Genomic DNA, 121,896 nt, shown 5'->3' with positions numbered 1-121,896 from the left:
AGAAACGAAGCAAAAAAAAGTCATGACCTGTGAATACAACACAAAAGATCAACAAAGACTTTAAGAACTTCAGAGCAGTAGCTGAGTGCTAATGCCTTAAAGTTTGATCACAGCTCTCAGTTAAGCTGAGTCTGATCAAAGGGGGAATTGTTAAAAAAGAGACAACACGCCCCAAATAGAGTCACTTGTCCTCAGCCTACATTACCAAACTGAGACTTAATACCTAATCTAATTGAAGTTTCAACCTTCCCCAAGAATGTTATCACTAGTCAGTCTGGAATTTCCTGGTCAGCACTAGTGAGAAAATCCACCTGATAGACCTCTTTTGTCCCCTAAAGTAAGGTGACCTTGCCTGAAAAGATGTGCTCTTTCCTTGGTCTTCCCCTCTTTCTGCACAGAAATTTTATCCATTTGTCCCACTCCTTTCTCTTTGCTAGATGGGATGCTGCCCGATTCATGAATTGTTGAAAAAAGCCCAATAGATCTTTACATTTACTCAGTTGAATTTTGCGTTTTAACAACATCCATGAACACACAGGTCGCAGTGATGAACTTGAGTCTCACACTCAAATCTGTCTTAACAGAGCCCATACTTTAACTCCATACTTGTATGCTCTGACTCATTATCAAAATACCTTAAAGACAGATGAATTTGATTAAATGAATAGAAGAAGGTAACAGAAGGCCCTAGTGTCTCTGTCCACTTACTGATATTTACGGCTGCATTCCCAGCTCCTAGCTCAGTGGCTAGCATGTACAAAGGGCTTAAGAAATCTTCGGGTCTTTTTTTTTTTTAATAAATTTATTTTATTTATTTTATTTTTGGCTGCGTTGAGTCTTCGTTGCTGTGCGCGGGCTTACCCTAGTTGCGGTGAGCGGGGGCTACTCTTTGTTGCGGTGCGCGGGCTTCTCATTGTGGTGGCTTTTCTTGTTGCAGAACACGGGCTCTAGGTGCATGGGCTTCAGTAGTTGCGGTGCTTGGGCTCAGTAGTTGTGGCGCACGGGCTTAGTTGCTCCGAGGCATGTGGGATCTTCCCAGACCAGGGCTTGAACCTGTGTCCCCTGCATTGGCAGGCGGATTCTTAATCACTGAGCCACCAGAGAAGTCCCAAGAAATCTTTGTTGAACACAAATTGGATTAAATGATAGTGAAGAGTCTTGTAAGGCAAGTACAGAAACAATGGAGCAAGAGAAGAAAAGCATCGAACAACCTAGTCTCTTCACTGCAAGCAGGAGATGAAAAATCACCTCACTCCTTGGAATTTCTGGAGTGATTGTGAGACCTGTTTCACCAGGTCATAATTTCCCTGTTGGCTTATGAAGTTAGAGAACCAGTCGCCACAGCTTGGGCTGGGCCGTCATCATCGCCATCCTTTGTTGCCCCTCTGTTATTACACAACGCCATTGCAGCAGGTGTGAGTCAGGCATACTTACACAATCTTGAGTTTCCTGAAGGACAAGTGCCATTTTGTTATATATCAACTCCTCTCCTGCGCAACCAGTAGATTTAATCTTGGATATTTAAGCAGATGACATGTCAGCAATATAGACAGAGCTTTTATAAGGAAAGAAAGAAAAAGAAGATGTAAGAATCACTTTCTAGGTAGCTTATTCAATTACAAGAGAGACAAATTGCTAACGTGATGATACCATCTTCAGAGGGAAGTGTATCGGTGTATTAGATGAGTTTCTCACACCAAGATAAGATAATGAAGTATACGTATTGTGGGTGATGACTAAAGAAGGAAATAGTAATTTTTAAAGAGTATGATGGTGCAAATAGCCAAGGAGGAATAGAATTGAAGGGCTCAAGAATTAAATAATGAGGAAAAGCAAAAGCTGGTAAGAGGAAAAGGAATATTTAGTCAAAGGACTTGAAACTATCCTTTTTTGGTTCTATTTTTTAATTTTATTTTTTATTTTGTTTATTTTATTTTTTAATTGAAGCAGAGTTGATTTACAATGTTGTGTTAATTTCTGCTGTACAGCAAAGTGATTACGTTATATATATATATGTATACTTATTTTATCCCAGGATACTGAATATAGTTTCTTGTGCTATACAGTAGGCCCTTGTTGTCTATCCATTCTATATATTTTGGTTCTAATAGTAAGTCTAACCAGGTGACTACGTGATTAAACAAGATGGGGTTCAAAGACAGCCTCTTTATCTCCTTTCAAAACATTCTGGACTCCTCGTAACTGATGATATTCACAAAGAGTGTCGCTGACACCACTTCCACTCATGTGTCCATTAACGTAAACCCCAGCGTGCACAGTGATTATTTTCATAGTGGGAACATCTCTATAATCTGTTTAATTTTTACTTATGGACTTAATTTTACTCAGACTCTTTCTGGAAGAATTTGAGGAAGTGTGATACATGCTAAGGTTAATGAAATCAAGCGACTCTTATTCATCCTATTCACAGCTCTTAGAATAGCCTGAAGCATGGTAAACACTTAAAAGAAAATGCATGTTTAAGGAATGAATATAGCATCTAAATGACTAAAGGGAAATCTGGTTAAAAGAGTCATTACTATATTTTGGTTCCAAAGTCATTCTTTTCATGAGGTTAACTATTCCTTGGAAGGTATGCAGGTTCTACCCCTTTTATAATCTAGTATCAAGTGGAATTATTGGATTTAAGGGGCTTATATCTTCATTGGGGCTGTAAGTGGCCAAATGCCAGTGAAATGACATAGAAAATGCCATCAGAATGTCCACGTATCAGTCTTGCTCTCTAGAAATACACCAGTTCAATCACCAAGTGCCTTAACTTTTCCTTTCCTAATGAAGTTAGGAAAGTTCAGTGCTTCTGAACCTGCATACCTTCCAAGGAAGAGTTAACCTCATGAAAAGAATGATTTTGGAACCAGAATATAGTAATGACTGTTTTAACCAGATTTCCGTTTTAGGGGATTTGTCTTGAAAATTCAAAGCAAGATGATTGCTTTTGCTTGGATTCTGTGCTCTTTGGGCGGATTGAGGAAAACTGATGTAGACTAAAGGTCACCCTTGTCCCCAGTCACCCCTTAATACTGCCACTGATGGTCGGGGCTCCTAATACGAGACTTCTGTCATTCTAGTCTATACCTGCCTTGCCTTGACCCCGCTAAAGCCAGTGGGCATGCTCCGTGACAGATAATCTTTGGTGTGGAGAAGGTTGTGACAGATAGTTTCATTCATTCATTCATTCGTTCATTCAACAAGCAATCATGGGGCAACTATACTGAAGAAATTGTCCTTCAAGGAACTCAGAGTATAATCGGGGAGTCACCTCTGGATTCTAGAACCCAGGTTCTAGCTCAATTCCACTACCCTAGACATTACACATGTTTCATGAAACATTACAAGCCATGTCCTGTAAAACCATCTCACATTTATCAATCCTTCAGTGCTGGCCCGACTCCAGCCATCAAGTCACTATGTGAAGAGTGGAACTGAAATTCTAAGGCCTAATTCTACAGTCATCGCTGAGGGTAAGCACTTCTGCCTTCTCTTCTCCTGATACAGCAGTCATTCTCTAAGGGTAAGAGTGGGTTTCTTTATTTTTAATTCAAAGCTGCTAGTGGATTTCAACGTCAGTTCATTTAAACATATTTATTGAGTGCCAAGCACATTACAGATAAGCGTCTCCCAGAGCTTGCTGTCTAAAAGAACACACCTTGACAAATCACTTGGGGTCAGTGGGGAGAAGGGCTTGGACTTCTCCCCAGCAGGAGATGACAACATCTATCCCACAGTCATCAGTGACGAAGTGAGTGCAGTCCAAGGTTAGATCATCACCGTTAGCTTAGGCTGTTCCAGATGGGTACTCTTCCAGGGTACTTTTAACTGAAAGAAGGGAATCTCCATTTCTGCTACTGGGAATAGGGCGACTTTCTTGTGCAAAGGCCCTGGGGGAAATAGAACTCAGTTTAGCCAGCTATGAGCTCAGCAGGCCCCTTCCCCAGCCCTCGAGGACCACTGTGAGGATGTGGGCTCTGAGATCCTTCCCCAGACCCGCTCCCCGCTCGGCGGGTTTGATGTCCCTGTTGGCCGCTAGAGGGCGATCAGCTCTCGGACACCAGCAGTGTTTGAGGGACCACTGTGGTCACCTGAGCCCAGGGCCCACTTACCCCGACCCGGCTCAGGAGTCACCCAGGTGTGTTTAGAATGCCCGGGAAACAGAAACCATGAAAACAGTTAAAGATAGGATGGCCAGACAAAATACAGGACCCCAGTTAAATCTGAATTTTAGACAAACAACAAATACGAATATTAAATCATTCCTTGTTTACCTAAAATTCAGATTTAACAGGGTGCCTCATATTTCTCTTCGCTAAATCTGGCAACACTCTCCAAAGATCAAAGGGGCCTGGGAAGAATGAAAGCCTTTCTAGGGGATGTGGGAAAAAAGACAGTTTTTACTACCTTCCTGTTACTTGACTCTAGAACAAAGCTTTGCATCCTTTAGACTAGAAGGCCTTGTTCTCTCTGCTGTTGGCAGAAAAGCAGAGATGCAGCCTGTGGCCGTGGCTAGGAGAAGCATGAGGAGTGGTTCTCTACCCCGGAACACCTTCATTATCTTCTCCAAGGCCAAATGCACCAGTGAAGTCCTTCCTATGTTTAGCGTTTCTCCAAAAGATGTAAATATCTTTTTAGGAGAATGTCTCAGCTCAGGCTGCCGTAACAAAATACCACAGACTGAGTGGCTTAAACAACAGACCTGTATTTCTCACAGTTCTGGAGGTTGGAAGTCAGAGATCAGGGTGTCAGCAGGGGTGGGTTCTTGGTGAGGGCTCTCTTCCCAGTTTGCAATGGCCACCTTCTTATTGTGTCCTCACATGGAGGAGGAAGAGCCCTGTTGTCTACGTCCCCTTATAAAGTTGCCAAGCCCATCATGGGGGCTCCCACCTCATGACCTTATCAAAACCTAATCACCTCCCAAAGACCCACTTCCAAATACCATCCTGCTGGGGTTAGGCCTTCAACGTATGGAGCTGGGGAGAACACAAACATTTAGTCCATAGCAGAGGAAAAGAATATAAGCTTTGTCAATGAACTTCCCGAAAGAGTGCTTGGCAACCCGTGGGAAATCAGTACCAGACCAGAAAAAGGTATAGATTTAAAAGCCCAGATTGAGAGGCATGAAGACAAAAATGAGGACCCCAAGAAGAGGGGGGCCAGTGTTACAATTGCTACATTTCCAGTTGCTCATTTTGTCCAGGGCTGGAGCCCTTTTGGAGGATTTAGCATTTAGGATCTGAATCGGTGGCTCATGGCAAGTTAACAGTGACTTCTGAGGCCCCGAATGCATGGCCATGATTACTGGTCATTGGCGGTAATAGTCTTCTCAGACTGAATAAGCTCAATCAATCTCAAGGAGCGTTTTCATTTCTCCGGGGAGTTGGAACAGAGTTCTAATGTCCTTTGCGTCCTAATAAAGTTGAAAGTAAACACAAGGGCTTTGTGCTCACCATCAGCCAGCACGTCTCCACAAGCTTTTCATCTTGCTCATGTTTCCTCTTCAGAGTCGACAAAGGTACGTGGAAGGTCAATATCAAGCAGAGTTCCTAATTGCTGGGAGAGGCTGTGTCTGAGAGGATATTTAAATGACCTTGAATTCACAGCACCTTCCTGCAGTCCTAGACGCTGAGGATTTTTCCAAAAAATTTAAGCTGATGACGTTAATACCAAATTAAATCAGCAGGGGGCACAATTTCTTCACAATGTATTTATTAGGCTTGGGGGTTTTTGTTGTTGTTGTTGTTTTATTCGAAAGAAAAACACCTAAGCTGTTTCTTTGTGCTGTTTTGAATTGGCCCTACCCGATGATAAATAACCCAAATCTCAAAATGTCACGCACATATTCATTTTCCACAGAAAAAGGCAAACTAAGCCCTCTAAAAGGGGTAGGTGAATGTACAGACAGTGCCCTGCTAATGATATTATTTCTGCACCAGTAATTCTTTATTTTAAAAAAAAAACAATCGTTGAGTGGGCATGTTCAGGACTGTACATGCAAAGCCCTGCAGGGGTATCTGTTGCCCATGTTTATTTCAAGCTTCTCCCTAGAAACTCCCAGCCTGATGGTGACCGCCCCTTCTCTGGGCCACTAGAAAATTAGGAGGAAGATTTCCAGTGATTGATTTTGTCAAGATTTGGAGCAGTTACTTGCAGGGGCTGTGTTTTGCAGCTGTCTTGCGCATTTTGAAACAGTTTGCATATTTGTAATACCTCCAAATCAGATTGACTATATTCTCTTTTTGATGTGCTAAAGAGGAATAGGAATCAATGCACTTGACTCGTAGCTGTGCCCATATGTGTGGCATGCAGTGCCCCGCTGTCAGCTCCTGCACTTGTACTGCACTCAGTGCTATCTTGAATTAATCACCTTGTTTCTCTTGGCGTTAATTTTATTTTCTTCGCAAACAGAAACAGCTTATCCCTATCACACAAGAATATTGGAAAGATTCCCAAAACCGCATCACTAAAGGGTTACTAAGAGCTCTTTAAAATTATTATTAGTAAATGCAGTACTAATAACAGCCCAAACTTGCACAGAACTTACTCTGCTTCAGGCTTGGTTTATTTGCATATTTCAACTCATCAAATTCTTCTTCAGAGAGGTTAAGAAACCTGCCCAGATTCACTGATGTAGTAAAAAGTGCAGCAGAGATACAAAGACACACAATCTGGCTCTAAAACCTACGGGCAAGATGTAGGATTTTAAAACTTTAATTTTTGGAATAAGTCATAATTCACAGGTTTTAAAAGCAAAAATGGTACACAGTGAGAAGTGTTGCTTCCACGCCATCCGCCCTGTTCTGCCATCTGCCCTCTCCCTTGCAGTACACACATCCAGTATTTTCTGCAGTTACAAACAAAAACAAATGCAAAATCCTCCCCTTCATGAAACAAAAGGCATCAAACTGTGGTCCCTACGCTGAACTTTGCTTTTCGACTGGACCATCTGTCCTGAGACCTTCCCAGAGCACGACAGAGAAGGCAACCTCCTTCACGTTCAGCTGGATAGTATTCCATTGTGAGAACCTACCCTAGTTTATTTAACCATGCTCCCTCCACCTACAGAAGTGGCTTGCTTCTACACTATTAGTCAATTCCACCATACGTGCCTTGTGTGTATCCTTTTGCAACTGTGCAGAGACTTCTGTAAGATGAGTTTCCAGAAGGAGAAGAATTGGTTTAAAGAGGACAGTATTTGAGATATGTATTGCATAGATATCGCCACATAGTCTCCTCCCAAGATGGTACCATTTGCACTGCCCCAGAAACCCTGAGATTGCTCGTTTCCCAACAGTCTCACTCACAGGGTATGTTGTTGAACTTTTGGATTTTTGCCGATATGATAAGTGAGAACAGCATCTCAGCATAGTTTTAATTAGCATTTTAAAAATTATGGGTAAGTTTGAGCATGTGTTCATTGGCTTAAGGGCCACTTATACTTCTCTTTATGTGATTTGTCTGTGTCCTTGCCTGTTTACCTTTTGGCTTGTCGATCTTTTTTAATCTCAATTTCTAGAAGCTTATATACATTAGAAAAAGAAACCATTTTTACATGATAGGAGTCGCAAATATTTTTCTTGTTTTGCATTTGCTTTATGTTTTGATATTGTGAGTGCATTTTTAATTTTTCTGTGCTTGAATTAAGGTATAAGACTTTATCAGACAAAGATAAATACTGTATGATATCACTTATATGTGGAATCTAACATATACAACGGACTAATGAATATAACAAAAAGAAGCAGACTCACAGTTATAGAGAAAAAACTTGTGGTTACCAGTGGGGAGAGGGAAGTGGGGCAACATAGGGGTAAGGGATTAAGAGGTACAAACTGTTATGTATAAAATAAGCTACAAGGATATATAGTACAACACTGGGAATATAGCCAGTATTTTATAATAACTCTAAATGGAGTATAACCTTTAAAACTTGTGAATCACTATATCGTACAACTGTAACTTATATAATATTGTACAGCAGCTACACTTCAATTTAAAAAAAGGTAGGATTTTAATGTTATAAGTTAATAATTATTCAAAGTTTAAATAGATTTATTCAATAAAAATATGTTGAGAGCTTACTGCTGTGCTTCCCACCTTGTGCTAAATGTCTGGGACAAAACTGCTCCCCTGGGAATGTTCCTAATCTGGTGGGTGAGACGGTTGGATAAGTAAATTATTCCAGGGTGCCAGTGGTAAGGGTGACAAGAGAAATATGAAAAGGGGCTATAAAATTACAGATGGTTTGACTAACTGAGAAATTTGTGAAAGATTTCATAAAGAAAGTTATTTTTAAGCAGGGTCTTGAGGGATGTGTAGGAGTTTGACAAATGAAAGGGAAGGTAAGGGTAGGTTAAGTTCTCATAGCTTATCTCCTGAGGGATTAGGTCCATTGGTAGCATTTGAACAACTCTCTCCCCTCCAGACAAGATAGTTTGATTTTTCTTGTATCAATTTGCCAAAACACAGGTAATAATCCCAACTATCTCTTAACTAAATAAGAAGGGATATAGTACTCTTACTTGAAGGAAACTTACTATGTTTAGAATTCTGCAAAGGTGAGTAAGCTTGTGGTGGCTTCAGACTCTCGATGTCCACCTAATGTCACTCTCTTCTAACCATTTGATGTCAACTCTGGTATTTCAGCTCTAGAATGAAGAAAAGAAAAAAGGCCTGAAAAGGCATTTAGGGCTGGTGTGTCTATAGTCTTTGATCATGGTAACTCTAATAGCTTTTTCTTTTAGGTGAGTCTCACAGTTTCTGCAGAACTGGAAATTGTCTTCACAAGGCCCCCAATCACCTCTTCACTGGCCAGTTCAAGTATGAGCTAAAGTTGAATCACAGGCAGGGAGAGAGAGTGGACTCAGATGCTGACTGGTCTTCAGGAGTGGGGAAAGCTGGGACTTACCACGTTGGTTCAAGTGGCAACACGGTTGTTGCCTACCCAACCTATTCTCCCCTCTGTCTCACCAATGGAGCTGCTTTCTGGTTCAGAGAGGCAAGGAGACCCGCTCAGCAGTATACTCTGACTAGTCTGGTCTAGTCTAGGCCAATCATGCCAATCTAGTTCCTCTCTTCAAAACTGGATCTCCAGCCTCCATTGAAGTTCAGGGTGGTGTGACCCTGTTAGGGCCAATAATGCACAAGGGGAAGTCTGCTGGCAGGTTTCTGGGAAAGCTATTGCTTCCTTAAAAAAAAAGACAAGATAGCTGGTGCCTGCCTTCACTGCTTCATTCTGCCTTGAATGCAGATGTGATGCCTGCCACTGCAGCAGCCATCTTGTGACCAAGAAACTTGCAGAATTTTTGCAGGGACGTCAGCCCTGACATCATGTTGCTAACTGAACATAGCAGTTGCCTATGTCTAGACTTCTTAGCATGTGAGGAAAATAAACATCCTCCCTCTCTTAAGCTACTGTTGATCACGTTTTCTACCAAGCGGTCAAGCAGCAGTGTGGTGGCCACTTAGAATGTGATGAGGTTGGCTTGCCACACTTTGAAGGAGACATCAAGCCCAGGTGGATTTAGACAATCTAAGATCAGCGTGTGTCAGCTACCTGTGTCCCAGTCCCACAGGACTACACCAAACCGAAAGGGCCCAGCGATGATGGTGACACGAGCAGTGGGACACTCCGTTCCTGAGGACCACAACCAAGCAGTTTTAGAGTCTGCATCTGTTTCTGAAGACAGGGGACAGGCGAAAAGTCCCGTGCCTCCCGCGAACCAGCGGGACAGATGAGAAACTGCCTGTGGCATCTCCCACAGGTAGGGGCAGTGGATGGAAAACAGCTTGGTGACATTTCCTCTCAAAACTGCCTCTCTTGCTGAGTTCCTAAGAGGATGACAGACGTTCACCAAGACAAGTCAGGCTGCAGCTGGGCCTTGCCTCCGAGGCCTGTGTGAGGACCTGGCATGCGGGAACCACGGCAGAGCTGGCCTCCTACAAACTGCAGATAAAAGCCTTTCTGATTCAGAGAGTGCTCATCCCAGCGTAGCATGGGAAGAAGCACTTAAGCTTGTTAAAGGACACATGTTTTTCAGAGGAATAATATATTCTGTTTAGAGTTTTATCTTTTTTTGTTTTTTGTTTTTTTTTAAATGGGAATTATTTATTTATTTTTATTTATTGGCTGTGTTGGGTCTTCGTTTCTGTGCGAGGGCTTTCTCCAGTTGCGGCCAGCGGGGGCCACTCTTGATCACGGTGCGCGGGCCTCTCACTATCGTGGCCTCTCTTTGTTGCGGAGTACAGGCTCCAGACACGCAGGCTCAGTAGTTGTGGCTCACGGGCCTAGTTGCTCCGCGGCATGTGGGATCCTCCCAGACCAGGGCTCGAACCCGTGTCCCCTGCATTAGCAGGCAGATTCTCAACCACTGCGCCACCGGGGAAGCCCTAGAGTTTTATCTTTTGCTGAAATATTTCCCAGTGTCTCATAAGACTAATTACAAGGACATTTCCCTGCATACAAAGGTAGTGTTGAAGTACATCCCCAGGCATTGGCAAGGACTGATTCCAAGGTCTTGAGTGTGTGTGTGTGTGTAAACATGTGTGTGCAGACAAAACATTGGCAGCACACATCACAGACCCCCAACACACTGTATCAACCTGCTTTCTGCATCTGACTTTCAGAAGTGATGTGTCTTTTGACATGTTCAAATTCATCCTCAGCCATACACACTGGCTCGTCTCACTCTTATTTCTTAAATAAATCATACAGATGTTGAAATGTGACATTCCAATCTTAACAAGCCTTAAAAGAAACATTTTTACAGCCATCGCCTCTTCATGCCTGAAAGAAAAGCTCAAATCACTGCCAAAACGGAGCACAGGTAACAAGGCTTGTTCATTTTTCACCCGAACTAGCACCGCTTGTCCATCTGTCACACCTACCACATCGGGAGACGTTACAGTTACTCGTGATTCAAAGTCTTCATAGCACATCACCTTAATGTCCTGAAGTGGCATTTATGATGTCTGTATATGACTCGTCCTAGGTATCCACAGAGAGATAAACAAGGTGGGCTTTTTATTGCAGAGTGGAATAGATGCTCTTTGAGTTGGAAGGGAACTAAAGATCTGAACCTCACCACCCCCATGGTACTGGCGAAGGCAAAGTAATTAACCCAAACTGTTACTGAACCAAACTGGGGTCCCCTGGCCGGCACACAGTAAAGCCAATCTACTGACAGCGGATTGTGGTGAAGGAAAGCGCAGCGTTTATTGCAGGCACAGGTGCCAAGCAAGGAGTCCAGGGCAGCTAGCGCCTAAAAGACCCGAACTCCCCGAAGGCTTTCAAGGAAAGGGTTTTAAAAAGGGTGAGGGAGGGGTTTTGCGGGGGGGGGGGGGATGTGATCAGCTCCTGGACATTCTTCTGATTGGCTGGTGGTGAGGTAATCGGGGGTCAACATCATCAACCAGTCTGGGGTCTACGTGCTGTCGGTCAGCATACAGTTAACTTCTTCCACCTGGTGGAGGTTTTAGTATCTGCAAAGCAGCTCAAAAGATACGGCTCAGAAGATTCTCCATAGCCCTTGAGGAGGAACTAAGGGTCCTTGACTTTGTTTAATGACTAAACAATTATTATTTTGTCTTGCTTGACTGTCTTCCTTTCTTTCTGCATTTTCTCACTTCTCTGATTAAATGTACTCTTTCACTAAAGTTTGTCTACGGACAAAAGGCAGGTGGAGGACAAGGGTGGTCGTCTATTCTGGGACGGCTCGGTTACACAGCACCCTTTCCCCATGGGCCCAGGACAAGAGCACACCGGTGTCCCTGGGCCACCTCCCACTCCTGCCCCACGCAGTGCCTTGTGCACACGTGTGTGGAAACACCAGCCCGGCTGACCAAGCCCTTGTGCAACCAGACTATAACTGTAGAGCCACTTTTCATCGTTTTCCTCCAAAGGGGATACAAGAAAAAATGTTTTCAGGTCTGATTTGCAACCTTTAAAAAAACTAGCCTACTGAATTTTAGAATCTGCTGGACAGACTGGATGAACTTTCTGGAGTTCCCACAGAAGGAAGGGTCTGAAGAACACCAGGCTGGGGGAGGTGGGAGTCGGGGCCCAGAGGCCAGAAGCAGGAGGACTCAGTGAAAGTCCAGCATCTGGCGGTGAGCCTAGCCTTCCCCAGCTCCAGGCTCATCTCTCTTCCCTGAACACTGGGAACCGGGCTTATCCTATCCAGGGGGGAAGGGGAGGACACCTCTCTGGAGAAACAGATGTACAGACACGAATATTTGAGGGTCACTTGACAAAATGACCACCTCTGCCCACAACCCCCCAGCGAGGTTCACCAGAACAGGAGGGCCAGCCCTGCACAGGGCTTCCCTCGACTCCGAGGGTCTGCTCTCATATGGATGAGTAAGAACAGCTGAGGATGGGATCCATGCTGCTAATGTGAAAGAGACAAAAAAGATGAAAAGGAGCCCAAAGGAGCTGGGAACTATCCAGAGAGGAGGAGAAACAAACTCCCCCAAACATCTTGCAACTGAACTCCTCAGGGAGAGACAAGAGGATACGTTACATCCACAGAATGCAAACTGGAGGGCTCTTGAAGTCAAAATCAGAAACTGAAATGGAAAGAGTCAGTAAAACTGCTAGGAGATAAATTTAAGGAAAAAGAAGAGGAAGTAAAACAAAATAAAAACACCATCACACACACACACACAAAAAAAGAAAGAAAAATACCCTAAAGAGTTCTAATAGGAAAATAGAAAAGAAACCATAAGAAAATTGGAGGATCAAACTAGAAAATAAACTTCAATAATTAGAACTTCTGAAAGAGAACATGGAAAGGAGGATATGACTTAAAGAAGTCATGAGACCACCGCTATATTTAAAATAGATAACCAACCAGGACCTACTGTAACACTGCTCAATATTCTGTAATAACCTAAATGGGAAAAGAATTTGAAAAAGAATAGATACATGTACATGTATAACTGATTCACTTTGCTGTACACCTGAAGCTAACACAACAATGTTAATCAACTATGCTCCAATATAAAATAAAAATTAAAAAAAAAAAGTCGTGAGACATTTTCAGGAATGGAAGGATGTTGGTTTTCAGATGCACGTGGCAGCCCAGCCCAGGGAATGAGAAAAGCCCGCGACCAAGGGCTTCCCAGAGGCTGTTCAGAGTGCCTGGTGACCACCCAGCTGGGTGTGAGCCCCGACCTCTCATTCGTCCTCCAGGCTCCTGCTGGGACTGGACTCCTCTGAACTGCAGGCCACGTGTCCAGGCTGGACAGCCGTGAGTTCTGTCTCAGAGCCGGAGCTGCCCCTGCGGCTCAGTTGCCGTCTGAGGACCTGCTTCGATGCAGATGCTCCTCCTTCCCCCCCATTTCAGAACGGGACCCTCATCCGACCACGACTATCACCCCGTCTGCAGAGTGCTCTGTGTGTGGCTCTCTGTTCACCAGAGAAAACCCTGGGATCAAGCTGCCTGCTTGGCTGGACCTCTTTCACTCCACCATTGGGAAACTGGGCAGCCCCTTCCAAGGCGGCCACGGTGGCAGAGTTGCTTCCTGGTCCCCACCTTGCCCGTACTGACCACACCCCCGATCCCCACTGGTCCGTGTGCCCCGTGGCTCCGCCTAAAGTACTTCCTTCAACCTCACCTCATGATCTTATAGTTAAAATACATGCTGAGTAATGTCGATGAAAATAATCAATAATAAGAATAGAAAAGAGTTTTATTTGAGCCAAACCAAGGACTAGCCCAGAAGCCCACTTCCCAGATGACTCTGAGAAACTGCTCTGGAGAAGCAGGGTTTTCAGCACAGTTTTATATCTTGTCAGAACAAGGAACATTAAACAAGTCAGGGATACATTTCTTCAAGGTTTAAAAAACAAACAAACAAACAGAACAGCACGTATAGCATGGCCTTGGCACCTGGGAAGGGAGTCATCATCAAAGGAGGACCAGCCCTGGCATCCCAGGAAGAGGGGCACTTAATCTTTATTTTTAACATGGATATTCTTTACTTCTGGTCAGTGTGCCCTTTTCTTTAATAATTAAAGCAGATGTACAACGTATGTTTGATAGGCCACAAACAGGCTATTTCAGTTAGCATCAAATTCACGTTAACTCATGGATAAGCCAGAATGACTTCCCTATATCTCAATGTGTAAAAATTGTTTTTATGAGTACTATTTCTGGACTATATATTTGGGCCAGAAGGCGCTCTAGGCCTTAAACTATCAATATAAGATCTCAAGAAGTGAATTCCTATGTTAACAAGATTGGATTCCCAGATAATTTGTTGGCCTAAAATATTTCTATGAGTCCATAATTAAACACATAAGCCAAATCACCCAAATAAAGTCATTGGACAAGGAAGGCAGTGAAACACTAGAGGGAAACCCAGGAGGACTGCACAGAGGAAGCTCAGGGCGCTCCCAGCCACTATCTTAGCACTGGGGATGTGCAGAGGGCAAAGCAGGTCCTTTCGTCATCCAGCTTATGTTCTAGGAGGGGAGACACTAAACAAGCAAACATCTCACTCACCTGTTTTATTTCACAAACATGCAATATGACTATATGCTACATTCTGCTTCAAGGACTTCAAGGACCTAGAGCAACTCATTTAATCCTCCCAACAATCCTATAAAGTCGGCACTATTAACATCTCTATCAGAAGAGGCAACTGGGGCAAAGAAAACTGAGGACCTGTCCAAGGTCCCACAGCTGGCAAGTCACAGATGTAGGTTGCACACGAAGGCTGCCACCTTCCCAGCGGCTGGCCTGCCCTCCTTGGGCAGTGAGGGGCTGGAGAGTCATGTGGGGTGCCTGCCCCTCTGGACGAGAGTGTCATCGGTGACATGTCTGCATGGCTTTCCATGTGCTCTGTAGCTCAATGTTCTCTGCAAAATCTCAGGGGCGAGGGAAGTCTCTTCTCCTGTTCCACCCTCTTGATTGATTTTAAAAGAAATAGGAAGTTTCTTGTTTAACAAGTGATGTCAAACTCCTTAAACTACTCAAGGCCACAGTTGTCAGGAGCTGTGTCCACAATTCCCCTGCCAGGAATGGCTGCCGTGGTTTCTTGGGAATTTTTACTTCCTTTCATGACTTTAACTTAGATTGTATAAATGACTTAATTCCCACCCTTTTCAAATATGTGACCTTCTTTTTAAGGTGTGACAGGTTTATCACTATGTGACTGTTTCTATGCTCATATTTACACTCCCTATTTGGATGTTTTCATAGTCGTTACTAAACATCACATCTGTAGGACCCCAGGGAAATATCATAGGCATTATCTACCCAGATAGATTAAGCAAAGGTTTCATCTTCCCTTTACTTTGGCCTCTACATTTCATCTGTCAGGGTTCTCATGATGCTTACCAGTGTCCACGTTTTTATTTATAGGGCTTGGTAAAGAAATTGCAGAACTAAAGTGCCCAACTTTTCCTCAGTCCTCTTGTGTTTTCTGCAATTAGGAGAATCTTATTTTTTTTTAATTTTATTAGAGTATAGTTGATTTATATATAATGCTGTGTTAGTTTCAGTGTACAGCAAAGTGAATCAGTTATACTTATATATATCTCCATTCTTTTTTAGAATCTTTTCCCCTATGGGCCGTTACAGAGTATTAGGTAGACTTCCCTGTGCTACACAGTAGGTCCTTATTAGTTATCTACCTTATATACAGCAGTGTGTATATGTCAATCCCAATCTCCCAATTTATCCCTCCCCCCCACCTTCCCCCTGGTAACAGGAGAATCTTAAAGTTAAAATTAAAGTTATGGTGAAAGCCTTTCTTGGCTGTGGCCAGCTGAGGACAGCTGTGGCAGCTGGCAGCCCCAGGTAAACTTATCTCTTCACTGTTAAATGCCATAAATTTTCATTAGGTGATCAATAGAAATGACATGATTGCTCAGGAGCTCAACCCTGATATTTAACTTTCCTCTCCTTGACCTTAACGAGGGCATAAATCAGAGCCGTGGAGTGGGGTGACATTTACGGCCCTGCCACTCCGCTCTGTGATTAGACACAGATCATTCAGAGGTTAGATTACGGGCTAGTGGTGAGGCCAACATGTTCTAAATGGCAATCGTGGTCATCACAAAGCTTGCAATAAGAACAACAAACAATATCCTGCTTCTCAAGCTGTGCTTCCCTGTGCCATAGCATCACAGTGGTGGTAGTTCGGAAGAAGCGTCTACTCTGTGCCAGGCCCGGAACCCAAGGGGGGAGGAGAGGAGGGACTTATGGGACGATGAAGAAATAAAGACAAGCAGGAGTTGGGGGAGGAAACGGGAAAAGATAAAAGTCCCAGAACCTAAGCGTGTTCGTCAGGGTTCTCCACAAAGGGTTAAATTAGGTCTTGTAAGAGAGCAATCTGTGAACTTCATCTTTTTTAAGTTTTTAGTCAATTTATAAAACTTGACTCTTAGCCTTTAGGTCAAGGCATATCCGTGTTATTCTTTTTAATTTTTAAAAATTTTTCTTTTTTTTAAAAAATTTTTATTTATTTATTTATTTTTGGCTGTGTTGGGTCTTCGTTTCTGTGCGAGGGCTTTCTCTAGTTGCGGCGAGCGGGGGCCACTCCTCATCGCGGTGCGCGGGCCTCTCACTATCGCGGACTCTCTTGTTGCGGAGCACAGGCTCCAGACGCGCAGGCTCAGCAGTTGTGGCTCACGGGCCTAGTCGCTCGGCGGCATGCGGGATCTTCCCAGACCAGGGCTCGAACCCGTGTCCCCTGCATTGGCAGGCAGACTCTCAACCACTGCGCCACCAGGGAAGCCCTCCCAAAATTTTTTAATTTTTTAAACGTTTATTTTATTATTTTTTTAAATTGGAGTATGGTTGCTTTACAGCGTTGTGTTAGTTTCTGCAATACAGCAAAGTGAATCAGCCACACGTATACATATATCCCCTGTATAACATATATCCATGTTTCTTCATCCCAATTTCCAGACAAAGGAGAAACCAACTAATTCAGAATCTCAAGTGGGATGTGTGCTTTACTGTGTAGCTGTAGAGGTTTCTCAGAGCTGTAAGAAAAGTGATCTATCCAAAGGATGTTTGTGATAGCTGAGAGTTCTAATACCGTTAGATCACGTTGCTGAACATTTGGATGCAGACAAACTTCGTCATCCTTGAGACCATCTTTAGCTTTAGCAAATGTATCAACTAGTGAACCATCAGGCAAAAGCCACAGCCAATCTCTTAACTGCCAGGAGGGACCCTGAACCAAAACTGTTACAATCTGGTCCTCCTACACTTAAGAAATGTACTTAGGGACTTCCCTGGCGGTCCAGTGGTTAGGACTCCGCGTTTTCACTGCCAGGGCCCGAGTTCAATCCCTGGTCAGGGAACTAAGATCCGCAAGATGTGCAGCATAGCCAAAAAATTTTTTTAAAAACAATTCTTTTTAAATTAATAAAGAAATGCACTTAAGGGACTGGTTACTACTCCATAAGGAACTGGGACAGTAATTGTCCTGCCCTCTGGCCGCATCCTCTCTTTCCTTCTCTGAATTATAGTTTCATTTTCTCATTGGCAGCCTTGCTTTTGCTTTTCATCTGATGGGACAAATTTCAGATCCCGTAGAAAGTCTTTCGCATTAAGCATGGGTATCCATGTGGTATCGCTGCCTGACTTAGGATGGTGGACGCTCGAGATCCTTTCTTCCGGTTTGAGGGAAGCCTGGCTTGAGAAACTGGTCTCGGAGCTGACCACGTTCAGGACTCTGAGGCCCATGGGCAGAGGCAGACTCCCGTGTTACTGGCTTCAGGGGCCTCCTGCGGGAGGCGGTGTAGCGTCAGTTTTGAAGCGTTCTGTTTCTTCTTTTCCTTGGACTCTTCCCTGGTCCTGTGTGTTGCGGGCAGCTGGGAAAGGGTACTTGGTAATACGGGATCCACAGGTGCTGTATTTGGGCCAGTCCACTGTTCAGGTACATTCCATTCTTCTCTGGCCTTTACAGAATTGCAGAGATAGTCTTGGAAACAGTTTACTGTACTTCTGATTCTCCTCTCTCCCCTGCTGAAAATATCTTGAGTCACGGTTACCTCAGCATCCCCCAAACACCTCTGATTTAGGGCAGTACATCATCATCTAGATCAGTCTTGATTAGAGGTCTTTTCTTAGCCTTAATTTTGACTTTGCAGCAATATTTTCTGAAGACTTAGCTTCAGACAAAGACCTCATCTGTTCTGTGTGTACAGTCCATACTTTGGGCCGATCTCTCTTTTTTTTTTTAAGGATGAGAAAAATGAATACTTGGATTAGGATTTTTTTTTCTTTTTTTTAAATTGAAGTGTAGTTGATTTACAATGTTGTGTTAGTTTCAGGTGTACAGCAAAATGATTCAGTCATCTATCTACCTATCTACCTATCTATCTATCTATTCTTTTTCAGATTCTTTTCCCTTATAGGTTATTACAAAATATTTAGTATATTTCCCTGTGCTATATAATAGGTCCTTGTTGTTTATCTATTTTATATATAGTAGTGTGTATATGTTAATTTCAAGCTCCTAATTTATCCCTCCCCACTTTCCCCTTTGGTAACCATAAGTTTGTTTTCTATGTCTGTGTGTCTATTTCTATTTCGTAAATAAGTTCATTTGCATCTTTTTTTTTTAGATTCATAAGTGATAGCGTATGATATATGTCTTTCTCTGTCTGACTTACTGCACTTAGTATGATCATCTCTAGGTCCATCCGTGTTGCTGCTATTTCATTCTTTTTTATGTGGGCCGATCTCTATCAAGGTTACACACTCTTCATCTTCAATTCATAGGTCCTCTGCTTCTGCTAAAACTTTACCTGCTGCTCGTTTAACTTGAGCAGATCCCCAAAGACCTATTTCTAGGGGGCGTGTCTGTCTATATTCGTCAATGTCGCTGTTTCACCACGAGATATCCAAGTTCGTCTTTCCAGTCAGGTCTTCTAACCATGGGAATATTTTCGGTGGCTGCAGTAGGACATGAACAGCAGGATGAGGAAAGTACACATTATTAAGTAGGAAGAAGATAGACTCCAATGCGTGGGATTCTCTGGGTTGGTTTCCTTTCCAGTCTCCCAGACCACATAGCTGGTCTCGGCATTCTCGGGCTGCTAGAATGCCTGACAGTCACTGTGTCGGCCTTCAGCACCATCCCCCAGGTGTTGTACTATTGCAGAAGGCTGAGCACACGTGTCTTCCCCTGGCGTCAGCACCTCAATGAAGCAGCGGCACTAACACCTGGCCATGCCTATGATAGCAGCTGGGCCTCCAAGCATCCCACACTGTGAGGCCTCAGAAAGCCACACGAGATCATCTTACTAGGCCTTTTCCCTCTTGATGTCATTATTTTATAAGAGCAGGGTCCAAAGTGCCTATCTACAACAATCACCTTCACTAAGAGGGGTTCTCCAAAGATTTCACGCTTCACCTGTCTAAAATTGGCCTCTGGACGACCTGCTTCTCTCACAATCTTAATAAATACAGTCAGCCCTCTATACTTGTGAGTTTGCCTCTGTGGATGCAACCAACCGTGGATTGAAAATATTCAGCAAAAAAAATTCCAGAAAGTTCCAAAAAGCAGAACTTGAATTTGCCACACTCTGGCAACTATTTGCATAGTATTTACATTATATTAGGTATTTTAAGTAACCTAGAGATGATTTAAAGAATACAGGAGGATGTGTATAGATTATACGCAAATATTATGCCATTTTATATAAAGGATTTGAGCATCCTCGAATTTAGGTGTTCGCAGGGCCATTGGGGGGCGCTGGAACAGATCCCCCCAAATAAGAGGGACCACTATAGTCCTATTCAGTTGATGAGGCTCTGAACCAGAGTTATCCTTCATTTTTCTCTTGTTCCCACCCCGTATCCAACCCAGCCAGAAATCCTGTCTCTGGTCCAAGCCCAGTCATCTCTGGGGAAGTTTTCTACAATAACCCCCTATGTGGTTTTCCCATTTCTATTTTTAGCATCCCCCCCAAAAAACACACACACATAGTTTAGTCTTTAAACTATAGCCAGAGGATCCTTTTAAAAGGCAATTTGGATTGTGTCACTCTTTTGCCAATATGCTCGAAATGCACCGACCAACCCAAAGTCCTTCCTGGGGCCTCCACGCCCTGCATAACTGTGTCTCTAGGTGTCTTTCTGACGTGATTCACATACTCAATCCCTTGCTCACTTTGCTTGTCACACTGGCTGGTCCTCACAAGTCCCCTGCCTGTGTCTGCTCTTGTACAAGCCTGCCCCAGGTTCTTTGCACCTGCTGTTCCCACAGCCTGGAGCTTCTTCTTCTAGGCAGCTCAAAGCTGGATCCTCAATTCACCCACTTCCCTGCTCAGAGACACCTCTCCTCTAGAGAACTCTTATCTAAAATGTCACTTCCATCACCTCATCCTTCTTTATTTTTTATCATATCATTTATGGTGACCCAGTATCATATTAGATGGGAAAATTGGAACTTCAAACGGTCCTTATTTCTCTGTTTTTTCCCAAGGACAATTCTGCCAAAGGTAAGGATAATCCAGTGTACAAATAACGGGGACATCCATGTTCAGAAATTGACTGTAATTTGAACTCAGGTCCTGTTGCATCCCTTTGTGGCTCCCTGTGGACTGTTGTAATAACATTTTATAATAGTCTGCCAGACGCAATTTAAAACTAAACTCTAAGTTCTTTTCCCCTAACGTTTCTGAGTAACAATCCCAGCCCTGACCATGCAGAGGGTCTGCAGGAGGTGATTTACTGGAATGGTGTATACACCAACCTGGGATTGGTACAGCGGCGTCAGTATCATATTTGCCAAATTATGTTGCTAATGAGGACATTTCCAGGGAGTTTCAATGACAGACTCTTCATTTACTTCCAGAGCTGCACGTCCAACTCCAACAGCCCCAGAAACAAGCTTGGTAACATCAGGACATAAATCACTCTTCAAGTGAGCAAAGAAAATATGTCATGACTTACATTTGCCCTATGTAATAGAAATTGAAGGAGAACATTTATTATTTACTTACTTTGTTTCCTTTAGTTTTTTAAATTGTTCTAGTTGAACTATAAAACTCTACCAAATGTTTGGGCTTCCCTGGTGGCGCAGTAGTTAAGAATCCGCCTGCCAATGCAGGGGACACGGGTTCGAGCCCTGGTCTGGGAAGATCCCACATGCCGCGGAGCAACTAAGCCCATGCGCCACAACGACTGAGCCTGCCCTCTAGAGCCCATGAGCCACAACTACTGAGCCCGCGTGCCACAACTACTGAAGCCCATGCGCTTAGAGCCCGTCTCTGCACAGGAGAGGCCACCGCAATGAGAAGCCCGTACACTGCAACAAAGAGTAGCCCCCGCTCGCCACAACTAGAGAAAGCCCATGCGCAGCAATGAAGACCCAACACAGCCAAAAATAAATAAACAAAAAATAAATTAAAAAAAAAAACAATAAAACTCTACCAAATGTCTTAGACTGACCTACATAGCAGAGTGGAGGAATTTGTAGTGGCAGTTAGAAAACTTAGATTTGTTTCCAGCAATGTGTAAACTTGTGGAAGCAGCTTGCCATCCTTCTGTCCCTTATTATAGTGGAGGATAATACAGTCAAACACTGTATTCCCATTTTCAGGAAATAACAAGTCCCATAGGCTTCCTCCTTTATAGGAAAAGAAACAGACAACTTAAAATATAAATAGAAAATACATTTATGGAACAAGATTTGATTGTCTACAAATCCCTATGTAAAGAGGGAGTTTCTCTAAAATTCTGTTTTTCTAAGTTTCCGGCATTTCTTCATGCATTTAGCCCACAAATATTTATTGAGCATCTACTATGTTCCACACACTTTGCTAAATAGAGCTAGGGCTAGGCAATGCAGAGGACAGATAGGGATGTACCCGTGTATTACTTTTATAATTAAGTTAGAAGGCTATATTCTCTCTGATCAAAATACTCTTGAGTTTCATAAAAGTTTGAGGGAAAAACTTTTCAAGAACAATCTTGTAAACTAACAACTCAAATGAACTGAATAGTTGGGTTGCATCTACATGGCTATGGGAGAATCGGATGGCAGAAGTTCAGAAAATATTTGCAGCTTTTGAAACTGGTCTCTGATACCCCTATAATAGTATTTATTTTAGCTCTGTGGTTTTTTGTAAATCTCTTTCATGAGGTTCTATGAACCTAGTGACCTCCCCATTGCCAGCGCCAGAGCCTCTATTGCCAAGAGCAAGGCCCAGCAGCCCAGGAAAGGTGAGGCCAGAGGTCTCACGCCCTATGGAGGAATTGCTTACTGTGCATTTTTGGAAAGGAATTTGCAAGAATGAATTCTTCATCTCATATGACATTCGTGGAAAAATTTACATCAGGTCTGGCCTTAAAAAAATTGAAGATATTATGGGAAAAGAATTTGAAAAAGAATAGATACAAGGATGTGCATAACTGAATCACTTTGCTGTACACCTGAAACTAATACAACATTGCTAATCAACTATACTCCAATATAAAATTTTAAAAATCATAAAAAATTGAAGATACTTATCATGGAACCTCTGATTCCCCTTTCTGTACCTTTCTCCTTCTAAAAGATAACCTCCTCAGTTTCCTGATGCTTAATGCGTTTTGTCCACAGGCAAACCTGCTTCTTGGGAATAATTTTGATAGAGTCATTCACACCAAAGTTCAAATGTCTAATGCGTCTTTCTCCTTTTCCATAGGCATTTACGCTAACAAGATTCATCACTTCAATCAAGGGGGCTCACGTCTGGGGGACTTCCCTGGTGGCGCAGTGGTTAAGAATCCGCCTACCAATGCAGGGCACACGGGTTTGATCCCTGGTCCGGGAAGATCCTACATGCTGCGGAGCAACTAAGCCCGTGCGCCACAACTACTGAGCCTGTGCTCTAGAGTCCGTGAGCCACAAACTGAGCCTGAGTGCCTAGAGCCCGTGCTCCGCAACAAGAGAAGCCACTGCAATGAGAAGCCTGCGCACTGCAACGAAGAGTAGCCCCCGCTCGCCGCAACTAGAGAAAGCCCGCGCGCAGCAATGGAGACACAACGCAGCCAAAAATAAATAAATTAATTAATTTTTTAAAAAAGAGAAATCACGTCTGAATTTCTTGACCATCTGTTAATTGGAGACATAGAGTGACTTTCAGCTCTGATGTTCTGTGGTTCTAAATGTATAGCAACATTAAGGGGACAAAGAAGAGGTAACATTGCTGGTAAAATTCTTTGGGGGAAACCCTATTCTCTGTGTGATTTTCCTTACAAGTAACGAAACACCTAGCAGTATTTTAACCAGTAAAGTCATTTAATTACTCATGTAACAAGAAGTCTAGAGGTGGGAGTTTCAAGAGTGTGTCAGCAGCTCAACATGGCTTGGCCACTGCCTCAGTCTCTCTGATTGTCTTGTCTTCCCATCGCGGCTCCCCTGTGGTCTGCTGTAAGCTCCAGGCATCAGATCTACACGAAAGTGTTCAAAGAAGAAAGGGGAAGGGGAGGGCAGAGGGCTGGACTCAAGGGCCTTTCGCCCTCTGTCTGAGAGGAAACTCTTTCCCAGAGTCCCCAGCAGATCCCCTGACATCACATTGGCCAGGACTGCATCATTCCGCCCCCTCTAGTAGCAAAGAGTTGACAGACGCCAATCCTGAGTTATAGCCTAGGGTTAGTCATATAGAGACCTGAGCAAAACTGAGATTTTGCTAGCAAGGAAGCAAGGGAGAGCGCTGCTGGAAGGCAGTGCAGCTGGAGGGTGTCCTCCTCAACCTCGCGACAAGAACACCAAGGAGCTGCCCTGAGCAGGTCTATGGCCAGGCTTGAAAATAGCTGAGTCAGACACCTGGGCTCTTTCCAATCCCCACACTTTCCAGTTTCTTTCTTGCCAATGTTCAGGTTAAGAGGGAAGGAGGTTGTGACAGAGAACAGACGGTGATGTTCTAAATTAAAACAGAAACGAGATGTTGTAGCATTGTGTTCAACTTGCCTGTTCTTATATGGTCTCATACTTTTAATTCTTTAACTTGAATTTACCCTGCTAACCGTCTTCTTCATTCAGATCTGCAAACTTGCTAGAAAAAAGCAATAGATTTTTTTTTTTTTTTTTGCTGGTGGGGCTACTCTCTCACCAAAATGGTCCAGAGATGATTATATTCAGTTTTATTTTCAAAATCTCCACTTATCAAAGGCTAGCATGCTAAGAAAACAGATGGTTTGATCGAAGGCTTCTTTTGTTGTAGGCAGGCTAATGTTTTAAACATCATGCCAAGATTTGATTTGAAATTGTAAAATTGTTGTTTTCCCAGACTGAGCTTGGGGTACTATCAAAATTCTCAGACAGTCTTCCTGAGGGGAAAGCAGAATTTGTGCATGAGGGCTAATTGAAGAAAAATAAGAATGTTTAAAGGACATATTTCTTCCCCAAAGTAAAAATAGTTTTATTGATTCCAATGGAGAAAAAAGTCTCCATTTTTAGGACATATGGTACCTATTGCATTCAATAGAAGATATCAGTTTACTAGTTCTCACTTCTTTTTTAGCTATTAAAATACTGATATATTAGCGTCACTGTAAAGAAGCAAACTTAGATTCATCTTTCTAATCTTTCATCTTTTATAATTGGATAGAGTTTGAGTTCATGAAATTTGTTTATACACGTCATTTCATGTTATCTTTCAATTAACCTGCCAAAAATATTATTATTTTTCCCATTTATGGATGAGAAAACTGAGATTAAAAAAATAAATAAATAACTTTCCTAAGGTCACAGAATGTTAGCCATGGGGTTAAGGCTAAAATGAGATTGTTATAGCCACTGCAGCTCTTACGAGTGCCTATCCTATGTCAAGCGCCATATGACACTGGAAATAATAAAATAATATAATCAGATCTAACATTTATTGAGCACTAGATGCCAGGCCCTGTCCTAAATATTTACACGCATTGCTTCATTTAATCCTCTCAAAAAATCTATGAAATAGGAATTATTAAAATTCCCATTTTGCAGATGTGGAAACTGAGGTCTAGAGGCTTGGATAAGCTCATACTGCTAGAAACAGGGAGTTGCTGGCTTCTAATCATGTAACAAGCACAGACCTCTCTGTGCATAGGCTGCAGGAGCTGGCCACAGGTGACCTGGGCAGGCTGGAGGCACGTCTGGATGCAGTGGCTGCCATGATATACAGCTGCTCTTTGCAGCCCTGCTGCATTTTTTCATGACTCTCAATTTGCCATGTTTCAAACCCAAGTCAAAGAAGCTGAAGCAAAAAAGGATGTCTTTGACTCATGGAATCCAAGCGACGGCTGAACAACCAAACCACCCACCACGAGAAGAACAGGGATGCTACTGGTCTCAGGCACCGCTGGAACCAGGAACTTCAGTGCTGATTGAGTGTTTGCCGTCTCTTGCCTTTGTTTCCTTGTGCATTGGCTTCATTCTTTTTCATTACCGATGGCTTTTTTCAAATGGCAGGAATCTCAGTCTCCAATAGCTCATGAAATTCATCTTCTGACTTTCACCAACAGAGAAGGTCCGACTCTCTTGGGTCTAGTTGGAAAAAATTCCACAGAAGAGCTCTGATTGGCCTGGCTTATATAAGAAGCCATCCCTTGACCAATCAAATGTAGCCAAGGAGACACATCCTGTAAGAACATGTAAGAATTGGCATGTACAGGTGTGCAGTTTGTGTATTTCACACAGGTGTCTACCCAAAGGACATGTGGGGCTTGAAATCAAGCCAATACTCTGCTCACCAAGCCATGCAGCCTGGAGTAGAAACCGTCCCAAAGGAAGGGATGCCCTTTGTTTCTCTCAGACACTGGGGCTTGTCAAGCTGGGCACCCATTGGGCTGAATCCTTTTTTTTAAAAAAATTGAGGTATAATTGACATATATCATTATGTTAGTTTCAGGTATACAGTGTAAGGATTTGATATTTACATATATTGTGAAATGATCACCACCATAAGTCTAGTTATAACTGTCATAGCTATAAATTTTTTTTCTTGTGATGAGAACTTATTTTTTATTTAATTAATTTATTTATTTATTTATTTTTATTTTTGGCTGTGTTGGGTCTTCGTTTCTGTGCGAGGGCTTTCTCCAGTTAAGGCGAGCGGGGGCCACTCTTCATCGCGGTGCGCGGGCCTCTCACTGTCGCGGCCTCTCCCGTTGCGGAGCACAGGCTCCAGACGCGCAGGCTCAGTAGTTGTGGTTCACGGGCCTAGTTGCTCCGCGGCATGTGGGATCTTCCCAGACCAGGGCTCGAACCCGTGTCCCCTGCATTAGCAGGCAGATTCTCAACCACTGCGCCACCAGGGAAGCCCGTGATGAGAACTTTTAAGATCTACTCTCTTAGCAAATTTCAAATATGCAATACAGCATTAGTATTATAGTCACCATGCTGTACATTGCATCCCCGGGACTTATTTATTTTATAACTGGAAGTTTGTACCTTAAACCCCCTTCATCCATTTCACCCATCCCCTGCCCCTCCTCTGGCAACCATCCATCTGTTCTTGTATCTAAGAATGAGCCCTCATGCCTTTTTTTCACACAACAACATTGATTAGGTTTATGGCTGCCTTGCATAAAATATGACAGCTTATAAGGAAATACTGTATTTGTGGATGGAGGAAGAAAAGGGAAGTATTAATTTCAGAAAAAGGGAAGATAATCAAACAATGAGGGGGAATTTAAGCCATTGGTTGTACTCTAAGATTTCTTGCTTAGAACAATGATTGGAAATACAAATAGGAAACTATTTCTATTTCATGTAAATTTTTTAAAAACAATTCCACAACTAAGTCATGGAAATGTGATAAATAGAGGCTATGATGTGAGCAAAACCCAACTACCATTTCGAGGTCTAACAGCACCTTGGGGATTGGCTTGTTACTTTTCCAGGCAAATACACATCCATTCAGAACTTCTCTCGCAGTGGATTTCAATTAAACAATTTCATGGTTTTTACGTGAAAAGACAGTCTGACATCTCATAGAGATGCGTGATAGTCTGATAGTCTCTGCTAGCAAAGTGCTACAGAAAGCAGCTCTGGTTACATTAAAATGATGTTTTTTAGCACCAGGTTTGTGAGGCTGTAAAAGCTTTATTTTTTACACAAACTTAAGCTGTTTCTCATGGGTCAGGGCAAGGTTTGCTCTGGAATACAGTCATCCCACCTCTCCCCAGCAGGCCCAGCTTGTTCTCTAAAGCCCTGGGCCATGTGGAGGTGGTAAGACTGGGCATGTGTCTAACGATGGGCAGAGAGAGGCTGCGCTTGGGAGCATGACCAGCCCGCCTGGTTCAGGGCAGGCCAACCCCGAAAGCACCACGCCAAGTGTCCCTTGTATTTATTCTGGGATGACCGATTCCCAAGCAGTAATCTTCTTCCCAGGTACCATCTCAAGAGCGTGCGCTTTGCCATCATCACCAGGCAGAGAGTGGCAGGGGAAGAATCTGATATTTCAAGGCTGAAATAACAGACCAGCAGTTTTGTCCGCTGCAGTGTCTCCCTGTCTTAAGTAGATTCCGAATTTTAGACTCTCCGAGGTTGCTTCTGTTTTCCTTGGCCCCTTATTGTTCCTTGTTTTTTCTTCAGTTACCCTTCTTCAAGAGCCCAGGCTCAGGCGTCTTTGATATCCCCACATCCTCCTCCTCTTCCCTTCTGCCTCCTCTTGCCTAGGGGTCTTTCTTTGTTTGATTAAGTAGTCAGGACCTAGAGAAAGGAACATCCGGGGAGCATCGGAGGAGGAGAAAGTTGTACCAAAGCCACCTGGAGCAAGGATGGGTGGTACCCACTGTCTTGATTTTCCTTGCCTTAATTTCTCTTATATCTCTATTTGCTTCTTAAACTTCACTCATCCTCTCCTCTCCGCTTATTCTTTTACCTCTCTTCCTTTGTCTTCTCTACCTGCCACCAAGCCGTCCTTACAGAATTTCTTCTGTTAGGAAAGCTAACAGCCTGCTCAGCACATTTCAAATTTGATTATCGTTTGCTCATTTAAAACCATATACCCTTTAGCAAGGAACTCAAGAGGTTTTCTGGGGGATGTGCGGGGTCCGTGGCAACCATCAGGCTGCACACACACACTTGTTCTGCTGCCTTTCCCCGTGTGTCGAATCCTTTGGACCAGCGGAAGTCACATACACCACTGCTGGTGGCGGAGAGCTTTAAGGACCTGGAAAGAGGACGGCTTTAAGCAGAGGCCACCCAATGCACATGCATGCATTAAGCATGTAGATAAGAAATAAACATTTCCTGTTTTATGCCACTGAGGTTCTTGGGCTGTTTGTTACTGCAGCTAATGTTGCAGCCTAGCTGTTACAGAACAGGACCTGATGACAACCAGGCAGACAGAATGACATGTTTCCTACTGAGTAACCCTCGTGGAATATTTGCAGCATGAAATTGCGGCTTGCAACTCACTGAGATCAGGAAGGTAGGCCAGCGACAGAGGCTTCTTCTGGTGCTTAGCATCTTTAGTTTTACTTACGCTTCAGACAGGAAAGAATGGTACCAAATCAAGGACAGGCTGCTCTGTGATATCTTGTCCCCATTCCCTGTCCTCCGGCCTTTAGCAGAGCCTGGTGTTTGTTACTGGTGTCCCCCGGATGGGGCACTGCTCTCTCCTTTATTGGTTCTATGCCTGTTATGCTCCCCCAATACACTCATCCCAATATCAGAAAGGCTACAGAAATTTCCCTGCCTTAGACCCTTAGCCCCAGATAGAAGGAAAAATTTCTCTCCTAAGTTGCTTACAAAATCCTTATTTCTTATCCCAGGCCTGATTATTTCCCAAGATGACTGATTCTGGGAGCTGCTTCTCCTTTTGAGGAAGTTCCATCCTCATCTTCATGTACCATGATCTGATCTATGGCTCCAACAAGACCATCACCCAATTGTACTGGATAGAATAAAATAGGCTTTGCTGTGGTAACAAACAACCCAAGACTTCAGAAGGACGGCTCAGGGTCCTGAAAAGGTCTTCTGTGTGGTCTGTGTACTGGTATTCAGGAAAACTTTTGAGTGTGTTTCGATAGTGTTTATTTTTTAGAATTAATTGAAATTTATTAATTCCAGGCATTTCCTATTTCTTGCCGGGAAAAATCCATTCCTTTAAGTGTCAGTTTCTCTGTGAAGCTTTCCCTGACTCTGGGCAGGATGAATCTCCTCATTCTGGTAATTCCACAGCACCATCCTCCATATCAAAATTACCGCATTATATTGTGATTTGCTATTTTTTATGTCTCTCTCCCGTTACTCGAAGATACCTTCCTGAGAACAGGAATTAGGTATATTATTCCTGTGTCTCTCCTAGTGCCCAGCATGGTACTTGGGATGTAGGAATAATACCATGCATGTCAACCATGTGGACGAGGGGCATTGAAAGGCATCGTCATTTCTCCATTCATTCTTGGGCTGTGCATGTGTGTTTCTGTATTGCGGGGGTATGGAATATAGTCATATCTGTGTAGCATCACGTATGAAGGGATGTGTCCAAAATGGTCCATAGTGAATCTGTCAAAACAGTTCATGGGCTGAAATATACAATAGGCTTGAGAACTATTTTTGCAGACAATCACATCTGGAAAAGGAAGTGTGAGGTGCTTATTCGGCAGACAAGGCTTCCATACCCTGTAGTAATAACCCCATGTTTACCTCTGCACCAGTGCCTTTATATTTATTTATTTTTTTAAGATTTTTTTTTTTAATGTGGACCATTTTTTTAAAGTCTTTATTGAATCTGTCACAACATTGCTTCTGTTTTATATTTTGGTTTTTTAGCCACGAGTCATGTGGGATCCTAGCTCCCTGACTAGGGATCAAACCCTCAGCCCCTGCATTGGAAGGTGAAGTCTTAACCACTGGACGGCCAGGGAAGTCCCTGCCTTTATATTTAAAATCAGAACTTTTAAAAAAAATCTTCTTTTTTTTTTCCTTAACGGCACCTAATACACTGTTGTATCCTTAAACTGGCAGTTCGCGATATTTTTAGTAGAAAATAAAGGAAAGGGTCAATTTTTTTTTTTTTCTTGGTAGGGATTTTTAAGCCCACATGATAGATCAACATTTTAAACAAATTTCTTCTTCTGAGTTCTCCTTTTCTGGTTTCACCTCTTATTTTATTTTTATTTATTTATTTATTCTTTTGTGAGATGAGCATGGTAAACCTTGTTGAAAAACAACAAAAAAAAGAGGGAGTGGCAGATTATAACAGAGTTACTACGGAATTGCACTGCTTTTCCCGTATTATAGGCAATGATATTTTGTCATTTGTCAACTCCCTGCAAATATCCATCTTTTCCCCCACAAGTCAAAAATGTCTTCTTTAGGGCATACAGGATAAGTTGTAATAACACATTTGATAGCTCTAAATAATTCTCTGCTATCAATGTACACAGTGAATGTTATTAATGGGAGACTCTTGGCATGGGCCCTGAAAATAGCCAATAGCTCAACTTGTCAGCATTTTGATAACTACAGCCTTCAATTTAACATGAAGAAATATCAGATTCAGTTTAGCAGTTTCAAAAGCAATGAACACAGATGATGAAATTTCTTCTTTCAGGCAAAGAGACTGCAAATTATTATACATAGACACTTATTTCTAATCATGTCATTTCAATTTACTTCTCAGTTGCCTGATATTAGAAGTATTTGTCCAGGAATTGGATGAGAATTTAATCATCATTTCAGAGCTCCAGGCCCATCTCAGGGACCAACTGAACATCTTATCAGCAATTGAACGGCAATGCTACTTATCCCTTTCCTATACTTTCTTATTTCCTTTTTCTTCTTACCTTCCAAATTTATTTCTTTTTTTCTCTTTAAATTTTTATTGGAGTATAGTATAGTTGATTTACAATGTTGTGTTAGTTTCTGCTGTACAGCAAAGTGAATCAGTTATACATACATCCACTCTTTTTAAGATTCTTTTCCCATATAGGTCATTACAGAGTGTTGAGTAGAGTTCCCTGTGCTGTACAGCAGGTCCTTATTAGTTATCTATCTTATGTGTAGTAGTGTGTACATGTCAATCCCAGTCTCCCAATTTATCCCTCCCCCCACCCCTACTGCCTTTTCCTCCCTGGTAAGCATAAGTTTTGTTTGTTTTCTACATCTGTGACTCTACTTTCTAATGGGATTTTATTCTGCCTCTAAAACCAGCTCTGACGTAAAAAGCAGGCTCACTCTTGGGGATGGTACATTGTAGCAAGGACCAGTGACATGCTGGTAAATGTTTATCAATGTAGCTGATTTCAAGCTACCAGCATGTTAGCGCTGAGGGCAGCCTTGGGGAGAGAGGCCCGGGAGCACACCATTCTGTGGTACTTCCATTATACAGCTACAATGTAGCTGTAGTAAGAAAATGACCTCAAGAGCATAGATAACAGTAAAATGTAGCGACTTTTTTAAAAATTACCTTTGTTTTTAATATAATTTATTTAATTGTATTTTAATGTAGTTTTTAATAATGACTGTAACAACTGGCTTGCAAAATTCCTGATCATTTAATAATTTTTTCCCATGATATTATAGGAGCTGACTTCAGACACCATTGGATAGGATGCTTTTCTCAACCTGCCTTCAGTACCCAAAGCTTCCCCATCCAGCCTTGAACCCACACAGGATCACTTTGACCACTTCTTTGCTAGTATCTTCAACCAGGAACATCTGTTGTTTCATTGGAATGACTAGCTGTTTTGGTTAGTGGCAGAGAAGTACAAAGGTTTGTAAGAAAGAGTAGATAGACCAGAAAGAAGATTGGGACATTCTTTAACTCCTCAAAACCTAGAAACTTTTACTAAGTATTGTATCTTGAGTTGCAGATGAATAGCCTGCTTCAATTTAATATTCTTGTATTTGGCTCCATCGGCCATTTCTATGCCTCGCCACCTCCCGAGTCCAGCTTGATTTCAGTCACTCATTTTCTGGCCTATATGTCTCCTTCTCAGCCTTCTTGATGATTGTGCAAAAAACCTTTGAAATCCCAATTCATACCAGAATTGTCTCTTGACTTTTGGGTGAAAGGTGATGATTCCACCACCATTACTCCACTCCTTCAGCCCCCACCAACCAAATCAAATTTGCTCTTTTGTTTAAAAAAATAACATCAAAAAACATGTATGGGCCTTGATTTTGTGAATATCTTATGAATGTATTGACTATTTGCATTGCCCTGTTCTTTTACAAGTCCCTTTTAGACTGCCTATTCTTGATGGGCAGCGCTCGGAAATCATACCCATTTAGTTTTCTTTGCAGCTCACTTAGTAAAGAATCATGAACAGCTTTCTAAATGCCTTATCATAGCTTCAAGAATGGGGACATTTATGATGAACTGATTGATAGGTGTAGAATCATGTTTGTGAGTGACAGTATATGAAACGATCAATCTATCTTAGAGCAAGATCCCTCATTGAAGAGTAAGTCATGGTGAGGATAGGAATGCTCTCAAATTTCTGGCAGTCTCCATGTCCTAGCACACTATGCCTGCAGCATAGCCTATGCAGAAACTGTGCCAAGTCACACTCTCAAAAATCCACAATCATTGTGTCTTTCTTTAAATGTCTTCTAAGTTATGAATATATAACGCATAAACAAGTTCTAGCTATTTTGCGCATTAAGAGTAATGAAACAATATTTCAGTTGCCTTATCCTCGAAAACAGAAACAACAGTTAGCTTTTATTTCTAAATGTTTAATTCATCGCCACAACCATCATCATCTGGACTACAGATGGCAGACGTGCTTTCTGGAACACTATTTTGAAGTAAACAGCGTTTCCTTGAGCAGTTTTATAAAGAGAATACACAGTATTTCTATTCCTCTCAGCGCTTCTCTGCATTTTGCCCAAGTTTACAAGCATATTTGGGATGAGAATGATCTCACTAAAGAACAAGTGTATTCTGTCAAATTGGGTTAAGGAGAAAACCTAAACTGAAGACTAGAGGAAAAATCCTTTTAAAGAGGTTCTTTTGGTTGGGTTGGGTTTTTTTGTTTGTTTAATTTACATATAGCTTACTCAGTCTTTGTGTCATTTCTATTCCTGTTTTCTTTGCTCATAAATACCTGACCAGACATAATTCACTAATTAACAGCCCTCTAAGTAGATTGAGTTTGCTGCCTTAGGGGACAGACACCAAAGGCCAGAAACTCCTGAGTTGGCTGGAAAGGCTCCAGAAGTGTGTAATCACACACTTGGGCTGAAGAAATAGAACAGACTGATATGCAAATGACAGAAGCAGAGACTGAGGCCACTGGGGGCAGGAAAGGAGGTAGACAGGAGGTGAGTCTCCCTCTGTCTTCCATGTCTGAAAGGCTGGCTTTAGATATGATATTTATGAATCCCGGGGATATGCACAGATCCAATGAGCTCAAAAATCAGAGCAGGCAGATGTTAGTAAAGCCAGCTTATTGGAATTTCTGGAACCAATAATCTCAACCATTTGACATGAGCCTTTAGTCATTGGAGTATGAAACATAAACCAAAATTTTAAAGAAAAATAAATAAAATGAAATGGCTGGAAACCATCAAATTACCGAATTCACTGTGCTTTCAGTAATTTACACCCGTCTATAGCACGAGTACTGAAGTTTTATTTCTGAGGTTTGCTGCTAACAATGTTGATTTCTGGGCTGCAAGATAACTGGGGCAAAGGTTGCTAGGGATCCTACTGAATGAGCTGGCTGTGTCCTTTTAGAAAGCAATTCCATATTTTGTATGGTGGAGGTTAAAGTGGGACAGGTCCATTGGGGGCCTGAAATGTTTATGACTGTTAATTACAGATGGTGATCAGCATTTTATGTCCTTCTCTATATTTCTTTGCTCCTAGGTCGATCTGATACTTGACCAAAAAAGTAACCAGAGGGAAAAGTAATATATTTTTAAAGATAGATAGCACCACCTAAATTATCACCTGCAGTGAACGGTCAGATGTTGCTGTATGTTACCTTTTTGCATGTCGGCCCCCCAGAGCATCCCGATTAGACAGCTCAAGCTCTACTTCTGACTCAGGGAATCTTACAAACCTGACTTCATTTATTTAAGCATCTGCTCTGGGAAAAGCACAAGGCTAGGCAGTGAAAGTAACAAGCTACAAAATTTGAGTAGAAAAAGGAAAAAGATGTGTAGAAAAACAAATTATACTTTGCAATTTTGCAAAGAACTAAGCGTGGGTAAGTACTCCTGGCCTTGGAGGAGGGCTAGAACCACAGTCCTTTTGTTTGGCCCACTGGTTTTTCTTTTTTAAAATGGATTCAGTATCTTACAATTAGGAGATTACACACACACACTCAAATTTTTATATTTCTATATTCTCTTGAAAAAGTCAGAAAGTCTGGGCGAGTATTACCAGAGGGCCTCAATCCCCCAGGTCTGAATAGTGATCCTGAGATGGCCTTGAGCTCTCCAATTCAAGACAGTCTCCCCAGGCCCTAGGGAGTAAACGACTGGTCCCGTTCCAAGCATGGCTCCTCCTATTTATCCTCCCTGCCTGGACACGGAGACATTTGCATCTCTGTCTTTGAATTCTTCACGGAAGTTGTCCTAGAGCCTCTACTAAAACTGTGTGACTATGAGCAAATCATTTATCCTCTCTGTCTTCTGTTTCCTCATCTCTAAAACAGGGATGATAATAGTACACTTACCTCATAGTGTTGAACTGAAGATCATACAACCCTGAAAAAGTGCTATACGTGCGTGAGCTACTGTTGTTAATTTATTATTAAATAAGTATATAATTATATAATTAATTAATTGTTAACTGATCTAAAATCATTAAATCATATGATAGTTAAATGTTATGAATTCTACCTGATTTTTCTTCATTGTATGATATCATCAGCAATAGGTCAAGAGTAATCAATAAACTATAATTTACGGATGCAATTTGCTGGTGGGGTCAGAAGCAGATTTATTACGAAATTAACAAAATGTCAGAGCCCCTCACTTTAATGGACCATTTCCAAGGCCTGGGAGAGACCCTAAAAATGAGTTCACATGGTGGTATGATTTTCTAAAATTTGTCAAAGTAAGATATTTTCACCAGTTAAGACAATTGTTTCTTTCCACTCCAATTTTTTCCTTTGTTATACTTACCCTAGGGTATCAGGGGTTTTAGAATGGCCTGGGTTTGGGGAGATACAGATAAGGGAGTTGAGTTGAGGAAACATTTATTTTTGGTTTAATGGGGCATATTTATGTAGCTTAAGGTCACTTCTGGCATTGTTATTTATTGCTAGGTGTCCAGGTATATGAATGGCTTCCAGGAATACCACCATTGTCCGCCATGCTGACTCAACCAATGGTAACATGAAGTGTAAGGTTAGGGATGGTGCTGCAACGTGAAAGTACCCTATCCACTCAGCCCTCGATATGAGGGCCACGCGGGAGGAACAAGGTTTGGAATTTATGGACCGAAGCTAGTCTGCAGAAATCTCTTTCAATTATCAGGCACACAAAGCAAAATTGTAAGTGGAAGATTTGGTTCACTACAATACCTACCCAAATGGGAGTTTGGTCAGAGATAAATGAAATAATTCAGAATATACAATTTTAAATACTCTATACATTTCTTTCTTTTTTGATGGGAATCATGCAAATGAGAGTTTGCAAGAATTCTTGTGTTTATAGAGCAAAACTGTGGCAGTACGACAGCATCTGGAATGTCTGTGTGCGACATTGCATGTCTTCTGCATTCCAGCGACAGGATCATGCATTAGCTTGTCCAATGCATCTTGTCCTGACAATAGTTCCAGATGAAACAACTTATAACATTGTTACTGATATAGTGAGTCCGCACACAAAATTGCCCAAATGCAGTTAAAGGACCTGAAGAAAAGAGCATCCCAGTGATAAAAATTCCTACACATATCCATCAACAAGTCAATGTATGTAGAATACAAGCTATTTGATAGATAACCAACAAGGACCTACTGTATAGCACAGGGAACTATACTCAGTATTTTGTAATGACTTATAAGGGAAAAGAATCTGAAAAAGAATAGATATTTAATATATATGTATAACTGAACCACTTTGCTGTACACCTGAAACTAACACAACATTGTAAATCAACTCTACTTCAATTTAAAGAAAAGTTGTTTGACTACCAGTTTATATAGTTCTATACAATATAGGAGCAATTTAAAATGTATTTGAATTGCACTTTGGCAAACCTTAAATTCAGGTTAATTTTGTACATTTTTATGAATTATTGACTACATCAAAATTTAAATAAAATGGAAAGAAGTATTCTACTGTAAGCCAAAAACCTATTCTGGAAGAAAGAAGACTGCACGAGCTTTAAAATGTCCAAATTCTCTTACTATGTCTTAAGGAAATGGAAATCTCTCAGGAGCAAAATCATGAAGATAAGGAAAAGGATCAAAGTAGCCCAAAGAAGCAAACAAAAGTAGTAAAAATCACAACAGAAGAGATAAATATGTTCATGAGAATGAGAATACTTTCAGAAGGAAAAACAGTGAAGGAAAAGAAAAGTTAAGAGGAGAGAAATTGTAAGTCCACCAGAACACTCCAGATGGTCAGCAGTCAGCTCATCTTGAGGAATGAGTTGATTTTGTTAGGAACCATGTCTTTTTTCCTCATGTTGTTACAAAAGGCAATAAAATGTTTAACATTGCTAATGACAGTATTTTTTCCAAATTGTGATCCCAATAATATATAGAGACAACTGAACAGAATGTAAAATAAGCAAAAAGGTGAGTCTCAAACTTGGAGAAGAAAAAAATTGTAAGTGGTTAAATTATTTTGAGATACGGGCTAGCCTAGCCCAACACTAAAATTGCATTAATTGTTTGTAAACTGTTTTCAGTGAGACAGACACAACTGACACAAGATGAGTACTCAGTCTGAATGACCATATTGAGAATTCTCAAGTCCTGGAGACGACACAGAATTCAAGGATGCTGTGTTTACTTGTTTTATATGCAAGTCAAACAAAACACACTGGACCAGGGTCTTAAAGAACAAAGACAATTCAGTTTTATTCCTGGAGTGCTAAAAAGTAGTTACAGTTGTTAAATTTTAAGTGAAAGAGTTTTGTCCTTCAAGGGTCATAATGAAAAGTGAAGTTCTTAAATGATAGAAATTTAATGGAAATCATCTAATTCTTGAATTTAATTCATTGCTGCACCAGGACTTGGAAAAATGTCACAGCAAAAAAACAAATGTGACGTATTTATCCAAACACTTTACAAAAAAATAATTGAAATAATGGAAGAACATGTACAAAATGAAGTGGTAGACCAGATACCACCTACCACTCCATTACTGTAGATTCTACCCTGGTCACTGGGTAATAGTGATGCACAATTTTTGTGAAAGGAAATCCTATGAGCAGTTTTAAGCTACTATATTGTATTGTATTTTTCGCCAAATGAAAATCATCTATTTGTGAGTTTCTTCAACCAATAAAATGTTTTCTGGACAATTGCAACCTGTCATGGGAAAACATTTGCCATCAGTTGTGTGGCAACCTAGCAGTTATGGGAGACAAGGACGAAGATCTGTGTGAAAATGTAACATGTGTTGTTCCTTCTCTTCACCCCATCAGGCAAAAAGTTTCCTCTCAGGACCAGAAATTCTTAATTACTTTGGTATTTTATAACAGTTTCGTTTTCTTTTCAGGTTCATCTGGTTGATGGGGCAAGTGAAACACACATGCTATCTTGGATTACTTTTGAAGAGTAAGTGTAACAAGATGGTCCATCCCTGATAACACTGGGGCTAGGAATATAGATGGGGCAAGACTGGCCTGTTTATGTTTGCTAGGGCTGGAGAATGCGTTCCCTATACTGGTATCTTTACTACTAAATATTTATATTGAAAATTCCCCATTAAAAAAGTTAATTTTTTTTTGGTTTGGTGGTAAAAGGAAAAAACTGATTTTCTGTTCATTCAATTTATGTACAGACCCAGATTTATTTATGGACTCACTTCCTCTAGCAGAAGCTTCATCAAAATTTGGGGGAAAAACTTAAGTCATTTCTTGCTTTTCTATAGATTTTTGTGCTCAAAAGCTGATGGGCTATAAGAAAAGCAATAAAGATGAACAATGAAATAAATAGACATATTTTGGGGCACTGAGAAGCAAACTGTAGCAAAAAATTTTCAGAGCACAATAAAAGTAGTAATTCATTAAGAGATAAACTTCTAATAGAAGTAATAAATAGTATATTTGATTGTTTGCTAATCCAACTAATGGAAAAGAATGAATTATATGAACAATGAAGAAAGATTTATATGCTTTGCTGATTGGACAAGAGACACTAATATCAGTGAAGGTAACCTACAATTCATAGCACAGTTCCATCACTACAGAAAGCTTCCTTGTCCCAATTTTCAGACAACCTCCCCACCCCTACCCCCATAACCAGGGGGCAACCGTGTTCTGATTTTTGACTCATAGCTTAGTTTTACTGTTCTAGGGTTTAATATAAATAGAATAATATACTGTTTACCTTTTGTGAATGCCTTCTTTCAGTCAAAGTATTATTTTTGAGATTACTTGATGTTGTTGTATGTATGAAATGGGATAGAGGTGAAAATACCCTCCTAATGACTCCCACTTTCCTGTACCTTGTCCCTTTATAATGTAAAATTGCTACCTCTCCCATTAAATGACAGGATTTATATCCTACCACATGATCCTGGGCTGCTTTTGTGACTTGATTGACCAACAGAATGTGACGGAAGTGATATTCTTTGACTTCTGAATCTAAGCCTTAAGAGAGCTTATAGCTTCTACTTTATGTCTTGGAAACCAACAGTCAAATAAAGAAGTCCAGGCTGTCCTGCTAAAGAGACAGACTGCTTGTAGAGAGAGAGAAGCCCTAGAGGATGGGAAGACCACCTGGATAAGGGGGCCACATGGAGGCAGGTGCCCAGACCACCACCAGCATCAAGGCCCCAGGAGGTGGGTGAGGCTCTCTTGGCTCTTTCCAGCCCTGTCCAGGCAACAGCTGAATACAGATGCAGGAGTCAGCCTAGGCAAGGCCAGCAGAAGTGCCGCTCTCTCAACCCACAGAATTGTGATAAATAATAAATTGTTGTTGTTTTAAGTCACTGTATTTTGAGGTGATTTGTTATATAGCACCAAATAAAATGATACACAGTGGTTTGTTCCTTTTCTTTGTTGAGTAGAATTTCATTGAATGGATATGCCGCCATATAATTTAGCAATTTATTTCCTTAATTGTTTTTCTCTTCTGGCTTTGACAGTTATGGAACAGTTGCCATGAAAATTCTTATACAGGTTTTTTTTTAAATGAATATATTTTCCTTTCCCTAGAAGTTGAATTGCTTAGTTATATGGAAAGTATATGTTTAAACTACCGAATTGTTTCCCAAAGTACTTATCTTCATACATTGCCAGCAGCAATGTATGAGAGTTACATTTGTAACCCTCCCCAATACTTAGTATTGTCAGTTTTTTCAATTTTAGCTATTCCAGTTAGTGTAAATTATGCTTTTGATTTGTATTTCACTGATATTTAGCATCTTTTCATGTGTGCATTGGCCACTTTTATAATTATATAAACATAATCATTTATATTTATAATATAATTATAATTATATTGTGAAGTATGTTTCAGTTTTTGCAGTTTTATAAAAAAAATCAGCTCATTTTCTATTACTCACTAGTAGGAATTCTTATATACATTGGGTATGACTCTTTTATGAGATATTTGTATTGCAAATATTTTCTCCCAGCTGTGGCTTGCCTTTTTATCATCTTAATGATAGCTTTTGATGCATGGAAATTTTGTATTTTGATGGACTATATTTTATAATTATTATTTTTTGTCTGTCTATGAAATGTGCCATCGCTAAGGTCACAAAGATCTTCTATGTTTTCTTCTAGAAGATTTTGAGTTTTAACTTTTAGCTATATATATATATTATTTATATTGAAAAACATACATGTAAAAACATACATGTATGTACATGCCAAGTAGTCGTCTGCTTCTCTGATTGAACCCTGACAATTACACAGCTCAAGCAGCAGGGAAGCTTATATAGCAGCTTAGACCTGGAGCAGAACCTCCTTCTTTTCTCAATTCCACTTACAATTTCTAGGATTTTAGGTTAATTGAGGGATAGCGGTACACCTTTTGGCTTCAGCTAGGGGGAGGTTTCCCACGTGCATATGTTAGGTTGTTCTGTTCTCAGTGGACTCCCAGCCCCTCATCTCTCTTCACGTGCTTAGAAATGGAAACACTGACTTTCTCTACAGTTTCTTTGGAGTGTAGCTGTCTTAGTCCGTTCAGGCTGCTATAACAAAACACCATAGACTGGGTAGCTTATAAACAACAGAAATTTAGTTCTCACAGTTCTGGGGGCTGGAACTCCTAGATTAGGGTGCCATCATGGTTGAGGGAGGGACTTCTTCTGGGATGCAGACTCTCCTTGTTTCCTCCCATGGTGGAAGGGAGCCCCGTTTACAAGGGCGGTAATCCCACTCTTGACGATAGAACCCTCATGACCTAATCATGACCTAATCACCTCCCAAAGCCTGTACCCCCTAATACCATCACCTTAGGGGTTAGGATTTCTATGTATGAATTTGGGGGGGACACACACATTCAGACCATAGCAGTGGCCCTTTACATATCAGTAGCTATTTGAACAGCAATCAGGTGTTACGAACTCAAGAAACTGAGGGTTTTAAATTATGAATTTTATGTGTTTTAAACACAAAGCTTTGGAGAAATAAAGGAAACAGAAGATAATCCTTCTTTTCTCCATCCCAATCACAAATCAACCCGTTCTCACTGTATATGGGAAATTTTTATAGCGCATTAGCCTTGGGGTTTAGTATAATGGTTTAGTTTGATTAATGAATGGAATTAGTTTGGAAAAAATATATCAAGGTTGAAGGCATCGGTTTTATAAACAGAAATGCAAGTGAACTTCTTGTTCCACAGACCTGGGGTGCTGGGGAATCATTCATCATAGCTGTCTTCCCTACAGCTATGGGTTCCCAGCAAATGCTGGCATTCCAGGTCTGCATTGTCCAAAAGCCCGTCCCTCAGATATTAAGAACACAGTTCACGCTGATTACAAAACCCAACATATTTTTATGTAGCTCGTCTCCTGGGAAAGAATTTTTTCTAATTGTTTAATACAATTTTCTTTATTGCTAGCCACTAGGCTTCTGTCTTAGCTTAACAAAAGACAGAAAGAGGAGTTAGAAGATAAGTCATTTTTCACATAAAGAACAGCCTGGAAGTATTTACAAATGGGAGCAATTTAGACATATCCCTTCCCCTGATTTACAGCAAAAATCTGCAACACCTGGATTACTGCCTCTGCAGCTGTTCCATGCTTCTTTTTGATTGTCTATTTCCCAGATGAAGGAATCAATAAACTCAAATGGAATTCAAATGGAATAAATATCATTGCCTGAATCACTCAATTCCGCATAGCTTCCTGAGGATTACGTGTTAAATGGTAGCCTTTTGTCCTAGAAAAGAAAGTTAATCAAACTGTCTTGCAGCTCCCCAGCAAACTATCTAATTTGTTCCCAGAGCATGTCTTACACAGAAGTAAAAATGGTTTGCCAGTTTCCAAGCTCGTGGCATTCAGTAAAACTCTCCAGGGACTCCACATTTTAAAATATATGTCTTTCCTTGAGCAATCTTTTAAACCATTACTTCGTTCCTTCAAAAGTAACCATAACTTTTCCCCTTTTCACTCTTCCTAGGCCCGGCATGATCAATGATTCTTCAAATATAAAGGGGTATTGTTTATCATCTCAACAGAGACTGCATGTCACTGTAGTGAATCTGTTGGTTCTATGCCAGTTATGCTGTGAGGTTAAAACGCCCAAGACTTAACGAAGCAAGTGGCATTATTGTACTAGTATTTGAAGTCTGAACAGAGATATTTCCTTTCTAGGGTAATTCTAACAACGCATAATTAAATGTCAGAGTACTAATGAAACACCAGAAAATTTAAAAATGAAATGAAAAGAGAGGAAAAAACTTTAGAGGTCAACCTTTAGCTTACAAGAAACTTAGGTCCACGTAGACGTTTATAAAGGTTTATGAAAGTTTTTCCAAACAAAGCTGAACATCCAGCACATATGCTACCTTACTGAGCGTTTGTCTTCTGCCTGGTTGAGATCTTAAATACAATTACTCTCAGTTTCCCCAGGGAAATCACTTACCTTAGTTCCAGACTGTTCGGTTGCCATAGGCTGGGATTAGGTGAGACAGGCTGGGACCTGGGACCTGGGACCCTTTGCTGCAATGCTTGCACCTGGACACACGTCTCCTTGAGCAACAAAATACAAAGAAGCTATAAGGGACTAAAAATGACCCCGTGCATGCACGGCTGGGGCAAATTATGGACAACAAGGTACAAAAACACCCAAAAAACCCAACTGTCACTTCTGAAGAGCTGGGAGCAAAAACAGGGTACTGCACTCAACACCACCAAACGGGTGGGCAAACACTAAGCCACCCCTCTGGTCCGACCCCTGGACACACCCCTACCCTCGCCCCATATAAGGAACCAGCTCGCTCCCCCCCCCCCCCCCCGCCACTTGGGGAGTGAGGAAGGGAACCTCTTACTTGTTCTCGTTCCCCCTGCTACAGCAGGGGCCCCCGTAAAGCCTTGCCTGACTTTCTTGTCTGGCCGGTAATCAATTTCTATTTATTGGGGAAGGCCAAGAACCCTGGTGGGTATCATAGGGAGGAACTGGGCCTGTTAATGAATCTGTGAGTCTTCTCTCCTCCATGTAGCACCATAGAAGTCAGGACAGATGCTGATAATTATCACCCAACCAACAGATACCCCAGGGTCAGCACAGATACTCCCAGTTGGGAGACTTATTTCTGTGGCTACACAGTCATGGGGAGGTCTCTGTAAGAGGATTACCTTTTCCAAAAGGGTCGGAAAATGAGTATGAGAGGAAAGAACTAATCCCGTCCAGCACAAACTACTCTTTCACCCTTGATCCTGGATCTCAGATAAAGCCTGGGATTGTGGAAGGAAGAAAGAAGCAGTGTCAGGGATCTTTCAGGTCTCTGGTCACGGCCTGGAGCTGTGGGACCACTTCTGTGTTCTCTGGCTTAATGATTTCATTTCATGTTGGTGCTGGGTCCTGCCAAGTAGCATCTCAAAGCCTCACATAATACCCGTCCTCAAAAGCTGTCTGAGTAGCCTTCACTTACCTTCTGCAACTCCTTAGAATAGAAGAAGTCTGTTGAGTCAGAATTTCCTCTGGTGTGTCCATCGAACTAAACCAGCCCTGGTGAGAAAAATTCAAAATGAACCCAGAGCATCTCAAAGTATACAGTTTAAGGGATTAATACTAAAGATCCATTACAAATTGTGAGTTTATAATTAGTGTAAAAACAAAGGCTTAGTATTCACTATGAAATCTTTTATTGCTCCCTAGGAGGCTCAACTCTGAGTTCCAAACATATGCCAAAATATGGACCATTTTGTCGTTAAAAATAACATCGTTCAGCCCATTTACATGATTCATATAACTGTTTTTTTTTTAAACATCTTTATTGAAGTATAATTGCTTTACAATGGTGTGTTAGTTTCTGCTTTATAACAAAGTGAATCAGTTATACATATACATATGTTCCCATATCTCTTCCCTCTTGCATCTCCCTCCCTCCCACCCTCCCTATCCCACCCCTCTAGGTGGTCACAAAGCACCAAGCTGATCTCCCTGTGCTATGCAGCTGCTTCCCACTAGCTATCTATTTTACATTTGGTAGTGTATATATGTCCATGACACTCTCTCACCCTGTCACATCTCACCCCTCCCCCTCCCCATATCCTCAAGTCCATTCTCTAGTAGGTCTGTGTCTCTATTCCCGTCTTGCCACTAGGTTCTTCATGACCTTTTTTTTTTTTCCTTAGATTCCATATATATGTGTTAGCATACTGTATTTCTTTTTCTCTTTCTGACTTACTTCACTCTGTATGACAGACTCTAACTCCATCCACCTCATTACAAATACCTCCATTTCATTTCTTTTTATGGCCGAGTAATATTCCATTGTATATATGTGCCACATCTTCTTTATCCATTCATCCGATGATGGACACCTAGGTTGCTTCCATGTCCTGGCTATTGTAAACAGAGCTGCAATGAATATTTTGGTACATGACTCTTTTTGAACTATGGTTTTTCTCAGGGTATATGCCCAGTAGTGAGATTGCTGGGTCGTATGGTAGTTCTATTTTTAGTTTTTTAAGGAACCTCCATACTGTTCTCCATAGTGGCTGTATCAATTTACATTCCCACCAACAGTGCAAGAGTGTTCCCTTTTCTCCACACCCTCTCCAGCATTTATTGTTTCTAGATTTTTTGATGATGGTCATTCTGACCGGTGTGAGATGATACCTCATTGTAGTTTTGATTTGCATTTCTCTAATGATAATGATGTTGAGCATTCTTTCATGTGTCTGTTGGCAATCTGTATATCTTCTTTGGAGAAATGTCTATTTAGGTCTTCTGCCCATTTTTGGATTGGGTTGTTTGTTTTTTTGTTATTGAGCTGCATGAGCTGCTTGTAAATCTTGGAGATTAATCCTTTGTCAGTTGCTTCATTTGCAAATATTTTCTCCCATTCTGAGGGTTGTCTTTTGGTCTTGTTTATGGTTCCCTTTGCTGTGCAAAAGCTTTTCAGTTTCATTAGGTCCCATTTGTTTATTTTTGTTTTTATTTCCATTTCTCTAGGAGGTGGGTCAAAAAGGATCTTGCTGTGATTTATGTCATAGAGTGTTCTGCCTATGTTTTCCTCTAAGAGTTTGATAGTGTCTGGCCTTACACTTAGGTCTTTAATCCATTTTGAGTTTATTTTTGTGTATGGTGTCAGGGAGTGTTCTAATTTCATACTTTTACATGTACCTGTCCAATTTTCCCAGCACCACTTATTGAAGAGGCTGTCTTTTCTCCACTGTATATGCTTGCCTCCTTTATCAAAGATAAGGTGACCATATGTGCGTGGGTTTATCTCTGGGCTTTCTATCCTATTCCATTGATCTATATTTCTGTTTTTGTTTCAGTACCAAACTGTCTTGATTACTGTAGCTTTGTAATATAGTCTGAAGTCAGGGAGCCTGATTCCTCCAGCTCCATTTTTCATTCTCAAGATTGCTTTGGCTATTCGGGGTCTTTTGTGTTTCCATACAAATTGTGAAATTTTTTGTTCTAGTTCTGTGAAAAATGCCAGTGGTATTTTGATAGGGATTGCATTGAATCTGTAGATTGCTTTGGGTAGCAGAGTCATTTTCACAATGTTGATTCTTCCAATCCAAGAACATGGTATATCTCTCCATCTATTTGTATCATCTTTAATTTCGTTCATCAGTGTCCTATAATTTTCTGCATACAGGTCTTTTGTCTCCTTAGGTAGGTTTATTCCTAGATATTTTATTCTTTTTGTTGCAATGGTAAACGGGAGTGTTTTCTTAATTTCACTTTCAGATTTTTCATCATTAGTATACAGGAATGCAAGAGATTTCTGTGCATTAATTTTGTATCCTGCTACTTTACCAAATTCATTGATTAGCTCTAGTAGTTTTCTGGTAGCATCTTTAGGATTCTCTATGTATAGTATCATGTCATCTGCAAACAGTGACAGCTTTACTTCTTCTTTTCCGATTTGGATTCCTTTTATTTCTTTTTCTTCTCTGATTGTTGTAGCTAACACTTCCAAAACTATGTTGAATAATAGTGGTGAGAGTGGGCAACCTTGTCTTGTTCCTGATCTTAGTGGAAATGGTTTCAGTTTTTCACCATTGAGGACAATGTTGGCTGTGGGTTTGTCATATATGGCCTTTATTATGTTGAGGAAAGTTCCCTCTATGCCTACTTTCTGCAGGGCTTTTATCATAAATGGGTGTTGAATTTTGTCGAAAGCTTTCTCTGCATCTATTGAGATGATCATATGGTTTTTCTCCTTCAATTTGTTAATATGATGTATCACGTTGATTGATTTGCGTATATTGAAGAATCCTTGCATTCCTGGAATAAACCCCACTTGATCATGGTGTATAATCCTTTTAATGTGCTGTTGGATTCTGTTTGCTAGTATTTTGTTGAGGATTTTTGCATCTATGTTCATCAGTGATATTGGCCTGTAGTTTTCTTTCTTTGTGACATCTTTGTCTGGTTTTGGTATCAGGGTGATGGTGGCCTCGTAGAATGAGTTGGGGAGTGTTCCTCCCTCTGCAATATTTTGGAAGAGTTTGAGAAGGATAGGTGTTAGCTCTTCTCTAAATGTTTGATAGAATTCGCCTGTGAAGCAATCTGGTCCTGGGCTTTTGTTTGTTGGAAGATTTTTAATCACAGTTTCAATTTCAGTGCTTGTGATTGGTCTGTTCATATTTTCTATTTCTTCCTGGTTCAGTCTCGGCAGGTTGTGCATTTCTAAGAATCTGTCCATTTCTTCCAGGTTGTCCATTTTATTGGCATAGAGTTGCTTGTAGTAATCTCTCATGATCGTTTGTATTTCTGCAGTGTCAGTGGTTACTTCTCCTTTTTCATTTCTAATTCTATTGATTTTAGTCTTCTCCCTTTTTCTCTTGATGAGTCTGGCTAATGGTTTATCAATTTTGTTTACTTCTCAAAGAACCAGCTTTTAGTTTCATTGATTTTTGCTATTGTTTCCTTCATTTCTTTTTCATTTATTTCTGATCTGATCTTTATGATTTCTTTCCTTCTGCTAGCTTTGGGGTTTTTTTGTTCTTCTTTCTCTAATTGCTTTAGGTGCAAGGTTAGGTTGTTTATTCGAGATGTTTCCTGTTTCTTGATGTAGGCTTGTATTGCTATAAACTTCCCTCTTAGAACTGCTTTTGCTGCATCCCATAGGTTTTGGATCGTCGTGTCTCCATTGTCATTTGTTTCTAGGTATTTTCTGATTTCCCCTTTGATTTCTTCAGTGATCACTTCGTTATTAAGTAGTGTATTGTGTAGCCTCCATGTGTTTGTATTTTTTACAGATCTTTTCCTGTAATTGATATCTAGTCTCATAGTGTTGTGGTCGGAAAAGATACTTGATACGATTTCAATTTTTTTAAATTTACCAAGGCTTGATTTGTGACCCAAGATATGATCTATCCTGGAGAATGTTCCATGAGCACTTGAGAAAAATGTGTATTCTGTTGTTTTTGGGTGGAATGTCCTATAAGTATCAATTAAGTCCATCTTGTTTAATGTATCATTTAAAGCTTGTGTTTCCTTATTTATTTTCATTTTGGATGATCTGTCCATTGGTGAAAGTGGGGTGTTAAAGTCCCCTACTATGATTGTGTTACTGTCGATTTCCCCTTTTATGGCTGTTAGTATTTGCCTTATGTATTGAGGTGCTCCTATGTTGGGTGCATAAATGTTTACAATTGTTATACCTTCCTCTTGGATCGATCCCTTGATCATTATATAGTGTCCTTCTTTGTCTCTTGTAATAGTCTTTATTTTAAAGTCTATTTTGTCTGATATGAGAATTGCTACTCCAGCTTTCTTTTGATTTCCATTTGCATGGAATATCTTTTTCCATCCCCTCACTTTCAGTCTGTATGTGTCTCTAGGTCTGAAGTGGGTCTCTTGTAGACAGCATATATATGGGTCTTGTTTTTGTATCCATTCAGCCAGTCTGTGTCTTTTGGTGGGAGCATTTAATCCATTTACATTTAAGGTAATTATTGATATGTATTTTCCTATTCCCATTTTCTTAAATGTTTTGGGTTTGTTATTGTAGGTGTTTTCCTTCTCTTGTGTTTCTTGCCTAGAGAAGTTCCTTTAGCATTTGTTGTAAAGCTGGTTTGGTGGTGCTGAACTCTCTCAGCTTTTGCTTGTCTGTAAAGGTTTTAATTTCTCCATCAAATCTGAATGAGATCCTTGCTGGGTAGAGTCATCTTGGTTGTAGGTTTTTCTCCTTCATCACTTTAAGTATATCCTGCCACTCCCTTCTGGCTTGCAGAGTTTCTGCTGAAAGATCAGCTGTTAACCTTATGGGGATTCCCTTGTGTGTTATTTGTTGTTTTTCCCTTGCTGCTTTTAATATGTTTTCTTTATATTTAATTTTTGATAGTTTGATTAATATGTGTCTTGGTGTGTTTCTCCTTGGATTTATCCTGTATGGGTCTGTCTGTGCTTCCAGGACTTGATTAACTATTTCCTTTCCCATATTAGGGAAGTTTTCAACTATAATCTCTTCAAATATTTTCTCAGTCCCTTTCTTTTTCTCTTCTTCTTCTGGGACCCCTATGATTCGAATGTTGGTGCATTTAATGTTGTCCCAGAGGTCTCTGAGACTGTCCTCAGTTCTTTTCATTCTTTTTTCTTTATTCTGGTCTGCAGTAGTTATTTCCACTATTTTATCTTCCAGGTCACTTATCCGTTCTTCTGCCTCAGTTATTCTGCTATTGATCCCGTCTAGAGTATTTTTAATTTCATTTATTGTGTTTTTCATCGTTGCTTGGTTCTTCTTTAGTTCTTCTATGTCCTTGTTAAATGTTTCTTGCATTTTGTCTATTCTATTTCCAAGATTTTGGATCACCTTTACTATCATTATTCTGAATTCTTTTTCAGGTAGACTGCCTATTTCCTCTTCATTTGTTAGGTCTGGTGTGTTTTGACCCTGCTCCTTCACCTGCTGTGTGTTTTTTTGTCTTCTCATTTTGCTTATCTTACTGTGTTTGGGGTCTCCTTTTCACAGCCTGCGGGTTCATAGTTCCTGTTGTTTTTGGTATCTGTCCCCAGTGGCTAAGGTTGGTTCAGTGGGTTGTGTAGGCTTCCTGGTGGAGGGGACTAGTGCCTGTGTTCTGGTGGATGAGGTTGGATCTTGTTTTTCTGGTGGGCACGTCCACGTCTGGTGGTGTGTTTTGGGGTGTCTGTGGCCTTATTATGATTTTAGGCAGCCTCTCTGTTAATGGATGGGGCTGTGTTCCTGTCTTGCTAGTTGTTTGGCATAGGGTGTCCAGCACTGTAGCTTGCTGGTCATTGAGTGAAGCTGGGTCTTGATGTTGAGATGGAGATCTCTGAGAGATTTTCGCCGTTTGGTATTACGTGGAGCTGGGAGGTCTCTTGTGGACCAGTGTCCTGAAGTTGGCTCTCCCACCTCAGAGGCACAGCCCTGATGCCTGGCTGGAGCACCAAGAGCCTTTCATCCACACGGCTCAGAATAAAAGGGAGAAAAAATAGAAAGAAAGAAAGAAAGAAGATAAAATAAAATAAAATAAAGCTATTATAATAAAAAATAAGAAAAAAATTATTAAGAATAAATTTATTAAGAAAAAAATTTTTTTAATTTTTAAAAATAGATTTATTAATTTTTTATAATAAAAAATAAGAAAAAAATTATTAAGAAAAAAATTTATTAAGAAAAAATTTTTTTAATTTTTTAAAATAAAAAATATGAAAAAACTTATTTAAAAATTTTTTTTAATTTTTTAAAAATAGAAAATAAGGAAAAAATTATTAAGAAATCATTTATTAGGGAAAAAATTTTTTTAAGTTAAAAAAAAAAAAAAACGGACAGACCTAACCCTAGGACTAACGGTGAGAGCAAAGCTATACAGACAAAATCTCACCCAGAAGCATACACATATACACTCACAAAAAAAGGAAAAGGGGAAAAATTAATATATCCTGCTCCCAAAGTCCACCTCCTAAATTTGGGATGATTCATTGCCTATTCAGGTATTCAACAGATGCAGGCACATCAAGTTGTTTGTGGAGCTTTAATCCGCTGCTTCTGAGGCTGCTGGGAGAGATTTCCCTTTCTCTTCTTTGTTCGCACAGCTCCCGGGGTTCAGCTTTGGATTTGGACCCGCCTCTGCGTGTAGATCGCCTGAGGGCGTCTGTTCCCCGCCCAGACAGGACGGGGTTAAAGGAGCAGCTGATTCGGGGGCTCTCGCTCAGTCGGGCCGGGGGGAGGGAGCGGTACGGAGGAGGCGGGACGAGCCTGCGGCGGCAGAGGCCGGCGTGACATTGCACCAGCCCGAGGCGCCCCGTGCGTTCTCCCGGGGAAGTTGTCCCTGGATCACGGGAGCCTGGCCGTGGCGGGCTGCACTGGCTCCCGGGAGGGGCGGTGTGGAGAGTGACCTGTGCTCGCCCACAGGCTTCTTGGTGGCGGCAGCAGCAGCCTTAGCGTCTCATGCCCGCCTCTGGGGTCCGCGCTGATCGCCGCGGCTCGCGCCCGTCTCTGGAGCTCGTTTAGGCGGCGCTCTGAATCCCCTCTCCTCGCGCACCAGGACACAAAGAGGCAAGAAAAAGTCTCTTGCCTCTTTGGCAGCTGCAGACCTTTTCCCGGACTCCCTCCCGGCTAGCTGTGGTGCGCTAACCCCTTCAGGCTGTGTTCACGCCGCCAACCCCAGTCCTCTCCCTGGGATCCGACCGAAGCCCGAGCCTCAGCTCCCAGCCCCCGCCCGCCCCGGCGGCTGAGCAGACAAGCCTCTCGGGCTGGTGAGTGCTGGTCGGCACCGATCCTCTGTGCAGGAACCTCTCCGCTTTGCCCTCCGCACCCCTGTGGTTGCGCTCTCCTCCGTGGCTCCGAAGCCTCCCCCCTCCGCCACCCGCAGTCTCTGCCCGCGAAGGGGCTCCTAGTGTGTGGACACCTTTCCTCCTTCACAGCTCCCTCCCACTGGTGCAGGTCCCGTCCCTATTCTTTTGTCTCTGTTATTTCTTTTTTCTTTTGCCCTACCCAGGTACGTGGGGAGTTTCTTGCCTTTTGGGAGGTCTGACGTCTTCTGCCAGCGTTCAGTGGGTGTTCTGTAGGAGCAGTTCCACGTGTAGATGTATTTCTACTGTATCTGTGGGAAGGAAGGTGATCTCCGCGTCTTACTCTTCCGCCATCTTGCCGCATCTGTGATCCATATAACTGTTGAATACCATTTGCTGCTGGGTGTGCTATGGGTACTGAGATACTATTTATTTGTCTTCATGCCATGTGGGTCTAGACCATTTTCTCTAGAGAGATCTTCTTATTTTTTATTCCTTTCAATTTATACCATAATTTATGATTTAGGCTAAGAAGGTTATCTACTTTGCAAGTTATTGCCAGCATTCACCTGTCACCTGGAAGCTTGACAGCCTCCTGCTAGCGGGAGGGTACACCAGGAAGGCAGGCTCATTTTGACGTCCATCACTGGAAAGATATATTTTCTGCATGAAAATTGCATCACGCTTCCAAACCCAAAAGAGTTTTTGTACTGTTTGCACAGCCTTGTTCATGTTGTCATTCATTATCAGAAAAACGGAGACTTGACCATATAAATTGTTGCATTTCACTCAGATTTTGGAACACTTAAAGAAATGTTAATTAACATTAGGTTAATTAACATGTTAGGTGACCAAAATGTAGCTTTTTAATATGAAAACCTATGTGAATACTTCTTAGGCTTGAATGATGAAAACAGTGTGAATGTATAGAAATCATAATTAATGATAGTTTTTTATTATACAAGGTAATATCCTTATTAGAGAAAATGTATAAAATACAGAACAGTATAGAAAAAATAAAAATTACCTTTAACATCAGAGCTGAAGTTTACAACTTCAAATATTATTGTCTTCTCATTATATTTGTAACATTAGATAATTTTTTAAAATTGTGATCATAGTATGTGTACAACTTTGTAGGTTCATTCTAGATCCACATTGCCCCATATTAAGTATTCTTCTAAAACATGACCATGAATAGTTATATAATAATCTATCATGTGTTTGTATCATTATTAACAATCTCCAACTGATATTCCAAGGAAGAAACAGAAAATATGAACTTTTCTATATCTCAGTCTGAGAAAATGTTTCACGTAATTATGTGAGGTAGGAGTGAAGTGATATATTAATATTTGGCATATGTTTAGTTGTAATTCTTAATAATATTTAGTATCAAAATAACTATGTCTGTGTTTTTGCAATTTCCTTATTTGAACATATTGCACTAACATTTATATGATCTTCCAGGATTTGCTCCAAGTGCTTTCCTACATATCAGTTTTATTGTAGAGTTGGTGTGTAGTTTTTTCATTTATGTATTTTTTCTTTTTTATATAGATATAGATATATATAAGTACATATGTACACTGAGGGAGGCATGGGGACTGCTTAAGCAATGCTTGAAATGTTTTGTTTGATTTTTCTCTTTGTTGTTGTTTTGTTTTTGTCTTTTTAAAAGAAGAGCTGCCATTTAAAGGCTGCCTTGCACTTTTCTGCCTACCGAGACCTTGGTCACCTTGATGTAGGCGTCTTCCATTAGGAAAGTCAATTGAGTGGTGTCCCTTTGATGATGTAAATACAAATCGTTCTTGTTATTCATGGTAGTTCTACAAAGTCACTGCAAACACTGTATTAGTGAAGATTCAACAATTGCTCCTAGGGGAAATACAGAGTTAGGTTCCTAAGAGCCTCTGGTCACAACATTTTCATTAACTGATCAATACATATCTTTCTTTTATGTGTGTTTCTGTTCAAAGAAAAGTTATTTAATATACATTGTTGATCCATTAACATTGAACTCACGGCCGACAGCACTTTAACTCATGCCTGAAGGAAGCTTGTCTAACACACGAATCTTCTCTGTAAGGCACAGCACAGCCTTCTGGTGTTTAGATACACTAGTCAGCACTTTAGCATTGCACTTAGGGGCATTTAAAATCGCCAACAAAAGGGGAAATCACCAATAAAGTGCACAAAAATGCAAAAAATATGGGACCAAATAGCCCACAAAGGGCGATTTGCTTACAGTAAAAGAGCTGAAACAAGAAAGGAAAATAGGTATTAGGAAAAATGTTTTCCACTAACGTAAGGGAAGTGTGCAATAAAATCCTCTGTGGCCAGACCAAATCTGGCCACAGGTCTGGTATTATCTCTATTGTTAGAAATAATACCTCTTAGGATATAAATCTAGTGTCTGGAGAAATTTTGCATATTTGAAAATTTCTTTCGTCAAAAGAACTTCCTGGGAACAAAATCATGGAGAAGTCCATTCTTTCCCTGTGGTAGTCCAACATTATTAAACTTTACCTGATGGATGGCCAATGACTCTAGTTGAGCTTCTCTGTCGGGAAAGCTGGGAGGGACTCTTGAAGGGAAACTAACCACAGGGTCTCCTGGCCTGGAAATCTGTGCTCAATACAGAAATTCTAGTTTGGCATGGAAGAGGAGTTGATCTGAAAAGAGTAGCAGAGACTAGCACCTTCTAATCTTAGCCACCCTGGTATTGGGGCATTCTTTGGGAACAATGACCGTGTGAATATAAATAACAGGGCCATAGCTGTGGTGCCCAAGATTAGGGCATTTTTCCCCCAAAGTGTGGCACTTAAGGAATGGCATTATTCTCCCTAGATTACTTATTGTAATCTTTGTAGGCTTTTTAAAAGCAGCAGAATTCATTGAATTCTCCTGATTTTCTTCCTGAATTTCTGGCCAAGATTTCCTCAACCAGGGATTTTGGAGTATTCCATGGGCTTGGTCCTGGGAATATCCACTGCAATTGCTGCAGATTTCTTTTGCAGACGAATCCATCACCTTTTCTATCTTGCCTTCTTTTCCTCTGCCGAATTTAATTCCTTGAGTTCCTGGAACATGGTCTTGGGTCCACTTCTTGGCGACCCCTTTTGCCCCAATGATTTGCATCATCCATGACTCTCAAAATTAGGTCTTTAGAGCCTGACCTCTTCTCTGAGCTCCTGACTCCATAGAAAACTGCTGACTTGGCATCTCAGCCTGAATATTTGAGAGGTTTTAAATCAGAACTAGCCAAAACAAAACTTTATTTCTATAGTCTTTACTCACACTTTTTTCTCCTCCTATCTTTCTATCTCAGTAAAAAGGCATTACCATTCATCTAACTGCTCAAAACCAAAAGACTAGGAGTCATCCTTGATTCCTTTCTTTATTTCATCTATCATATCCAAACCACCAAAGTATTCTGTCAGCCTCTGAAATATGCCTCCAAATGTCCGTTTTTCTCCATCTCCAGTGCTACTATCTTAACCCTTAACCGCCATGATTTCTTGCTGGGATGATCCCAGTTGTTTCCCCATGACGCTTTTGCTTTTACTCTCTCTCCGTCTCCTTCCACCAAGCACACAAAATTGGTTTTTTAAAAATTGGGTTATATCACACCTCTGTTTAAAACCTTCTAAGGGCTCAAATACATCACCCAATATCACTGTTTCTGCAAGGCATTTCCTCACCCCCTTTTCTAATGATGCCTGACCCCTCCAGCCACCCTCTATCACATGATCACATTATTCTCTTTATCATACTCCTATCAGTGTTATTTTATTTATTCTCCTGTTTGTGTATTGTCTGTACCCTCCCACCCCCTCCCCCCTGAACATAAGCATAGGGTAGTTTGACTTTCTTGTTCCAGGAGTATCCCAATGCCTCAGCATGATGCTTGGAAGATAGTGGTTTTCAAGAGACAGTTGTTGAACGAGTGAAAGAAAATCTTTCAAGGAAGCCCAATACATAAAAACAGAGCTCAGAGCAAAGTTGCTCTGGTTGAATGGGAGGAGCTGGGGGAGGGAACTAGTGGTGGTGGTGGTGGTAGAGGGACCCTCACTTGGCCCTATTCCAGCTGCTTCTGAGGCTGCTTGAAGAACAGAGTGAAAATCAGGGGTGGTGTGGGGATGGGAGGAGCCAGCAAGCTGGAGCTGTCTTGGTCAACAATTTTTAAAAGAGTTTTAAAACACTGCTGAAATAAATCAGTAAAAATAGTAGCACTTAACTCCAGTGTTTATTCATGGCTCCAAACATTACTTGCAAAATGTCTTTCTCTCATTGATATAGCAGCCTCAAATAATAAAAAGCAAAACCCCAAAACTCCCTTTGCTGCAGCCAAAACATTTTTGGTAGATAGCTCTATGATAAGTATTTGAATATTGCTTGGGGCAGCTGCCAGCCGGGTCACCAATCCTTAACCAATCAGAAGACAGTCTCCAAAAGTTGGTAGTCAGTCAATAACATTGGGGAAGCAAATTATGATCATGGTACTGTCTTCTGGGATCAAGTTATTTATTTTATCATTGACATTGTCAACAATTCACCACCCAAGAAGTTCTCTGGTTTAGAAAACTGCATGTAACAAATTTCTTATCTGAACATTAACAAAGAGAGTATATAATAAATTAAGAATGAGATGTAAAATTTCAAGAAGTTAGTTTCTCCTATCATCCAAAAATAAATAACAAACATTTTGAAAAATACTGATTCATAGGGCTACCTTTCCCAAGGTATTTATGTGCATTGACCTTACCTTAAATAAAGGTATGATATTCTGATATTATCAAGGGAATATGTCTCCTTTGAGAAAGACCGCTACACTTCTCTAAGCCATGATGACATGATCCTGGACAGATTGCTAGTCTCCCTCACAAACCCCAAAGCTCTTTTCAATTCCTGCCTCAGTGAAAGAATTAATTATTTTAGATAGTAGATTTCCTGGTTGCTCTTTTTTTTTTCATTTTTTCTCCTTTTCTTTTTTTCCTGGTTGCTCTTGAGAAGCTGATATTTAGGATGAGAAATAAAAGATTTTTAAAGTATTTTACGTTTTCAAATTTATGTAAAAACTTCATTTAAAAATGATTTTTACAGAAACAGACTCACAGATATAGAGAACAAACTAGTGGTTACCTTGGGGTGAGGGAAGCAGGAAGGGGCAAGATAGGGGTAGGGGATTAAGAGGTACAAACTACTCTATAAAATAAATAAGCTACAAGGATATACTGTACAGCACAGGGAATATAGTCAATATTTTATAGCAACTTTAAATGGAGTAAAATCTATGAAAATTTTGACTCACTATGCTGTACACTTGAAAGTAACACAATATTGTAAACCAACTATACCTCAATTTTAAAAATTATGTTTATTTCCAAATGATGTTTTTACTTAAGTACTGTAACTGCAAGAATAGAATGATAGGTAGTGGAAAATGGAACCATGCCTTGTAAGCATAGGCACAATGCAAATATTGATTTGTTGACAGCTGAAAGTAGGAAAAAAGAAGGAAGGCAGAAAGGGCAAACCATTGGTATTAGTCAGGACTTTTCAGCACTAGATTCAGAAGATCCATCTCAAACTGGCTTAATCCTTAAAGAGGCACTTATTGGCTCTCAGAACTGAAACACCAGGAGCAGAGCTGGTTTCAAACACAGCTGGAACTGGGGGCACAAGGGGTGTCACTGGCTCAGTTCCTTGATGTTTCTCAGCTTTTCCTGCACTGTAGTGACCTGACAAAGCTCGGCTCCGCTTGCACTGTTTACACCACTAGCTGCGTGAGTGGAAAAGAACACGTTCCTCTCCCTCACCCGGGCTGGCAAACGTGTCAGGGGGTTTTATTGGCTGTCCCCGAACCCATCCCTGCGGCCCATGGAGTAGCACCAATCAGAGAGTGCTGCGAAGAGCTGGGAGAACCCAGCCAGGCACAGGTCAAAGTTACAGGACCCAGACTCAGCCCGCGGAGTGAGGGGTGTGCAAAAGCACGTGACGCAGCTGCTGGTAGGAGCAAGGCTGTGTGGACTTGTTTCTTCCGAGGGTAAGTTTCTTCACCTGAGTCTCGTTTCCTCATGGAGAAAAATGCCTAGTTCATAGTGTTGGAAGGACTGAATAACATAATTAAAGCATCTAAAAGGATAGTAGACTCAATGCTTTTTTTTTTGGAGACGAATTGAATTCTTTCCTTCGTAAAGTCTTTCTATTTTTTTATTTAAAAATTTTGTAGAATTTTAAAGGTTACTTTCCATGTACAGTTATTACAAAATACTGGCTATATTCCCCGGGTTGTACAATACATCTTTGAGGCTATCTTTTTTTTTTTTTTTTTTTTTTGGCTGCATTGGGTTTTCGTTGCTGTGTGTGGGCTTTTCTCTAATTGTGGCAAGCAGGGGCGGGCTCTAGAGCACAGGCTCAGTAGTTGTGGCACATGGGCTTAGCTGCGCTGCTCTGTGGCATGTGGGATGTGGGATGTGGGATCTTCCCGGACCAGGGATCGAACCCATGTCTTCTGCGTTGGCAGGTGGATTCTTAGCCACTGCGCCACCAGGGAAGCCCCTCTTTGAGGCTATCTTAAACTCAATAGTTTGTACCTCCCACTCCCCCGCCCCTGTATTGCCCCTTCCCCTCTCCCCACTGGTATCCACGTTTGTTGTCTATATCTGTAAGTCTGATTCTTTTTTGTTATATTCACTAGTTTGCTGTAGTTTTTAGATTCCACCTATAAGTGATATCAGAAGACGAATTAATTCTTATTCCGTTTCCTTTCTGGCAGTTAAGAGTTCAGGCTTTGCACAAGTAGCAATGACCGTTGTCACCAGTAGGTGGCAGTCGTGTGCTGGACGGTAGTGAGCTGGATTTTTGGTCAGTGAAAATTAAGAATTGACTGAAATGGTGATTGGCACTTGGAGGAAAGCAGTGGGGACTGTGGGTCCAATTGCTGCTGCCCTAACACCGGCCGTTGTGACCTTGATCAAGGTCTGAATTGATCTCTGACCTGAATTTCCTCGAGTAAAACTTGGAGACCAATTCTCCATGCGGCTTTAAACATTTTTTTGTTTCTGTAAAAAGTGAATCTTGTATTTCATACTAACAATCTCAGAAGCCAAAAACTGCTCAGGAGTCTTGGTTGTTAACATATACTGTCTAAAAATATGACTGCATGAAGCATAACCCCTTCATTTATCGCTAAGTTTCTGCTACCCTGGGAGGCCTGAAAGAGTTCATGTAATTCTGTAAGGTGACTGATGGGCCCGCAGAGATGCTCTTGAGTTATACAACAGCTTGGAAAATCCTCCTACGAGGCCTGCAATTCGGAAAACTCACTATTAAAAAAGTCACGTTGAGTGGGCTTCAAAAGTATTTTCCAGTCATGTAATTGTGTTTTAATGGTAGGTTCTTAAAATGACTTGGAAAAGAAAGAGTTCAGAAAATTTCAGGTCTGAAATATGCTGGAAGTATCTGTGGCAGCAGGAGAAATCGAAAATGGTGACATTTAATTGGGCTTAAGAACGAAAGTGATGACTCCACTTTTGCATGACTCAAACCTTATAACAAAGTTGAAATAAGATGATGTGATAAAAATGAGCATTTACCTGGTATAATATATTGGGGGAGGATATTGCCTTTTTTTTAACACAGAATTCTTTACTACAGGAAGTTATGTGCTGGATCCATGTTAGTATAAAAATCTTTGCAAAAGGGAGACCCAATTGAAATTCTAAGGGTGTTCACACATTTGTGCATTCCGTGGAGATGTGGAATGGCCTCATCTGAACACTTGACCTTTATTTCTCAGCATGCTTCTTTGTCAGGATAAAGCCTCTTGAATTCTTAAACCTGGCAGGTGGGGGTGAGGATTTGTTGGTGAGGCATGAATGAGATGTGTTCTCAGGTTTCCTTCATTTTTTATAAATCCAGACTGCGCTTTGCACAGTGCCGTATAAAAGGGGAAAGAGAATTAACTAAGGTATCATTAAGCAAATTTCAGAAACGGAGACCTGATTGAAATTAAAAGGTGTTTATTTGGGGTTTGTTAGGACTGTAGCCGGGGAGACACAGATTCAAGAAGCGCTTGAATTGTGCTGTAGTCCACTGGACTACAAAATTGGGGGGGGGAACCCATATAAAGGCAAAACCCACAAGGTTACAATTAGTTACAACTCATAGTTACAATGAGTTGTTTATCAAGAATTACCATTGGAGCTGGCAAGAAGTAAGGGTGCTTGTTAAGTAAGGATTTGCTGGGGTCCGAAATTGTTGCATATTTACAAGAGGAGACCTTGAGACCATAAGGTTGCAGCTGGCAGGTTCTGTTCTGAATACGGCTGGTGGTGTCCTTGGGTCTGGTACAGTGCAAAGAAAGTTGAAGTTCTCAGTGGTGCAGAGACGTGTCAGACCAGATCCTCAATAGCTGCCCAGCTCCATTTTTGTCTGCCTGAAGTGTGATCACTGCGTTATCATTGCAGTTTGCCATCAGTATTTATTTTATTTTGTTGCTATAGAAGGATCTGAAAGAATGAGAGCTGTTTTGTGTTTACCTCTCCATTTTGCCTCCCCCATTTAAATGAGGGGGCTGGGACTTGAAGATCTCTTGCTTCTGGGTGGTGGTTGTGAGGTCGGCACAGAAAGCCCAAGTTACTTTCAGGCCCCAAGAGGGCTTAAGACACAGCATGCTGGGCCCCTTCCCAGGGTTTCTGATTCAGCAAGTCTAGGGTGGAGTCCAGGAATTTGGCATTTCTAACCGCGAGCCTCCCTTGAATACTAGATGCTGCAGGCCAGGGACACATGTTGAGAGCTACTCAACAGCCTAGAAACCTCTCGCCCCAGCAGCCTAGAAACCTCCCTTTTCTTTCCGAAGCCTGGAACCTGAGCTTCTTGAGAGGGTTGTACTGAGGAGCATATGCACGTATGTGGGGAAGGGATGGTTGAAGGTGACTGTTGAGGGAACATGGAAGCTCTTGAAATCGAGGGACAGGACATTCCCAAAGCTCAGGGAAAACATGGAGGTCTGTAGATCCTGAACTTCTTGAGGATCAGTGCCATTCCCTTAGCCTTGCCCCAGGGCTGGACTGAGGTCAGGTGAGAATGGGGCTTGATGGGAAGCTGCTTTGCCCAGCACCAGATGATCCAGAGCACCTGTGACACATGAGAAATTTGCTTATTGTCTGGCCACCAAATAAGCCTTCCAGATTTTGATGTAAACCCTGGGAGGAGGAGGACACATAACTAAATTTCTTGCCAATTTGTTACGGAGTCTAAGCTCATACGGCTCCCCACATGACTGGTCAATAAATTGAGAGGCAAGGTGTTGGGGCAAGGAATAGCAACTTTATTGGGAAAGCCAGCAGACTTAGAAGATGCTGGACTAGTGTCCCAAAGAACCATTGCACCTGAGTTAGAATTCAGGTTTCTTTTATACTCAAAGGGGAAGGGGTGTGGCTTGTTGTTGCAAACTTCTTTGGTGCCAGAATCCTTTGTTCTTGCAGCTGTCCAAGTAGGTCTGGTTACAATGTTCCTGTAAACCTCCAACAAGACAAATGTTCTTCTCTGTTCTGCAACTTTTCATCTCTATATGAATGGAAAATTGTTATACCTTTCTATCATGTATATATCAGGCTAGAGGCAATATTCTTTTACAGAAGGTGCAGAGCCAGCATGACTAAGCACAGGCAACAGAGCACAAGGGTTAGAGCTAAAGGAATAGATTCAATATGGAGTCAGGTTTGTTCTTCTCTGTTACAAATTCAGTGGCATAGGGAATGGCAGTCAGATTTGATTTGATTTGAAGAAAGCAATTAGATATTTCTTGCCTACCCAACTTTGAGTCCATTCCACACCCACTACACAAGTTTCAGACTTATAACACATAATCCACATGCATTAGTATTTGAGGCCTCAAACTAAGTTCTGCCCCTGCAAAGCTCTGGGTCCCACTTGGGAGGGAAGAGCCGGGCTTCTTCCAACAGCTGTGCAAATCTTGCCCGACCCAACACTGGGGGGCTGAAATCCAGTCAGGCTGTGAAAAAAAGGTGACTTTTTCTAATTTTCTAATGTGCACACACAATTCCTGCATAATATTACATCATGAATATATTACACTTTAGGCATTTTCCTGTTGACTTTCACATGAGTTCTACCTTTCACCGCCTTAACAAATATCCCTGTGCATTTCTCCTGCCCGTTGTAGATACTTTCAAATTAGATACTTAGAAATGGAATTACTCAACCACCTGACATTTTCACTTGACTTTTCTCACAGACATTCTGCCCGTTAGAGATGCATGTGATATGAGAAGCAGTTTGGTTTAAAAAAAACATGCAAAAACTTCTGAGAGTGTTCGGGCCATCACCCAAGGGTGTAAATTAGCCCACGCAGGTTGCTTTCCTTTAATTTCTAGTTGAGATACACTGTCCTGAGCAAATGAAAGAAAAATTAGAGGAGAATGAGTGGAGAATTACTAAAATAGGTACATTTGGAGTAGGGATTAGGGCGCAATGCTTAGTGACTTAAATTACATAAAGGCACTGATTTCCTGAGGGTTGAACACAGGGGCATTAGAAAACAGAAAATTGTTGAAGATTAGCGTGTATCTCAAAATTATAGGTCAGTCCATTCCCATTTCCCACCAAGAACGAGGGAAAAAACACCCACTTTCTTTTCCTTGGAACCCAGGGCTCAGGTGATGTGTGTTAAGCCTCATTATGGGTTAAACAGACTTTGGGGGATCACATGGAAATTTAGATATCATTGCAGTTTTGTTTCTATGGGGGATGGATTTCTCTTTCCAAACAACCGATTTCAGTATATGCTTTTGGTGCCTGACCGCTTATCAGGACGATACGTTATGTGGTTAAAAGCTCAAACTTGAAGGACCCTGGCTTTTGGACTTTAGTAAGTACAACTAGAATGGCTGAACCAGGATGTAACCATGCTCCAAAATCTCTAAGAGAGGTTTCAAATGTACTTACTACAATTCTTGTGCTGGGGTGGTTTGTGGTCATTTTAAAAGCTAGGCTTTTAATGAACTTATGTGCAAAACAGAAATAGACTCACAGACATAGAAAACAAATTTATGGTTACCAACGGGGAACGGGGGTTGGGGGGATAAATTAGGAGTTTGGGATTAACAGGTACACGCTGCTATGTATGAAACAGGTAAACAACAAGGACCTGCTGTCGCTGTCGTAGTAACATAAAATGGGAAAGAATCTGAAATCATATATATGTATATATACACATAACTGAATCACTTTGCCGTGCACCCGAAACTAACCCAACATTGTAAATTAACTATACTTAAGAAATAAAATAAAATAAAATAAAAGCTAGGCTGTAACACCATGATGTATCCTGTCTTCTTTCTCCTGTAAAACAAGGTGAACCCCCAGGGCAGCTCTGTGGAAAATGGCTTCAGAAACACAGCCGGTCCCGGCCCCTCTGGACATCGAGAGTGGCGGGAGGAGGCTTGCACCACCAAGCTGCAGGAAACTGTTAAATTCCTGACCTGGTTTTTGAAAATATTCAAGGAGAAAGCAGGGACACTAATACCCACACTAGCCTAGCTACATAAGACCGCCTTCCCTTTATTATTTCACGTTAGCCACATTAGTTTGAGCAGCAGGTAAAGCATCTTTCAAAAGACTGTCCTCTGCAAAGGAAGTCATCTGTTTTACATTAATTGTCCATTAGTCTCCAAGGTTCCATCCATTAAAATCCTCAGAGGCTCATTGCCTGTATTGTGCTAAAGTCCTGCTGTCAGCTTTCAATGCAGAGCTGTTTTTCCACATCTGACTTAATTGCTCTAAGTGCCATTTCCTTTGAGACAGCTTCGAGCTTGCCAATTAATGCTAACTTTCCTTCCTTGCTTGGTTGAACAGATAAGCCTTGGTGAGGACAATTCGGCTGCTATTTACTCTAATTTATTAGATACCTTTCTGCCTCAAGCTCACACAGTGAGTATTTTTACGTCTCTACTGTTCTGTTTGCCTGATTACTTGTGAATATGTTCGGAATGGACTTAGTTTTCTAGAGTGAAAATGCTCCATACATTTACAGCCCATCCATGCTATTGTGATGAGGGGTTGAAATTCCGTTTTCTCCCGATTAGTTTAAACATGTAATTTTTTAATGCACTCTGAAGAACAGCTTGGATGAAACTGACTTTGTTGATGGAAAAATTAAGCTTCCATCCTTTCAAATTACAGCTCAAGAGGCCGAAGCTTATGAGTTTAATTACTGTAGCTGCCTTATTATAACTGACTCACCTACCTTTAGCCCCATGGCTGCTGTTTTGGAAAAACACATTTAAACGGAGGAAGAGCAGAAATCATTGAGATGACCGACCTTATAGCAGCTTTTAGAAATTTTTGATAGGCATGGAAAGAAATGAAAGTATGTAAGACAGAGAGGAGCAGATTAACAGATTATTTTTAACTCTATATAGAAGCACTAGAGGCTTCCCTGGTGGCGCAGTGGTTAAGAATCCGCCTGCCAATGCAGGGGACACGGGTTCGAGCTCCAGTCTGGGAAGATCCCACATGCCGCGTAGCAACTAAGCCTGTGTGCCACAACTACTGAGCTCGTGCGCCACAACTACTGAAGCCCGCGTACATAGAGCCCGTGCTCCACAACAAGAGAAGCCACGGCAATGAGAAGCCCGCGCACTGCGACAAATCTGGTCCCTCTGGTCCCTTTACATCAGCAGTTCTCGAACATTCTGGTCTCAGGGCTCCTTTTTATCCAAAATCATTTAAGACCCCAAAGAGGTTGTGCTTATGTGGTAATGTTTATCATCTACTGTATTTGAAATTAAAATGGAGTGATTTTTAAACATGAGAACACACAAGCACACATTGCATTAGCCATCACAACAATGGCACCATCCCTCCCCATGAAACTTCTGGAAAACCCCACTGTTCTCTTGTGTGAGAACTAAAGTTACAAGCTAAATAACATCACAATGTTATTATAAATGGACATGCAAACCTAAAAGGCTCTTGAGAACGCCAGAGATCGCTAGACCACACTTTGAGAACCATTGCTTTATATTGTCAGTTTTTACCTTTGTTCTGTTTCACATAGTAGTAATTTTTTCCCCAGCTTTATTGATATAGAGTTGACATATCACATCGAATTACATTGTATTAAGCAAACTCAAATAAGCTTATGAAATAGATGAGGTAAACATTATTAAAAAGGAGAAACACAAAACCCCAGCTACGTGACGGTGCTGGTTATTCCTTCCTCGCCCCGTGGACGCACTGTCAGTGCTTCTCTCTCACTTCTGTGCCCCGGAGGCTGACCTGGACAGGCAGCATCACCAGCTCCCGGCCCCCCGGCTTCCGGGTTTGGCCACTGGGAGAGCCCAAGGGGAAATGGGAGGACGGGGGAGAGCGAGGCTGGGATCTTGCAGTTCCCCACTCCCTGCCATATTACAGGTCATCAGCAGCTCCTCGCCTTGGCTCCAGCCCTTCGCTGGGCTCCAGCAGCAAAGTTCCTTCTCTTTCCCCTTCAGGGCTGGGAAGGCAACGGCTTCTTGTCGCTCTTAGTCCCTGAGGGGGTGGGTCTCACCAGTCTTGCTGGTCTCGCTAATCCTTCCCACGTTCCATTCATTATTAAACTCTTTTGATTATTCTGTTTCCTAAGGGATCCTGGCTCCTAGGGTGATTTGAGACAATCCCCTTAAGGTACAGGTCCCCAGTTTATTGAGCTGTACAATGAAGGGGCAGCATTTCCCAAAGTGGTTTCTGCACATCCGTCTCACCATATTCTGGTTTGTATTCTGTGATCAAACACATTTGGGAAACACAGAACATAATGTCCCCTCTTGGAGAACCACAATTTATGGCACCGTATCAAAAGCTCTGAGAGGTCGTGAAGTCATAAGCCTGCTTAGCTCAGCATTTCCCTGACATCCCTGTGGAGCCACAGCTTTTGCAGAACACCTAGTAACATCTAGTGAACTCTGGACTAGGTCATGTCCGGGTCTGCCTCAGTCTATGGAAAGGTCTCTGAATGTGTATCAGTAATGGTGGGACTATTTGCCGGTTGTCTTATCTATCCTGAAACCAGAAACACGCCCACCCATGGTGGTCATCTTACTCCAGGCACATTAATGGTGAAAACCTAGCTCCAGTCTCTCTCTCAGAGGTTCAAGAAAAAGCCTCCGGTGACAGGCTCCCTCCCTTTCCACTCCTCCTTATCCTCACTCCATGCACCCTGGAGTGGGTGATACAGGTGGGAAACAGGAGACCAAAGCCAATTTGTGGAGGTTACGGAAGATGGACTTCTCCTTCTGTGACCTCAGTCTGAGGCTGAGCTGCCCTTCTGGCTGTGACTTTAACATGGTAAAGAAGCACTCCTCTCATTAAAATCAGGATTGTAAGTAGGATTCCAGAAATATCTGAACGCAAGTTTAGATGGAGTACAATGGCATCTGAGCACAGTTGAGTCTGGTGATGCAAAATAAGGTGTAAATCCTACAGAAACTCCCCTATGGGTCAATAGTTGTCGTGAACAACAAAGGCTCCTGGCAAGATTTAGGGTCCTTCTTGGCTTCCCTTTACAATAAGTAGTTACCCCCTTGGTCAGTTTCCAGAAAAGCCAACATACATCCTCACCTTATTCTTATTGCCAAAGCCCCAGTATCAGGCCATCCCACTCCAATGGCACAAACATGGGGACCTATCCCCAGTGCCAGGGGTAAATCCTGACCGAACAAAGCCAATTTGTACGGTCCCATCCTCTTTCCAAGGACAGGTTTCAGGGTGGGCTTATGACCCTCTTCCGGTCAGTGGGACCTGTAAGAGGGGTGGTGCATTGGAGGGACTTTGGGGAAAGTGTCCTTGTTTGTGAGAAAATGAACATCAGGCGCTGTGCTCCCTTTCTGCCACTCAATGTTGTTTCGTTTTTGGGTGTCTCACTTGGCCGTGCTGCAGCCATCTCGCTTCCACAAGGAGAAGAGCCTGAAAATACAACTGATGCTAAAGACAGCAGAGTAGAGGGTGGGAGGAACTGGGCAGACGGCATCACTGAGCCTCTGACTGTGCATATGTTCCCTTCCATGAAGTTTAAGCCAGTTTGAGCCGGTGTTTTCAGTCTCTTGAAGCTCGAACCTTTCTGACAGATGCCCCTTTTAACGGAACTACTCATGGCCATTATTTTCTTTCTCAAATTCTTCCCAGGAATCCCCCATGAACGTGCAGGAAGCAGCGGAAGGTGAAACCCTGCATTTGCGTGCTCTCAGGCCTGCCTACCCCTGTGCCCCGGGTGTACAGTGACAGTGGCACTGCTGCCCCCGCAAGGTGACATGTCAGAGCAGCTCGGGAATGTGGTCCTGGAGGACAGCACTTGTCTGGGAAGGCCATCCATGGAGCATTTCCCTGCAGAAGATTTTGGAAAGACAGATACTCATGTGAATTTCTTGCTTCCAACAGATTCCCAGATGGAGTCTTCCCTTGACATACTTTTAGTTACTGTGTTTACACGTATGGTTTCATGTATGCATGGCCGTCATATGTCTCTATTTTATTTGGAACAACTGGGAGGTGGGACTTTATCTTTGACATGCGTCCCTGGTGTGTAAGACACTGCCCTGTAAGTTACGTGCATTCAAGAAATACTTTCTCACTAATATCCCTCCCCATTTGTAGTATACGGAAAGAGCAGCATGAGAAAATGAGTCCTTTGTCCCTGGATCAGTCAGAAGTCAACCAGAAAACAGAAACCTTTCTAGGTTTTTCAATTAGAGTTGCTAGAGGGACTGAGGTTTCCAGCTGGGTAAGTAAAGATCAGAAGGTTGCTTTGGGCACATCTGGGAGGGCAGGGCAGGGTCTCAAGGGAAACTGAGGCTGCCCGTGGTGGGTGTTCCCCAGGATCTGAGCCACTGCCTGCAGCTGGTACCAAGGAACACCGGCTTCACCTTCTTTACTGTCTTGGACCTCACATGGGGTTGCCTCTCACTGGCCAGATCTAACCTGGAGCCATGTGGGGAAAGAACTTCTGGGGAAGGAGGTTCCTGGTTTTCCTGTGAGACACAGAGAAGAATGAGGTAGGAGGTAGGTGGGCTCCTGGGCTGAGCAGCTGAAATTTGTCAAGTGGAGTAAATTGGAGCTTGTTTTCCCTGACACTCCAAGGATGAAGTTAATGGCAAGAGCAGAGGGGAGCTGAGCTCTGCTGGAGTAAAAAGATAAGATGACCCCATCTTTCCTTCTTGAGGTCAAGGACACCTCCCCAACTACACATGCGCAAAAAGCCTCCTTGGGGGTCAAAAAGGGAGGGGGCGCTAACCCATAATAAGTTCTGTCAATCTCCCAGAGACCCCCTCGCTGGAATACATCTTGGCTAAAAGATGCGCATGCCTATCGGGGAGGGCCCTGGGTCAGGTCAGATGTGGGAAACAAAGAAAGATGACTGGCCAGAGGAAAACAAAGACCCGGAAAAACTGCCCCCATATGAGTGATTTAACTCACCTCTCTGGCACACTCCTCATTAGGGAGGACATCCACACTCTTCTCTGGGTGTGTATTTCTGCTTTGCTTCTGCTCTAAGTAAACTGCTTCTTTGTTCTCTTTGCACATACTGTGCTTCCAATAAATTCTGTGCTTGCTTTACAATGTCTCTCTGTGGAATTCTTTCTCCAAAGAAGACAAGCACCGAGGTCCTCTCACCTGCCGACATCAGGCATATGTATCACAATGAAGCCGGGTTGTCCACAGACCACCCAGCAGCCCTCCGCCCACACCGCAGATGCATAGAAAAGAAAATCAAAACAAAAGCAAAGAACAGTTGAGAAACAACTGTCTTTAAATTATGCCAAGGGTAAGATCACTCTGGCAAAAAGCATTTGCTAAGCAGTTAATTGGTAAATGTCTGCTGTGCAGAAGCAGGGGCACATTTTTTTTCTATTAAATTATTTCTTGCTCACATCTCACTCAGGTGCCTGGATATGACGCTGGAGCCAGATATAGCAGCATGGATCTCACTGGCACTTTCTTTAGAAGCTTGAGATGTGGAGCAGCTTTCTAAAAATGTGAGGTTCTAAAAACCCATACAGATCACAGGAAAGTTCCTCATCAGCTTGCAGCAGGCTCAAGTCCACGGTAAAGTGACAGACACAGTTTCCATCAAGAAATGAGCAAACTTTCTCCTCTTGTTTCAAGAGGGAAGACATAGAGTTGGAAGAAAGTGGCAATGTTTCTAAACTTCCACACACATCCACACCTACAATTTTCTCCTGATGATCCTCCCGTTTAGAGCTCACTGGGTTTTCTAAGAGAAGCCTGGGATAAAGGGAGAAAGAACAGCTAATTGACTGGAAGCTAAATGTAGCAAAACAGAAGCCTTTGTACTCATGGACCAAAGACTCTGGTGTTTCTAGCGGAAGCCCAATGCTTTGGTTAAGAAGAGAAGCCCAGTTACAGACCCAGCTTCCCAGAGAGAAATCTGCAGTCCCTTTAGCGCAGGGGTTCTGGAAGCTTCCTAGGTTTTGCGTGTCCTGGGGCAAACACACCAACACAAAAAAGCACTGGGAAGTCAGAGCCCCAGAGAAGCAGATCTGGGTACATCCTGTGGTAAAATAATTGGGTGGGAGGAGAACAGGGTGAGTGTCCATGGTAATGAAGTTTGTGGTCAATTAATTATTCACCTTTTCCCTACCCCTCTCACACATTAGCATAGAGCATTGAGAAAGGATCATCTGCATATGTATGTGGTCCAGGCAGCGGTAGGCTGAGAGGGGGCTAATGACATTCCACTTCGTAAATGAGACCCAACACCCGATCCTGCCGGCAGACCACCTTCCCTGCCCAGCAGCAAGTCCTCCTCAGAGCTGCGGCCCCAGTTCTCAGTTCTTATGCCTCAGACTTCGAGCAAGACTTCTGCTCAAACAAGCACTTTCCATCAGGTCTGTATTGCTGCGGTCCTGGGATGTCTCTGCTGCCCTCTCCCGGAGTGGGGCAAGCTACCTCCTGGAAGTGAGGCACGGGCCTGCCTTTCCACCCATGCGCCCTGAGAGGCACGGTCCTTCTAGTAGCTCAGGCGAAGGCCCTTGGCATCCTGTAGCCCCTCTCTCACGCCCACCCCGCCCCCGTCCCTGGATCTGGCCCAGTGGAGCTGAGTGCATACACTCAGGGCTTAATGGGGGACGTCTGAGTAAGGTAAGTAGATGCCCTATAAGGAGAAATTAGTATATTGACAAGCATGACGGCACAGTGTATTCAAAATTTTGATGTGTGATAAATCAGATGTGTTGTTCTTTGCCACGTCAAATGTTAGGGCTTCTTATGCTAAAAGAGGGCACCCTATCCAAATAATCCTCTAGGGTCTCAGTGCACCAATAAACATGTTCACCTGGGGGGAATTAAGAGATTTGCAACAACAAAAAAAAAAAAAGATTGCTTTGGAGCCAAAAAAATAGCAATACAATAACTGCTACATGGTAGAATTTGCAAAGCAAATATTTTGATAGTGATTATCAATGCTTTGTATTGCCATAGTTGGTTTAGTTTTAAAGACATGACTATGAAAATAGTCATAAATATGTATCTTTGTGTTATATTTTATTTTCTAATTTCATATCTGGCGACTGGTATGTGTCTCTTGCCCTGCTGTGCTACGTCCACAGTTGTTCTTTTTTTTTTTTCCCCCGCAGTTGCGTTGGGTCTTCGTTTCTGTGCGAGGGCTTTCTCTAGTTGCGGCGAGCAGGGGCCACTCTTCATCGCGGTGCGCGGGCCTCTCACTATCGCGGCCTCTCTTGTTGCGGAGCACAGGCTCCAGACGCGCAGGCTCAGTAGTTGTGGCTCACGGACCTAGTTGCTCCGCGGCATGTGGGATCTTCCCAGACCAGAGCTCGAACCCGTGTCCCCTGCATTGGCAGGCAGATTCTCAACCACTGCGCCGCCAGGGAAGCCCACGTCCAGAGTTTTTAAGGGGCCAAATGAGTGGCAAATCTTACAGCGTAAAGACTGGGGAACGGGGATGCCCTTACAGCTCTGTCCCAGCTGTTCAGATATGGGCCACAATCCACGGAAAGAATGATGGAAGGTGGACCATGCAGCACAATGATAACCGAGCTATTTGTAAAGCAGCTCTGCGAGCCTAGACTGTACCCACGTCTCTGTGCCCGGGACCCTGCGGAAGGCATTGCCCGCAGAGGAAAAGCCAGGCCCTGTGTCTGCTCAGCCCCCTAGTCATCAGCCCCACCCTCTGGGGTCAGGCTGCCACCCACAGAGAGCTCAGGTGCCAGCTGAGTGCTTTCAGGGCTTGAAACCTGACCCCACCAGGTACTCTAGGTGTGTGTGACTTTATTAAAGAAGTTATGCACGCTCTCTTCTCTTTGGTTTTCCTCGCGTATGAAAGGGGGCGATCACAGCCCCTTGTGGGTTAATATAGGGAAAATGCTTAGCACGATGCCTTCTGCGTGGTAAACATTCAGTACGTTTAAATACCATTATGCTTTATTTGTGAATAGCCCCTGCCTGCAAGCAGCTTACAATCTAATTGAATCATTTTGAGAACAATTAAGACGTGCTGCAGACCACGAAAAGCAGAAGAATTAAAGAAAAGGAGAGAAGATGAAGGCTTGAGCTAATTAGAACAGTCTTTGTGGAGAGAGTGGGACTCGATATGAGCTTTAGAGAATAAGGAAGATGAAGAGACAAAAAGAAGGAAGGGTGCTCTGACGGGGCAGGAAGAAGCCAAGGCCTAGACGTGACAATGACTGTGTTGAAGGCAGGGGGTGGCAAGGACATCAGCCCGTGAGGAGTAAGAATTACAGGACATGGTACCCATGGGGCTGGAGAAACAGAAACCAGCCTGCTAGAGCCAGCTGGCCACCAGCCTCCTCCTGAAACCATCTGGAAAGGAGGCTGCAGGGCTGTGATTCTTCACGTGCGGTCCCACACTAGCAGCATCAGCATCACCTGGAAATTTGTTGGACAGGAAACTTCTCAGACCCCACCCCAGACCCACTGATCCAGAAACTCCGGGGGTGGAGCCTTCCAGGTGATTCCGATACGTGATAACATCTGAGGACCACTGGGCAGTGGGTGGCAAGAAGGTCCCTGTTCTCACCCATTCTTCCCACTCTGGCAGGTGCCCCCTCCCACTGGCAGCCCCAGCATAGGCTGGTTGGCATCCACCCCTCAAACACATTTCCGTCAGCCTGAAAGAAAAATTCCAAAGAATGAACAATGGACGTGGAGAGCAGGCCCTCCGCATCGAAGGTGACTTGCAAACATTCCGTCCTTGCATCTTCAGTGTCTTGTGGAGTGGACCTTGGGCAGTGAAAAGCTGGATAAAGAATTTTGGCTGATGGCTGGTACACTGCACTTAGTAAGTAAGTGCTTCATTTTCTTCCAAAGGTCTACTTATGAAGCTTTATCATAGGAAATATTGGAATGGCTTAGATTGTTCCAGAATACGAGGAGGGTGTAATACAGCCTCCAACCCAATCTAACTCATTTAAGAAATAGACACTCCAGTGATGCTTATTCTGAAACAATCCAGTCCCATCAGCCTCGTGAAAACTCTTGCATTATCACCGGCTAATACAGCTTTTTCGTCTAAATGCTGGACTTGTGCAGGTGGCCGTTTGGAGGATGGACTGTGCTATTTGCTGTTCAGAGCAAACTAATGGCTCCTAGATATAAAAAGCCATTTCTACCTTTGTGGGAGGTAGAGAGGGTCATGTGACTTCCCTCAGAAAGGAGTCTAACACTTCTAACCACTTTTGCACAATTATTTTCAAAACGTAGACAATAAAACAGATCAATTGCTTTCACTGGCTTCCTTAATTTACCTTATTAGATTATTTGCTTGGTGCTTAAAACTCAGAGACAAGTCTAAATTCATTCAAGGGTCTACTGCTTCCGAAATAATTTCAGAGCATTTCCAATTGCGTGGGGTTTTTTTTGTTGACACATAAAATATTTTTACCTTAGACATAGTTGCCTGTTCAGAGAAGTACATAGATTTTGCAGACAGGGGTGGGGTGGGGGAACCAGAGGACAGAATTGGGCAGCAATACTTAAATCTTAAATCCCTGTTTCCACCATTTGGGTAGGCAAAGAAAATTAGTTTATTATGTGTCACTGCAAAACATTCATCTAAAAGCCTAGAGGGAATCACAGGTGTCCCTGTGTTCATTAGTCCAGTAGCCATCCCTTGCTGCAGCTTTGGAAATCTATCTAAATTGACAAACAAGAAATTAAAGCAGTGATGTGAACTGATCTCTGAAACTCCTTTTTTCACTGTAAAATTCATTGCCCAATGGGTGAGGTAGAATTAGAAATGGTTGGTTGGTTGGTTAATAAAAATTCCAACTAATATCATGTAAACTGAAGCTCCCGAGCTAGGATGTACTATTCTTCTCAGAGCTGAGAGGATGAGGAAGAGGAAGACAAAGCCCTCTGAATGGGGCGTTGTTCACTTCTGCTTGTCAGATGCAATCAATCTCCCAGTCCTGTCTTGTCTACCTTGGCACTGACGCTCTTATATGATGGTGATTTTTGTTTCATTTTCTTACCATATCCTGGTCCAGAGCCTCATTATCCACTCAACTATCACGTCTTCCTGCTGCTTGTCTCACCTTGTTCCCACTTCATGCAGCCTACCCTTACCTGCTCAGTTTTCAAAGAATGTTGCCTGTCGTATCAGTAAACAAAGAATGCTGCAGCCATCAGGCCATCAACTTCTGCAGCCGCCCACCACAGTGCACCCTGAGAGGATTCAGGATGGAGAAAAACAGGATACTGGGGGCTTCCCTGGTGACGCAGTGATTAAGAGTCCACCCGCCAAGGCAGGGGACAAGGGTTCGAGCCCGGGTCCAGGAAGATCCCACATGCCGCGGAGCAACTAAGCCTGTGCGCCACAACTACTGAGCCCGCGAGCCACAACTACTGAGCCCGTGTGCCACAACTACTGAGCCCGTGCGCCTAGAGCCCGTGCTCCGCAAGGAGAGAAGCCACCACAATGAGAAGCCCGTGCACCGCAATGAAGAGTAGCCCCCGCTCGCCGCAACTAGAGAAAGCCCGTGCGCAGCAACGAGGACCCAATGCAGCCAAAAATAAATAAACTAATAAATAAATTAAAAGAAAAAGAAAAACAGGATACTGGCCCTAGATAGTTAAGGTGCATATCAGAGGAATGCTTTCATTAAGCCCAGACTCTTGCATCTTCCCATACATAGGAAAGCACTAAATTCATTCACTTGAGATGTCTGTTTTTTCTTTAATTAGCAGTAATGTTTTGATATTCAACTTCCTGGTTTCCCGTCCCCACCCCTCCCAAATTCCTATATATCCTGGTTCCTCCCTTACCTCTTCAGTCAGTGCAGTCCCTCAGCGCTATCGGAGAGCCTAGCTCCTGGGCTTAAGTCCTCACTACATCTGCCGAATAAAACATAATTCTCAAATTTTAGGTTGTGCATTCTTTTCAGTGGGCACCAACAATTTCAGTGGCTCCATACTGCCTTGTAAACCTTGTACGCTTGTATACATATATGTGAATGTAACATTGATATTGATATAATATTTGATATATATCAAGTATGATTTGCGAATATACTATTTAACCTCTCCACAATAACTTTGAAGACCTCCATAAGGAGACCTCATTCTATCCTGCTCTCAAGGCACCTGGCACACTTTTTTGCACTGATTTGTTTACATGTGTACTCTCCCAACTGATCTGGAAGCTCACCCAGGGCTGCAGCCATGACTTACTCATTTTGGTCTGCATTTCCAAGGCCCGGCCAGTTCCTAGGATGTAGTGAGTTCTCACAAATATCTTTCAAATGAATGAATGAATAGAGGGTCCTGCCTTACCTGATGGAAGAAATTTAGGAAAGGACATGGCTTTCAGGCCCTGGCAGTCTAGGCCATCACCACTACATTAAAAATGGACTGGGTCAGACAGTAAAATGACTATGGGAAAGAGGGTTCAGGGGAGTCCAGAAGATGGCTTCTGGACCAACTCAACTTGTAATCATAGAAGCTGCAGGTCTGACACACAAGGGACAAAGCAGGCTTCTGCTCAGAAGTCACCTCCTCTGACAGACGTTCTCTGGACTGTCTGAAATGTTCATCCCTCCCTGTCCCTCAAGCCTCCTACCTTGCTTTGTCTTCATCATTCTCATCACAATCTTACTGTTTATTAAGCACCCATCTATCTATTGTCTGGTCCCCATTATAATGTAAAACCCACAAGGGTGAGAACTTCGTTGAATTCACAAGACCTATAATAGCACCAGCCACATGCTAGACCCTCAATAAATATTGGGTGAAAATAAACGAATCAATCATTTTTTTCCCCAGGAATTGATGAATCCTGTTGCTGCTTTTTCCAAGTATGATGATTAGTAATTTGATAAGCTTGGTTTCCTGGGAGTTTGAGATGAAAGTATTATGAGTTGGAATCAAAAGCACCAGGCAAAGCTCAGGAGCCTGAGTGGTGAAGGAAAGAGGCCATCCTGAGGGCCGACCCACCTATGGCCGGTCACTGTGGTTCACAACATGACCTTAAATCGTGACACAGTGTGTGTTCATTTTTCCTGGGTTTATCTTTCACTCATGGACTTACTGAACTATCCAACTAATAGATCTTTTGCACCTACCCTATGGCAGATGATGCTGGGCAATCTCTGGATACCTGGTGAAACGTAGGAAGTTATACAAAACTTAGGCTATCATTAAGGTTTTCTTTTTTCCTTAGAAGTCTGTTAATGTTAAGTGGCATAATTCCTTGGACCATATTACATTTCATTTCTAGAGGTTGTTAAAATTTACATGCCTACCTCTACTACACCCTGGAAAAGGAGAAGAGTGGCCTGGTTAGTGCATCAGATGGCTCTGAGCCAGCCATGGACCTCTACAGGGAAATCTGAGTAGACGTTTCAATGCTGCTCACTGGGTGAGGGTAAATGCAGCACAGCTTCTAGTAGGTGCTTCCAGTACCAAGCGCTCCCGAGTGAAAGATCCTGCTCCGGATGAACCGTTAACGCTCCATAGAGACGACCACAGGTACCATGAAGTGTCAGCTGGGAGCTGCTCTGAGATCAAGGGCAAGCTGTGACACGCTGACCTTCTCCAAAACCTTAGGACACAAGGTCAAATGACCTAGACCTTCCATTATTATTATGTGACAGGGCTTTTGTTTCTTCTAATTCAATGTTTTTCTCAGATCAAGTGACAATTAATTATTGATTTGACAACTGTTCTAGTCAAAACAGACTGTTCGTGTGTTAGTTTTCTTGTCCCAAGAAATTAAAATTTGCTATCCCTTTCGATTATATCTGGGACCAAAAATATGTTTTCTAGAACTCAGTTTAGTTATTAAAGAGGGGGAAATATGCTATTACAAAAGTGAGATAATTTCATTCTTTTACAAAGTTTGGGGTTTACTATTAAAGATTAAGAGTGCTACCGGAATCATACTTTGGAGTTTTAATGAGAGTGTGAGTTCTAATTGTTTTGTAGAAATACTTTATTGTAACTTAAATACAGTTTAAGCTACAATAAGATAAACCTTTCACTTCTCAAATTAGCAAAGATCTAAAAGTACAATAACACATTCCATTGCTGAGTGTTAGGGGGATAGGCTCTCTTACATTAATGGTAGGCTATGAATTGATGGAATCTCTCTGGGTAGAAATTTGTCAAAACACTTCAAAATTTTAAAAAATTTGTATTGCATTAGGTGGGGCTGAGGAAAGTAAGCCTCAATGCGCAGGGGTAGGGGTGAGGGAGCTGGGGCAGCCAGAGCAAGTTAAGGAGGAGGTCCATAAAAGAGGGTGACCAGACCCTGGGTGTCAGGGCACAGCAGGGTGAGAAGGGTGTCCAAGTCGGTGGACAGTGGTAACTACGGCCCACTGTAGGGCATCAGAGCCCAAGAGGGATGAGGAAAACACCTGCATGGTGTGGGGCAGCTTGGTACAGGGTTTCAGAGCCCAAGTAGGGTGAGGGGCCGCACTGTGGGGGAGGGGGAGCCCAGAAAAAGTCATTAAAACCCAGGGGAGATCCAGTGCAGAGTGTCAGCGTCCTTATGAATTGAGGAGGGAGTCGGTACATGGGGGGTTGGGAGAGGGTAATGGCAGAGTATCAAATTAGTAAATATACTGAGTATAACATGAGGCAGGATTCTCACTGTTGGAGAATGGGGTTACAGACGTGGGAAGGGAGAAGACTAGAGTAAACCCTGTGGTGCTGGGTTATAATGGAGGATATTGGTGTGAACTCATGGTTTGTAAAGATAGTTATAGAAATAAGTATGACATAAATATATGTCTCTGTGTGTGTGTGTGTGTGTGTGTGTACACATGGATTCCAGCTCTGTCCACTGGGGAAGCCTGGGAGCTGCAACACCTCAATAGCAATGAACACACCTGGTGCCTAGATATTGGTTTCTAAACACCAGTCTGTACTCAAAGGAACCACAGATTCTTGAACAAATGGCTGATACCAGGGCTGGGGCAGAGAAAGTAAAAGCTGATCCTGAACATCTTGTTATGCAAAAAAAACAAGGAAGTGCTCAAATAATGATGGGGTTATGTATGAAATAGAAAGCCAGCTTAAATGGGTTCCCATTGACCAAATCTGGATTATTTGAACATCAAAATAAGTATTGATACTAATGGATTGTAACCTATTGAATAAACTAGGAATCCATGAGTTCATAATGATATGAATGAATGAATGAATGAATGCATTGAATGGAAAGTTTGAAGGGTAGTGGCATACATACATGGTTTCAAAATACCTCCGGCAAAATATTTATTTATTATAAGGGGAAAAAGAGTCACTTGCCTGGTCGACATCCCCTTAATCAAGCAAATAGGCACTAATAGGCCAAATTGAAATCATGCAGCATCTGATAGAATGAAAGAGAAGACTGCAGCAACGCCTCTGTGAAAGCTGGAAGGGTGCACACCTGAATCTAATCATAAGGAAACAGCAGACTAACCTCAATTGAGGGACATTCTGCTAAATAACTGAAATCTTCAAAAGCACCAAGGTTGTGAGGGTCAAGGAAAATCTGAGGAACTCTTCCAGAGTGAAGAAAGCTAAAGAGAAAACTAAATGCAACATGTGATTCTGGACTTGATCCTTTTGCTATAAAGCACATTTGGGACAACTGGTGAAATTTGAATGGAATCTAAGATGAATGGTGTATCGATGATAACTTCCTGAATTTTGAAGTTTATAGTTGTACAAGAGAATGTCCTTGCTTGTAGGAAATACATAGTAAATTATTTGGGGAACTGGGGCATCCTGTCAGCAACTTACTTGTATATGGTTCAAGAAAAAAAATCCTTTGCACTGTTCCTGCAACTTTTCTGTGAATTTAAGATTGTTTCCAAGTAAAAAGCTAAAGAATGCATACAGGAATCCCAGTTTTGTAAGTTACATATGTAGATTTTTGTCCTACAGATATATACTTTCACATGTGCAAAATGTGTGTATAATAATATTCATTGATGCATTGCAACAAAAGATAGTATATAATAAGAATTCAGTAAATAGAACCTTGCTCTTATTACTGCCACTGTTCAACATTCCAGCCTCCTGCGAGATCACAGAGCCTGAGTGGGATGAGGAGGACATCCTCGTGGGGAGGGGACAGCTGGACCTGAACAGAGTGTCAGTGTAGGGGCTGGGGTGGCCCAGAACAAGGTGTCAAAACTGAGCATGGTTCTCAAAATCAAGTGTACAGAAACTGAATTCACTCTTCACCTGGCCTATTAGCTAAGTGGTACACTTGACTTAGAATGTACGTTTCAAAAGTTCATCTTGGAACTCATTGTGAAGAGAAGGCAGGAGATCTTGTATCAGTGGTTCCTAGCTCTGGCCACACATTGGAAAGGGAGCTTTAAAAATATCCATCTCTGGGACTTCCCTGGTGGTACAGTGGCTAAGACTCTATGCCCCCAGTGCCGGGGGCCCAGGTTCGATCCCTGGTCAGAGAACTAGATCCCTGGTCAGGAGACTATATCCCGCGTGCTGCAACTAAGACCTGGCACAGCCAAGCAAATAAATAAAATAAATAAATTTTTTAAAATATCCATTCCTGGGTCCCACACTCAGAGATTCTGATTTAATTGGTCTGAAGTGGAGTCTAAGCACCACTGTTTTTTGGAAGTTCCCGGGTAGTCCTAATGTGCAGTCATGGGTGAGAACCACCTTCTGTGAGTGAAATGTACACATCCAGCTCTGAGGACTCTAAAACTTGGCTCTTGGGGTGCTAGATCAGTGTTTCTCAACAGTGTTCATTCAAACTCCAGCTTCATGAATTTTCACCACGTCTGTGTGTCATCTACACTATTATTAAGTAGTTTTCTTCCAATCGACCCTGTTTTACTTAATTTTATTGTAAAAATAATTTTTAAAAGAATAGATAACTTCTCTGTGTGGAAAATCAAGACTGCTTGCCATAAAGAGAAGGTAAGGGTAAAAATAAATACTTAAATTCCCCTCAAATATTGTTACATTCTTAATATTTAATATAAATGAAACAATAAATAAAATAAAGTAAGAATGATAAATTGAATCCATTTGTACAAAAAAATTAATATCTGCAATATAGTTTCCCCCATGGGATTAAAATTATTGGAGCAGTCATTCATAACAGGCATCATTTGGTTGGATTTTATCTAGGTTAAAGTGGAAATGAGTTTCTAGGCCAGTGAGATGATTGGATTTTAAGTTTTACTGTTAGCAAGTTCAGAGACAGCCTACCAGCATGTCGTACAAAACTGAAAAGGACCGTAAAGGGTTATGTGAGCGTTGATTTCTAAGCCAAATGTTGTAAGAGGCTTTTGTTCAATGAAATACTGCTTTAGGAAGCAATTGTAAATGAGTTCCAGGTGCCACTAACGGACTAAGGGTCAGAATCACTCAACCTTCTTTGTTGCCCTCCCACCGCGACCCCCAAGTCCCAGCCACCTCCACTTAAAATCAGCAGGGCAGGCCACCAGTCTAGGAAACCCTCGCCAGACAGTTATCTGCTAACCGGTTTTTACATGAGAGTGCACATCTCAAACACACCTCTCTTTCTTTCCTCTTCCTCCTTGGCTTTGAAGGAAATACTATTTCCTGAAATTCAAGACACTCCCTGAACCCAATTTCTAAGGAGACAGCTGTGCCCAAATGGTATTTTTCAATAGGGTGGCCTTTCTTCTCCTGTTTCTATTGCTTTTTTCTTTCCTTTGGTCTACCTCCCAACCCCGACTCTGTCCCTAGGGGCCAAGGGTCTCTCTCTCTCTCTCTCTCTCTCTCTCTCTCTCTAATCAAGGTGACTCTCACCTCTCGGGCCACAGGGGACCTGAGGAACCCGCTGGCCCAGGACAAGCTGCAGTGCATTGTGGGATACACCCTGAACTAGGAGCCAGAAAACTGGGTTCAGACCTCAGCATTTACGGGAGTAGAGAGAAATCCCTTAACCACTCCGATTCTTAGTGTTCACAGACCAAAGTGGTGTTAACTGAAGACTATTTTCTCTGGCCCACCTTCAAGGCTTTGGGAAGGAGAAAAATGAAATGTATGAAAGCCCTTTGGAAACTGTAAAGTATCATGAAAATGTTAAAAATTACTACTATGAGGAGGTAGAAAATATGTACACCCTACAAAGGCTTGTGTCATTCATACAGGGTCATGTTTGTAGTTTAAAACAAGATTTCTCAGCCTCAGGTATGTTGAGGCTGGTAATTATTTTTGGGCTGGTAATTATTCATCATGCGGGACTGTCCCGTGCATGGTAGGATGTTTAGCAGCATCTCTGGCCTCTACTCGCTGGATGCCAGTAGCACCTATACTGCCCACCCCACCTCCCCAGTTGTGACAATCAAAGATGTTTCCATTCATTTCCAAATATCCCCCGGGTTGGGTAGGGGGATGCAAAATCACCCCCCAGTTGCGAATTACTACTGTCAAAGTCAGAAGGCCTCCTTTGGGGAAGGTAATTGTTTCTAGCAAATTATCCTGAAACAAGCAGAAATGTGCATAAATTGTTGGGGTTTTCCCTCTTAAACAGATTTATGATACGTAAAAATTGAAAATGACCATCATGTCCAACAATAACGAGTTAAAATAATCTGGCACAGCCGGATGACTGAGTTCTGCACAGAAACTACATTGCAGAGGCACATTCACTGTCAGAATATCCTGCACTGCCTGCCTGCATTTCCCGCCTCTCTGACAGTCGGGGCTGGAGGTGGGGGGCATTCGGGCCGCCAATGATGGAATGGGAGGGAGTGTGTTCTCCCTCCTCCATCTCCCTCGTCCCCTTTGGCAGCAACCATGGAAGTCACGTGTAGAAGTGACAGTGCACAGGACGGAAGCGTTACCAAACCAAACTTGGGTCCGCTCGCCCAGCGCACAGCAAAGCCAATCTACTGACATGAGGTATGGTGAAGGGAAGTACAGAGCTTATCAGAGGCACCAAGCAAGGAGTACAGGCGGCTCATGCTCAAAAGACCCTTTCAGGGAAGAGTGTTTAAAGGCAAAACTAGGGGTGAGGGTTGTAGGATGCTTGATCAGCTTTGGACATTCTTCTGATTGGTTGGTGGTGAGGTAACAGGGTGATGTTTTGGGAATCTCAACCATCAACCTTCTGATTCTAACCATTCTGGGGTCTATGTGCTTGTGGTCAGCATGCAGTTAACTTCTTCCACCTGGCAGGGGTTTCGGAATCTGCAAAACAACTCAAGGATATGCCTCAGGATATTATCTATGGCTCTTGAGAAGGAACTAAAGGTCCTTGACTTTGTTTTATGGTTCAACTATTATTATTTTGTCTTGCTTGACTGTTTTCTTTTGTTTCTGTATTTTTTTTACTTCTCTGATTAAATTTTTCTTTTTGGAACTCAGGGAAGGCCTAGGAGGCTAAAGCTTTTCTACAAACAAGAGGCACAGGACACGGGCTGGGGAGAGGGGGTCTGTCACCAGGAAGGGCCCAGAGGGTCCTGCTTGGTTTCATAAGCATCCTGGGTCCCTGAGTCACTGCTTGGAGGGTAGCTGCCCTGGAGAGCCACTGGGCCCACAATGGCTTTTTTATCAAGAAAAAAATTTTGAGCCACTAAGATGACAGGGTTGTTTATCCCTCTTGAATGGCCTCCCCCAAGTACAAATATTCATCCTTATAAAAGACTGGAAAGCTAGAAAGCAAAATGTAGACAGTAGCTACATTTCAGTGGTGGGCTCATCAGTGATTTATTCACTCATTCATTTCACCAAAGGTTTCCCGAGTCCGCGTGCACCAGTGCTGTTACAGGTGCAGCAGTTCAGTGACAAGCATGGTGCTGTCTCCACCTTAGGTAGCTCACAGTCATATGACAGAAGAAAGGGCAGGTAAGACAGTCTTCAAACAAAGTTGAAAACATTTGTAAAAAGAAGGTTCTAAACTCCTAAAGGAGAAAATCCTACACCCATAACCTGACGAGATAGAAATAACCGGGCGCACCCTCCGTGTATCTTTGATGGAGCATATTTTGTACAACTTAGCACAAACTGAGATTAAAAACACAGAGCCCCAGGACGTTCTGTCACACTTGAGCAGACTCAGTTGTGAACACGGTTTGTTGAAGGAGATTTCATTAGATTGTATAAAAGTGACACCTCTGTTTAGGACTAGATGTTTGTAATCTTTCTGCTCTATTTGCTGCATGAACATTCATTATTTTAGATCAAAGAAAACAGAGGAAACCACTCACACTTCCCCAGTGTCTCTCTCATTAAAATTAATTATTTTCCCAGTTTGGCACTCTTTGCTCACAATCATGTCCAGGGAGAGAAACAGGTCTTAGGAAACCCAATTATGTCTGAGGCCATTTCAGAATCAGATAAAAGGGATGGGGGCTGGGGCTTAAGAAAGGCCTGGCAGGGAATAACGTCACATTTCCAACGAGCTGCCATATTAAGAATTCTCTTCCTTGGGATTAGTTTTGAAAACACTTTGCCTTAAATACGGGCATTTTCCAGTTCTAATTTCTAAACCTGAAAAGAATGAATTTCATTCAGAAAGGAATAAAACAGCTTTCTGTATTGCTTTAGAGCACATGAATTTAATTACTACATCAGCCAATAAAGGGATCACAATGCATTCTGTGAAGCATTTTGGTAATATTGTGCACCTATGGGTTTCACTTGTTTTATTTAATGAACCCATAACATACATATAAATGATTCCTTCAAACACAGGGATGTGATTCTCAGCTCCCTGAAGAATGAATATATTGATTATTGTCAATGCATAAACCATACCCAATTAAATGTTTCAGCAGAAACAATCTCATGGAAATGAGGTCCTAACAGCACAACTTAATGTAGTGTATTTTAATTCTCATTTGTTAATAGAACATAAGAGCTCTGTGTTCCCCAAACAAACATAATGTGTTTAAGATTTCAAAGGAATGGTAAAAATGAAAAATTACTACTCTTACTTGTAGACTCATCTTGACAGGACAGGAGAGTGTCAACATCGAATGAATATCTGAGGAGTCCAAGGAAGGCTCTGGAGAGCAGCATTCCACATTCCGCTGTGGCCTTCCATGCATGCTAGTTAGCTACGAGCTGTTGGTCTATACCTAGAAAACAACGACAACCCCCTTCACTAGGATGTGCAGCTGGGGCAGCTTTGCTGTGATGAAGACCCTGGAAGAGGCTTATGTAGAATCTTCCCCAGAGACAGAAAGAATGGTCTGAGTCTGAGCCTGGTTCTTAAAGGATCTTACAGTGTTCAGGTGGCTGGGGAAGACCTCAGGAAAATGGGGGCTGACAGTGAGAAGGGGGGACTCTCTAGTGTTGTTGAAAGCATGAGCAGTCTGCTGTGGATTGAATGCTTGCTTGTGTCCCCCTAAATTCATAGGTTGAACCCTAATCCCCAACATGATGGTGTATGAAGGTGGGGCCTTTAGGAGGTGATTAGGTCATGAGGGTGAAGCCCACATGAATGAGATTAGTGCCCTTAGAGAAGGGATCCCAGAGAGCCCCTTCAGTCTTCCACCATGTGAAGACATGGCAAAAAGACTATGAACCAGGGAGAAGGTTCTCACCAGACACTGAATCTGCCAGCACATTGGACTGCCCAGACTCCAAAACTGTGAGAAATAAATGTCTGTTGTTTAAGCCACCAAGTCTATGGTGTTTTTGTTATAGCAGCCTGAGCTGACTAAGACACAGTGCAAATGTACAGTACAAATATTAGCAAGGAAATTTGGTTTTCTTACTTTTCATTACAAGTATTGGCTCATTTTTGCTATAAAATATTATATCTCCACTGTAGACAATGTAAGTCATATGAATTAGCCAGAATAAAAAATAATTTAGATCATGTATATTCCCATTGTTTCAAAGAAATAATCATTGTCAATATTTTGGAGTCTGTCATTCCAGACGTTTTCCTGTGTATATATTTAACATTTTAAGGATTTTTTTAAATTTGATTTTTAATTCAGTCATATTTCAATAACATCTTTCTATATTACTATGTATGCATCCACATACGTTTAATTGCTGCATCCTACTGTTCTGTTATGAAGCTATAACCTAATTTATTTAAACAAGACTACTGACATTTGGTTGTTCCCATTTTTATTCTATTATATGACATTCCATAAAGAACTTTCCTGCATTCATTTCTTTGTGCATTCGTTCAATTATTTCCTTAGATAATGAGAATTAGAACTGATGTGTCAATGAAATGTACATTTTTTTTACACTTTTGACCCATACTGCCAAAATGTCTCCTGGGGTGAGCAGCCTCCAAGATGGGCCCCAATAATCTTCACTTCTGGTTCTTATGTCCTCAAATGTGTGGATTTGAATGTGGCCTAGACTGACATCTCTGACCAACAACCAGAAAGAACGGATTACCAGCAGGGAGGTGGACACTCCCCCATGGAGCCTTGAGATGACTCCACCCCCAGCCAACCCTGTGATTGCAGCCTTGGGAGAGTCCCTGAGCTGGAGGACCCAGTTAAGCTGCACCCAGATTCCTAACTCAAGGAACTTGTGAGATAATAAAGGTTTATTGCTTTCAACTGCTAAGTTCAGGGCAGCATAAATATATCCCCTCAAAATACAATCCTAATTGAGAGTCTCATCAGTGGTGGACATGAGTGTACATTTCTCACATGCTCTTCAACGCTGGTTTTTAGTCTTTGCTGGACTGTTTGCATTTCTTTCATTACTACCAAAGCTTAATATTTAAATATATATGTATTGTTTATTTGTATTTCTTTTTATTGAATTGTCTATTCATGTCATTTGCCCATTTTTCTATGAAAAGTTTGTCCTTTTTCTTGAAGATATGAAGAGTACTTCATGTATTTGGGATAGTGCAAATTTCTGTTCCACCCCTCTGCACACAGACACATACACACACACAGACACACACACACGTGTTTTGTACATAAAATCTATTTGAATTCGATAATGTTGTTACAAAAATCTTTTGCAGTTTTATGCAGATTTTTACATAGTAGGTTTTGTTCTTTCTGTCTTTGATATTGTACTTTATATTTTCTTCCAGTAATCTTATAATTTCAATATTTGTAAAAAATCTTAAATCCTTCTAGAATTTAATTTGGCATAAAATGTAATATTTTTATATTTTATAAATATAATGTAAAATTTTAGGCTTTCCCCACCATAATTAATCAGTTGACCTAATACCATTTATTTAATCATTGTTTTCCCAATTATTTTAAATACTGAGAAAGTATAACCTGCTTTAATACCATATAGGTCAAATCCGCTATTATCATTTTCTATAAAATTTTTCTTAGATATTTTACATATTTATTCTTATAAATTTTTAATTTTTAAATTATAGTTAATTAGAATTAACATCTTCATAAGGTAACTATCCCCATCCAGGAATATAACATATCTTCATTTATTCGGTCTTTCTTTGTGTACTTCAGCTAAATTTTAGCGTTTTCTTTAAAATGATCCTGCACATTTTATTCTACATCTATTCCTGAGAATTTTGTTCTGTTTTATTTTGTTATTATTATTATTATGGTGGTGGTGTTGGTGGTTTTGTTGATGGAGTTTAAGCTCCATGAGGGGAGGATATAGTTGGTTGTGTTCATCATTACATTCTCAGCACCGAACACAGCCTCTGACTCATAGAAAGCACTTGATTTCTACTTCTTGAATAAATGAATGAAATAATAAACAAATAAGTGATAAATTGACCAGTTTTTCATTATATTTTCTTACATGTTATTGATAACACATAGGAAGGTAAAAGGTATGGAAATTTTACACATAAAAATACACAAATGCTATTCACATCTAGAATACCATTAAAAATCTGCAACATGAGAAAAAAGATACTTACGAAAGGGGAAAAAAATACAATCCCTACTATACAAACAGCTCTTTCAGATGGGAATGATAACACCAGAAAAAGTGGGCAAAAGACATCAGCAGGTAATTCATAAAAGAAGAAAGGCAAATGGCCAATATCTGAATATTTGAAGAGGAAGAAAAACATGCAAGTGAAAACAATACGAGCTATTACTTATAAAGTCATGGAAAAAATTTTAAGTTTGATAATAAAATTCAGTTTTGTCGTGAGCAGAGAAGCAAGCAGGTTCTTGCATTCCTGGCAGACAGGGTTTTAAACTGGGACAACCCCTATGGAGGGCATATATATGTCAAATTTTAAAATGAGATTATTAGTAGATGCAGTAAGTTAATCCTAATTTTATCTTTATCTTCATTTACATCTTTAATTTCATCTTAAAATAATTACTCAGGAGAGTACATTTAGAAGAAATTAATGAAACTAACCATCAGGGAACCAGCTGCTTGGATAAATCATCTTGTGTATTTACAATAATCCATGTCATTGTGAAGTTTTTCTTTTATCATCTTTTCCTTTCTCCTCTTCCTTCCCTTTTCTTTTTTCCTTTGCACACAAATAAAAAATAGTGTTAATTAAGAAGACTAATAAATAGTGATTGAGAACAGTGAAGGCTTAGTTACTGTTTACATGCCCAGAAATTTATGTTTCTTTAACCATGATACCGTCATTAATAATTTATGTTTATGTCTCCTCTTTCTGTAGGATATTGAGTCTGCAGTCCTGCTTCTAACCATGACTCATGCACATATACAGTCTCTCCATTCAGAATGTCAGCTGGAACTCAAGCCAGGGCATTGCCTCAGTGAGAGTGTCCAGTCTCACCCAGAGCAGACAGGAGGAAGTAAACCTCCTGTGATCCAAAACATATGTGAAACCTGTACACATTTATGACCATTTTCTGCCTTTGAAACTCCACCAGCTGATTTTCTTCTTCCACTGTGTTTTCCTGACACCTGGGGCGAGACACCCTGGGACTCTGAGGTGCAGGAACACCCCCTCTACTCCATCACGGCTCTTCTGATTTGAACAGGTCCCAGAACAGATGCTGAACAGATGCCAGGGATTTTTTCTCCTCTTAATCGGAGAGACAGATCTTGATCATTGATTCCATGTTTCCTCCTCTTCCTCTACAGTAGGGTTTCTCCATCTCAGGAACCACTGACATTTGGAGCCAGATCATTTTTGGTGGTGGGAGGGCTGTCCTGAGCATTGTAGGATGTATGATGTAGTGGGCTTTACCCACTAGATGTCAGTAGCATTCCCCACCCCCGCCAACTGTGACAATGAAAAATGTTTCCAGACATTGCCAAATGGCCTCTGGGGGCAAAAGCTTCCCTAGCTAAGAACCATGACTGTACACCCAAAGTGACGTGCTAAACACATTTATATGCAAAGCATATGCTAGGGGTTTGTTTTTTTTTTTTTTGCTAGACATTCTTAAAACAAATAGAATGAAGGAAGGAAAGGGGAGGAAGAAGACAGGAAGAAAGGAAGCAGAGAGGAAGAAAGAAAGAAGGAAGGAAAGGAAGGAGGGAGGGAGGAAGGACGGGAGGAGAGAAGGAAAAAGATCGACCTAGGCCAATATCTCAAGGCACTCACATTTCAAACAAGAAACTACACAGACATAAAAATACACAAAATGCTTGATATTATGAAGCCAAATCCAGCCTCTGTATCCTGACACCGAATTAAATCTCAGAAACAGAGTTTTGGGTGAAGTAGAAAAGAATAGCTTTATTGCTTTGCCAGGCAAAGGTGGCCACAGTGGGCTGATGCCCTCAAAACTGTGTGTCCCAATTTGGAGAGGGTAGTGAGGAGTTTTATAGTACTGGTTCAAAGAGGGCATGATCAGCTTGTAGACATTCTTCTGATTGGTTGGTGGTGAGGTAAGTGGTAGTCAGCATCATCAACCTTCTTGTTCCAACCGGTCTGGGGTCTACGTGCTTGTGGGCAGCGTACCATCATTAATTGTTAACTTCTCCCACCTGCTGGGGGTTTTAGTATCTGCAAAACAGCTCAAAGATATTGTTGTGTGTATCCCTTGATGGGGAACAAGGACCCTGCCCCAAGGCTGCACTATTGTTTCTCTTGACTGTTTGTTTCTCTCTGGTCTCACATCCTCTCCCTTCCCTAATTAACAACTGCTTGAACCCGCCCATTGTAACTCAGGAGAGGTCATGGAGGCTGAATGAAGCCTATTTCCTGTAATCAAGAAATGGGAAACACAGAAAGGCTTTTGTGCCACAGGGCCCTGTTCGATGTCAATTATGGAATTGTATTTCATAGTCAAAAGAAAACTAAGGTCAACCGTCAACTCTTCTCTACCCAAAAGAAAGATAACTCTTAAATTAATACCTTTCACAAGAACCCAAGTAGAGAGACCGAGATCATTTCCAGATTTTATTTACCTTGCAAATTAGTTTAAAATGCAGGACCAGATTAAAGGAATGCAGGTCCTGCACACACCCTGATCCTTATCAGCAACCCTCCCTTGAACCATTGCTATAAATCTCCTCACCAAAACCCCCTGGGTTGGGACACACAGCTTTGAAGGCATGAGCCCTTTGCGTCCCCCTTTGCCTGGCAAAGCAATAAAGCTACTCTTTTCTACTTCACCTAAAATTCTGTCTCCAAGATTCAGTTCAGCATTGGTGCACAGAGGCCAAGTTTCAGCATCACTACCACCTTTATGTATTTTCTGTTTCTCCTTAAAGGAAGGTAAGTCTCAAAGAGCTGGGCCTCTGTTGTGTTCACGCATGTGTCGCCCACACCTGCAATATCTCCACGTTCCTAGGAAACATTCAATATGTGTTTGTTGGGCTTCTCTGGTGGTGCAGGGGTTAAGAACCTCCTTGCCAATGCAGAGGACACGGGTTCGAGCCCTGGTCCGGGAAGATCCCACATGCCGCAGAGCAACTAAGCCCGTGCGCCACAACTACTGAGCCTGCGCTCTAGAGCCCATGAGCCGCAACTACTGAGCCTGCGTGCCACAACTACTGAAGCCTGCGCGCCTAGAGCCCGTGCTCCCCAACAAGAGAAGCCACTACAATGAGAAGCCCGCGCACCGCGACAAAGAGTAGCCCCCGCGCGCCGCAACTAGAGAAAGCCCGAGCGCAGCAACAAAGACCCAACGCAGCCAGAAATAGATAAAAATAAATAAATAAAATTTAAAATATATATATATGTTTGTTGAAGTAGCCAATGAGTGAATGAGTCATCACTGTTCATTTCCCTTCCACCCAGTTGCCTGCACCACTACCTCCCAACAATGACCCCTCTTTCACAAGACAGCAGAGGAGAGGCCAGCATTATGGTGGAGAAAGATAAGGAAACTTGCAATAGGGCAGCCGCTCCCAGATGAAGGAAACTAGACTCACGTCTCCCTCCACAGAGGTCTTGGTTGAGATTTCCACCCTCCACATTGCCACTTCCAGCAACGCTTCCTTCAAGTCAGGAGTTGGTGGAAGAGATATGGAGGCTGCCAGCTCCCAACCTCCTGCGTCACCTGTCTGTCTGTGGCTTCAAGCCCAATACCCTCACACTGCCTCTCACCGAGATTTACGCAAACACAGACAGGCCTCGCCCTCTTAGAAGAGAACAAAATAAGCCAGCTCTTATAAGAGAAATGGGTGGATCGGTGGGGAATTTAAGGTTCCTACCATTTGTAAGTGCAAATTTGTTCATCCTATAAAATTTGCTAGCAGACATTCAGGCGTCCCTAACTTCTTCAGGGACAACGTAGAATTCCATGGTGCAAAGTATAGAAAATATTCTATTGGCAGAAGTAGGAGATAAATTTTCTACACTGCTCAGTATTATCTGGCTGCCCTTTCAGAAGAGCACAGGGGTAACGCGGTTGACTTGGGGATGCCCCAGATGTCTGCCCACACCAGGCCATCTTTAGTGCACTCCCAAAGCACGAGTCTTGGTTTTGTCGTCTCTTTGATCTACTCTACCAGCGACATCTCAGATTCTAACCCAGACACCCGCTGCTTACCAACAGACTCTCCCTACCTCTCCCACTCCAACAACTTCCTCTAAGTCTCCTTTCCTTTTCGACAAGACCTCCCAGTTCCTTCCACCCTCCTTGGGTATCTGGAATGCAGGATCGCTCCCTATCAGCGGTCTCCTGAACCACACTTTTAATTCCTTCAATCTCCTCCCCCGTGATCCCTTTGCCTCACCTGCACTGCACCACCTTGCCCAGACCATCTCCTTTTTCTCTCTTCTCCTGTTCCAGCATCCCGCGTACTCTAAGGGAGACATTAATATGCCAGGCAGCTGATTGGCTGCCCTCTCTGCTGGATCGCTGGCCCCCGACCCCTCCACCAACACCCGCCCCCAACAGCAGTACGGACACCTCCATCACTTCCTTCAAGTCTTCGAGGAAAGTGAAGACTTCTGATGTGAAGTCACAGCTCCCCAGCCCACACGTCTGATATCCTTTATCCTGATCTATTTCCATAACGCGCATCACCTTCTAGCGTTCCATTCTTCTCACTAATCAATTATGCTTACTCTTTATTTTTAGTTTTCCTCCCCAACTAGAATATTTCCCAAAGGCAGGGATTTTTTTCTACTCGTTCACTGATATATCTTCATCTCTCTCTTTTTTTTTTTTTTTTTAACTCTTATAATACAAGGCCTCTCCCTCCGCATTCCCCCTTTTCTGCAAAAGCACTTCACCCTCACTTACTGTTCTCCTCCTCACTTTTGGACACGACATCTGTATCTGTTTCATAATGAAACATGGAGGGAAACTGGCCCTAGTTCTCCCCAGTTCCTTTCCCTCCAAAAGCATCTACCCACCCAGCCTCCTTCTCTCCTTTTAAAGTCTGACCCCCCTATCTTCTGCTCTCCCCATTTCTTATGGGGAGGGAGGGCTTGCTCAATAAATGTTCTGGCAAGTTGGTGGGGCTTGCACCCTGAATGAGGCACCCTTCTTTCTGTGAGAAGAACTGACAGAGAGGGGCGTTCCTGCACTCCGGGGTCGGGAGGGAAGCTCTAAAGAAGAAGAGGGCAAAGCCATGCGGCTCAGAGTTTGTGCCACTGAAGCAGGATCCCTGGACCCAGCCAGGACGACTGTGAACGTGTGCTTGGGGAGGTTTGGGTAGTAGATTGCTCAGGGAGACACCCCTGAACACAGTGAGTCAGCAGAGGCTCCAGGGGAAGAGGCAGGATCTAGGTCTCCAAATATCTTTTCCTCCTAAGATGGCAGCTGCACAAGAGGTGTGGTGGTGGGAGTGGGGGAGGGGTGGAGGGAGAAGAGCCAGCCAGCAACCTCCCAGGACTCTGGTTCCAACTGAGCGCCACCTCCTTCCACCTCCCCAAGGCCACTGGAGAATCAGTACCACCTTGTGGCCACAACAACACCGGCTGCCCCTGCAGACAGAGCTGGCCTCCCCATTCTCTGTGCTTCCTACCACCGTCAAATGGACGCATAGAGGATGCTTCATGGAGGGGTCAGTGCATAGGCTGATCTTAAACGAGATTCAGGGGCCTTCTTGAAGGATATCCATCACACTGTCAATGTGATGATTTCTTCAGGTCTGTGTATTCATTTCCTAGGGCTGTCTTAACAAAATAACAACAAACTGGGTGTTTTAAAACGACCACCAAGGGGTGGCTTAAAATGTCTTATCTCCTAGTTCTGGAGGCTAGAGGTCTGAAATCCAGGAGTCGGCTGGGCCATGCTCTGTCTGAAGTCTCTAGTGGAGGATCCTCTCTTGTCTCTTCTGGCTTCTGGTGGTCGCTGCCAATCCTTGGCATTTCTTGGTTTACAGATCCATCATTCCAGTCTCCGCCTCTTTCTCCCCTGTGTGTGTCTGTGTCTTCAAATTTCTTTCTCTTTGTAAAGATACCAGTCACTGGATTTAAGGCCCTCCCTAATCCAGTATGACTGCGTCTTAACTGATTACATCTGCGAAGGCCCTGTTTCTAAATAAGGTCACATTCACGGGGTCCAGTGGTTAGGGCTTCAACTATATTTGGGAGGGATAACACAATCCAACTCATAACAGCCTGTGTGTTGGTGTTTTTTTACAATGAGAATGCATGACTTCTATAATCTGATTCCATTTATATAAATTTCTAGTGAATGCAAACTAATCTATAGTGACAGGAGGCAGATCAGTGGTTGCCTAGAGATGGAGGAAGTAAGAAGAGGTGAAAGGGAGGGATTACAAAGGGACCTAAGGAAAGTAAGGGGTGATAGAGATGTTCATTATCTTGACTGTGGTGATGATTTCATGAGTGTATACATATGCCAAAACTTATCAAATTATATACTCTTAAGTGCAGTTTATTGTATACAACTACATCTCAATAAAACTGTTTTTAAAAACTGTTAAAAAAACACAAAAAATTCATTTTTATCGTATTGGACTAGCAAAGATTACAAAGAATGATAATGGCAATTAAAGATAGGCTAGGAGGGAAGAGGGACTCACACTATGGAGGAAGGTGGGATTGGTTCAATCTTTGTTAAAAGCTGTGTGCAAATAAGTTTAAAATTTTTAAATGAGCACGTGTACTCTTTGACCGGAAATTCCACTGCTGAAAATTTAAATTAAGGAAATAGATATCCATTGACAGACAAATGGATAAAGAAGATATGGTACATATATACAATGGAATACTACTCAGCCATAAAAAAGAGTGAAATAATGCCATTTGCAGCAACATGGATGGACCTAGAGATTATCATACTAAGTGAAATAAGTCAGACAGAGAAAGACAAATATCATATGATACCACTCATATGTGGAATCTAATTTTAAAAAATGATACAAATGAACTTATTTACAAAACAGAAATAGACTTACAGATATCAAAAACAAATTTATGGTTACCAAAGAGGAAACGTGGCGGGGGGAGGGATAAATCAGGAGCTTGGGATTAACATACACACACTACTGTACATAAGATAGATAACCAACAATGACCTACTGTATAGCACAGGGAACTCTACTCAATATTATGTGATAACCTATATGAGAAAAGAATCTGAAAAAGAATGAATATATGTATATGTATAACTGATTCACTTTGCTGTATACCTGAAACTAACACATTGTAAATCAACTATACTCCAATAAAATTTTTTAGAAAGAAAGAAAATATTATATAAAGCAACATGCTTTACTTTGGCATTTAAAAATTTTATCTGTTTTGATATTGAGAACAAACAAGTGGTTACCAGCTAGGGGAGAGGGGCAATAAGGAGGGGGAGTGGGAAGTACAAAGTATTGGGTGTAAGATAGGCTCAAGGATGTATTGTACAACACGGGGAATATAGCCAATATTTTGTAATAGCTGTAAATGGAAAGTAACCTTTAAAAACTGTATGAAAAATTTTTTTAATTTAATTAAAAAAAGGAAATAGTCAAATGCTCAAAAGAATGTATGTGAAGATATTCACTACATTGTAGTTTTACGAAACAAGTGAAAAATTGGAAACTACTTAAAATGGTTTTTTTTTTTAAAGCAGATTATCAAACAGTATTTTGGTGAGAGGGTGTGCGTGTGTGTGCTTACAGAGAAAAAGGTATGGAAGGATATCGATCAGAATATAAACACTCACAAGTGTACAGTGATGATGTTAAAAGTGGGGTAGGAGAAGGGAGAGTCCAGAATACCTGAGCCTTACCTGAAATTTTTCTCACCTCCTTCCCTAATGTCCCCTCATCCATGCAGGTCCTCTAGAAGGCTGGTGCCCGGTCTCTCTCCTGATGGTTCTCCCCTAATGACTTTGCTGAAAAGCTAGGATGGGAGAATATGTTTACCCACCCCAATTCTAGGCTTATTTCTGGGTGGTGGGTTTTTAGGTAGTCTTTATTTCTTTACTCTACTTCTCTGTACTTTTTGACTTTTTTGCAACAAAAATGTGTTATTTTTATAATAAAAAAAGCATTTCTAGTCTTTTAATAAGGAGGTTTGTAGGTGTTTCCCAGACAGTTGGCTGGGGGCGGGTAGGGGAGGGCATTCCAGGCAAAGCGCAGCAGAAGCGCAGATGGGTTGGAGGGACAATGGAGAATAGGGTGACATTTTAGGTAAAGTGCACTTGGATCAACATGATGAGAGTTTAGGGATTACAATGAGGAAAGAGGGATGGAGAAATCAGGCAGAGGTCAGCTCTGGGAGGCTTTGTTTGCCATGCTGAGTTTGCCTTTTTATATGGGTCATAGGAGAGAAAGATTTTAAACAGGGGAGATAATTGATCAGAGATTGCTTTAGAAGCACGACTCAGATGTATGATTGTAGTAAATAGATGAACAGGGAGAGGGAGATGAGAATGGATGAAAGTTGGGGGACGACAACAGTATCCCAGGCCACCCTGAGGGTCTGAGACAGGAATGAGGGGTCAGGAGAAGTAAATGGATATGAGAGATACTAAGAATGGGAATCAAGCTAGTCTATTGAGGGGAAAGGGGAAGAGGAGGTGTTTGGCTTGAGTGACCCAGTGGATGGTGGTGTCAATCACCGAATTAGAGAATTGAGGAGGAGGAGGAGCAGATTTGGGGAGAAAGTACATGAGTTCATTTTGGGACATGTTGGGTTCTGGGTGTCTGGGAGCCCTCCAAGGAGGAGAAGGGCAGTTAGGCAATTCCATGTGCAGATACAGAGCTCATGAGACAGCTCTGGGCTGAAGATAAAAGCGAGGAGTGGGCTGAAGCCATGGGAGTGGGTGGGATGCCCAGAAGGTCGTGTGCAATGAGGAGAGAGGAGAACTCAAGGCCAAATCCTAGAGTATCACTTAGAGTTCTCTAGTTACAAGGAGAGAAAACAAGCCCAATAAATGTAGGCAGTAGATAACAAAAGAACATATTGGAAGCCTGATGGGTAGGTCACAGAATAGCTGAGTAACCAGGCTGCAGGGAGGATGGGATTGAAGGGAGCTCCAGGATCTCCGGGCAGAATTTGTGGCCTGCTGCCTTTGTTATTTCTGGTTGCTATAATAAGAATATCATAGATCGGGTGGCTTAGACAACAAACATTAAGTATTCACAGTTCTGGAGGCTGGGAAGTCCAGATCAGCGTTCCAGAAGGGTCAGGTTCTGGTGAGAGCACTTTTCCTGAGAAAGAGAAAGTAAGTACTCTTTTTCTCTTTCTCTCTCATATAAGGGACATGTCTCTTCTTACAAGGGCACTAATCCATAGGGCAGGCCATCAGGAAGGGCAGGCTGGGTCTCTCCTGCACAGTCTGAAGCTGCGGTCCGTAGGCAGAATTTCTTCTTTTCAGGGAAACCTCAGCCTGGATTTTAAGGTCTTTCAACTGATTGAATCAGAGCCACCCAGATGATCTAGGATAATCTCTCCTATTTAAAGTCAACTGATTATGGACTTTAATCACAACTACAAAACACCTTCACCATAACACCTAGATTTGTGTTTGGTTGAATCACTGGGGGCTAGAGCCTAACCAAGCTGACACAGCAAAACATCTTCACAAACAAATTCTAAATATTTAACATACTCTAAACATTATTCCAAATATTTTAGCCAGAACATTCTTTTGAGGTTCTATGCTTACTCTTTTTTTTTTTTTTTTTTTTTTTTGCAGAAGAAGACATTAAAACTCTGAATGAGTGAACAACTTGTCTAATATTTTGCAGCTAGTAAAAGGTGGAGCTGTAATTTGACTCAGATAATCACTCTACAGCCAACCAAATGAACCATTTGCCCAGCTGCCTCGTTGGAGCAGAAAAGGAGTAAATGCCTAGAAAGCAGAGACCAGCTGTACTCATTCTGTATTCTTAGCACCTAGCCTGGTAGATAATAGGCACCCACTTGTCGAGTCAACAGTTAAGGTATAACATTTAAAACAGTCTGTGTACACCCAAGGGAAGACCAGTGAAATCCATTTAATGGATTCTTTAAACTGCAAACTCCTAAAAACAATTTTCTTAATTTCTGTTTAATTGTTCTTTGGTTATCTAAAGGAATTAAGTGGTATTTAGTTCAGAGCTGAAGTTTTAAGAAAAATACTTCATGAGAGTTTTTTTCTAAATTAACCCTTTAATTTTCTATGATGTGGCTTTATCCCTTTATGCATGACATGAAGCCAGATTCCATATTTAATTAAAATTCAATATTTTTATGAGAATACAGGAGGTATTTTTATGAGTTCTTTTTTGGATAACTAAATAGAACATGTTTAAATATACTTAGTAACAAAAATCAAATTGGAATTTTCAGTATTTAACTCTTTTACTGACAGTAGAGTCAAACTTAATGAAATTGCAAAACAAATTCTATCTAGCTCACAAAATGTCTTTCAATCAAGAAAAGTAAAAGAAAAACACAATTATTCAGAATTCTGGAAAATCCAGGTGGAAAAACACTTCACAAAAGAAGTGAGAAATGGGGCACATAAATCCTATTGTATTCATGAGGCTTCTTTTAAAACTCAATGATAGCTGATATTCTAGAAGAATAAGAATCTGAAAGAAATTCGGCAAATGAGAGAATCCAAAAACTCTAGCACTTTAGAACTGGAAAGGGGTCTTGGAGATTATCTAATCCCATCTAGGGCATTTGACAGACAGACAAGACCTAGAAGCCCAGGAGGATAAATTACGTACAATGCCCAAGGGCATGGCAGGACAGATCCAATCCTGCATTGTGAGTCACCCTGCCCACCTAGGACGGTTTCCGTGGGTGGGCAGAGGGTGTTGTAGGCGGGTGTCCACATCTTCTGCCCACCCATTATCTTCTATTAACTCATTTGATTTGCATTTATCCTTTCCTCCCTCCCTTAGATTCCCAGGCCTACCCTCACCCTGCAGAGACGCCCCTCCTCAACGCAGGACTCAGTTTACCTGCTTACATTTCAGCTCTGTTTTCTCTTTTGGTTTCGACGGTTCCTGGATGCTTTGGCTGAGAAATCTCTGCTTCCTCCTCTGAACCTGTAGACAGCCCTCACCAGGCAAGGGAAGCAAGAAGTTCAAACACAGTGCTGTGTCTCGGGTTTGAGATTAAGCTTGGTGAGGAAACTTATTTGTAAGGTCACCCTCAAGGTACTTTCCAGAGTGGATGGTTTTGTTCTCAGCAACTTGTGCTTTTAAAGCCACAGAATCCTGGGTTCAGATGGGCCTTTGAGTCCATGTCTTGAGCTAATCTTGTGACACATGATTGACCTGGATAGCGTCCTTGGCCAGGGCTTGGTCCCAGCACCAGGAACTGTGACCCATTCACTTTCAGAAAATGCTGGCTCTTAGAAATTTCTTTATGTGGAGCTAAAAATCTTTCCCTTGGAGGCTTCTATCAAGGAGCTGACAATGCTGACTCTTACCTGAGCCCTGTGCTACTGGAAAACCGTCCCTTCTCCCCTTGTAATACTCCCTTATGAATAGTTTCTCCTTATTAATCCTGGATGTGTTTTTATTTGACAGGGCTACTGTGATCACCTCGGCCACTCTTTTCATTCTCCCAACAGGGGCAATATTGCCCCCAAGAGGACAACAAGTAGTTCTTAGGGAGGGGGCACAAAAATATCTTAACTCTTTTTCCCTAACCCATAAACTGATGTATAGTATACATGTGGTATTAAAATTTCATGGTGGAGGTGGAGCAATTAGGATAAAAATATCTGAAAAGGCTCTGTAGGGAGGTGATTATGAAAAAAAGGTTGAAAAACACTGGCCTGTACTGACTTTTCCACAAGAGAATGCTTCAAAAAAAATTTTTTTTATAGTAGTACAGTTGATGTACAACGTTATATAAGTTACAGGTGTACAATTTTTCAAGGGTATCCTCCATTTATAGTTATTATAAAATAGTGGCTTTATTCCCAGTGTTGTACTACATATCCTTGTAGCTTATTTTATACATAATAGTTTGTACCTCTTAATCCTTTACCCCTATCTTGCCCCCCGCTTCCCTCTCCCCACTGGTAACCACTAGTTTGTTCTCTATATCTGTGAGTCTGTTTCTCTTTTGTCATATTCACTGGTTTGTTGTATTTTCTTAGATTCCACGTATAGGTGACATCATGCAGTATTTGTCTCTGTCTGACTTATTTCACCTAGCATCATGCCCTCCAGGTCCATCCATGTTGTTGTAAATGTTTTCACGCAGCTGTCTTATCCCACACAGCCTTCTCATCTTCCAGAGAACGAGGAGGCTCTCTGCCTTACTCCCCATTGCCGCTTCCAAGTCACTGTCTCATTTTTCCCCCTTCAAAATTCCCAGCCTCGGTCATGCATACGACATCGCATCCTCTTTGAAATCCTCGTTTGCAGGCTCTTATTCCCCTTTGAGACAATGCTTAAAACTCTGCCCACTCGCTCGTTCTCCCTCCTGCCATAATGCATGCAGTTTCTGCTCCTGTCCGGCACCCTGGAGCACTCCCTGCCCCTCTCCTCTCCTCTTGCAGTTTTCTTTTTCCTGAATCACCCCTTTCTCCTCTCTACTGAAGCTATGAACATGCACTAGAATCTCCCACCTATAACATCCCTTCCCTTGGCCCTCCACCCTCAGATCAGACCCCTCCTTGTTTTTATCTTCTCTCTCTCCCTAGGGGATTTCATCCAGTCTCGTGGCCACTCATACAGTCTTTAGATCACGTTCTAAATTTCCATCTCCAGCACTGACTTTCACCCTAAATTCCAGACAGCTACCTGCCAACTTGACGTATCCATTTGGAGAGACATCCAAATAGATGTCCCCAAATTAACAACTCTTCCTCATCTCTCCACCCAGTTCTTTAAGCCTATACTCGAAGAATTGGGAGACTCTGTCCCCATCTCTCCTCTCCCCTGAGGCCCCTACTTTAAGCCACCCTCATGTAGCTGGTCTATTGCAATCAACTCCTAGCTCTTTCCCTTGCACCAAATCTCTTTCCTTTCCCCAAACAGTACTTAGAGGGATCTTTTCTTAAGGAAGAACAGCTGCATAAGTAAGACTCTGTCATGTTTCAATATAAAGTACTTTGATTACTTTTCATTGCCCTTTGTTCACTGGAATGAAATCTGAACTCTTCACCATGGTCATATCACACTCTATGACAAGATTTTCTTTCCTCCAACTTCTTTTTCACTCTTTCCTTCACACACTACACACCCTTTAGCCTCTGCTCTCTTCCCGAATCACCCTTCTCCTCTTTGGCTCTCGGTGTCTCTGATGCAAAAGCTCTTTCTCCTTGCTGGCTTCTCTCCATCTCTTACATCTCAGTGGGCCTGTCCCCAGTGCAGATAAGCCTTTCCTGGCCATCCTTTACCTGAAATAGACACTCCCCTCTACTGCCGGACCCATGTCTCATCACTCTGTTTACTTCAGCCACAGCAATGACCAGTTCCTAAATTTTTCTAACTTGTTTATATGTTTACATTCTAGATTAGAAGCTTCACGAGGGTAGGGCCCTTGTCCATCTCATTCAGAAACCCTGGAACTGGGGACGGTTCTTGACAAAGTGAAGTGAGCAGTAAATATTTCCCTGCAGGAATAAATCATGTGCCTTAAGCTCATATTAGATTTGGGGGGCATTGTCCTCGTGTGGTACCGCTAGTAATTCCTAACATTTTTTCACCAGCACAGCTAGTTCATTTATCTTTGTTTTCTTGCTAACTGAGTCAGAGCTGTTCTGCTTTCTAATCTAAGTATAACCTTGATAAAGAGGATCAATTTGGAAGGCAAAATGGAGTCCATTCCCTAATGGCCTAATTGTTTTGAATAGGAGAGAACAATATATGAGTATGCATGCCCATATATGATATTCCGCTCTTCAGTGAAGCTTCTGTTGTATGGTAGGTGCTGTGTTATGCACTGGGATGTGTAAGATATGCATTTCTATAACTTATATATATAATTATGCATATAGAGAAATATAGACATAGATCAATGTCTCCATTAAATATGAATACAGATACTCTCCCAAGACCCAACTGTTCATCAGAATCAACAAAACGGGTCAGAATCTCAACCAAGCTAAACAAGCTAACAGGATTTGGAACGAGAAGAAAAGATGTGCGAAATGCGTTCTAATCTTGATTGCTCATTTCTCAGTCCCACGTCACAGGGTTCTTGTAAGCATTGGGTGAGATGCCCACATAAGCCTCTCGCCACACAGCCTGGCACAGAATACGTGTTCAGTAAAAGCTTGCTCTTTCCAAGGACGGTTTCTACTCATTGTATAATGGCCTTGCCTTTGTGACTGCTGGGTGAAAGGGCTTGGCCTCTGGAGGTCAAGGAGCTCTTATGGGGGCCTGGACGGTGGGGCTGGGGCTGGGCAGCTCCCCTCCACAACTTCCAGAGCCGGCGCTGCAACCCCTGCAGCAGCCAGCAATGCCTGAGGCTCCTGATTTCTCCCCATCCTCGCCAACTCTTCCTTTCTTCCTCCCTCCCTTCCGCCCTCCCTCTCTCTCTCTCTCTCTTCCTCTCCCTCTCTTTCTTTCTCCTTTCTTCCTTTCTCTCTCTCTTCCTTTCTTTCTCCCTTTCTCTCTTTCTTTCTCCCTTTCTCTCTTTCTTTTCTTCTTTTCTTTCTTTTCTTTCTTTCTTTCTTTCTTTCTTTCTTCTTCCCCCCTCTTCCTTTCTTTCTCCTTTTCTCTTTCTTTCTTTCTTCCTTCCTTTCTTTCTTTCTTTCTTCCTTCCTTCCTTTCTTTCTTTCTTTCTTCTTCCCCTCTCTCTTCCTTTCTTTCTCCCTCTTTCTTTCTTCCTTTCTTTCTTTCTTCCTTCTTTCCTTCCTTCCCTTCCTTCCTTCCTTCCTTCCTTCCTTACTCCCTCTCTCCCTCCCTCTCTCTCTCTTTCTCTCTTTCTTTCTTTCTTTCTTTCTTTCTTATGTGAATGGTGTCTCACCATGACTTTCATTTGTGTTTCCCTAATGACTGATGATGATGTTGGACCACTGCCCTACCTGGATGCAAATTCTGAATCTTCGTTTCATCCTCAACCTCAGTTTGCCCTGTATAGGCCACATTTCCTTTTACCTCAAATTGATCTCCTAATTTCAACTGTTCTTAGCATCCTCTGTGCCTGTCCTTCATTGATGTTCTTGGGCATGGTAAAATCCATGGTCTCTACCTGCCCGTGAGTCTATCTGAACTCCCCGTTCTGGCCTTTGTGACCTGACCCATTTCACAATACCCCGTCTCTAGTTAGGACAAAAGTAGTGAAAGGTCTGGGAACAAAGGACAAAGCGGAGAAGGGAAGAAGCAGGCCACTGCCCAGAGTCCCAGAGGCAATTCCAGAGTTTAGGGGTGAAACTGATACGGACAGGATGATACAGCCTCGGACTTCCTTCACGTATTTCTTGTTAAATGTGAAAAGAAAATTACTGAAGAAAGAATTCAGCCAAGCAGATCACAGATCAGTGTTTCTCAGACCTGACTGAGCATTAGAATCACAGGCAACACTTTTCAAAATCCCACTTGCTGCACCTCACCTCAGAGAATATGATTCAAAGGATCTGCCGTGAGGCCAATGAATCAGCATTTGTAAAAATCCCGCCTCCCCACACCTCCAGTGATTTCCATGAGCAGCATGGGTTAAGAACCACCAGACTAAGGGGAACCCTGATTGTGGTCAGCAAAGAATGGGAAACCCAGGTGAGCAGAAGTTGTTTAAGTATGATAGCTGCGGTTTGAGAAGAGACATACCCTCAACCACACAGAAAAATACAAGGGAAAACATCTGGCTCAAAAAAGCCATCAGTAGAACGTGATGTCCACTCTAGCCATTTTTCCTAGAATGTTTCCTCTTTAGAATAAGCCAGGAAAATAGCATCAATGTCTAAAAGTGTATTCATAAGCTTTAAAAAATATATCACCTGCACTGTTCCATTGCTATGCCTTGCTCAGCACAAGGTTGGAAAAATGGCCCGTATTTATACAGTGTTCCATACACATTAATCAGAGAAACGCTTCAAGGGTTAGGAAGGACCTGCCGGAGGTGAGCTGGAGCCTGCTTGTATCAACTCTGGGGATCCAGTTATTATTTCTCAAATCCGTGTCCGGTCACGCTGCATATGCAGCTTGACTCCGGCTATTGTGGCAGTATTTACCCCATGAAAAGTGGCAAATGCAGGCTTCCCTGGTGGCACAGTGGTTGAGAGTCTGCCTGCCAAGGCAGGGAACACGGGTTCGAGCCCTGGTCTGGGAAGATCCCACATGCCGCGGAGCAACTGGGCCCGTGAGCCATAATTACTGAGCCTGCGCGTCTGGAGCCTGTGCTCCGCAACAAGAGAGGCCGCGATAGTGAGAGGCCCGCGCACCGCGATGAAGAGTGGCCCCGCTTGCCGCAACTAAAGAAAGCCCTCGCACAGAAACGAAGACCCAACACAGCCATAAATAAATTAATTTAAAAAAAAAAATGCAAACCTTAAAAAAAAAAAGTGGCAAATGCTGGAAATCAAGACTTTTCTTTTGGACTGCTGATTCTTGTCCCCAGCACACCCCTGGGCCTGATCCAAAAGTCTGATGCTCACTCTTTGATAACTCATGCCAACTATTCCCCTGCATCATTTGCTTTCAGTGAAATGAAATGCTACTGCTGACTGTGCAGAAGGGTGGGGGGAAGGGTGGAGAGTCAGAGCACTGGGACGTTTCAGCTGGCGCCACCCCAGAGACCGAGCCCGGCAGGACGGGCACCAGGTGGGTCTGTCCATTCAGTCATACTACTCGCTTTTATCCACACTGATTGATCTCCATTGGCTTTGCATGTTTCATCCTTTTGGGAACTTTGGTTCGAATTCTCTATCACGTAATAACTAGACAGTTCTATCGACAGTAATTATAGACGCTCTTTTAAGTCTTGCAAATTTGAAAACATAGGTTGTGACATAGGAAACATCTAAAGAGAAAGCATGAAAGGATGTCCTTCAATCAAACTACTGAAAGAAAGTGGAATTCCTCTCTCATAAATAAAGACTATGCAATTTTTGTTGCTAATGGTTAATGTATAGGCTATGTACTGACCTCATATATATGTATTTTTAAAATTTTACCTGTTTCTTTTAATTTTTTTATTATATTTTTTATTAAAGTATAGTTGATTCACAATGTAAAACATTGCAACTCATATATATTGTGTGTATATATATGAAGACTAACTTTTTTGCTCAAAGTAGTATCCTGGGAAATTTAGAGACAAAGCCAGTGTCATCTCAGTTCAGATCATAAAATTTCTTAAAAATCTTGTCTTCAGAGGTCAATTCCTATCCTATCCCAGGACTGGTAGACTTGCTTCCTATTGATCCAAATCATTTTAATGTAGAAAGACAGGTCCCTTCTGTTACCACTTGATAAACCCCTTGATAAACACTCCTCAAACTCCTCACCCTTGGCCACAGCATTTAATCTCCATCTGACATGGTATATGCAACTGGATTCATTATTCTCTGAAGGGCTATAAACGCTGAATTTTTATCTATTGCCTCACACCATCAGCCCACTGAATTATCTCTCTTTTCTTGGCTTATGATTTGTTAATGTTTGGCATCATTCAATACATAAGGTGCTGCCGGTGACAGGAACGGGGCAGTTATTTAGCTCAGTTGGAGTAATAAGCAATAAGTAATTAAAAATTACTAGATTGTTTTTTAAGTATCTAATCTATGCCATGTGTGGTTTTGAAATGACTGATAATTCCAAGAAAAACTGAGACAGAATCCTGAATTACTTAGCATCCATTTTCCCAGGGTTGCCAGAAATGACTATTTTGGGTCTTGGGTCAATGAGTGCAATACATTTATGAACAGAGTAGAAACTTATTTATAGATCTGTTAGTCCACTTCCCAGTACATGAGCCAGCACCTCTCTTTGGAGTGATCCTGTCTGTATGTCAGCAGTGAAAAGCAAACCTCTGTGTGCAAACCCTTGAGGAAAGAAACGTCTTCCAGTGATTCCCACGCTTTACCACTAGGGGCGCCAAAGAGCCAGTCATCCAGGTACAAAGCCAAGAGGCAACCAAAGAAATTGACGGACGTATTTCACGTAGAATTTGCCAAGTAATTCTGCAAAAGGCCATAAAATGTATGCAACTTCGTTTTTCCCGAATGGAGTGTTCTCTTTTCCCATGTTTTTTCCCACAGAGCCCAAGCACATGAAGGCTTAATGCCTTTCTGACATTTTAACAGAATTTCCAAACATTTATGTTTAAATCTCTAGACTGAAGGAAAGTTCAATTCATTACAACTTATCTGGGAGCTGTATGCGCCATTCCAGGTATGGAGAATCAGTCCTTCTCAGGGAACTAATGAGCCCTAGCTTCTGCATTAAATTGGTGCCTGCCATTTAAAATTATACACGGATGTATACATACCTGCATGCGGAGTGCGTTATTTATATGTAAATAGTACATATACCCAGTTTTTCTAAAAAGCAATTCATTTGCTCCAGACTTTAAAATCTGTCTTCTTTACTTGTACTTTAAAAAAATATTTCATCAGAGCCCGAATTTATAGCTCTTTCTTCAATCAGCAAGAGAGAGTAGCATGAAAATCCTTGAAGAGATATGTGATGCGAAAGTAACATGACTATTCAATAATCATATCTGCGTGTCTGATCCCAAGCTTACGTCTGCCTCCAAATAGCAAGGGAAGGCCAAGTGTCCCCCTTCCCCTCCCCGCCAAAGGGTACTAACGTGTTGGATTCTTTTTCCATTTTCCCTCTTCATCAGCACTGACATCCAGCTTCCATCACGGCTGTTAGGGCTACTGAGCTGAGCCACATGACAGGGTGTGTAGACCCACAATGGCTCAGATGAAAACAAAAGCATAAATTAAAAAAATAGCTGCAGTTTCTGTGGGTGAGGAAGGTGGGGTCTGGAGTGAAGGCAAGTTCCCTCCACGGGAAAACTTGGGCGAGTCAGCACACCGACAGGAAGCTCATAGTCTCCGGATGGGAGAGATGTAGACATCCCAAGAAGAGTTGTTTGTTTTGTTTATTCGTTTGTCACTTGGTTTCCATTCCACTCTATTTAAAAGATACATACCACTCCTTCTCACCATATTTTTAAAACAATGTCTGCAAATATAGGGGGAAATGCTGGTCAGTGTTTGCTCCAGGGCTGTGTGTATGTATGTATATATATATATGTATGTGTGTGTGTGTGTGTATATATATATATATAGAGAGAGAGAGAGAGAGAGAGAGAGAGAGAGAGAGATCGGTAAGTCGCAAAGTGAATCACCCTCTTCCTCTATGGGCATTGTCATGTGATTGGCCTCAGCAAATACAGTGCATCCATCCAAATTTCCAGGCAAATGTTTATTCCTATAATTTTCAGTATCTGTGAAATGTGAAAGTCTAAAAATGAGAGTGAATAGAATTATTTAATGTAATGACTCTAATGATAGAGCCCAGAAAAAAATTAGAGCAAACATGAAAAGGGCAATTTTAATAACAACAGAAATCTCAAAGTTTTACACTCAGTTGACACAGACTTTAAAGTCTTCACTGCTATAATTTTAAAATTTTATTTCAGAGTTGAGTGACAAGATGGTGTCAATATACTAAAAACATTTATGAAATATTTGGGTCTGCCCTACACAAAATTTTGTAAGAGGTAAGTTTGTCTTCTGGGGGTCTCAGCCTCTGTTTGGGGGGAATTTTTCTCTGCACCACTGTAATGTCTTCTGTCTTCAAGCTTTATTTTTTTACTTATGAAAAACTAATCTTAGAAAAAGAGCTGATAAATTCAATCACGATAAGGTATAAAAACAGCTGGAGATGGACTCCCAGGGGTTAAGCCTTAAGCCAACACTAAAACAAATTCTGATAGTGGAATTCTAACAAAAATCATGATAAGAACCAAATTTTAAACTTAAAAGTATTAGAAAGGGACTGGCAATTTTGCCCTAAAGCGTAAATAATATCTATGAATGACATACCTTGGCTAAATTCTGTCATTATAAATGAATGTAATGTAAAATTTTGCCAGGACTGGTCATTTAAAAATTCATATCAAAATTCCATGGTGAGCTAAAGCCATTTTAGAAAATCTCTTTATCCAGAGTGAGATGCATATGACACGTACGTTTAGATTCATCACAGCAGTATTTGTAATAGCAAAAACTGCAAACAACATAAATACCCATCCATAGGAGAATGGTAAAATGATTGAAATATAAAGAATTATATGTATGCCATCATTTTTCAGTGATTAAAACATTCTGGTAAAATAGACATATAAAATTTCCCATTTTAACCATTCTTTAAGTGTACAGTTCAGTGATACGCAACCATTTAAATATCAGGTTGATTTCTGTGTGCTAAAATGATTAAAACCTCCAAGATATATGGTTAAATGGAAAAAGTAGAGTGCAGAATATTATGTATTGAATGAATCCACTTTGCTTTAAAATTTTGTATTTAAAATACATTTAAGGCTTCCCTGGTGGCGCAGTGGTTGAGAGTCTGCCTGCCGATGCAGGGGACACGGGTTCCAGCCCTGGTCTGGCAAGATCCCCCATGCCGCGGAGCAACTAGGCCCGTGAGCCACAACTACTGAGCCTGCGCGTCTGGAGCCTGTGCTCCGCAACAAGAGAGGCCGCGGCAGTGAGAGGCCTGCGCACCGCGATGAAGAGTGGCCCCCGCTTGCCACAACTAGAGAAAGCCCTCGCACAGAAACGAAGACCCAACACAGCCAAAAATAAATAAATTAATTAAAAAAAAAAAAGACTCATGTTCTTAATTTAAAAAATAAATAAATAAATAAGTAATGTACAGAGAATAACTTTCACCCGTGAACCTACTCTCGAAAGTGGCAATTCTAAACATTGGTCATATTTCCTTCAATATGTGTGTATGTAAAAAAATTCCAGATAAATGTGAAATCCCTTGTCCTTTATTCCTTATTCTTTGCACCTTACTCACCTCTTGAGAATCATGAGTTTAGTGTGTATCTGATTAATCTATTTTTATACTTTTTCATACATATATAAGTAACATGAATACAGCATTATTGTTTTGTGTGCCCTTTAAAACTTGCTTAAATGTATGGCCTCTTCAACTTGCTTTCTTATTTCTCTATCACCCTGAAGCTTGTTTTCTTCATTCAGCATTGTTTTTGAGTGTGAATGCTTTTTGTTAAAAAGATATATGTATATACTTGGTTTTGCAAGACAGCTTCGTGGTGGCACACATAAGACATTGTTAATAGTATTCAGGGGATTCCCTGGCAGTAGAGTGGTTAGGACTCTGCACTCTCACAACCCGGTTCAATCCCTGGTTGGGGAACTAAGATCCCACAAGCTGCATGGTGTGGCCAAAAAAATAAATTAAATAAAATAAAATAACTCTCATACTTAAAAAAAATCGTATTCACACTTGGAAAGAAACACTGGGAATCTGTGAGGAGAGGTAGGATTTTTGCTTTTCATTTTATACCCTCTGAAGTGTTTGAAATTTTATTATAGTTGTTACTTTGTAATGAAATAATTAAAGATGTAAAATTTTGATCCTGTTCGCGTGGCAAGGGATGTAAACCTATCATGGCAGCTTATATGGGTTAAATGATTTTTCCCTGTCCACACACCATGTGGCCCATGTGAAATGGGGCTGTCATGGATGTCATGCATTACAATGAAAGGAGCAGAACTTTTCCAGAAGTTATAGGTTCTAGGAAGGAGGTAGGAGGCCAAGAGATTTCACTGAGACCACTCAGCTTCCAGCTTGTTGAGTTTATGAAAACTGAAGGAAATCTGTCCTCTGCGAATGCATTGAATATGAGCAGAGAAGGTGACTGAAAGGGCCACCAAAACATGCACACATGTTTAATGGGAATATGGAATTCTCAAGTTAAATGAGAATATGGAATTTATTCTACATCTTAAAGTTTAGACTTTTAGATTCCCTTAAAAATTTATGTGTATGAACTTAAAAATGGCCAACCACATAAACTGTATAAGTAACTAGTGAGAACCTACTGTATAGCACAGGGAACTCTACTCAATGCTCTGTGGTGACGTACCTAGGAAGGAAATCCAAAAAAGAGGGGATATATGTATACGTATAGCTGATTCACTTCGCTGTACAGCAGAAACTAATGCAACACTGTAAAGCAACTATACTCCAATAAAAATTAATTAACAAATAAATAAATAAAATGTAAAACAAAAACCAAAGATGGGTCATATAGGAGGTGGAGTCACTTATGGGGGGAATCTCCCTTTTCATAGTGTAATTGCCTATACAGTGACTGCAGTGATACCATGAGTCACGCAGAGGAGGTTTCTATGTGCTGGAGGATGAGGAGTGTTCTAGGGCGTTGTCTAGGCTTCCCAGTGAAGAATTTGTCCATGAGAAGTGGAGCCAAAGTTGTGGATGAGCAAAAAAAGAAACACTGCCTGCCTTGGGATTAAATTTTGAGGCCCATAATTTAAGAAAGTAAATTAGTATCTTGTAAAACGGGGTTAATAATACCTACTTCAGAGGATTACCATGAGGAGGAATAAATTTTAAGATGTGGACATATGGTATAAACTATAAAGGGCTTTACAGGCACGAGACTATTATTACTATTTTAGTAGGAGCTCTGGAAGATATAGGTAATGTATTTCCAGGAATTGTTTCATTCCCCGGACTCATGAGATGTGCCGAAAGCCCAGTCTATCTCAAGCCTTATCCTGTGGACAGCCGTCTTATCTCTTATTTGTGAGAAGGACTCTCATTCCTAGAGGGTAGATTACGTGACCTAGTTTAGCTGAGGTCTGAGGACACTTCAAGAAATATGATTTTGACAAAATCCAGGCGGAGAACTCAGATGGGCATTTAAATCAGGAAACACAAACACACCAGAACCTTAAAAGTCCTTATGGGGTTTGGCTCATCATGGCAAATGAGGAATTGAATTACAGTCTCTGTCTTTCTTGGATCATTCTCAATTCTTCCTAATTATGGCCCATACACTGTCCTGAGAATCTGAAATCTAAAAAGGCATTTTCAAAGACTTCCAAGCTAATAATGGCAATGATAAAATTTGTCTTGCATCTTTTTTTCTTCATATCCTTACAGTTTTTGTCACAAAAGATACAGTGCTCAATAGCTACACATTTAGAAAGAAACGAGCCCAAAGCTAAAACACTTTTGAAATTGCATGATTCTTCTTTCTGTAAACACAAACAAGAAAAGCAATTTCTTAGCCCAATACAGTCAATATCCTCAAAAGATTTTCCAGTGTTTCAGTGATGAAATGCTTTCTGCATACAAAACTCAAATATAACAATTTCTAGTCATCATTTAAATGAGAAACTTGAGTATCTTAACAATTTAGAAGACGTTTACATAAAAAGAGATCATTTCAACTTGATAATTATCCAGTCCACAAGAAAATCATGGGACACTCCTCTGGGAAATACAGAGCAGAACAAACGGAAAGAAAAAGAAATAGAATACAATGGAAACTTGGAAAATTAAAAGAGGAAATCGTGTCATTTGAAAAAGGATGAGTTGCCCTGATTCATGCAATAGCTTCTGGCTTGTTGGTGAGAATTTTGTGCATGTTGGACCCAGGTACATATTTTTGGAAACAGCTTCAGAACTAAATGTTTCTCCCTTGGGGTTCTTGAAACCTTAGGTGATATGGTGATGAAGTCAAAGCCCAGAGGTTAATGTCAAAGGGAGCAAATCCCTGAAAGAAAATCATGGATCAGACCAACACAAGCCTAGAAACAAAGGACAATTAGAACACGGGTCAGACAGGCAAATGGGGTAGGTCTCCCGCAAACAGCAGTATGGAGACAGGAGTGCATCAACGTGTCTTGTACCAAATGGCCCATGAAGAATCTGAACTTATCCAAGTACAAAAATGAAAGTTTCTATTTTCTTCCAAAAGCATCTACTACCTGGGCTCTTTTGACACCTCACTTGCATGCATTTTCCCAGTAGGTGACAGACCCCCCTCAAGGACATCTTAGTCTGATTCCATAACTAGTCAAACATGCTTGATTATTAAGACAGGGTCATTTTCTTTGTTAAAAGTTAATCCTCTCCACTTAAAATTTCACTCCTATATTCAATTAAAGTCTCTTCCTACCCTCCTGCTTCTCCCCCCTGCCCACCCATTACCTAGCTTGAGGTTCCAGAGGCTTGATGGAACGACATGGCATGGGTTTTGGGGCAGGGAGGGTGGAAATGGAAAAAAGTTGTTCCTTATGAGGCTCCACAGAGCAAGTTGCCTTCCTTTTTTTTTTTTTTTTCTATCAAGGGGGCAGTTCTTTGTCCATGGTAATGAGGTTGCTTTTCCTGTTCTTTTGCTAATATGGGTTCATTATCTAGACTTTTCCCAAACAACTTCCCTAGGTGCCATAACCCAACTCCAGGGCCTCACAGGCATACGCTCGGAACTTTGGGGACAGCCTTGTCCCCCCTCCACCAGGCTGTGCCACTATGTGAGCTTTCTTTCTCCCAGTTGGAAAGACCAAAGCGTAGCATCAAGCCCGATGGCCAAGCAAGCACTCAATCAGGAAGCAAGAAACCAGTTTCCCTTATTAAAATAAGACCACAGATCTTCAAAATGATTCTCTTGGCTGGAGAATCATTAGAGAACAGTGCTATACCAAGACAGGGTGCTGAGAGGGGTCCACAGTGCAGGCAGTAAGGCAGTGCATTATCTGTAGAGAATTTGAAAACAATAATAAACCAGCTATAAATTAGTATGCTTTTTATCATCACCACACACTGGCAGTTCTAAACAACATCAGTGATAAAATACTTCTCCCTATAATTATCTTCTGTTGGTCTAAGTTCTAAACAATTATTGGGGGGTGTGTGTGTGTGTGCGTGCTTCTGATTAATACATTTTTATTGCTTATCTTTTAATAGTTATTAATTCTATATGGAAGTTAATTTGGAGACCTCCCCATTAATCAGCTGGCTCCCAACACACAGGGATTCTGTAACTTGCATTCCCTTCAATAGTAAGTTCATAACAGTTCAATTTGGACGCCACCACTGTGCTTCTCCATATTACTTCTTTTCAAGAGTGATTCAAAGTTAAATAATGGGAGTCTGGGATTAACCTACATACACTACTATATATAAAAGAGACAACCAACAAGGACCTACTGTAGAGCACAGGGAACTCTACTCAGTATTTTGTAATAACCTATAAGGGAAAAGAATCTGAAAAAATGGATATATATGTATATATAACTGAATCACTTTGTTGTTCACCTGAAACTAACACAACCTGTAAATCAACTATACTTCAATTTTAAAAAAGCAAAAAAAAGAGAAACATTAATTCTCTAATTAAAAAAAAAACAAAGTTAAATAATGATAGCACAGCAATTGTGAAGAGAAAGAAATAAAACTACAGAACTTCAGTTCTGTTATTTTATGTGGCCACTTGGAGTTTTTATTTGTGTTTGAAATGTAAAAGCGTAAAGTTACAAGCTGTGAGGTATGACATATCTGGTTGGTTTGTGCACACTTCAGTTTGTACGTGCAATATTTTACTGAACTTGAATGCTATCTTTTTTTTTAAGATTCTTTTTTTTTTTTTTTTTGACGTGGACCACTTTCAAAGTCCTTATTGAATTTGTCACAGCACTGCCTCGGCACTATGTCTTGGTTCCTTGGCCGTGAGGAATGCGGGATACCAGCTCCCCGACCAGGGATCGAACCCACACCCCCTGCCTTGGGAGATGAAGTCTCAACTGCTGGACCACCAGGGAAGTCCCGAATGCTATCTTTAAAGAGTTGAAATATATTCTTCTTTTTAAATTGCTAACTAAAGAATGAATCAACAATGCTGCTATACGTGTCTTGTACATATCTTTTGGGATGCATGTGCATGCATTTCTGTTGCGTATATACCTAGAAATGGAATTTCTGGCTCATAGGAAATAAGTATATTCAACCCCAGTAGAATATGCCAAATTTTTGTTTCCCCCAAATGGATATACATACTTACATTACCACCAAAAAATAAATAAATAAATAAAATCCTAAAAAAAAAAGAATCAAGAAAATAAAACATTAAATCAATGGTACCATTCAGTAGTGTCAGATATTTTAAAAGCACAATGCTTAGGAATTATTTTTGCTAGTACCCTCCATGTTTCATACACTAATTGAACATGGAATGTATCAGATCCATCCATATTGAAGATGGTAAAGTTGAAATAAAGGAGTCATTCTTGGGCTTCTTTGCCATTTCTGGAAAATTCATTGCTGAGCCCACAGAAGAGATATTGAAACAATGGATGGTGGATGAACATAATCATCTGTCAAGGTCAATCGTATGACAAAGCTGAAACTGATAGATACTTACAGTGATGTCAGGCACCAATCAAAAAACTACTCCCAATCCTTCTGTGTGTCTTGTGTGAAGCACTTTTTGAAGATTTGCAGAGTTCATTTATTTTGGAGGTGTTGTTTTACGTGTGGTTCTTCTGGAACGTTAGAAAACATTTATTCAATCATTCAGTTCCCATCTCATTGGTGGAAAACACCACAGAGTATGTGTTTAACAGTGAAAAGACCTTCCCAGACCAGATGGCACACCCATTATGGAGCTATACAGTCAAAACAAGTTTGAAAAGTTGATTTCGATCTTCAAAATACAATACAATCCAAAAGAAAATGTGGACCCAAGAAGATTAGCTTAAAATTTCCCTCTGCTGCATGCAATTTTTCTTTTCTGAGTTACCTTTTTTCTGGTGGGAAGTGTTAGATGAAGTTAATCAAACCTCAAAATTTTTGCAAACAGCCCAAATCAGCCTTGAACAATGTACGGTGAAACAGCAAGCTTTAAAATTATTGCGTGAAGATCAACACTGAGAAATTCTGAAGAAGGCTGTAGTTATGCCACATAACATTGAAAGGACCAAAAGCGCACCAAAATGGTGCCAAAGTGAAAACAACTGAACTACAGCAGACGCAGGAAGAAATTGTACTTGAACTTTCCTTATCCTTTACAAAAATCAGCTGTCATAGAGGCAACTGTCCTTACACACTAGTATATTCAAAAAAATTGTGTAAACAAGCCTCACTGGAATCTTCTTCCATCCTTTGAAGCTCTAACTCAGCACCCCTTCCCCTTATTAAGCTGCTGTATAAAACTTTTTTCCTACATGTCTCTGTAAAGTATTCCCACATGTATAATACATTTTTGTCCTGTTAATCTGTTTATTGTCAATTAGTTCACAGGCCCCTGACCACACAGTCCTAAATTGATAGAGAAAAAGTTTTTCTTCCCAACAAGATATAAGAAAATGGATGTTTACATAGAAAAAAATCAAATTTTAAAGAAGAATGCCAAAAGATATAAAACAAGAGATGCTGGTCTTACATTACTAGGAGATAGAAAAACAGCTAGGATTGAACCACCTCATTGTTTTCACCCAAAATTGGATACTTGTTCTAAAGTGAGGGATCAAATAGCATCTCTGATTTTTGCAGAAGAAGAAAAAGATCCAAAAGTTTGTATGAAAAATGATAAAAATTTATGTTGAATTTACCAAAGATATTCTAATGAAAAGCTTTGGTTTTTATTAATGTCTTCTATTTATTTATTTATTTTTGGCTGCTCTGGGTCTTCATTGCTGCACACAGGCTTTCTCTAATTGCGGCGAGCAGGGAGCTACTCTTCGTTGCGATGCGCGGGCTTCTCGTTGCGGTGGCTTCTCTTGTTGCGGAACACGGGCTCTAGGCGCACGGGCTTCGGTAGTTGTGGCACGCAGGCTCAGTAGTTGTGGCTCAGGGGCTTAGATGCTCCGCAGCATGTGGGATCTTCCCAGACCAGAGCTCGAACCCGTGTCCCCTGCATTGGCAGGTGGATTCTTAACCACTGTGCCACCAGGGAAGTCCTAATGAAAAGTTTTTTGATGAAGACCTTTGAAAGCTGCCAGAATGGAGCCCAAAGAAACAATGACATGCTCAGTATTGCAATTTCTGGAATTCATTGTGAAATGGGATTTTTACGAATCTCTGCCAAACTTATCCTTCTGCTTAAGACTTTTCACTACTCTTTGTATATGTATTGCATCGTGTGAAAAAAACTTTTGAAATTAAAATGAATAAAAAGTAGTTCTTCAACCAACCATGAGGGAAGATAGACGGACAACGCTGGCAAAATGTGAATATGCGAAGAAGATCCATTTTGAAAAAAATTAAGGTTTGAAGACAAAAACTGTAATGTTATTCATTACTGTGCTAGACCAATATGAAGGAATACATTTTTCCCTTTTTTCAAGAAATGTATTAATATAATTAAAATATATTAAGCCATTACTTTTTACCTTTTTCGGCAACATTTTGTTAATTTTTTATTGCTTTTTTACTAGCATGATTATAGTTACAGAGATGAATGAAGCACTCTTCACTGTCTACATTTCTTTTCTGTCCATTATTATGTACTTGTTTCAGTCTGTGATAATTACTGAAATAATCTTATGATGGGGGGTATGAAGAAACTCTCAAAGACCCTAGGTGGGCCTCTAGAGGCACCACTGCTTGAGCCCCTTCCTCAGCCTCGCCCCACAAACTTGCATCCCACCCAGCCTCTCCATATCAATCAGGGAGGCTGAGGTGGAAATGCAGGCTTTGCGCCACTAAAGGTCAATCAACAACCCATCCCCCCCTTCCCCCTCCCCACCCCCTCAGCCCCCCCACCCCCCCACCCCCCGCCACACACACATCTCTAATCATTCCTGGAGCTAGAATGTGGGGTACTTAGTACCACTTGTTCTCAGAATTTCTTTTATCTTCAATTCTGGAAAACAGGAAAGATTTTGATCGACCCCTCACACCACCACACATTTTTATTTTAAATATATCTTTATTGGAGTACAACTGCGTCACAATACCGTGTCAGCCTCGTCGCACAACAAAGTGAATCAGCCGTATGCATACATACATCCCCATATCCCCTCCCTCTTGAGCGTCCCTCCCACCCTCCCCATCCCACCCCTCTAGGTCGTCACAAAGCCCCGAGCTGATCTCCCTGTGCTATGTGGCTGCTTCCCACTAGCTATCTATTTTACATTTGGTAGTGTATATATGTCCATGCCACTCTCTCACTTCGTCCCAGCTTACCCTTCTCCCTCCCCATGTCCTCAAGTCCATTCTCTATGTCTACGTCTTTATTCCTGCCACAGGAATAAATGTGGCCCTGCCACTAGGTTCATCAGTACCATTTTTTTTTTTTTTTAGATTCCACATATATGCGTTAGCGTATGGTATTTGTTTTTCTCTTTCTGACTGACTTCACTCTGTGTGACCGACATTTTAAAACAAGTAGGAGATCAGTTCTTGAATCACTTCTATTGAACTTGATCATACCAGATTGGCATTGCTTAATATGCATATAAAATAATTTTAGTTTAACGGGATAATTTTGAGGCTTTCCATAATAAAAATTGTTTTTAAAAATTCTCAACTTTAAGTATCTTATATCACTTAAACTTACAGTTTTAAAATAGAACGGTAGAGAAATTTAAAATATATGATCATACCCCTTTAATGCACAGGAGAAAAATTCACATGAATTATCATCTTTGCAGCTGCTGCAATACTGACAGTATTTGCCAGTAATGGAAACTTTGCTTCTATTCCCAGGTGAGAAAGACAAAAATGGTTCTGATATGCACAGCGTTATTTTGCAAAGATGTATACTTATTAAATTAGGTTTAAAAACCTGAGACTGTGTGACATAAATCCTCTCTGCAATTGTTCAGAGTTGCTCTCAGGCAAATCATTTTCCGATTTCTTCATCTGCTTTTGCTTCTCCAGGCTGCAAGATTGAGAGTTTGAGGGAGAATGAGTCTCTGTGTGGTTCCCTCCTGGGAAGAAGTCATCAATGCAGGACCACAAATGAGCAACCCAGGCTGTGTTCCTTGGTTGATGAGCAAGAAGCCTGGGCAAATGGAAGCCAACTTTTGTTTCCTTTTCCTCCTGTTACTGGTTGGCGACTTAGGGTCTTGAGATCAGTGTGTATTTGATTTTTCTCTGTGTAAGCTAAGCCCTTCAGGTACAGCCCTTGGAATGACATTGCAGAAGGGGAAAGAGAAAAACAAGATCGTGAAGCTTAGGTGTCCTTTGCTTTGGAAGGGTATTTGTACCTTGTTTAGTGATTTCTTTATAATATACACTGCATGTAAGGAGAAATGAAGGCTTTTAAATGTCTGCTCTCCATTTAAAGAGAATATTGGTTCTAGGTCACTGACACAGAGGCAGGAAAATTAGTAAGCTGAGTTCAATCAACCTAATTGATGGCTTCCTGAGAAAATCTTTAAAATCATGCGTCTTTTATCTTTTAACAAGAGAGGCTATCTAGATCTGATTTTAAAAAGAAAATCCAAAATGTTTAAAGACTGAGACTTCAAAGGAATAAAGCTTAATCATAATGGTGACAGTACAGTCTTGATCTATACAGTAAGGCCTTTTAATTTGGGCTATACTACCAGCATTAGGCCATTTCCTTTTTAACGTTCTTTGAAATAGTGATACTTCAATGAAATACACTGGGACCTGAAATAAACATTTTCCTGATTAATTAAGATGGACTTCCTGTCACAGACCCCTTGGGTTGGGTGCCTCAAAACCTTTTTTTTAATGCCTGTAGTGTTTGCCCAGAGTAAGGAAACAATTCTGAAACTCTAGGTGCTGAGTGGGAAGAGAATACTGGTTGTGCAAATTTTACTAATTTATGGTTAATGAAGTTGACTGAACCTGTGACTGGATTTTGTCCGCCCCAAAAAGCTTGCCAATCCCATTCTTCTCGAAACTGACCCTGGTCCTTTGGCCACAGGGCTGGGATGAGCTAATCCTCGTGCATTTTCCATCTTGGCAACAGCATTGATCAAAGTGTGAGCTTCTGTCCTCACAGGGCAACTCTTTCCCCGGAATTGTTAAATAAACACTCAGAGGAAAAAAAGTGCTTTCTCTCTGCTAAATTAGGACTGCCGGGGGACAGGTTCCCTGCCACAAGGAGATCGATAGGAGAGGATGACCACAAGTAGAAGACTTGAAAGCCAGATGCGGAGAAAGAATCTGGCCCCGGTGATCTCCAGGTCTGTCTCTGGTTCCCAAAGCCCTGCCTTTAGGTTTGGTATCTACCATAGTAGCTCACCCAGCTACCTGAGCAGTGAATCAGCTAGCTCGCTCTCCCTCTCTCTCTCTCTCTCTTTTGCTTAAAAACCATTTGTTTCACTTATGGTTACCAGGGGGTAAGGGGCTGGAGGGACAAACTGGGAGATTAGGATTGACATAAACACACTACTATATATAAAATAGATAACCAACAAGGATCTACTATATAGCACAGGGAACTCTAGTCAATACTCCGTAACAGCCTACATGGGAAAAGAATCCAAAAAAGAGTGGATATATGTATGTGTATAACTGATTCATTTTGCTGTACACCTGATACAAACACAATATTGTAAATCAACTATACTCCAATAAAAATTTTTTAAAAATCATCTGTTTCTGCAACTTGCAGCCTCAAAGTCCAGACTCATACATGTACCATTTTTCTGCATTTTTTTTTTTCAGTTTACATACAGGAAGACTCTTTTTTGTTTTTCTGATGCGCAGTTATATCAGTTATGTTAGCTTGAGGAAATGCATAGAGGCAGGTAACAACCACTGTAACAAGATACAGAACGATTCCATCACTCCCCAAAATGCCCTTATGCTGACCCTTTATAGTCACTCCCTGCACCCAAGCCCAGCCCCTGGGAACCAGCCATCTGTTCTCCATTCCAATAGTTTCGCCTTTTTCAGAATGTTATGTAAATGGAAGCATAGACTATGTAGTCTTTTGTGTATGGCTTCCTTCACTTAGCACAGGGATTGGCAAACTTGTTCTATAAAGGGCCAGGTAGGAAAAATCTAACTTCGTGAGCCTTATGGTCTCTGTTGCAACTACTTAACTCTGATATAGTAGCATGAAAGCAGCCACAGACAACACATAAACGACTAGGTGAGGCCAGAGTTGGCCTGCAGATCGAATAGTTTGCTGATTCCTGACTTAGCATAATGCTTTTGAGTTTCCTCCATCCTGTTGCCGGTTTGTTCCTTTTGATTGTTGAGTAATATTCCATTGTACGAATGTACTACAGTGTATTTATTCATTCAACAATCAAAAGACATTTGGATGGCTTCCAGTTTTTGGTAATTATGAATAAAACTGCTATCAACCTTTGCATACAGGTTTTTGTATGAACTTCAGATTCATTTCTCTGGGGTAAAATATGCAGGTGTAAGATTTGGGGGCTGGATAGTTGTTGTATGTTTAGTTTTATAAGAAACTGCCAAACCATTTTCTAGAGAGGATGTACCATTTTGCATGCCCACCAGCGATACATGATGATTCCACTTGCCCCTTATCCTGGCTAACACTTGATATTGCTAGCTGTTTTTGTTTTTTTTTCAATTTTTGCCATTCTAATAGCAGTATAATAGTATCTTATGTTTTTAATTTGAATTTCCCTATTGAATAATGATGTTGAGTATCTTTTTAGGTGCTATCCATCTATCTTGTTTGGCAGAGTGTTTATCCAAACCTTCAGCCCATTTTTTAATTGGGTTTTTTGCTTTTTTGTTATTGTTGAGTTTTAAGATTTTTTTCAGATATTTTGGATACAAGTTCTTCCTCATGTGTGATTTGTAAATATTTTCTCTGTCCGTGGCTTGTCTCTTCAGTCTCTTGAAAGTGTCTTTCACAGAGCAAAAGTTTTAAAATTTTGATGAAATCTGATTCATCATTTTTTTGTAGTCATGCTTTTGAAGTCATATCTAAGATTTCTTTCCCCAATTCAAGGTCACAAAGCTTTTCTCCTACCTTTTCTTCTAAAAGTTCTACAGTTTCATATTTTACATTTAGGTTCATAACCTATTTGGGGTTAATTTTTGTATAAAGTGTATAATGTCAAGGTTCATTTCTTTATGGCTGGATGACTATTCTTTCTCTGTTGAATTGCCTTTGCATCATTGCTAAAAATCAATTGGCTATATTTGAGTGGGTCTGTTTCTGAACTTTCTATTCTGCTCCATGGATCTACATGTCTATTTTTTTGCCAATATGACACTATCTTGGTTACTGTAGCTTTACAGGAAATCTTGAAATCAGATAGCATCCAACCTCCGACTTTGTTCTGCTTTGAAAGAATTGTTTTGGCTATTCCAGTTTCTTTGCCTTTATATTGATATATAAATTTTAGAATAAAATTTTTGCTATCTAAAAAAAATTCTGTTAGAGTTTTGATTAGGATTTTCTTGAATCTATAGATCAATTTGGCAAGAATCTACTTCTTAATGATATTGAGCTTTCCATTAACATGGCACATCTCTCTATTTATTTAGGTCTTCTTTGATTTTATTCATCAGTGTTTTATAATTTTCAGCATGGAGAAACTGCATATGTTTTGTTAAATTTATAATTATCTGGTTTTTTTGAAAGGATAATTTCCTATTATTACTAGTATATAGAAATACAATTGATTTTTATATATTAACTTTGTATCTTGTGATGTTGTTAAACCTACTCATTAGTTCTAAGAGCACTGTTGTAGATTTCTTGGGATTTTTCAGAAAACAATCATGTTATCTTTGAATAATGACAGTTTTATTACTTCCTTTCCAGCCTTGATGCCTTTTATTTCATTTTCTTGCTTTGTTGCACCGTTTAAAACGTACATTATGATACTAAGTAGGGTAACTGTGGTGAGAAAGAACATCCTTGCATTGTTCCCAATCTTAGAGAGAAAGTTGGCCAGAAGTTTATGAATTTTATTCATCTTTTAAAAAATACTAGATTTTCATTGCATTGATGTTTTTTCACTGTTTTCTCTTTTCAACATCACTGATTGCTGCACTGATTTCCTTATACTTGCTTTGCATTTAATTTGCTCTTCTTTTTCTAGTTTCTTCAGGAAGAAGCATAGAACATTAATTTGAGGCCTCTCTTTTCTAATATGAGTTAATGCTATAAGTTCCCCCCTAAGCACTGCTTTAGCTACAGTTGGAAATTTTGATTTTCATGCAGTTCAAAATATTATCTAACTTTGAGATTTCTTCTATTACCCATGTATTATTATTTAAGAGTGTGTGTGTGTTAAATTTCCAAATATTTGGGGATTATTCAAATATCTTCTTCTTACTGTCGAATAGGCACATAAGATGTTACAAAACCATCTACGCTTTCATGAGAATCAGAAGTCTGAGAATTTGTGGCAAAAATTGCCAACACATGGAAATATTAATTATAGACAAAATTGTTAGTCCATTTTAGTTCTCCTCTCCTCTTTTCCTCCCATGTTTTTACACTTTAGAAATTTAGATAAATGTTTTCATACTCGATATATGCTTAGCAATTTGCTTTCCCCTTCAGTTTATCCTGAGATTTATACCTGCTGTTCTAGTTTATTCACATGACCTACTCTATTGTTAACCACTGAACAATGATACAAGCATGTATTTATCCATTCTCCTCTTGATAATGCTGTTTCCTGACTTATGCTATTGCAAACAATGATGTCTTGCTTCTACCATCTTATTTCATATTTTTTGTTTACCCTAATTTTAATTTTCTTTAATTTTCCCCCTGCTAATTTGGAAGCTATGGCTTGCATTTTATGCAAGACAAATTACCTTTAATTCTTAAATATAAATATTTAACTATATATTTTTCAAACAATACTTAGAGTTTTTCAGTATTGCAATTGTTTTCCTGAATAGGATACAGGCCATAGCATGCTTCAGCTATTCATTGAACAACTCCTTCCTTCCTGTTATTTTTATCTACTTTTAATTTTTAAATTTTTTGACACAAAAAAATAGTAGAAGCTGTATATTAAATAGCTAATTTAAGACTTTAAGGGCTTCCCTGGTGGCGCAGTGGTTGAGAATCTACCTGCCAATGCAGGGGACACGGGTTCAAGCCCTGGTCTGGGAAGATCCCACATGCCGCGGAGCAACTAGGCCCGTGAGCCACAATTACTGAGCCTGCGCGTCTGGAGCCTGTGCCCCGCAACAAGAGAGGCCCGCGCACCGCGATGAAGAGTGGCCCCCGCTTGCCACAACTGGAGAAAGCCCTCGCACAGAAACAAAGACCCAACACAGTCATAAATAAATAAATAAATAATAAAGCAAATAATTTTAAAAAAAAGACTTTAATCTCTTTCTGTGATGAATTTTGTTTCTTATAATTCAAGCCTTATGAATTCATTTCTTTTTGTATACAAAACGGTTTTATAGGTTGTATACTTTCTTAGTTTTGGTCTGAAAATATCTAGTTTTTAATCTCAATCTTGAATAATAATTTACCTAGGCTTAAATAAAAGTCTAGGTTGATAGTTTTTGCCCCTTTAGCACTGTAAGCATATTAGTGTATTACCCTCAGTCTTTCTTTGCTGCCCGTGACAAATATGCTGTCAGTCTGTGATTCCTTTGTCGTAACAGCTAACACTCTTTGAGTGCCTGCTCTGTACCAGTGTGCCAAGCACAAATAGGAACTCACACTTCACAACAAACCTCTGAGGTAAGTATCGTTAATATTTTCGTGGTATAGACAAGGAAACCAGAGCACCTAGAGTTGAAGTGTCTTGGTCGGAGTCTACAGCCAATTGGTGGTAGAGCTGGAACTGTGTATTGATCTTTCTCATGCTAGTACTCTGAGTGTGCTTCGGGATTAGTAAATCGTGTCCTTCAACTCTGGAAAATTCTCAGCTCAAATCTCTTCAAACACTGCTTTCCCACTATTCCCTTCTTACTCTCTTATCAAATTTCTGTGTTGGCAAAGGTTGTGCAGGTAGCACACTGCACAATTCTAGCGGCACCATTCACACCAGAGGTTATGTGCCTTAAATTTTCAACTCATTTTCAGTCAATTAGTATAGAGTCGATTTTGTCAGTTCTCCAAGAACTGATGTATAACTGAGAAATTTCTACCACATGTCTATAAAATAGCAACTACCTATCTGGTGCTCCAGAAAAGAAGATTGTTTCTGATGACAAATTGCTAAGTCATTCAGAATTACCTTGGCTTTTATGGTAATAAAAATAATAATGATGATGATGATTATAATGTTAATGATAATACCTTCCTCATGTGTCATGCTCCACCGTCTTAAAAATGATGACATACATTATTTAACCAAACTATCTCATCACAATCCTGTGAGATAGTTTGGGAGTATGGTATCATTACCCCCATTTATTACATAAGGAGACCAGATCTTAGTGAAACCAAGCTTACCCAAGCTCACAAGGTTACAAAGCTTTGAATGGCAATTGGACTCAAGTCTTCTGAATCTAAAACAGTGCTCACAGCACTCTCAAAGAAATAGTAATGTGCATAGTAAGGTCCAAGACCAAAGGAAGACCTGTGGAAATCAATGAGGTCTACGGTACCACCCTTGACTTGTCATTACTATTATTAACTTTGCCATAAAATAAACCACATTCAGTAACGTAATTAACTATGGTACAGGGTAAAAACTTTTGATGTGACACGCAATTGTTTAACATAAATATCACCAGTGGTTTCCCATGACTGAAGGACAGAGTCTAAGCACCATAGCCTTCCACATCTTGGCTCCTCCTTACATTTTTCTGGTCACTTTTCTTATTAACCCTATTCTGGGCATTATAGTTTTTCAACATTCCTGAACACCTCAAGCCCTTTCAGAGCAGGCTTTTCTCTCCTCTCTGGTTTCTGCTTCCTCTGACCCTCTGTGAAGCCCGTGGAGCAGGAAACCACTTATGAAGTTGCCATGGATGAGATCACCTCATCTGTGACTTCTTTGCCAATTTTCTTCTTTTCTGTGCCTGTTTCTTTCCCACTCAACTATGAGCTCATAGGGAGTGGGGCTAGTTCTTAGTTGTCTGTGAATCCACAGTTCGCAGCACAGGGCTTGGGCCATACACAGTGAGGGCCTAACATTTTGTGAATGAATGAATGAACTGAAATACAAAAAGTATTTCCAGATATAATAGTTCTATGAAGTTTTCCAGTTTGAAAACCCTTTCATATGTTAATACTTAACCTTTTATTTTCAAGCTCTCTGAAAAATACTAAATACTGCATTAATATATGTCAAAAGAATAATAAATTAACTAATGAATAAATTAGTGGATCATAGCGATAAAATAATGCAATACCTCCATGTGTATTTAATAATAACTAT

General features: G+C 41.4%; 1 pseudogene; it reads right to left on the bottom strand.

Annotated features, from left to right (window-relative positions):
• Positions 1-16,952: 16,952 nt before the first annotated feature.
• On the bottom strand, positions 16,953-89,289 carry LOC133102276 (parafibromin-like; annotated as a pseudogene).
• Positions 89,290-121,896: the final 32,607 nt, after the last annotated feature.

Source organism: Eubalaena glacialis, chromosome 12 (genome assembly GCF_028564815.1).
Source record: "Eubalaena glacialis isolate mEubGla1 chromosome 12, mEubGla1.1.hap2.+ XY, whole genome shotgun sequence".
Lineage (NCBI taxonomy): Eukaryota > Metazoa > Chordata > Mammalia > Artiodactyla > Balaenidae > Eubalaena > Eubalaena glacialis.
This window is presented reverse-complemented; position numbering and strand designations above follow the sequence as displayed.